This window comes from Orbicella faveolata, unplaced genomic scaffold, assembly GCF_042242905.1.
Source record: "Orbicella faveolata isolate gen_17 unplaced genomic scaffold, um_ofav_v1 contig_15, whole genome shotgun sequence".
NCBI classification, from domain to species: domain Eukaryota; kingdom Metazoa; phylum Cnidaria; class Anthozoa; order Scleractinia; family Merulinidae; genus Orbicella; species Orbicella faveolata.
This window is the reverse complement of record NW_028301542.1, coordinates 5,394,060-5,534,559: the sequence shown is the minus strand read 5'-3', so window position 1 is coordinate 5,534,559 and position 140,500 is coordinate 5,394,060. Positions and strand designations below refer to the sequence as shown.

The 140,500-nt window shown below is 38.7% G+C and overlaps 10 protein-coding genes across 16 annotated transcripts in view; 5 read left to right on the top strand and 5 right to left on the bottom strand.

Moving 5' to 3' along the window:
- LOC110063535 (tetratricopeptide repeat protein 13-like) overlaps window positions 1-15,464 on the top strand; it is a 19,552-nt gene extending 4,088 nt beyond the window's left edge. For both annotated transcript variants that reach the window (XM_020770534.2, XM_020770536.2), the window contains exons 4-26: window positions 749-819; window positions 1,257-1,322; window positions 1,972-2,064; window positions 2,529-2,645; window positions 3,287-3,397; window positions 4,864-4,946; window positions 5,228-5,300; window positions 6,323-6,391; window positions 7,442-7,546; window positions 8,011-8,074; window positions 8,492-8,610; window positions 8,769-8,806; window positions 8,939-8,984; window positions 9,549-9,766; window positions 10,382-10,474; window positions 10,590-10,673; window positions 11,117-11,198; window positions 11,296-11,411; window positions 12,672-12,795; window positions 13,086-13,165; window positions 13,790-13,868; window positions 14,563-14,642; window positions 15,253-15,464. In XM_020770534.2, the coding sequence (XP_020626193.2) occupies window positions 749-819; window positions 1,257-1,322; window positions 1,972-2,064; window positions 2,529-2,645; window positions 3,287-3,397; window positions 4,864-4,946; window positions 5,228-5,300; window positions 6,323-6,391; window positions 7,442-7,546; window positions 8,011-8,074; window positions 8,492-8,610; window positions 8,769-8,806; window positions 8,939-8,984; window positions 9,549-9,766; window positions 10,382-10,474; window positions 10,590-10,673; window positions 11,117-11,198; window positions 11,296-11,411; window positions 12,672-12,795; window positions 13,086-13,165; window positions 13,790-13,868; window positions 14,563-14,642; window positions 15,253-15,376 (2,135 nt within the window). In that variant the 3' untranslated portion in view covers window positions 15,377-15,464. The remainder of the gene's footprint in view (window positions 1-748; window positions 820-1,256; window positions 1,323-1,971; window positions 2,065-2,528; window positions 2,646-3,286; window positions 3,398-4,863; window positions 4,947-5,227; window positions 5,301-6,322; window positions 6,392-7,441; window positions 7,547-8,010; window positions 8,075-8,491; window positions 8,611-8,768; window positions 8,807-8,938; window positions 8,985-9,548; window positions 9,767-10,381; window positions 10,475-10,589; window positions 10,674-11,116; window positions 11,199-11,295; window positions 11,412-12,671; window positions 12,796-13,085; window positions 13,166-13,789; window positions 13,869-14,562; window positions 14,643-15,252) is intronic.
- Window positions 15,465-19,134: 3,670 nt separating this feature from the next.
- LOC110063526 (uncharacterized) lies at window positions 19,135-30,027 on the bottom strand. The gene is made up of 6 exons (XM_020770525.2): window positions 29,623-30,027; window positions 29,411-29,485; window positions 29,141-29,218; window positions 26,636-26,776; window positions 25,887-25,979; window positions 19,135-23,552 (listed from the first exon to the last, which is right to left on the bottom strand). The coding sequence occupies exons 1-6, from the start codon at window positions 29,749-29,751 to the stop codon at window positions 22,338-22,340; spliced, it is 1,731 nt and encodes a 576-aa protein (XP_020626184.2). The 5' UTR covers window positions 29,752-30,027; the 3' UTR covers window positions 19,135-22,337.
- A 1,137-nt stretch (window positions 30,028-31,164) lies between these two features.
- On the top strand, window positions 31,165-43,882 carry LOC110063435 (syntaxin-17-like). Of its 3 annotated transcripts, none has more exons than XM_089288113.1 (9): window positions 31,165-31,596; window positions 31,697-31,882; window positions 33,930-34,057; window positions 34,400-34,465; window positions 35,350-35,557; window positions 37,870-37,988; window positions 39,494-39,544; window positions 40,401-40,487; window positions 41,504-43,882. In XM_089288113.1, exons 2-9 carry the CDS (start codon window positions 31,852-31,854, stop codon window positions 41,732-41,734), a joined length of 921 nt encoding a protein of 306 aa, XP_089144239.1. In that variant the 5' UTR covers window positions 31,165-31,596; window positions 31,697-31,851; the 3' UTR covers window positions 41,735-43,882. The 3 variants fall into 3 exon arrangements, with proteins under 3 accessions (XP_089144239.1, XP_089144241.1, XP_089144240.1); XM_089288115.1 differs by having other exon boundaries at window positions 31,167-31,596; window positions 37,870-37,973; XM_089288114.1 differs by lacking the exon at window positions 31,165-31,596 and having other exon boundaries at window positions 31,603-31,882.
- A 1,422-nt stretch (window positions 43,883-45,304) lies between these two features.
- On the bottom strand, window positions 45,305-52,151 carry LOC110063527 (protein O-linked-mannose beta-1,2-N-acetylglucosaminyltransferase 1-like). The gene is made up of 9 exons (XM_020770526.2): window positions 51,348-52,151; window positions 51,045-51,109; window positions 49,934-50,107; window positions 49,364-49,679; window positions 48,619-48,887; window positions 47,638-47,811; window positions 47,191-47,258; window positions 46,470-46,763; window positions 45,305-46,136 (listed from the first exon to the last, which is right to left on the bottom strand). Exons 1-9 carry the CDS (start codon window positions 51,652-51,654, stop codon window positions 45,815-45,817), a joined length of 1,989 nt encoding a protein of 662 aa, XP_020626185.2. The 5' UTR covers window positions 51,655-52,151; the 3' UTR covers window positions 45,305-45,814.
- Window positions 52,152-52,229: 78 nt separating this feature from the next.
- LOC110063528 (protein O-linked-mannose beta-1,2-N-acetylglucosaminyltransferase 1-like) lies at window positions 52,230-63,439 on the bottom strand. Its single transcript, XM_089288112.1, has 9 exons — window positions 62,724-63,439; window positions 60,945-61,009; window positions 60,182-60,361; window positions 59,358-59,673; window positions 57,744-58,012; window positions 57,009-57,182; window positions 56,112-56,179; window positions 55,255-55,548; window positions 52,230-54,477 (listed from the first exon to the last, which is right to left on the bottom strand). The coding sequence occupies exons 1-9, from the start codon at window positions 62,920-62,922 to the stop codon at window positions 54,141-54,143; spliced, it is 1,902 nt and encodes a 633-aa protein (XP_089144238.1). The 5' UTR covers window positions 62,923-63,439; the 3' UTR covers window positions 52,230-54,140.
- A 10,209-nt stretch (window positions 63,440-73,648) lies between these two features.
- LOC110045303 (suppressor of cytokine signaling 3-like) lies at window positions 73,649-75,389 on the top strand. Its single transcript, XM_089288111.1, has one exon. The coding sequence runs from the start codon at window positions 74,101-74,103 to the stop codon at window positions 74,671-74,673; it is 573 nt and encodes a 190-aa protein (XP_089144237.1). The 5' UTR covers window positions 73,649-74,100; the 3' UTR covers window positions 74,674-75,389.
- Window positions 75,390-79,501: 4,112 nt separating this feature from the next.
- Window positions 79,502-91,338, top strand: LOC110063471 (uncharacterized). The gene is made up of 7 exons (XM_089288110.1): window positions 79,502-79,619; window positions 79,701-79,770; window positions 82,765-82,848; window positions 86,994-87,079; window positions 89,662-89,827; window positions 90,329-90,388; window positions 90,900-91,338. The coding sequence occupies exons 4-7, from the start codon at window positions 87,062-87,064 to the stop codon at window positions 91,043-91,045; spliced, it is 390 nt and encodes a 129-aa protein (XP_089144236.1). The 5' UTR covers window positions 79,502-79,619; window positions 79,701-79,770; window positions 82,765-82,848; window positions 86,994-87,061; the 3' UTR covers window positions 91,046-91,338.
- A 7,723-nt stretch (window positions 91,339-99,061) lies between these two features.
- Window positions 99,062-109,155, bottom strand: LOC110063407 (endonuclease 8-like 1). Of its 2 annotated transcripts, none has more exons than XM_020770390.2 (12): window positions 108,666-109,155; window positions 107,051-107,248; window positions 106,304-106,382; window positions 105,348-105,432; window positions 104,198-104,325; window positions 103,603-103,630; window positions 103,086-103,177; window positions 102,933-102,993; window positions 102,501-102,589; window positions 102,319-102,379; window positions 101,613-101,671; window positions 99,062-101,024 (listed from the first exon to the last, which is right to left on the bottom strand). In XM_020770390.2, the coding sequence occupies exons 1-12, from the start codon at window positions 109,055-109,057 to the stop codon at window positions 100,974-100,976; spliced, it is 1,323 nt and encodes a 440-aa protein (XP_020626049.2). In that variant the 5' UTR covers window positions 109,058-109,155; the 3' UTR covers window positions 99,062-100,973. The 2 variants fall into 2 exon arrangements, with proteins under 2 accessions (XP_020626049.2, XP_020626048.2); XM_020770389.2 differs by having other exon boundaries at window positions 99,062-101,027; window positions 108,666-109,154.
- A 4,273-nt stretch (window positions 109,156-113,428) lies between these two features.
- Window positions 113,429-126,558, bottom strand: LOC110063418 (uncharacterized). Of its 2 annotated transcripts, XM_089288109.1 has the most exons (8): window positions 126,401-126,531; window positions 125,586-125,647; window positions 125,284-125,404; window positions 122,481-122,597; window positions 120,690-120,836; window positions 119,315-119,837; window positions 118,182-118,427; window positions 113,429-117,942 (listed from the first exon to the last, which is right to left on the bottom strand). In XM_089288109.1, exons 3-8 carry the CDS (start codon window positions 125,374-125,376, stop codon window positions 117,524-117,526), a joined length of 1,545 nt encoding a protein of 514 aa, XP_089144235.1. In that variant the 5' UTR covers window positions 125,377-125,404; window positions 125,586-125,647; window positions 126,401-126,531; the 3' UTR covers window positions 113,429-117,523. The 2 variants fall into 2 exon arrangements, with proteins under 2 accessions (XP_089144235.1, XP_020626063.2); XM_020770404.2 differs by lacking the exon at window positions 125,586-125,647 and having other exon boundaries at window positions 126,401-126,558.
- A 325-nt stretch (window positions 126,559-126,883) lies between these two features.
- On the top strand, window positions 126,884-139,016 carry LOC110063417 (CLK4-associating serine/arginine rich protein-like). 2 transcript variants are annotated; one of them, XM_020770403.2, is made up of 22 exons: window positions 126,884-127,172; window positions 128,913-129,010; window positions 129,471-129,509; window positions 129,731-129,790; window positions 129,883-129,965; window positions 130,822-130,906; window positions 131,218-131,342; window positions 131,511-131,548; window positions 131,678-131,736; window positions 132,201-132,279; window positions 132,732-132,814; window positions 133,161-133,202; window positions 133,808-133,951; window positions 135,050-135,454; window positions 135,944-135,989; window positions 136,069-136,123; window positions 136,956-137,014; window positions 137,217-137,263; window positions 137,464-137,513; window positions 137,813-137,849; window positions 138,339-138,379; window positions 138,721-139,016. In XM_020770403.2, exons 1-22 carry the CDS (start codon window positions 127,074-127,076, stop codon window positions 138,798-138,800), a joined length of 1,854 nt encoding a protein of 617 aa, XP_020626062.2. In that variant the 5' UTR covers window positions 126,884-127,073; the 3' UTR covers window positions 138,801-139,016. The 2 variants fall into 2 exon arrangements, with proteins under 2 accessions (XP_020626062.2, XP_089144234.1); XM_089288108.1 differs by lacking the exons at window positions 126,884-127,172; window positions 128,913-129,010 and adding an exon at window positions 129,144-129,223.
- The last annotated feature ends 1,484 nt before the right edge of the window (window positions 139,017-140,500 follow it).

The following is a 140,500-nucleotide window of genomic DNA, read 5'->3' as shown; positions in this document are numbered from 1 at the left end:
GCAAAACGAGTCTTGGTGCACATTTTTTCATATTGAAAATACTTTTTCTTGGATGTTCATTGTCTTGCAAATCAAGGTTGTGCACCAGGACCCATTTTGAAACAGAGGTAAGAAGCAACTCGGAAATGGCATATTGTGTTGTTCCAGAGAATATTCACTCTACTTTGATGGCACAGTCTTTTGGTTTAGCCCTCCCTCCTTCCCTCAACCCAACCTCCGTCCCTCTGAAAATTATGTTTTTATTTGCCTCATACCTTCCTTATAACACTTATTATAAACCTTTCAATTTTTAAATGGCCTTTCTTGGACTGGGTACTAATGGCTTTCCTGATACCACAGTTCTAAGAGGTCCCATTAGCAGGGGAGGGGTGGAGGTCTAAGCATCCCACATCCTGCAAATTTTTGGCCTGAATGTTCTGCATTCCAGTCACAAAAATTGCCGATTTCCATACTTGATATCCCATTTTATCTGATCTTAATATTCCACATGCTATTAATTTCCCCCCAAAAAATCCTATATCCCGTTAATTTTTTACGCAAGAATCCCATGTCTTGAAAACCCCCAGCTAATGGGGCCTCATTGAATGAGACCATGATAGCTACATTTCTTCAGCAAATTTCCACCACTTTGTGATAAGTGGATAATCCTGGTACACTGTCAGACCCTCTTACTCTTTTGAATTTCAGTTACTCTATAATTTCTCAAAGTGAGAAACATTTGATACAATATCATGTACCTAACTTTCAGGTTATGCTATGCTCCTCATGAACACTGGGAAATTGGATCAAGCAATTGATCAATTTACTGATATCATCAAGGTAAATCTTATTCCATTATTTTATAGACTTAAAATAAGTTTCCATTATTTTATTCAACACTATTCATGTTTCATGCAAAGAAAGTCATGTCAGTTAGCCTGGGGCTAGGGGATTTTGCATTCGACTCTAGAGCGGATTCTGACCTTCCCTTGAGCAATAAGCAAGTGGCGTTTCTTGACAAAATTTTTGTGAACATTCAAATGACAGAAGTACTGTAAGTAGGAGATGAAATTTTGGGGGCTACTTAGAAATGGCTCTCAGGCCTGCAGATCATAGTTACAGCTTGCTCAAATGGCAATGTAAAAATTGATTTTCTTTGCACCCTGCTCTTAATTTTCTGGCATTTTAGCGTATTTTCCTGCTTATCAAATAATAGTAATGCAACAATGTTAAATGACGATGTTTGTTTTGATTAATTTAAATGTGATGCATTGTAGGAACACCCTTGGGTCACTGCGGCGTATTTTGGTCGCGGGACAGCTTATGTTCAAAAAGGCTTACAGGTATTTTAATAATGACTTATTAAATACATGAGAATGATGTTTTTACACATAAAGTTTCCAAAGTGCAGTTGAAATTTTGGATTCTATCAGGATGTTTAAACTTTTGTCCCTTCAGAACCTCGATTTAAAGGCTAAATGAGAAAATGAGGAGAGTGGTCAAGAGCTCAAACTCCTACACTTGTTTTCTGCTGTTTTCTGTTAGTTCCTTTTTTTTTCTTGTGTAATGAAAATAGTGTTATTAAGATTTGATTTGATAAGATGATCTTATACATGTATGCCTGGAAGTTCTTGCATGCTGTTATGGACTCTCCTCAATTCTCAGCTATTGCCATCAAATTTGTGATTAACATGTGTAAATACTTGTAATGGTTGGTGACCGTTAATTTGCTCCTGTGTTGCATACGTTTTGTCACCTCTGGTATACTGTATATTCATCCTCAATTGACTGTGACTGAATGACAGAGCTGTGCAGTGGGGGAGGTAGTGCTCAATAACCCTTTGTTTGAATTACAGTACTGCTGGGGTAGGGGGATAGTGCTCATTACCCCAGTCACTTCATGCACTGTCAGGGTGGGGTGCCACATCGCCTTTGAGCGGACATTGCCCCTTCCACAAACAATTTAATAATAATTTGGTATTTTCATTTCAGCACAAGGAAAATGCTGAGGCAGCAATACAAGATTTCTCATCAATTATCAGACTTAGCCCTGATAATCCTGATGGATGGATCAAGCGAGCAGAGGTATTAAACACGTGTCTTTCAAAGCAGTTTATTGCTTGATCAAAGCATGTTTTACCATTATTTAGGTTTACCACTAGGCAAGGCTTTTGACAGATGTGACAGAGTTTTGACATATTTATGGCAATGAAAAATGTACCCTGGTCACAGATTTCTGACATTTGAGAAGATGACTTCATACCTGCCAACTATCATGATTCTGCAAATTTTTCATCTTTTCATTGCCTCACAACAAGACCCCCAATCTCACGGTTTGCAGGAAAAAATCTGGAATTAATTTTTACCTTGTGCAATAAACATGGAAAATAAATTAATTGGGGACGCTAGAGCCACAAAGTGATAATTAAAACTAATAAAGGAGAACATTGTCCTTACCCACCCGATTACATTGAATTATTGTACCCCACTGTGCGATTAGTGCTTGTGTTTACCATTTTTTGAAGACAGAATTTTTCACCCTTTTATAGGTGTTTTCACCTCTGGGGAAGATCAAGGAGGCCTTGGCAGACATTAAAGTTGCATTGGACTTGAGACCAAGTGCTCAGTTGTTTGTCATGAGTGGAACACTGCTGTTCATGCAAGAGGTAAGGAAAGCATTAACAATACTTGCCTGAGCTATTTTCCAGGACAAAATGAACTTTTATGGGTTGTCTGTATCCAAAAATGAATATTAGACTACTAACATGCATTTCCTATTAGTGCATGATCAACAAGTCACAGCCAAGTTGACTATTACTCAATAGAAAACAAGCTTAAAAATAGATAGTCTAATTGTTTTAGTAGATGGTCAAAAGGATTACAGTCTAAAAGTTGCAATTTTGTTCATTCTTGTCAAACCAGAAATCAGCAGTAATTTTCTATTTTTAAGAGCAGTGCATGTACAGACCATCTTATATCAAGGAGTTAGGCAGTGATGGGAGAAGCAGTTGGTTACAGTATGTGGAGTTCCAATAGAACACTCTGAGTGTCTATTAAATATCAGAGCGGGTGTCAGCCAACCAGTTAAGCCTTCATTAATTTGTTTTCAAACTAGAGCAAATGGAAACTAAGGTAACACAGATCTTATATAAACAGTAAATAAATTGTACTTTCAGTGTAAAAACTCAGCTATTACCCTCCCCCCTCCCCCTCCTAGGGGGATCATGGATAAAAGTCAGACAATGCAAATACCTGTGTTGTCAAAAGTGGTCATAAGTAGTTTATACTATCAATGGTTTTTACTCAGGACTATGAGGCAGCTTCTGAAAGCTTTATGAAATGTCTGGCGATAGAGAAGAACCAGCCCACAGCCATGCTGTATCATGGATTATCACTGTACCACAGGGGAAGGGTGAAGGTAAATAAAGTTATGTATTACCTCTCTCCACATGAGGGTTGACAAGAGGCTAGTCTGTTGTGTTTATGTTGTGGTTCAATGTTGCCCTTGATATTATGGATCACCGTGTACTAAAGGCATCCCCGGTCGAGTGCCGACTGATACCCTTGATTGACCCTTGATTGACCCTTGATTGACACTTGATTGACACTTGATTGATACTCAATTGACATATCCTGATTGACACTCAGTCAATACTAGACTGACACTCCATCAGCATCTGAATCAACACTTGACTGACACTTGATCGACACGTGCTCAACAGTCTGTCAGTGTCAACAGACTCATTTGTAGTGATTGACACTCCCTGGTGTGTCTGCAAAAATTAGTCAACTCTCGACCGACTGTTGACTGAGATGTTGATTGAGTGTTGACCAAATATTGATCGAGATGTCAATCAAGTGTTGATCGAGATGTCGATTGAGCATCCATCGAGGGTATTCGACTGACACTTGTCTGCGGATGCGTTTAGTACACATGATCCAATATAATTTATTATTTTCCTTTGTTCTGGAGCATGGTAATGTATTATAATGCATATGATACAAAGGAAGGTACCAAGTTGTACCAATGGTGATATTGAACCACAACATAGACATTAATCAGGATGTGACAAAAAAAGAGTGTATTGTTTGTGAATGGAGGTAGAGATAATTGGTTTTACACCTTTAGAACGTTCGCAAAGTTAGTTTTCCAGTATAGATTTATTGCATAAGGTTAGGACACCCCTCTTTTATTACTAATGAGCACCATGTGAGATTTACATTGGAGATCTATGCTTATATCTTAGGATTTAGGATACCCTCTGTATGCTCTAGCTAGCTTTGGTTTCAGACACAAGTTCTCTGGTGTAAATAAAGGCCTAAATCTATACTTGCTATGCATGAAGTATGTTTATCAAATCAATCAATTGCACAGTGTTATTGCTGTCCTGTCTGTGGCTTCACGAGAAGCCTGTTTCACTCTGATACCATGACACAAGATGAGACAGATCTCCAGTGACTACTGTGTGGAGTCACCTGCCTCTTTTTAATTCCCATGTCTTGTGATTTAGGTGTGGAGGCACGGTGGCCTCATGGTTAGTGTGCTCGTCTCCGGATCGAGCGGTCTGGGTTTGAGCCCTGGCTGGGGACATTGCGTTGTATTGTTGGGCAAGACTCTTTCCTCTCACAGTGCTTCTCCCCACCGAGATGTATAAATGGGTACCGCAAATTTAATGCTGGGGGTAACCCTGCAATGGACAAGCATCTTATCCAGGGAGGAGTAGAAATACTCCCAGTTGCTTTATGGTACAGAAATCAGGATAAGCCCCAGCCTGGTGAGCCACTTGGCTCATATGCAGACTTCACCTGCCTACCTTGTGACTTTTGTCAGAGAATTAAGTACATGTAGTAATTCAGGTTCAATCTGTGTCTTTTCTTCCTAAGGAATCCATAGAAATTTTTAAACAAGTTCTGCAAACAAATACAAACCAGGCAGAGTGTCACCGCAGCTTGGGCCATGCATATAGGTATGTCACATGATGGATTAGACAGACAGACAGACAGACAGACAGGTGGACAGACAGACAGACAGACAGACAGAAAGACAGACAACTATTTATTGGAGAGAAACGGGTTGAGGAATAAAACTTATGAAATTTAATCTGTTTGAAGAATTCAAAGGAAATGTATTTCATTTGTATAAAGTAACTTTTAGTTGATATTTAGATTTTGGGATTTAAAATTTAGTGTATGTCTATAGATATTATATCAACTGATCTGAAGTACAAATAATTGTCATATTTTTCAGGGAGCTAGGAAGCCCAGACTTTGCCCATTTACACTTCACAGCAGCTGTAATGATGGAGCCAACAGTTGCTCAGGTTTGTAAATGTTGTTGTTTTGAAATTTGTGAGAACTTATGTCGGACACTTTAAGGCCTGGCCAAACGCTTGAGGCTTAAAGGAGCTACTTCGCGGTTCGCACATTTTGAAGAGTTTAGCCTAAATTTTTCAAGATCGTCATTTGCAATCCATGGTAATCTTCTCCATCCTTAAACCATCCTTGTTCTTTTTTGGTTCGTTATAACTTCTTTGGTGTTTTTTATTTTGCGGTTTCTTATATTTTAAGGTAATTCAGTACATTGTAAAAGATGTCTTAGAATATCGTGGCGAAGCTCCTTTTAGTCGCATGCTAACCTTGCATACAGACTTGCTTTGGGTGGTCAAACAACTCTCAAGTGTAGTGCACGCTAGTTGCAGAAAGCGACAACGAATGAAATGCGATCAGGTTGCCAAATGGTGAAAACAATTGCGCCAGTTTACATGGAAATTTGATCAATTTAGTAAGCTTTATTGGCAATGAATATGTACAAATTTATCTAAAATAGTAAAAAAACAAAAGCAAGAAAGAAAAGAGAATAATTCCCGAAAGGGAAAGTGAAAACGGGACGAGAGTACCCATGCGAGGCGCTTCCTAGATCCCAGTTAAAGAGAATGCATGTCAACACGGATGTACAAGAGTCCTGGCCAAATGAAGTCGCAAGTGGATACAAGTTGGCGTTCACTCTTGTAGGCCTGAATAGTTGGATAAATAGTCTTGTAGTTCCACTCTCCACCTAGGTTACAGGTGGCTAAATTGGTGAATTGTTGAATTGTCTGGGAACGTATCAAAATGCTGGAGGTAACCTTGCAATGGGCTAGCATCTTATCCTGGGAGAAATAACGATACCCCTAACCGCCGCCTATCTTTTCCTTCATTGATAAAACAAAATTATTTTTCCCATCTTACTCGACCTTGAGAAGTCATGCACTGTTTTGCACTATCGTCCCTGTGTTCTAACCCATTCTCTATAAATGAGTGCATTTTTTACAATTATCTTGATGGAAATGAATTTCTTTGGCAGAACTATCATTCCAGGGGGATTCTTAATTACATGCGTGGGAAGCCTGCGGAAGCCATCACTGATTTGAAGGTATGCGTTTTAGCTGACCCTTTTGTTTCCAAATAGTCTGCGAACAGGCTCTCGTAGTAGGCCAGGCCGGCCAGCAGCAAGGCCGCAAGAGTCCCCTCCCCGACGTCGTTTGTAAACTCGCTCGCGCGCTGAAGCGAACAGCCGGAAAGCGTTTGAGTGCGTTAGTGCCTCGCAGGCTGGTTTCCAAAGAAAGTGTGAGGCCCAGTGTCATAATAGGCTGAAACCTGATTTACTGTTTGAAACAAGGGAACCAAGTGAACAAGACATGACAAACTTTACTTGGCTGTTGGCGGCCTTTCCTTTCACTTGGGTATACGTAGCGCAGAAAGCAGCGAAACATGATCAAGAAACTGTCTGTATTTCGCTAACGTGTTTCCACCAGCCTCTTAAATTTTTTGAAACATGTTTTCTCCAATCTCGTACGTATACGTCATTGCTCTCAGTGACACGTAGTGACACGTACACAACCCACAACCCATAGTGACACGTACACAACCCACAGGAGTTTACTGGCGACGAAAGTTTACGCCCAGAAAGTGCCAGAAAGACAAGAGTCCATACAAACCCCATGAAATGCAAGCGCTAGGAATTAAAATATTTTGATTCTTTTGCACTTGATCAAACGTGATCGCGTCACTGAGCATTTGAATTTGCACTTAGAGACGGACCATTATTTTTTTCAGGGGGAAAGGCATTTTCCAAAAGAACATTCCTGCACAGCAAAATCGGCTGACAAAAATCATGCAAGAGGAGCCATGGAAAAAAAATCGAACAAGTGCTTTCTACTATCCTGGTCCTGTGTTTGGGTTTAAAATATTCTTGCACAAGCTTTTGTTCACCAAAAAAACATCATGCACAACCTAACGGTCGTGAGAGAAACATGCCCCAGAAAATTGCCCACTCCCCCCCCCCCCCCCCTTCTCAAAAATATAACGGTCCGTCCCTTATGTTTGCGTCAGTGGTAAATACCCAGGTTTTATCGAAAAGAGTTTACGTTACTCTGTACGTGTATTGTGTTTACTGTGTTTGACGTCTACCTCTTCTTTCCAGGCGTGCTTGAAGTACAACCCTAAGAGCATTTCATGCAAGTACTGGAAGGGAGTTAGTTATGCTGCCATTGGGAACTTTTACGAGGCTGTTAAATCAAGTGCCAAGGTTTGTGCAGACTACAATCGCATCCCTGCTTTGTAATCTCAAAATGACATTTAACAAAGATGAAGAAAAAAACAGAGGTAATAACAGTACTGAAAATGAACGACAGCTTGAAAATTTCAGGCTATATCTTTTATGTGCCATCCGTGACAAATACGCTCGAAAACTAAATTCTCCCCATAAGGATTCGAGAAAATGTATGAAAAATATAAGGAGAATTTTGATTTTGAGCCAGACGTAACAGCAGAAGAAGTAGAGCTTTGCTCAGAAGTAATGTTAGTCTTGCCACAGGACGACCTTTGCTTAATCTTACGCTTATTCGCCTGCAACAACAACAACATCTTTTATTTAAACACGGTGGGTTTCAAAGCTAATGCAAACCTGCAAACCAACAGGGCAGGGAAGAATTACTGGAAAGGACTTTTAGAAAGTCCAAAATAATGTGAGTTCTATTTTTTGGCTTACAGATTCTCTTGTCGAATTCATCTCCAATGCAGAACGTAGATGTTATCAAAAGTCATTACCTCAAAGGTAAGCAGCATTTTTACCGCGGTTTCTATAAAAGTAATATCGCTAGTGCACAGGAAATATGTCCTTCATTTCATACATCGGAAGCAAAAATAGAGGAAAGAATATCGGCATTCGTTGAGTCATAGAATGCTAACGTCTTCTTTGACAAGTACGGAAAATATTGCCCTAGAAAACTTGAGTTAATGGCTTGCCACTATCCATGGAGTTCCTTTGATTGGCTACGCTGTAACCAATCACAGGAAGATGTTTTTCAACCAATCAAAAGTGACACACCTTGACTTGACTTACGAGTAATGTTTTCCCGCGCTTAGTGCTGGTAACATTTTTACCCGCGCTTGGTGCCGGTTACTTGTTTTCCCGCGCTTGACGCGGGTGCATGTTTGAGTGATAGATATGACTTTTTTTCTCTTTGATCAGAATATTCACGGTACCTTCACTCACACCTGGACACGCCCCTGTCAGAATACTCGCCGGACACAGACCTTGATGGTCGGTTGAAGGACTTATGGGTCAAGGGCTTGCCTTTTAATGCTAAGGTAGGTAGAGTTGTGACTACTTTATGCACGGTAAAGAGACTTCTGTTGTTATTTTAGGCAGACTTAATAACAACTGTTAAAGTTGAAATTCCATGTAATTAAGCTTACAATGTATTTGACATTTGTATTGAACCATCTTCAATTTTGTTCTGTTGTAGAATTACAGCGAACAACCTGGAATACAGCCTCATATACGGTTAGTAAATTAATGAGGTTTACTGAAAATCACCTAACTTGGCTTTTCCTTCGCATTCAGTATGTGGTATTCTTTCTGTCTCCTTGGAAGTATGCGTTGAACAAAATATTAACTAAGCTCTTCTTCCAACAGAGAAGTCGAAGAAGTGTCCTTTGATTATTTGAGCCCGGATGCACAGGTAAAGTTAACCTTAAAAGCATGAAAACTAAGACACTGTTAATTCGCCAATAACATGAAACATTCGGGGAGCAAGTTTTGTATAGGATTTTGGAGACGAAAGGTCTAATTATGCCCACAAAATTAAGTTTAAACTAAACAAATGTTATTTGTTTAGTTTAAACTTAATCATAGTTGTTTAGTTTAAATTTAATATCGTAGGTCTACATATCTTTTGTGAATGTTAACAGTTTTGAGCCAAAATTGGAATTACGCTTGGTTGCCTTATACTAGCATGTTTCACTTTTTTTTTTTTCATTTCTATTTGTTTGGTTCGAAAAATATGTAGACCTACGTTTTTGTTTTGGCGTCACAGCCTGACTAGTCCCATGTGCTAGGCCCCCGCGGTTTCTGACCCAACCAGAAGTGAAATTTTACGTTTTCCGATGGTTAAGACGCGGTGAAGAAACAAAGATATCCATTTTCTTCGATATCCATATCACCATCTCGCGTAGATTCCATAAACCATGCAAATAAACAAATTTCTGTCGTATACACTTAATTAACTCTCGATGGTTTTCCGTAGTTTTTGTTGTGTAAATCCTCCACACTGGGTCCCTTGGTTCAGTACCATGCGGACGGGTTCTTGCCCAACGTTCGACATCATCGTGCCATGGGTTTGGCAATCCTTGATGTGGCTCAGGTAGCGCATAAGAACTGGAAAGCGGGCAGATCATCAAAAACGAACCTTAAGAAAATAGCTTCTTGGAGAGACATGTTTGATGTGGCCGTCAAGTGGAGAAGGTAGGGAAAACACTCAAGTCAGCTATGTTATATAAATTTCACAATATGTCAAATGGATGCTGCGTGATTCAAGTTCGCTGCACGTGAATGACACAAGCTGCAAATCAGTGCCAAGTTGTTCAAAAGCAGGATAATGCTAACTAATATCAATTTATAAGGCAAGGAAGCCCAGAGAAGCCAATAAGGCTTATGTAAAGGACTACCTTAAAGAAATCTAGAACAAAATAATAAAAATGCTGTCATCGGCACACAGAATGATCATAAGTTAGGATAAAAAATAGTTAAACAAAGCTAAACGCGCAAATGCGCAAAAGCAAAGGAAGACAAAAAGAGCAAAAAAAAAAAAAAAAGAACGTACAGGCACACTAAAAGAAGTAATATATTCTTATACTAAGAAAAATGATTTAAGTTTAGACGTGGACACAGAAGCTGTAGAGGCATTTTGAATTTCAGTGCTGAGAGACTTAAATAATTTTGGGGCCTTGAAAATGCTGTGCGCATTTCCTTACATTTGTCCTACAGTAAGGCAAACGGAAGGCACTCTTAGTTTTAGTATTGCATTTATGTACGTCACAGTCAAGTAAAAACAGTATTTTGTATTTTGTTCACGGGTAGAATTTCTGATCCTGAGCAGCCCGTGTTCTGGTTGGACATGATGCCAGAGAAAAGTGTTAAAACAGGATTTAATTTCAGGATGAACTTGTTAAGGTTTGTGGGAAGTCTTTGATTTATGCCAACATGCACTGATATTTTGGCCTTGGACTGTCTGCAGTGCACTGCTATCTAAAAGTCCTTACCTTACCTTACCTTAACTTTGTTTCAGGGGACAGTTAAAAAGTGTGAGATACTCTGACTATTTCGAAAAGATTTTCCAGTTTACCAAAACAATGTTACAGCACTTGTACAGGTCAGTACAGAGGGGTTTTTATTTGTTAATAAATAAATACTTTACTGGAGAAAGTAGATCTGAAGAGAGGGAAACCACTGGATATTTAGCCTGCAAACGCAGACGCGTGTTTGCGGCTGTCGCTTATCTCCGCATGAAACAAGAGCTGAAAAAACGGATGCTCTCGCAGGCTACTAGACATTTGGCAGAATCCTAAGGACTGGAGGGGACCGCCCTCGGTGGTCCATTTCTCGAACCCCGATCTCTAAAATCTTGTATCCGCCCCAGCATCTCTATTTAGTCTTTGCCTAATCATGTGTAACAAACATTTCTCTTTTTATATCTATAATACTAACAAATATAAACTCTGTAACTAGTGCGCAATAAAGAAGTTGAAGTTGTAGTGGAGTTTTCTAATCTTCCTGTGTGTGTGTCGCTCCTGGAATTTTTTTTTCTGTTTTCAGAGTGAATGAATTCAATACGAAGGAATTCAAGAGGCAAGTAGAGAAGGCAAAAACATGCCGCGAGCTAATACAAGTTCTTAAGGTGAGATCATCATCAGTTGATATTATTGTCTTACATGTTGATCGTTATAATAAAACGTTTGCATTGCACGGTTGTTTATTTGTATTCGTTCTCTCAGCAACACGATACAAGTAATCAACAGCCCGGTATGATCTTATCCACTCACGTATCCAGTTCGAAAACTGGAGGAGGCACAAAGAGTTTAGAAGGGCTGAATTTAAGTTTGTCGGAAAGGTACGTGGATTTAATTGATTCATTTGCTGAGGAGATTAGATAGAAGGCATAGAGTTATTTATTCCGAAGATTGTCGAGAATAGTTGCCAAGTCAATCCTTTTGCCGCCAAAAAGTGCCATCAATTAATGAGAACTTGTAGCGATTAGACGTAGCCTACGCGAGCGCGGGAAAAGTTGAGGAAGCCAATTCGCTATTTGCTTAGTTTTGTACCTGGTTGGCAAAGAGTACAGCATCTTTTCTCTGATTGGATAGAGTTATGACAAGCATATAAAATCATGCTCTCGACTGTACAACCTTGATACAGTCGAACCTCTCCACGACGGCCGTTGGGGACAGAAGAAAGTGGTTATTGTAAAGAGGTGGTCGTTATGGGGTGGTAGGGATGTAATATGACACCTGTTTTTCTTTCGGGGGGATGCAACATTTTGGTGTTGAAAAAATGCGTATTGTTGCATATAAATACGCAACACAATCAAAATATATCAATAAAACTGAAACCGAACATAAACAGAGACCAACAGCGCACGATATGGATCAAGGTTCGTGACCTTTTACAATAATACATGGGGTTTTGTATATGCTGTTCGTCAGTCGTTGATTAACTGGCCGTTGTTGAGAGGTTATTTTGGTAGTTGCGGCGTGTTTTAGTGAGCGTTGCCGTTGTGGAGAGGTGGCTGTTGTAGAGAGGTTAAAATAGAGAGCTAAAGCAATGACAACGGCGGCCCCGAGGACCAGTGAAAAAAGAATTTATATTTTACCTTCGAATTTCGCAATTTTCTAGATTTGTTCAGTGCGCCTTTTGGTTTCAGAACTTGCTTAAGCTAAATATGTAATGTCATTGCTCAATTCTAAATGAAAATACTAAAACTTAGCCGCCATCGTTCGTGTTCTCCAAAATGCGCAGAACTTAGTCATTTCACGTTGTTATTGTGCAGAGGACGGTAAAGAGATGTTCAAAGATTTATAACGCACGTGTACAGCCATTGTTCTACTCATTAAACCTTTTGTTTGGTGGCCATTCTCGTTGCCATTGCCGTCGTTGTTTGCTTAAGCTTTCTATTAATGAGAGTGCATGTATGGACTGTCGGCCGGGACAAAAAAATGGCCGTTGTAGAGAGGTGGTTGTTGGTGGAGGTTCGACTGTAGCGCCAAAGTTGCCTTTGAAATTCTTTAGATCCAATACAATTCTAAGACGATCGAAAATAATTTACGCTGGCCCTTGTTTGTCTTACAATGACTGTTTAACTTCCTATTACCAGTGGTTCAAACATATTGTTTACAATGGACACACCTACAACTCCTTCAAGAACAGCGGGTTACCACTCTGAACTGGATCATATCTGGCGACACCTGAACGATGAAATGAGGAGGCCTGGAAACAAGGTATGGCGACTCTCGGAAAATGTCTAATTTCAACCAATCAGTAAACAACTAGATCTTCACGTGAGTTGTGCCGTAAGCTGGCCGCAGCCATGTCTTGTTGCTAAGCAACCTCTGTATAGACTATCACGGGATCAACCAACCATTGCAGGTTGGATTACAACCAACATTTCCATCGAAATTAGGATTGTGATAATTAAATTTTAGTGTAAAATTGATTCTTCTTCTCAACACAAGTTGATTTGTGTTTATGTTTTTTGTTTTTGTCTTTTTTTTTTTTTTTTGTCATACAGGATGTCGATGTAGTTGGTAATGATATTCTATCTCTGGTGTACTACTTTTTTAATCTGATGCCTCTGTCACGTGGGTCCAGGTACCGCTAAAAATCTCTGTGTTTATTTTAAAAGAAAATATTTTAGTCAAATGCTGCAAGTCCTTGACATGGTGTTAACTTTTGTCACCTTAAAAAAGTTCAAACTAAATTTTTCAAATTCGTCGTTTGTAATTCGTGTCAATCTTCACCATCCTTAACCATCCTTGTTTCTTTATGGTTTATTATTATCTCTTTGGTGTTTTTCTGTCTTAGTAAACTACTATTTTCAGGTTTCCTTCAATTTAGAGGTAATTTTGTACTCGGACAAAATACCGTGACTGAGCTTTGTTTGTGTAGAAAAATTCAATGTTAATTAATATTTTCACGACAAAACGTTAGTGACTCGTGGAGTATAAATTGCCCAGTTTCTGTATGGCTTTCTCCCAGACCTTTACGGTCAATTGATTTCGGTGACGTATCCGAGGCGCGTGCGCATGACTCGAAAATGATTGACCGAGGTGAAATATCGCAGCCGAGGAACTAAGCAAGAGTAGAAACGCGAGACTCCACAGAAGGCGCGACACGGTAATAACGCTTCCTGCTACAATTTCGTCAAGAGGAAAGGAAATTTTTTTTTTTGCGTTATAATGTAACATGGATGATCTGTCTTCTTTTCCGTAACAGTGCTGTGGCATATACTGTGGCACTAGGCCTTTTCCTCGCTGTTGGACGAGAAACCACTGGCAAAATACCTCCAGGAAAGGTATGTACACACTCCAGACCCGTTCACACCCCGCCGAAGAAATTGGAAAACGGCGCTTTCACTCTGAAAATGCATCAAATGTTTTTTCCATCCACACTACGCCGGAGAAATGTGAAAACGTAGCAGTCACCGGTCATTTTGGATTTGTGGTCGAGGAAGACTCGGGCAGGGAAATCACGTGATTATCGTGACGCCATCGTTTTCGAAAAGCTCCGTTTTCAAAATGTTTTCCGTCCACACGAAAACGCAAAGCCGGCGCTTTCAAATTCCTCCGGTTTGAAGAGCGTTTTCGAAAAGCTTGGTTTTCGTGACTGATTAGCGTGGACGGTGGGCCTAACCGGAGAAATAAAGCTGCCTTTTCACATTTCTTTGGCGTAGTGTGGATGGGGGCCTTGGCGTCATGAGGCGGATCTAGAAGGAGGGGGGTGCTTGCCTGCTCGAAATGTGGGTAGGGTAGTGAAGGTTACCTAGGCGGTTCTTTCTTCAATAAGAGGATGTGTTCCTAGAAGAATTCGCTTTACAGGAAATTGATTTTTTAGGAAGTAGACGTTTTATAGATGTTGACGTTTTAAGGAAGTCGGCTTTAACAGGAAGTAGACTCTCTATAGGAAGGAGGCATTTTCTACTATTGCGTAATTCGAGTTAAAATTATATTATATTTATATTTGTTTGTTTGTTTTTGTGTTGTCCGCAGGAGGTAGATCTAGAAGCGATGATCGGTGGTTCAGTAGAGAATTTCACTAAGAATGTAAAAGGATGGCTCGGTCTGAGAAAGTAAGACACATCAAGAATATCACTTTTTTTTTCAGTGCAAATTGTTTGAGTGAGCACACGGGCCCTTGCGGGGGGGGAGGGGGGGAGAACTCCATTTAATTAAAAACTCGCAGATGCTGGTCTTTTCGCTTAGAGGTATAAATCAAGGATTTTTGATGAGGAAACGCCACTATTTTTACCTGTCAAGGTATCTCTTAGGGTGCACTCGAAGAAATAATAACGAAAGAAACGCCCTTATTTCCGTCTTTAGGCTCGATTTCCGCTGGGCTCCCGAGTCTGGTTTTCTAACGCGGGCTCCTTTCCTGAACAGCGATGGTAATCGAACTTATTCCGTTATAACAGGGTTTTTTTTAAGTGGTATCTTTTAGGGTTCAAATAAAGCTTGAACCACATCCAGATTGGTCTCCTTTAGGTCCTTTAGGGGTTTAATTCAAATTTTCCATCGAGCATCCCCGACTTTTTTTCACATGGGGTCCCCCTCGGGCACAGGGGACCCTGTTGTGCTACGTCGCGCTCCATACCCCATTAGGAAGCCTTCATTAGAAGAGGAAAAAATCTGTCAGACCCTAGTGTACTTAAACAAATGTTCGTTGTTTTTCTACCCTTCTAGGTTGTCAAAGCCTGTGTCGTCCCTGCCACTTGTGAGTGAAGTCTTCCCCACTCTGAGGACTGTGCTAGAAGCTCTCAATGTACGCTTCACGGAGGCAGACTGCAAAGACTTGAAATCTGTTTAATTTTTATCGAACTGCGTGTAATTTTAACTAAAATGAAGAATATTGTCATACTTGGTAGATAAATAAATTTTCCTATTTTCCAAATACAGTGACCGTGTCTTAACTGAATTCGCTGGCGAATCAATATGGCATCTTACCAACTTATCTTTTACGATGTGAGTAACGCGACACGCGAGTAATAGCCTGCATAAAAAGCGTTGCTGTGGGAATACCTTTTCCGCATTCTGGCCGCGCGCCGAAGTTTTCCGCATTCTGGAACGAGAGTAACAAAAGCGATTTTTTGTCTTTCTTTTTTTGCTCTTACTCCAATTTGCGCGCAGCCAGAATGCGGAAAAAACTCAAAGTAGGAGAACGCTTGCTGCCCAGGCTAGCGGCTAAAGTCGTTTAGTATAATTACTCACGCGATTATAGAAAATTCGCGCGTTCTCATTGGTCGAGAATGGAGTCGTATTCCGCTATATTCATATATTCACCTCCGACTATGCTTTTCAAATTGGCCGCCTCACGCTTTGTCAATGTCTCTGAAGGAGAAATGAATATAATGAAAGCAAATGCTGTTCGAGAAATACCAAACATGCTAAAAAGTTCGGAGTGACACTTCAAAAATAAGATGTGAAAATTGTGCTAAATATGACGAGACGCGCTTGAACAACATTGCCAAACAGAATGAGTCACGTTTGGAAAAGTAGGTCACACTTGGAAAAAAAGGGTCACGCTTGGAAAAATGGGTCACACTCTTGGAAAAATGGGTCACAATTGGAACAATAGGTAACACTTGAAAAGAGGGTCACTCTTGAAAAAATAGGTCACCCTTAAAGAAATGGGTCACATTTGGAAAAATGGGTCGCTCTTGGAAGAAAGGGTCACACTTGTAAAAATGGATCATACTTAAAAATATGGGTAACTCTTCGAAAAATGGGTCACACATAGAAAAATGTGTCATACTTGGAAAAATGGGTCACACTTGGAAAAATGGGTCACACTTGGAAAAATGGGTCATACTTGCAAAAATGGGTCACACTTGGAAAAAAAGTGGGTCACACTTCTGGAAAAATGGTTTGCACTTGAAAAAAACGGGTCACACTTGGAAAAATAGGTAACACTCGGAAAAAGGGTCACACTTAAAAAAGTGGGTCATACTTAGAAAAGTGGGTCACCCTTGGAAAAACTTGTCACACTTCGAAAGAAATGTCACACTTGGAAAAATGGATCCCACCTAGAAAAATGAGTCACTTGTAAAAATGGATCATACTTAAAAATATGGGTAACTCTTCGAAAAATGGGTCACACTTGGAAAAATGGGTCATACTTGTAAAAATGGGTCACACTTGGAAAACTGGGTCGCACTTGGAAAAGTGGATCACACTTGGAAAAAAGGGTCGCCCTTGGAAAAGTGGGTCACACCTGGAAAAATGGGTCGCACTTGGAAAAGTGGATCACACTTGGAAAAAAGGTTCGCACTTGGAAAAGTGGGTCACACGTAAGCAAAGGGTCACTCTTCGAAAATTGGGTCACACTTGGAACAATGGTTAACACTTGCATTTCCCCCGTCGTCTCAGGGAATATTACCGTGGTCCCGCATGAGAGAGCTGCGAGAGAGCCGCGAAGCGGCGAGAGTCGCGTTCGCGGCTTCGCGAAAAGAAGATAAATCAAGAAAAACCTCTGGGACCAGGGTAGGGGAATATTTATTTCTTATTAGATGTTTTGGTGTGTAGTATCGCTGTATATTTTTACGAGTTGTGCCGTATTTTGGCAAGCCCGTAGGGCGAGTCAAAATACAACTAACAAGTAAAAATATTTAAGCAATAGAACACTTTTTCCCTGTTTACATAGCCTCATCTAAACACTCGGGGGTTGAGAGAATTCGAGACAGTTATGCAAACCCTTGACTACGTGTCGGGTTTGCATAACTTTTGGGAATTCTCCCAACCCTCCGAGTGTTTAGATGAGGCTATGTAAACACGGAAAAAGTGCTCTATTGCTTTTATAAAATAATTCTCAAAAAATACGCGCGAATCTAAAACGTTACAACCGTGTTTACATACTCGCATCTAAACACACCTATCGACCAATGAGAGCGCGCGTAGTAGCTCAGTTATTTTATAAACAACGATGCTACACACCAAAACATCTAATAACAGTTTTATTATCCAACTGCTGTAGTCAATAAATTTATCAGTGAAAGAGGGAGAGTGTGACAGTTTTGCCTGCGCGCGCCGACCTGTCCGGCAAACAGGTTTTCCGGCTGTACAAATAACTGTACAATATCGCTGGATATTTGTACTGTTATTTGGACGGTATTCGCTGCAGTTGGATAATACTCACCAATATTCACTTTGCCTGTGGCGAATAATTGCTAAATAAAATGAGAACGGGGAAGAACATAAAAGAACTGTTTTCGCATTCCATTGCAGAGTAGAGTAGAGTATGGTAGGGTACCCTAGCTCACCGAGACGACTGTACGTCGCTGGCCTCATTCCCGACAAGATGCGCTGGTTAATCTCTAACTTAAACCATTCGATTAATTAAAAAAGGTTTATTTTCGTTGCTTGTCTCTGGCTCGGCGATTTGCCCTCTGTTAAGGTGGCTCCATAGGGTAATCATTTATGGCGTTGCGCGCGCAAGTGTTATGTTTTGAATGCCGTTTTTGTATTCGTTTTTACACCCAGTCCTCTCAAACTAATTACATGTAATAAGCAATGATTAAATAGTGTTTTACTATTATCTCTGTTAAAATTATTGGTTTTAGTCTTGAATTATAAATGCCCAAACAAATATGTTTTTTTACCTTTTTATGGCTTTACTTGCGATTTTCTTGAATTTCCTTCGGTGAAATCTTCCCAAATTTTCACAGCATATCGCTTCCTGCGGGATACGAATTTTAAAGACGAAAAAAGTAGGGTTTGTAAAGGTAGGTTTTTCGATTTTTGCAAATTTACGCCTTTTACCGCTGCGAGAAAACTGGTCTTATAGATTTCCCTGAAAAACGAGCTCCGACTAAAACATTAACTACAAATCTGCCTAGTTTTACAGAATTTCACCGAAGGAAACGCGAGAAAATTTACTGTAAGTTTTGCTTGTTGTGCTCATGTTGACGTAATAAAATATCGAAAAACAGTGCCGTTTTCCTTCGCGCGCGCAGATTACCATCCGCAGGTTGTATAATTAATGCAAATACCATTGTTGACAAATGTGTTAACTTCTTTTCCAAAATTGGTGTAAAAGCGTATTCAAGATATCAACTGTGTGCATTCGTTTGGCAACATTTTACGGAAGCCCTTTTGAAGGCAGGGTCCACACTACGCCGGACAAATTAGACAACGCAGCTTTAGTTCTACGGTTAGGCCTTCCATCCACGCTACTCCGTCACGAAAACGGAGGTTTCTGAAAACGCTCTTCAAACCGGAGGAATTTGGAAACGCCGGCTTTTCGTTTTCGTGTGGAGGGAAGACATTTTGAAAACGGAGCTTTTCAAAAACGATGGCGTCACGATAGTCATGTGATGCCGCTGACCGAGTATTCCTCAACAACAAATCCAAAATGACCGGTGATTGTTGCGTTTTCAAATCCCTCCGGCGCAGTGTGGACGGAAAACATTTGATGCGTTTTCAGAGTGAAACCTCCGTTTGATCAAATCCCTTTTGCGTAGATGGGCCCTAAACTTTTTTTAACACCCCAAACCAGAGAACATAATAAGCATTTTTCTGGAGAATTCCTTCTTTAAAAGGGAAACAACCAAAAAAAAAACCATACAAAGCTTCAGTTCTCCATTAAAGGGGATGTTTATTCAAGGAGGGTTATTTATCCACCTTCGGGGGCATTTATTTAGGAAAGAACTCGTTTAACAATACAAAAGCAAGAGAATTGGTAACTGTTGGCATTGTTCGGCAGTTTACTCATCGTACACTCAAGTACAAGTCAAATTTTAGGTACGCATGGATTTAAACTAGTTTACTTTTCTGCTGGTAGCATTTCCCTGTTACTGTGTGATGCAACAACCTATTACCTAAACATGTATGTGTCCTCCAACTAAATTTACACTACAAATGGCTCGGTATTTTTAACAGTACAGTCAGCTTACTACAACACACAAGCCAATTAAATAAAATTCGCATGCTAAAATGCCCCTTAAGCAATACTATAATGTAATTACATAATTACACAATACTTCTTATTCATTAGATTTGCACCCATTACATGGAAAACAAATTGAAGACCCATACAAACACATGGGTACTTTTGCATGTCATGTGCCACCAAAGAGTTACTGTTTGCAAAATTGAACTAGTGGCAACAAGCAACATACATAAATCTGTGTTCACAAGCTGTCTTTAATTTCAGAAAAAATTTGCCTGTCTCTAAAGATATTTCAGTGAACAGGGAACCCATACTTGTCATAGTGCAAAGTTTGGGTAACCTGTGCTATGAGTAAATTTGAATTTAAAATGTTTGACAGTTCAAAGATGCAAAACAACTAAAATTCCACAAGTTACAAAAATTATTAGCATACTTAACAAAAAAGTACATACAGTACTGTACATTAGGTGCATTTTTGTACTGAATTTGGAATCTAACAGATTAGAGGCTTCGTAAACCCCGATAAAAGTAAAATATAGCACTGTTAATAAAAAAAATTGAATGCTTGCTTGAACCGGGCTATAGTTCCTTAATTAACAAGACTAGACAGGTTTTCTATCCTAGGTTTGCAATCTCCATACTTGTAACAAGGATAAAAATGCAATACTTTGACATTCTAAAATCTACATAAAATAACCAAAACTAAACATTTTTCAAGGTGGTGACCATCCAAACCAATATATTAATATTACTATTACAACTTTATTATAATGAAGTTCGCAAATTGAATTGCTTCTCTTTATTCCGGCCTTATACCGAGTGAGCAGTTAAGGTGTTCAGTTGCCACTGTCAAATCATTTTGCAACAGCGGTCAGTACAGTGATTGACAACAGTGTTTCCTCGGACAAATGGCTGACCTTAACATTATTTGAATTTACTGGAAAGCTCCGTTGATTGATCACCCCTATCCTCTCATTAAGAAATCATGGAAATCATTCAAAATAATAACCCATGTGCACACTTGAGTAGGCTCGTTATAAAGACCATTGACTACCTAATAACACATTTATTTGTGCTCCAAATATTTTACGACCTGGATCATCCGTACTCAGAAATACTGTTAGATCCCGCTTATTAGAACATAGTTATTTTGAATTTCTGGTTATTTTGAACTCAAAACTATTTCCCTTGAATTTGCCCTTCAGTCACGAATTATCCGCTATTTCAAACTCCTGCTGTTTCAAAGTAATTTTCATTTTCTCTGAGAGTTCGAAATAGCAGGGTTCAACTGTATGAGAATAAGGACAAGTTTCATGGCAAAAATGTTCAAACAATTCTGCTTGGAAAAACTGTATTTACAGCAAAAATCAAGTTTCAGTCTGTTTTTAATTAAATTTTGGCTCATTTCTAGGGTTTTGTGCTGCTTGCATTTATCAAGTGTACTATTCCAAGGAATTTACGTTTTAAATTGTTCACTCCTCGGCCACACGACAATTCACACTTAAACTGCGTAGTTGCGGTTCCTATTCAATGCCAGTTGGCAAGGAAGAAAGCACAAGCCAGCAATCAAGTTCATAGAAACCATGAGCAAGTGTTTATCTCATAGTTAATGCATAACCCAGTCACTGATCCCTTACTATAATTATTAACTTCAGATTTATCCACAGTTAAGTATATACACTTCAGTAATAGTGTACAGTGGGTGAATATTCCAAGGGACTTCTCGGGATCAATAAAAAGCCGTTCCATAGCCAAACAGATTTCAAGTTTGTCAATTTCAGTCAGCCACTGGGTCGCACTTACAATAAAATATTACAATGGTATAATTATTGTTATTTAGTGATGAAAACATTAAAATATTTGTACAATATTATTGCATTTATGAGAATGGCACTTTGTAAAATATCTCTTGTGGTGATAAAGGAAGACTATTTAAAGCTCATTTGTGTCAGTAATAAGCTAATGAGAGATGTATGGACAAAAGAGACAATTTTGCCACATGACAGTGTTTCATGCAAAATTCTCCATGCATAAGAAATGGTGATTATTCTGAGGTTTCTTATTGTGTGCAAAGCATAAAATTTTACAATGTTATTGGTATTTCAAACAATATTAAGACAGATATTGTTACAGCAAAAACACCTGAAAAACCAAGGCATCACTATAAAAGGCAAAAAAATATAATTGAATGAACAGTAAAACTCTCAAAGCTAATAAATTTGTGGAAAAAAACCAGTTAGGTTAGCATAGTCTTGGTAAATAAGTTTATATGTGCAGACTCTATTCTTCCTGCTCTTAAGAGACTCAACCTTACAAATTCTCTACTGATGACATGCAGATAGCTTCACAGAGACCCATGTATTGCTCACATGTAGGTAGAGCTCTATGCCATCAAAAAAGAACTTTTTGAGTAAAATCTAAGACATCTTTAGCAGGGTAAGTATCAAAAACATAAAAGGAGATCAGTTTGCATGAAAGTTAAGGTCAGCATGGAATAAATCAATACCACAAAAACCAACCAAAACTATCTCCCATCCCTTCCCCCCAACTAATCTTTCCTTATTATTTCTACATCTACCTAAATAAGCTGTATTCATCAACCATCAAGCAATATTATTGTCTTTGTTTTTCATTTTGAGTAAAAACCCCTCAAGACTGAAGAATACTGTAGTCTGAGGAAGGTTCTTCACCTGGCTTACACGTATGTTTTTAGCTAAATAATTGAAATAAAAATATAAACCAACAGAATGCTGTTTTTCCACCCAGGTTGCTAGGTCCCTTAGGTCTTGCACAGTGACAAAAACCATGTCATCTTAAAATCTATGTAATAAATCCTGTTAAAAACACATCTAGAATTAAAATTGTCAGCTCACAGTTTCAGTTATCATACCCAAAACACTTGATCTTCTGTCTGTGGGCTAAATGGGTTGGAATCTTTCTTAGTCAGTGGTACTCGAGGTGGAGGGCTTGTTTCCCTTGATGCAAAGAAAGAAGAAAACTCATCTGCTCCATTTGTCTGGCGTGAAGAGGTTGATGGCCACGGTGATGATGACCAGGATGTGTTCCCTTGGGATTGCGAGCTTGGCAGAGTTGCCTTCATATCGTGTGTCCATGCATTTGAAAGAGCATCAATCTGGGATGCAGTTTCTGCAAATGGATTTACAGTAGTAAGCAAGCCCTGGTTTGGTTGTGCCATCTTGCTTGGCTGTGTGGGATCCACCGAGGCAGACACCAGCCACATTTCTGCATCTGACAGACGCTTCTGATGCTGTTGTTGGGTGGAGGCACTCCAGGAGGTAACTCCATTGACTTGGGTAGTTGCCGATTGACCTGGAAGTAGTTGTACTGGTGGTGGTGGTGCACTAGGTACATTCCCTCCTCGACTTAGGCTCAGCAAAGTGTTGGGGGCTTGCATGTGCGATGATGAATTTGCGCTCAGCCCATTGTACACAGTGTTCGGCTGATTTTGAGTCCCATTCTGTGTAGCTGTTGGTTGAGATATGGGTGCTCCAAAGGAGCTGGATGATGGAGCTGTGGTATTGTTCTGCAGCATGAGGGCATCAACTGCCGGGGGCAACTGAGGAACGGCCGGCTCTTCTGTGAGTGTTTCATACCCAGTTGTGTCTGATCCACGCAGCGGCATAAAAGACAGGGGGTTTGAGCGATACCTCAGAGACATGTGACGAGTGAAAGGCGACGGATTGAAAGGTTGTGGACGGGGACGTGCCACTGATGGTGGAGGTTTAAGAACAGGTGTGGCTGCATTATTATGTGTTGGTTGCTGTGTTGTAGTTACCACTGTGCCATTCTTGATGGGAGGAGTAACGACACTAGACGGTACAGCTGCAGCAGCTATTGGAGCTGTGCTTGATGTTGGCATGGGGGCAGGAGTAGGGGTGGTGGCTTTGATTTGTCCTGGAGAAGGCTGCTGTGGAGATGGATTGGATGGTGTCGAGCCATTCACCATTGGTGTGCTACTTGCCGCACTTGCAGTTGCTGCTGTTCCAGCAGCAGCAGCAGCAGTAGCTGCAGCAGACGGGGGGGCTTGTTGAGGTGGTGGCTGCCCTTGTTGCTCTTGTGGTTGCTGTTGTTGTTGTGCCTAAGATCAAAGTAAAATTTTCCATTTAAGGTATCAGTATAACCCATTTGACCATCCGCGCGCGGCCCGCTCTAGCGTTCGTGGCTTTAACAAAAACCCATATAAACCGTATATTTACTGGAAGCTTAATAACTACAGATTATGACCTGACCTGTTTAAAACGGTAAAAATTTACCGTGTTTCGAAAATGTGAGTATATTTACAAAGCTTCACGCACCCATAAATCAAGGTATATGCCCGCTAAATTTAGGTCGGAGAAAACGATTAACATGGCATCCGTTTCTTCACACATTAACCTCAAAAACTGTGTCTCAGATTTTTGGCACATGCGTTTGTTATTATTTTACAAGAGGATAAAGTTACAAAAGGGAAAAAAATAGGACTGCCCGCGAAAAAAAGGCATAACTTTTTAATGAAAAGAGTAATCAGAATTCGCAGACACGGTTTTGTCGGCGATCGTTCTGACAACATTCTCTCCGAATTTCAGCCAATTTGGTCCAGGGGCTGCCGACCTGGAACTCGAAATGCACGTACAACTCGCCTACTTTTTAACTTTCGAGAAACAGAGAAAAAATAAAATTCGGCGGCATCCAAGTGTTATGAGATTATCACACCAAGGGAGACACCGCAGAGGAATCAACTTTCTGTATAACAATAGGACTGTGACAGTTAACATGGAACAGGTACAAATTTCCGCGACGGCGCGCGGTAAATTATTCACCGGTGAATAAACCGCTTTTTCATGTGTGAAGTCAGAATTCCAAAGTTAGTAAACGTGAAATTATCTTTTGATTTACTATATTAGCGTTCGAAATTTTACGTATCGGTTGACTAATCTTCAAAATTATGACCATGTCACTGTTAACATGCCAAAGGCCAGTAGAAAGTTCCCGAGAAAATGCAAGCGCACAAAGGGAAACGCTGGAGAGGACGTCGTAAACGGGACTACATCGACTGATGTTGATGCAAAGGCAAAGATACTGGAAGAAATGACAATAGCTGGGTAAGAAAAAAAAATGTTGCACTGCTGATTCTAATTTTGTACAATCGATCTGCCTTTCAATTTCGTCCACTTCTCTTCGTCAATCTCCTCTGCTTCGACAGTTTCTTGGAACAGTATTTTAGCGCGGCTTGCGCTCATTTCGGCTTGCTCGCTGGCTTTGTGATCGCGATCGTTGTCGCATTCATCCAGCAATTTTTCTTGATTGTAAAACGAACCCTTTGCCGCTTTCCGCTAATTTAGTGGCCCACTCTTTGTTGAAAGTGTTTTTCGCCTTCTTTGGCCTTCCTTTAGCCGATGAAAACGGGCAAGATCGCTCTGTCTTCTTCGAAGACATCCGCCACTGGTTATGGCACGCGAATCGCGTGTCAACTCAGCATGATCTTGATGTCATGTGACTTCTTGCCTCGATAATTAATTCATTTGACAGAACTTGTCAACTCTCAATTAAGTTATTAATATGCAAAACAATCTTTCTCGCGCAATAACTAGCGGCAGATAAAAGATTTTTTCGTGGATTTTTTTTTTATCTTAAAGATTACTTTAAGATTTATCCAACCGCTTAAAAAAGTAAAATTATGCAAAATTGCAAATTTTCCCCTTACTGATACCTTAATGATTAAAATAAGTGGAATCTCATTTGCTATATCAAGGGAACATCACTCTACACCTCTTCCAATTGGCCTCTTATCCTTTCTGGTCCTATTGCTAAAAGATATCAACTGGTGGTTCTAGTATACATAATAATAAAACAAATAATAACAACACTTTGTCTATAATCCAAAAGTCCAATAAGGGCTCGAAAAAAGTGCTGTTCGGTTGTCTGGGACAAGTAGATTTTCCTTCTGGGCAAGAAACTTTTTATTCTCACTTTTACGACAGACACCAGATCAGGCAAGTCGTCCATGAACCAAATCATTGAAAGAGCAAGCTAAGACTTGCCCAGAGCAAGCAAAATTTGAGGGCTATGATTGGAATTCAAATTGTTTTCAAGCCCTGCCAAGGATGCTTTACAAAACATAACCAGGAAAATATTAAACAATTGGGCCACTGATTTGTCTTCTATATTTTGGGGACGTTTTTCAACATTTATTCCACTCATGCTTGTTAAATATGAGATGATTATAGCCAACTCCACGCTACACACCTTATTGTCTCTCTATCATTTCATATCCAACATGTGCTCATGGAATAATTGTTGAATACATGGATACAATTACACTCAGCTGGTTCTAGTGATCGTGTTTACTCAACTTTGAACCAGGAAGTATAGCACACTGTTAGCGCATAGAAATCAGTAATAAAGTCAAAATTACATTCATCGTCTTTTTTACCTCCTTGTGTTGCTGCTGCAGAGCTTGCGCCTTCTGTTTCCTCTGAAGACAAGCAGTGAAAGCGCAGCCAACGGCATGACTAAGACGCTCCCCCTGGTGAGGTAAACAAAAACAGTTTTGTGATCAATTATTTAAAACCTGAGTACAAAATACCTCTCATTCCATGCTTCAAATAATCCCAGGTGACCCAACATGAGTTTGATATTTTGTCTGGAAAAATGTAGCCCACTTCGATCTCTTTACATATTATAAAGTTCTGTTTTTAGTACAACTTAGGTCATGTTCTACTGGGATAAAACATTTCTGGCTAGTTGAGTTTTTACATATTCTTTTTGGGAAAAACCATTTTGGTTAATTGGTTGATCAACTTTTCACCCGGCCTCAAACCAGGTTAAAATGGTTGAAAAATTATTGGCAGCTGTTTACCATATTTTAACCGAAAACAGTAAGAAAAGTATTCAATTCAAAATGTCAACCGTATCAGCTCAAACTGGTTGCAGTTTAAATGGTTGATCCCAATAGATCACAACATTAACAGTGTCATTACTGTACTTTTTGGAAACATCATTAATTTTATAGGTACTAACAATAAAATTTGTCATTTCCCTGATCAACAAGGAAATTGCTTCTCCAACAGAGCACACCATAAGAATCAACAAATGCCATCTAAGTTGCATATTAGTCTCATTATTTCAATTTGTGGGGTATTTCTAGGTATATGATACATATTCAAACTATTCCCAACTCACAGTGTCTCTCAGGGCTATAAAGCAGTGACACATCCATCGTCTAGTGGTGCCTTCACGGCAAATGTACGAGAACACCCTCTCATTACTCGGGTCCGGAGTACAGAATGACACTTTTTCAATCGTCTGATCAATAACAAGTGACTGAAAAAGAAAACATTGGTTTTATACAGTACACTTTGATAAGATGGAAAGGCATATTGCATGAGGTTATACCCTATGTAAATATGGTGATGTCACATTCAAATTTTTACCTTGATTTATACATGTAAAGGAAATTGCAAGTCACTAGGCTCTTCGTGTTTACATAAATTGATGCGGCACACTCAAGTTACATTGCAAGGATATGTCTTGTACATGTGAACTTTGGAACTCCCCAGCACTCTCCAGTGATTGCATCAGTCTATGTAAACAGTCTAAATGGACAAACTCATATTTTCTACTTCCAACACTTTTGCTGTACTCTAATTTTAATACATACACTGTACATGTAATCATGGCTTTTGTACAAATTTCACAGCAAAAAAAATGTATACCAAAAAAAGACAGCACAAAATTAATTTTCGCACCTTGCACCAAGAAACTAAGAAAAAACAATTATCGTAATACAAACATTTTTTCACTGTTTTCAATAATTTGTTCAGTTGAACTGAATAAAATGAGACAGTTTGCAATTTAATATATATGCTTTCATTTGTAACCAAATGGCAACTCGGAAATTGTTGCCATTGCCTTCTAACTCCTGATTGGGTATTATAAATCAGTAAGTCCATTCCTTTAGCAAAAGGTCTATCACTGGGAGATATTGCATGACGCTGTAGATAATTCCTTAACATAGACGTTATTCTGATATGACTTGACCAATATTGTGTACTCTGAAGACAATGTCAGTGTATTTGTTTTTTTATAACTATCTCCAAATGTCATGCAATAAACCTAACAATAGTGTCATCCTCATTTTTGTCGTCTGAACGTGAGCAAATAGTACTAACATTTACTTATTAAACCTTGGTCTGGACACCTACAGCTCTTTCTCTGCATCACCAATACATTGAAAAACAACTGGCATTGAAATTACAATAATTATTACACAGGAAGTATTTCAATACTTGGCACCTCAACAAATCTGATGAGAAAATTGGTAAGAATTTCTGCTTTCCTTTACACCTTGTGCGTTTAGCAGTATGGACGTGATGTCACCAAGTTACAAATTAAAATGCCCCTGGAGTTAAAAATACTGAAAGCTGTTCCTGAGTTTCAGGATCATAGGCTGAAGAACAATTTGCATCTTAAAAATACCTTGCTAAGGGTGATACCTTCTCAGTAGGAAATGCCTTTCTAATTTAGTCACCACTCAAGAGCGTGAGAATATAAAACTCGAACCGCCCCAAGGCCAAAATTAACTTACTTGGTACAACTGAATGTTAAAATTTCTATTTCATGACTAAAGAGGTTGGTTTCCAAACGCACTTTTATTTTCATGGCGCGAAGATAAATCAAAATCGACAACTTTTCTGCAAAGTCTTGTTTTTCAGTTCCCGTATTTCTATTTTCAAAAGTCCTACTTTAAGTTGTGATGAAAGAAGCGACTCAGTGATAATTTATTGTTACTTAAAAAAATTTAAAAGCTGTAATATGTATGTTGCGTAGACATTGTTGAGAAAAGCTAAATTTTACGACCTTGAATCCTCAGTGTAACGAAATATGTTCCGAGTGAGTTGCAAGGCTTTTCCATCCCTTGAAACTAGAGGTTTGTTCGAGCACAAGCTTATAATTAAATGTTCTTTTATTTTGAATTCAGCTGTTTCAATATAGCTCCCTTCTAAGCCAGCCTACATCAGGTCAAAACTCGTAAAACGTAATAACTATTTTTATTTTTCGTATATAGAGTTAAAAAAAAGTTTAATCTTCCATAGAGTAAACACCATATGCTAGGGACTATCTTCAAATTTGTAAGTCCTCGTCGAGTATGTTCGGTTTTTCAACCAGATTAAAACAATAAACAACGAAAATCAAAACAGAGCTTCGTAAGAAATCCAAAGAATTCAGGAATTTCTTGTATAAGGTCCACTTCGAAGGAAGCTATCTCAGACAAGCGACGAGCTAATATCAAATTGTCGAATTTCGTCAACTGCTGGTGTTAAATTAAGCAAGTCCTCGATTCTTCAATTTATGAGGAGAGATAACCCGATACCATAGGTTTCTCGATGATTCGAAATTTACTCATGCCTCGTTTTATAAACGTCGCATCCATTGCTAATATATAAACTTCCTTGCCGATGAAAAATCTTCCCGAAGAAGGGTGTCGATTTAAAGAAATTTAGCAACAGAAAGGCAGAGCAAATAGAGTACAACTTGCATAAACAATATCACTGACTAGTGCGTTCTGAAATCTAACATTTAATTATGCCACCGAACTCACGAATTTTCATTACAACAGATCGATCAAAAACATGCTTATTGCTTCAAAAATAATTATTAAAGAAAACAACAACTGTCTCTTCCTACCTTCGTTTGTTCGTCCACAACTCGAACACAATCTGCCGTGACAAGAAGCTGCATACGTTTCTTCTTCGCTGTTCCAACCTGAACAAACGAATAAAGATGCTTTGAGAAGAAAGTTAATGAATTACGACTAGCTTATTGTATGATGGAAACCCAAATCGTCGAGTCTTTATTAAATTTGAGGATGGACAATCAGCAAGGGCTTCAGCGGAAGACCTCGCTTCAGCTCCGTGAAATTCTGCAAATATTGGCAGAAACAACGATAGCTTTTACCTCTTTCATCTTCCTGAATGCCTCTGCGCAAACTTGAGTTCCTCTGGACTCGGATACCTCGATGGACCCAACGTACTAAAAGAACAGTATGCTTTCAAATTAATTGTGGATATGATTTCCATCGTTTGACCGTTCACGCCTGTGTTGTCCTGTACCAAGATCCCGAGAAATCACGAACAAATACGAAAAGAAATAGTCACCAATACAAATACCTTAACTGGAAAACTAACACCTCCATTTCGAACTTTATAGCTGTCGTTTTCCCAAATTTGAGGCCTCACACTCTCCGGTATATGCCGTTTTGAACTCCTTAAACTTAAGCTTCGCTTTAGCCTATTCATTCTAGTTAAACTATATTAAAATGCTAACGAAACAAACAAAATTACGGTGAGAACTCAGATACAGTTTTTAACTGCATTTGTTAGACGTACGAAATCTACTCACGGCTGACGACCGGTCGATACACGCATGCTCAGTGATTGCGTAATTGAATTCAAATTATCCGAGTGAACGCTCATAACATGTCGCCGCGCGAACCTACAAGATTTTGACATTTCAAGATTAGCAAAACGCCCTGTCCAGACTTACATTTACAGGGTAATTGCTCCCTTATATTACAGCTCACTAGCTTACTCTAAAATGTAACCTTGCACAAAGATCAGAGTGTTTTAGGAGACCGTGTTTTCTAGTCTTTTCTACGGGTTAAAATTAGCTATTGATTCGAACTTCCGGTTTGAGTTCGAAACAAGAACCGAGAACCTTAACCGTGGGTAAGTTTTACAATTATTATTATTTTTTTTATTTCAAAAAGGTCATGACGTAGCACTTTTATATTAAAAATACTTCGTCTGCTTGACAAAGAGCTTTTTCCGTTTGTCAGATATATTGTTCTAATAATTAAAACTGTTTGATAAACGTAATTAAAATTTTGTTTGCTCGTCTGCGCCGAAAACTGTCTTGACTACTAATGCTATCGATGTAATATTGTCTTATGAAACTTTTTTTTTTATCTCTTTTGTTTAATTAACCAAAAGTGGGGAACTACCCGCGATCTGTCGTTTCAGCTCATGGACAACAGAATGAAACTGTTATCAATTAATGCCAATTGGGATTATATCACTTTTTTTTTCAAATACACAAAGTTATGATGTTATTTAGTGGAATGATGAATTTTATTTCATCGTTGGCAGTATAGGCCCTTTGCAGCTGGGGTCACGTGACCAAATTTTTCCTAAAAAATTTTTGTATTATGGGCTATATATAACTTAAAGAATGCCAGAGATGGAAAGAGCGCATCGAAAATACCAAAGAGGCCAAGTTTGAGGCCTCAGGAAAAAACGAGTAAGTTTATACCATAGTTTGAATTTTCAGAAAATTTAGAGGATTCGTATGGAAAATGTTGCTGGAGAGCAAAGTCTTGCTCTCCAGCAACATTTTCCCATACAAATCTTCTTGTTCTTTCAAAAATTCAGACCATCATAAAATCTCATTCTCTGATGATGGGGGCCTCAAACTTGGCCATTTTGATATTTTCGACATGCTTTTTCCATTTCTGGCATTCGTTAAGTTATAGCCCATAATTTTATGAAAAGTAGGTCACGTGATGGCTTACCTGCAAAGGGCCTATTACAGCCTACTTGTCCCTAGGGACAAAACTAACAAAATGCTATCACATGCACCGCACCAGTTTTTAATGCACTTCCGGTTTCAGTGGGGTTTTCCGGTCCTTCCTTCAATTTTTCTTTTTTGTTTTGCTTGTTTACAAAACTACTTTGTGGGCAGTGTAAATCGGAGCTACCTAAATTTCTTCACGTCTATAGCTTCATAGTTTCTGTTGACTTAATAAATTTAGATCGAGTTTGAATCTTCAAGAAGTTTTCGTCAAGACAGCGAGTCTTTTTGTTTGTAGATTGTATTAAACCAGGATTAGACGATAAAGATGCTGAACATCACATGTAATGCAAAGACGCAGGAAATCAAACAAACTGCTATGTTTGCATGTATCAGATAACAGGTAACAGTTGATGTGTCTTTTTGTGTGGGCCGAGACATTTGGCCTAAGCGGTCGGTAATCGCCGGAAACTTTCGGAGTTTGGCGGTTTTTCCGATGTCCCATACGCCTGCAGTTTGTCAGCAGTATATCGCGAAACAACAAAAATTTCTCGGAAATCGGTCGCGTATTTGCGGTACAGTATACAAATTTTATTGCTTTTCTTCGTTCAAGTTTTTGTATAATGTTTATCTAGCCTGGTTCCTTTTTAAACTCAGATATCATTTTTACTCCAGAATGCTGCAAAAGTGTTACATTTCCATAGAACGCCTACTTATTTGGAAGAATAGATCTGCTGCAATTGGCGATAAGTCTTATATTTCCGCAATGAGCTGAAATTCCTGTCGGCCATGCGATTCATAAAGGGATAAGCTGAGACTTGGAAGCAAAAATGGCGAGTTTTGATTCAGCTGACTTAAATAGTAAGTATTGATACACTACTTATAAACCTTCAATTAATTCTAAATGTAGCTCATGTTCCTTGGTAAAAAGTTATGTAAATACCACGGTTATATTAAACACCGTGAGTCATAAGTCTTAAATAGGTTTCAAGTAAGCTTATATTTACATCTTGTTTGGCTAGTGATGTGTAAGATCCGATACTAATGTCTTTATTGCATTGCAACCTTTCAAGTAGAATTTACCATAACATAAGCTCGATTCAGTTGAGAAGAGGAATATTTATCATCGTTAGCCTTTAGAGTCATATTATACACTAAATTACTGGTCCCTTGGGAAACACTTTTTGTTTTCCCAAGAATCTAGATATTTTCCTCCACAAACATCAAGATTCAAGGGAAAACAATTCAAAACTCACTGTTTCCCAAGGGACAATAGCCTGTGAAGAAGGCTCACCTTCGAGTCACATGTGCAAATAGTGAATAGCGAAGCAATCTGGCGGGGTGTAGTCTGGTGAAGAGGTGCCAGGAAAGTGAGCCAGAATTGATCTCTGTAATTTTTTCAATTTTACATGTACTTCGCCTCTGCAAAGTAAAATACCATTGGTTGAAAAGCTGGAAAGACAAGAACATTGTCAATCTATTATGTTTGGTGAGAAGCGATTAGGTCCCCACCAAGTCGGTAATTAACCGTGGGCTCTCCAAATAAAAAAAAAGTCGTCCACATTTGGAGTCAGAGGAAGAATTGAGTGTGCATATTACTGATGTTTTAACAAAGTTCTAGTCTATTTCTGGTTAATTTTCAAACCAAAGAGGGAGCAAGAAATAGCAGTTGAAAGTATGTTAATGAATCAAGACATATTTGTCGTATTGCCGAATGCATATGGCAAGAGTTAAATATTACGAACATACATGATGGCAAGCGGGCAACAAAACAACACAAAGGTGTTTGCCTGTTTTATACCAGCATCATCAAGGACCAGATAGCCAAAGCAAGCTCACTTGGAATAAAGTGTGTGTCATTGCTAGGGATAAACTGTCATGGTTTTTCTTTGAAAAAAACTTTATTAGCAACAGAAATCACGCCTGCATATTGTTATGCCCAAAGACTGAAAATTTTCCTGGGAAATCTGAGCAGCCAAAGTTCATACTTTGGTGAAAATTGGTTGGCTTATGTCTTCTGCAGTTTCCAGTGTGGAAATTAATGAAACATTGGCAGAGATCAGCGCAGGCTTGCTTTCTTCTAGTCTCACAGCTTTGCCACTCGATTCTGTACTTGTGGCTACACTGCCCACACTTATGCTCCAACATGAACCTGCTTGCAGGTTAAAGGGACCAGTAATTAAGTGTTTTTTTATATAGCTGGAGGTAAGTGTAAAATAATAAGACAAGACGAAGTCAAAGTAATGGCTTGTTAGTGGGAGTTGGCAACAATTGCTTAATGGACCTTTTCAGTAATACAGTAACCATTTCGAATTCTATGTTTCAATTAGCTATTATGGAATGCTCAGGGGGCAAATTAGTATGTATTTGCCTCTATGCATCCCATAATAGCTATTTGACACAATAGGCAAAACAAAATGCATCCACAGTGGATAGCATAACGTGGTTAGTTCAGCTGGTAGAGTGCCAGACTGCTGTGGCGGAGGCTGTGGGTTTGATCCCCAGACCAGACCAACACTCAGGGTCTTAAAATAACTGAGGAGAATGTGCTATCTTTGTAATTACATCTGTAACTGGTTAGACGTTCAAGTCTTCGTGGATAAGGACCATAAACTATAGGCCTTGTCTCGTGCATCTTCAGTGTTACATGGTTAGCAGGAGATGTTAAAGAGCCCACACACTTATCGCAAAGAGTATGGCATGGAGTCCCGGCTGTTGTGGTCTGGCCTTGTCTCACGGGTTGGTGCTTCACGTACAGTTAACCTGATTGCACCTTTCCCCCTTGGACAGTATTGTCCCGGAAAAAACTGCTCTGTGTATGTCTATGTCTTGAGAGTATACCTTTCTGGAAATTGTGAAGATTAGCTCGTATGTTTAGTGATTTTTCAATTTTTTATGATTTTTGTAGTGGGTGAGTCGATCGCTAACCTGCCAAAACATCCACTGAAGAGGTTTGAGCCAACTTTGCGAAAATTTCAAGTGGCACTTCCAGCTGATCTCGCAAGACTTCAGCAGCACAAAATAAACATGGAAAAGGTAAGCCTCAACATTCCAGTTGGTTGGAGTGGGGAAGTCCACGTCCGAGTCCCAATTATGATTTAAGTGTACATGTACTAAATAAATTATTATAGGCTGAATGTGAAGGAACTTTTTCTGGATCCTTATGTTGTGTTCTTTGGAAAGACACTTTGCTGTCACAGTAGGACAGAGGGAGGTTGGAAAAAGACTATTAGTCAGTTTAGAATTTGAAGAATGATCATTACTTTGTTTGGAGAAGTACACTCAGTCTGTAGATTATGTTCATTTGTTGCAATCCATTGATTCTGCGTAATATACATGTACCCTGTAGATGTAATCAAATTGTCCTTTGTTTTGCAGTTTTATCGCTCAGAAGCTTGGTTTGAACTTAATAAAGAACAAATTAATGCTGCAAGGACAGTGCAGGTATTAGCAAATGTTTTTTTTTTAGCAATTTAGTTATACTTCCTAGTTCTACGTTGTGTTCTCAGTGATGAGCCTGTAACTTATAGCAGCAAATCATCATATGGTAACTTACTATATGCTTGGTACTCAAGTCAGTCACAATATGAAGGGTACTTGAACATATGAACTCAGTTAAATGACCTTGCTCTCCATGAGGTCTCATAGCTCAGTGAATAGAGCACCCGCCTGGTGTTCACGAGGTCATGGGTTCGATTCCTGTCAGGGACTCAGATTCTTCTTTCTCCCACCCTCGTGTCATGTTGATCACTTCACTTATCACATTTCATTACTGAGCTTAAAATTCACTATCTTTATTCACTTATCATGAAGGGTACTTGTTGAAATAAGGGAATAATAACTCATTAACCAATTGGAATAAAAACCATTCAAGTCATATCTTCTTTACTTTTTATAAAATTATTAATTTTTAATTAGTTATTTGCTTTGCCAGTCTAGAAGCTTGAGTATAGACTGTACTTTCTAGAAACTGACTATAAAGAGCAAATAGAGAATGAACAATGTTCACTCAGAATGAAGAAAAATGCCTTTCCCAAGCATCTTGATTTTAAAATTATTATGATTATCATAGTTTCCATTCTGCATTTGTTGAATTTGCACTTCTGCACAGTCATCAAGGTCTTTGCCTTTTAGACTGCTAGCAGTTACCATTTCTTTCAAAATAACTCAGCAGATGAGGGGTTGAGGCAAGAAAAGGTTGAGACAAGACAAGGTTTAGTTCAGAACCTAAAGGGCTGCTTAGACTTATGTTAGTTAGAAAACACAATGTGATGCCTAATAATTTGTAAGAGCATATTCCTTGATTTTAACATCTATTGCATTTACAGCAACTGAAATCCCACATGAAAGAAATAGAAAACACAAGAAGTCAAATACAGCTGGCAAATGTACAAGAGTTTGATGAACGGGTCAAACCAATACAGGATGAAGTGTTAGCTGGAGTGAGTTCATTCAGAGAGGTCCAGCAGATGTACACTCGTGAAAAGCAGGACAAGGAGCCCAAGAGAATGCCTTTTGCCAAGAATAGACACAAAGGTAGTGATGTGATTCTGTGTACTTAAGGCATCTGCCGACAAGTGTCCAGTGATACCCTTGATTAACCTTTGATCAACTTCTTTCAACACTGGACATCTTGATCAATACTCAGTCCTCGCTGATCAACATCTTGATCAACAACTTACTGGCGTGTCTGCGAAAATTAGTCGACTCTCGACTGATTGTCAACTGAGATGTTGATCAAGTGTAATGGTGGTGTCGATTGAGTGTCAATGGAGAATAAATTGAGTGTCAATCGAGGGTGTCAATTGAGGGTGTTGATTGACACTATGCCTCTAGTACACATGATTTGATAATGTAATTAATTATGAATCTTTTTCATATTTATTTTTTGTTCTAAATGTGGCTCACAGTACTTTTTATTAATTAAAAATCTTTCCCACCTCCCCTCTGGCATTCTATTACAGCAAGCTTACTAATGCCATACATACATTATTTCACCTCGGATTTACAAAGAGTAGCTGTATGGCTAATTTCTCCGAGAAAATAATAAATAAAGGAATAAATAACAGGGTCCAAAATTGCACTTTCCTGGTCGCCAATGCAACTAAAAATTTTGCACTGGCGACCAGAATTTCACAACTGGTCACTAGCGGGCAATTAACTATTTCATGCCACGATAATTACACAAACACTAACTTTGATTTTCAGCCAAATCGATTAAAATAAAATTCAAAGCCGCCCGCCAATTGGTCACTTCCTTTTTACCTATCCGCCGCTTTTGAAGTATAAAACCGATTTTCCTGTTATTATAAATCTACCACAACGTTTAACAGCTATGATTAGTGCAAAGCTTCGCCACCATGTTTTTTTAGCAGTTTCCCATAACATACGTATTGCGGGTGCAAGAGGCCCCATGCGTTCTTTGGCCATGAATATTTATTCAGGCGGTGTGGTGTCCAAAGATGTTCTGAAATCTTTCCGTAACTTATTACAAAGTGGAGACGGAACATCCACGAAGAAATTAGGTGGAGATTTAGATATTCTCTGGGTGTCAAAAGGTGGAAATGTAGATCTGTCAAAGTGGTCAAAAGATGATTTCAGCACTGGTTTGATTCCTGATTACATCAATTGCAAATATTTTGCTGGCAAGCCCATGGTGACCCAAAATTTTGTTTTGTGTTTCGTCGCAAAGGAAAAATTTTATTGACACTTTTTGGCCACCACATTTCTCCATATGGCGACTGAAAAAAAATTTCAGTCACCAGTTGGCGCCTGCCTAAAAAAGCTAATTTCGGACCCTGAATAAATAACTAACTAAATAAACAAAATAGTATTGATAATAAAAAAATAATAATAAAATCGCATATTATATTCAGTACAATAAACTAATATTTACATAAGTAACAATTGCATAGCTGTTCGAAAGAAATTTGGCCTATTTTAGCTCTAAACTCATTCAAGGAGGTTATTGACCTCAGGTCCTCTGTTAGGTTGTTCCTCATGTTTGCAGAAGTGTATCTGAAGGAATGAAGACCATAAGTGGTTCTGTTAATGTATGGGATAACAAGTTTCCTTGATCCTCATAGGTTGCACTCAGTATTTCTCATTTTACTTCATCTCACTTCATCTCACTTCATTTTGCTATGAAGATTGTCTCAAGAAATGGTTATCCAAATTTACCAGTGAACATGTGATGTTAGAATTGGTTGCCTTGGCAATATCAAACATGATAGAATGTACCTTTTTGGTATCATTACTAGCATCTCTCACTGTGAAAAGTGTGATTTTAATTAGTTTTGTAGAACATTTGCTGAATTGACTGAAACCTTTGAGAATTGTGAGTCAACCTATACATGTAGTTTTGTGAATATATGTGTACCAAATCTTGAATTTCAATATATTTGGCCTACTAAGTCTTGAATTTCCAGATTTAATAATTTTATTGCATATTTTTTTATACATTATTTTATTGAGTACTTTTTCATACAAACATGATAATAGTAATCAAGGATTCTGGTCTCACTGAGGGTGAGCTACGCAGATACAACACATCAAGTATCTTTTGTCTGTTTTACTGATGAAACAGACTTCAGTCTTGGCAATAATCCCAGAAGGGGGGGACACTCATATGAAAAGGTCAGGGATACTTGTCATCTCACTTAGGGGTATAAATCAAGGATTCTGGTCTCACTAAGGGTGAGCTTCACCTAGATTGGTCTGCTTTAGGGGATGAATTAAAATTTTCCGACGATTATCCCCAACCTTTTCATATGGGGTAATAATTCTCAGAATTACAGTCACAAACCCCACATCCAATGATAACTTATTTGGTAACTCCTTAATTCTAGTAAGAGTGCCTGATGTAACAGAGATGACCAATAACCCACAACAACTTCAATCCCAGCTGGTAGTGGAACAAGATGCCGCAGCTTCCTGGGATTCATTGAGAGAGGTGAGCTTTTTTTTGGTAAGTATGGATGGGGAATTGCAATATGTTACAAATCCCCACAATGAGAATCTATTGAGCCCAAACCTAGCTAACACTAAGGCCTTCACAAACAATACACTCGCTCACCAATGGCAATATCAGCAATTTTTCGCAGCCTTTATATTAACTAAAAATCAACTCCATAGATCAATTTTTCAGTCACAATTTAACAGATATACAAAATTTTATAAGAAATCATAGCAGAGTTATAAAAATATGGGACCCCAATCTTACCAATTTTTACAAAGAAATGTACCAGTATGCCGGCGGGGGGGGAGGGGGATTTGACATTTGTCCCCAGACATACGTTTCATTGTATAAATTGACAAGTTTTGGGTCCCATATGTTCACTAGTTTGCAATGGATTCTCATGAACCTTTGCATATAATTTTACTAAATTTGACATGATAAGGCTAGTGGCGAGACAAAAAATGGGAAATTGTGACATCGGTAGAAAGGTCCATTAGATTATGAGCTAGATATTCCAATGAAATACATAATGTAATAGTTGATGATAACCAAATCAACTATTACCTCATATCAAATCAAGAGCGAACAATCTAATTGTTTTAGTATTAAACTTCTTGCTTGAGAAAAATTGTGCAAACTGAATTGTCATTCAAAATTTGCATCTGTGTTTCTGTGCATCCAATTTTTCAACAGTTTTGCGATTTTAAAGTCAACAAACTGAATATCCTTTTATTCTTCTCAGGATTATCTATTTGCTTCTAAAATGTTCTTTCAAAACTTCAGAAAAATGTGGTTTCATATACAACCTACAGCCACTGCCCTCTAGTTAACAATTAGATTATGAGCTTGAGATTTCTATTGTATGATAGTTGATGAGGTCACAGACAACTATCACGCATAGAATCAGACACTTCAAAAGTGGAAAGAAGCGGCCATCATTTTACTAACACTCGCACGCTGCCACGCTACTAACTATCTATCACAGAATAGATAGTGGGTAGAGTAGCCAATCAGAGAATGGTATGCATGATAGACTGTAGATTTATACTTACAGCTGATACATGTTGATGAACAATAGCCCCCATTTGGTGTGAAAATATGCTCAAATATTTGTCCGCAGACATTATCTGTTCTGAGAAGCGAACAGATTTCTGAGAGCATAGCTCAAGGGAAACTGAACTTTGAGAAACAGATAATGTCTAAAGACAAATGTCCGAGCATATTTTCAGAGTCAAATGGAGGTTATTGTGTTTATTTTCCTTAAAATATTTTTCGCAACATGGGCAGTTTTGAAAATTGGGGAATATTCTTGTATATTTCCAAGTTTTAGCTGGGGAATAGTTGGTCACGTGACGCGTTTAGACCAATTGCACATGAGCGCAAATATTTGATAGATTATAATGTATGATAACTCAGCCAATCAGAATGCAGCATTGACATTAGTATGCATACCTTTCTTTGTGCTTCTTTGTATAGCATAACTGATTTCAGGAATTATTTCTTTTCTACAACAGGGTTTAGAGGAGCTTAATGAATTGATTCATGACTTTTCATCTTTGGTTCATGTAAGTCTGTTAATAGTCTTCCTAAGTGCAGCAGTGTTCCATTGGTGCAAACTGAAACTCGTAGAAACAAAATCATTAAGTCAAAATATCAACTCTTTATTTTTAATTATTTTATTTCTGGTCATTGTGAATTAGTTTAATTTTAAGGTATATCATATGTATTCTGTTCCAGTCCTTAAAATCAGAGAAGTCAGATGACACATCAACACTTACACTAATTCCAGTTTCTGTAGCCTGAAGCACACAGGTTCAGGTTAACCCCTCACCCCACCCCCCTGACTCACCCCCCTCTCCCGAAGAATTTTATTAGATTGTCCTTAGAATTCACCGCTGCCCATTTATTAAGCCCTATGTAGAGATAGGGTCTGCATTTGAGAGCAAAGAGTCTTGCCCCTGAATACAATTCAATGACCTCAAGGAGGTTGAACCCCAGTCTCAGTAATATGATAATATGATTGAATATTGCATAGATTCAAAATGTACAGGTGTCAAGTTACTTGCAGTAAAAGGGTTACTCTTCGTTTACCCCTCAAGTCGATTAGCCGCTAGCCAGTTAACCACCAATCAGAAGTAAATTAGCCCTCATTCACACTTAAGAATGAGAAGTAGATGGGGGCTAGTCAACTTCTGGTTGGGGGTTAATCAACTTATGGCTGGGGGCTGAAAAGTTAGAGGCTAGTCGACTTGGTGGCTAAACGACCGGTTACCAGCAAAAAGCTCAAGCAGATACACTAGGAATTGCAGAGAAATTTTAATTATTTTTAACATTTCAAATAAATTTTGGAGACTCTTCCTAGGTGCGATTGGTTAGCTTTAATATTCTGCTGCTTTTTTGTTATTAAAATGCAAACTTCAGGAGCAACAAGAAACAATCGACTCTATCGAAAACAACATTGAGAGTGCACAGGTCAACGTGCAGGAGGGAACCCGGCAATTAGGCAAGGTAAGCTGTTGAAAAACTCTTCAACTCTGGCAAGCACTTCAGATCTATATTGCTGTGTAATGCTTTTAATCCCTCTGCACGCCTTACAGACCTATAATGTAAGATAAATACTATAGCCTCCATTTGACGCGAAGAGGTGCTCGGATTTTTGACTGTGGACATTATCTCTTCTGAGAACCGAACAGCCTTCCAAGAGCGAAGCTAGAGGTTAAACTGTGAGCTTTGCAGAACAGATGATGTCCAAGGACAAAATCATATCCAAGCATATTTTTCAAGTCAAATGGAGTTCATTGTGTTTATTATTTTTCACATATTTTTTGCAACACGCGGAGTTTTTAAAATTCGGGAATATCTCCAGTTTTAGCTGTTGCATGTTCAGTCACGTGTTTTCCCTTGGAAATACTTTTTCAGTCCTTTGCTATTGGCTTTCTCAAACCGCAGACATCTTGAACTATTTATTTTTCGTTTCGAGACAGCTGGGCTCAACTGTATCGTACATTTTACTCTCACTATCTCTACTTGCATTGCCTGCAAGCATACATGTGCACCATATTTTCGATAAAATTTTGATTATCTTTCATGGTGGTGAGTGCTGTCCATGTCAACCCAAATAATTCCTGAAATTCCATTCTGGACTCTGGTCAGAGATTTGTGTATTGCTGTCGATTGGTTGTTATTTTCGTGCGAAAATTTCAACCGACAATTGAGGGGAAAAAACACTTAAGGACATAACACGGAACGTGCCGCGTCCCCGAGCGCCGTTCCATTTCACCATTTAAGGGCGGGAAACAGAGAGCGCAGAGCTTGATGTTTAGGCGGGAACCAGGTCAAAAACTCCGCACGCATTGGGCTCTAACCAAGGAGGGAGACCAGGGTCGAGACAAACACGGAATCTTCCGAACTTTATCATCTCCATGGAGTTTTTTCGGTTCAAATCTCAAACATTTAATTCAGTATTTACTCCAGTTAGTGTTTTTATTTATATTATTATAATTTTGTTATTTTTTCCTTTTCAGGCCACCAAGCTCAAAGCGGTTGCCTATCCCCTGATCGGTGCAGCAGTAGGAGGAGTATGTGGGGGACCCGTGGGCTTGGCGGTGGGGTTGAAAGCCGGTGCTGCAGTAGCCTTGGGTGGGGGGATTGTGGGGTTTTTCGGGGGGAAATACTTCAGGAAGAAGCAAGATGATGCAACTGATATTCAACTTGAAAACCTGAGTTCCAGCAGAGAGGTCAAGAAATATCATTGACGAGGTGTGGAGACTGGAGACTGGGTCCATGAGGGCGAATAACTATTTTCTAAGGGTTGTGTGTCATATTTTAGTGTGGTGACTTTTTTCAGCACTGAGGTATTTTCACTTGGGAACGCAGAGTATATAGGGTAAGTGGATTGTAGAGAAGCTTTCCACGGCTACGTGGTCCTTGAAATTGCGACTTCGTATATGTCTTTGTACAATTGTCATTGTAAAGCGAGAATTATAAATGAAAATTCAAGCTTTTTTGCCACAGAATATCCCAGATTATTAAATTCTCAGCCTCGGATAATGCAATTCTAGCTTTCTGATTGGTTCACTGGATCTCGGTTACCAGCCATTATACCTGCGTTTGACCTTATATGGAAATGAAAGCGGCAAATGTCGCTCGGCATGAGCTTTTTCGCGTGAAGCGAAGTTTCGTCGACAAAAAAAATGGGTGAAGAAAAGCACATTCGGTGAGCTATCTACACAGGAAATACGGGAAATTATGGACAATGCCGTCCCAGTAACAACAAAAAAGCCACAAAGTTCGAGATAAGGTTATTTAACGGTACGTATACGTTAAGTTTCCCTTAAAGGTGCAAAATTAAAATATGACTGACGAGATTTTAAGCATTCATGAAGATTATGTGACAAAAACAATGTTTACCTTAACAGAATGGCTTGCTAGCCCTGGTGGCACCAAATTTTCGAAACCGATATAAGAAAAGTCAAAAGAAGAACTGAATGTTCAGTTGAAGTGTTTTTACTCGTCTGCGAGGAAGAAAGATGACACGTATTGCAAAAGTTCATTGATTAAATCCATTAGAGCCGCCGGTTGATCATTTCCTTTGCACGCCGCCGCACAACAAACCGTTTTCCTTTATCTCTGATCAGGCAAATAAATTATTAGAGCATATGCATTTGTAAAAGGCCGCAGCAAAACAGGCATAATTGCCGGCGTAGTCCATAAGAAACCAGTTTCCAATGAGCAGATGAGGAAACTGTTCGACTAAGCAAGCTCGGATCGGCCGAGAGCAAAAATCCCGCACAGCTACAGAGGACGATCTAGTTTCATCTCAGTCTCTTTTTTGGCCGACGACGACGAGAGAATCAACGACAGCTAGCGCCAACAATTCTGTCCTTGCGAAAAACACCTCAAGGAGTTGAGTGTTTTGAGCTGAACCGAAGTAAGCCCGGTTCTTTACCAGCCACGAAAAATCACCAGGGTGGCCTCGGAGATTCTGAAGATGAATCTGACGCTAAGATAGTTTCTGTCCTTGACTCTAAATCTGGCCAACAATGAGCTCCACACATACAGCTCGAAATGCCAAGGCTTTCAAAGCAAGGGAATCCTGAAAGGGGTCTTGTCGAGAATAATTTTGGCACAACGTCTGTGTCACATTGCGATCAAAGTTTTCCGCGGCATTATTACAACGGCAATGTGCAAGTGCACAATTATTCGGCTCTTCTCCATGACTCGTACTTGAACGTTTTTCAAACTTTCTGACCAGGATTATATCTCCTTCATTTGATAGACTTTCCTTGAATTCTACGCGATTGTAATTTCATTCAGTAAATTCGCTTGCTTCGCTTTCAAATTTTTCATTCAACTAATTTTACAAACGGCGCGCATGTCATCTGATTTCCCACTTGTTGTTGTTTTTGTCACATCGACTTCCGGTCGTTTTGTAAAATTAAATCCAATCAAGCTATATTTCCAAGAATACAAAAGCACCGAATTTAATAAAACAATTATTCCATTCGCGCTTGTTGGATATGAGATTGGTTATAGCCAACTCGGCCCTACGGGCCTCGTTGGCTATTTACCATCTCATATCCAACGCGCGCTCATGGAATAATTGTTAATTGTTCTAAACTGAAGGGGATTGTTCGTTTGTGGCGGAACCAAGGCCTAGAACCCAACAGAACTGTCTTTACCAGTGATCTTTTGTCACGCAATTGTGTGTTTTCCAAATTATAGTAGATGTATATAGACTGTGGCAGCCACTCTTATCGTCGAGTGGGACACGAAAGAACGCGCGTGAGGAATAATGGCCGCGCGAGTTCCACACGCGACAGACTAAGAGAATGCTAGAGTAAATAAGTAAAAGCAATGGACATGTACACGAACCTAAATAAAGTACTGTTTAACCAAGCCTACACTGAGTTTGGCCTGTTAATAGTTGAAAAGTTTGTGTTTACCTGCCTAGGATAAAGCGGCCGACAAGCAAAGAGTAAAATTATAGAAAACCAACCAAACAGGAAGTTCTGCCAGTTGATGAGTTAAGAGAGGTTTTTTTTTTTATTGTCAGGGAATAATTTTTGTTAGTAATATACTGAATGCAGTACAGTGGGGAGCACAAAATCAATGTACATAACACTGACCGTAAGCTGGTAGGTTGGTTAATTCCAAGAATATCATCTAACCTTAGTTATGGCGTCCAAGCAAATCAAAGTCAAACAAGCAGGATACTCTTGCAAACAAATCTCAAAATTGTCTGGAAGTCGTTACGATGAAAATCTCAACAATGCCCGTAAGACTTTGGCGAAGTTGAAATCGACATTAATTAATTCCTCAGTGGACTACAGAAAAGTAAATTTCGAGTTCTTAAGATAAATCAACAATAGCCTCCATTTGGCGCGAAAATATGCTAGGATAATTGTCCGCGGGCATTATCTGTTCCGAGAAGCGAAGAGTTTTCCACAGCTGTGAGACGTCGTTATCAAGAATGACAGAAGAGTGGAGGTCAATGCGTGATGATGGGCAACCCGTGGGGATAGTGTCGATGGATTTGTCAAAGTCCTTTGATGTTACCAGTACCCCTGTTATTAGCCAAGCTCAAACCCTACGGACTAGACGAGGACAGCTGTGCCCTGTTAAGAGACTATCTGTCAAATTGACAACAGAGGGCGAAGATTGGTGACACTTTCTCGTCATGGGAGACTGTTAAGCGCGGAGTGCCTCAGTTTTAGGCTCTATTCTTTTTAATATATTCATAGACGATCCTTTTCTATCATATAAAGAGAGCGAAGCTAAACGAGTATGCTGACGACCATCAAATTTATAACTCGAACAGCGATCCGGTGGCACCAGAAGAATGCTTCTGTAAGGAAGCTGAAACAGCAAATCAATGGTACAATGACCACGGTATGATTGTCAACGAAACTAAACATCAGGCCTTGATCGTTGGTGATACGGAGCATACTTTCTCTTTCTAGTAAAAGAGTTAATTGACTTCAGTTTGATAAACGCGTATGTTCGCTTTGCAAAAAGCCGTAAATAATCAGTTAAATGTCATGATGAGGTTTAGAAAACTGATCTCCAAAGCCACCTTGGTCAGTCAGTCAGTAACTTTACCATTGTGTCAAATTCTTCTAGCCGACCACAAGCGGTCTTCTAATCGAGGACACTTAAAAGTACACTGTATAAGGCCTTTACCCTACCACACTTACATTACTGTTCATCGGTGTGGCATTTCTGCGACGCGCGAAATACTGAGAAACTAGAAACTAGATGGTGCTCTCAATAAAAGGAATCTTAGATTCACTCTAGATGATTTTGAATCTACACAAAATACCTCATTGGACAAAGTCAACTGTATTTCTCTATATAACAGACGTATACACAATATGTTAATTGTACTCTACAACAGTTTATTTCTAACTAAGTATCCTATCTACATGAGGAATATGTTTACTGTCCGTACTACCTCCTATAATTTACGCTGTAACTACATTCTGACCCTCCCTGTACCTAAAACTTCTACTTATGACCTTCTCTCTTTTTCTTATCATGCTGTTAAACAATGGAACTCACTGCTGGACAATGTTCGAACTTTGAACCTCAATGACTTTAAAAAATATATTAGCTGGCCTTAATGTAAATTTGGGACATTTTGTAAATTAACTTTCTGCTTAATATGGTATTTTAAAAGATTTATTTCATTTTAGCCGTTAGTTTTAAATATTGTACTGAATTGTAGTTTGTATATTACAGTATATTATTTTGATTTCTTTTGTTATTTTTCTCTCGGAAGAATTACTTGTTAATAGCTACTCTTAAATTCGAGAAAAAATAGTCTATGTATTTATTTATGTATGAGAGTCCCTCGTTTGCGTCTTAGGAATATAAATAGGTTGTAAGCTGCGTGGCTTATGAATGCAATGCGGAGAGGCTGGGCACCCCACAATCAATACATGATTTCCATTGAACCACAGTCGCCATAAACTTTTATGAAAACCGCGTGGATCTAAATCCCAGATTTTGAAACATTTTGCCACGTTGTACCACGTGGTGAAGTCGTAGATATTGTCCATTCTGATGTAAAACGCATAAATCTTGTCCTCTGTGAAGGGAACAAAATCCACGGGGTTTGTACAGGGCGTTTTTGAATGATCCAAGATTTTAGCACCTCTGAAAAAAGGAAAACCAGACGAGAAAGATATTATGTCAATCGTAGACTTCATACAACAGGTAAATGAAAATTCAGGCAGCCCCGTTCGGGTGGATTTAAAGCATTAAAACCCCAACCTCTTTCCCAGGTCTTTTCCCAATCTCTATGGAAAATCCCCAGGGAACGAGCTTGATAAACCCTAGGCGCGACTAAAGTAGGCCATGGTCTGTCCGATGAGACAGCCAATCAGATTGGTTGCTTTTCAATAGAACACACTGCCTTGACAGCCGATATATTATCTTTCAATAGCATTCTTCATTTTTTTTTTTTTTTTAATGTTCACCACATTTTACCTCAATAGTCTCTCTATTTCCTTCTCGTAGTTGTCCTTGTACATGACGTTCACATCCAGCTTAACATTTGGCTGAGTGTTCAGCGCATGTTTAGAGAAGTAATGGCTTTGAAAGTATGGGTTCATGTTCAGACCCTTGGCCCCAAAATGATAGGTGCGAGAGATGTCAGGTATAATGCACTCGCGGTCCTTTCTCTGATCCGGGCCCCTCATCCACATGTCCCAGTCCGAGAAGTCGTCGGGTCCAGGCCACTTTTCTTCTAGCTCGTCTTTGTACAGATTTCGCTGCAAAACCCTTAATTTTCAAATTCAAAAATCAGCACCAAAAATATTCTATGTTAAGTGCAAAAATAAGTAAAGTAAAGTGAGTCGTACCCAGACAAGAGTGGCCAACAGCCTCTGGGCTGCCGCATGTCAAACTTCAGCTTCTGGTCCCTTCCTTACTTCTTTACTTCCGAGGGTTCTCGCCTCTTTGAAACCTCTGTTTCGAGGGACATTTGAGAGTGCTTACTGGATTGCAGGATATAGTGCCCTTAAGCTTTCCCCCCTGTCTCCCGTACCCATCCGGCATTTTATCCCCCTATTTTTATGGTTCCCCGTCCCTTGTTTCTCCCTCCCCTCTACAATGATACTCATAGTCACTCATGCTAAGAGTGGACAAATAGACATTGGTGTAATGCTCTCCGATGTCTTTTTACTGTATAAGCAAATCAACTCCTTACCATCCGAGTCCTGGCATTGTCTCCACTCTGTACATCATGGCTGGATCTTTAACTGTGTGTTGATAGCCCTGACAAAACGAAAATTCCAATACTCGGTTTAAAACAGAAACAGTCAGCCAGCTATAATCGACCACCATAACTATTACAGTTTGGTTTGCGTCAGTGGCTTGTTCCGTATTAGCCCAGAAAGAACCAAAAATGCCAGATGATCCCTCTGTTCTATTTTAACCCTCCGTTCCTCGGTTCCTCCCTTCCCTGACTCCCTCTGTGTCTCCTCCATCCTCCCCTTAATCCCATCCTTTGTCTGTCTCTCCACCCTGTTCGTTCACCCCTCCCTCCCTCCGTTCCTTAATGCCTCTCCCTTTTTCTCTCCTCTCCCCCTCCCTCCCTCCATCCGTTCCTTCCTTCCTTTTGTTGTTTTGCAGGGTCTGACATCAGAGTTATTACCTGATCATTCCAAGCTGATATGCAGTAAAGACTGTCATCTTTTTCCAATACCGGAAGAAGTTGATTGAAGTAGGTGAGAATATCCACAGATATATCAAGATCTTCTTCAAGAATAACCAGAAAGTTTGCCTCGGGATACCGATCAAATGAAGCAGTCAGTGATTTCTTGTAATGCTACAGAGACAACAAGAGTTGCAAGTAAGAGCGGTTTTCACTTGAGTGTCCAAAAGTAATTGGTTTTGCACTTACTACCGCACATGATTGGCTAAAAAAAGTCGCGCAACTTTTTCATCCGATGAGAAGTAAAACCAAAATCAATCGTGACTTACTCGCACGCGTTTTCCCGCGCTTTGCATCAGCTACATGTTATTACTTTGAGTTTTGATTGGTTCATTGAATTGTCTGTGTCCTTTGTGATTGGCTAGAGAGATTACTTTGGGTTTGATCTTACGACACTCAATCAGTGAAAACCGCTCTCAATTCATATTACACAAATGTGGAATATGTGTTAAATTGGCCTGGCTAATGGCTAATGCTTACGGTCTTTCGGGATGAGGGGTCCTCGTTCAATCCTTAATTCACTGCATCTTTTTTTCTTGGGAAAGACACTTAACTCTCCTCTTAGGAGAAAACATAGGTATCAGGCAAATGCTAGGAAAATCAACCATTTTATTTTAACCTAGAATAGAAGTAGGCAAGGGCTTTGAAATACATACACAGAATCTGTAGTTATTGTAACGTTAACACAGGTACGGAGAAGTCGGAGTCGAATTGGATTATCACCTCAGAGAACACCTTTGTGCTTTGTGTTATAAATAAGTTATCGCATACTTCCTAATGAAATAAGGTTTAACAACACTCAGCTGCTTCAGAATTCTATCTATTTGTTGGGGAAAAAATTTCATTTTTTTAGAGTTTCCAATTTTTCGTAATTTGAAAACTCTTTCCTCGAAGCCACATTTCAAGAGCTTCGCACTGTACCTGGGCGATTCTGGCGTTTCGTTTGCTTACACCCTCGTGTTGGTCAACCTTTAACTTGTACAGTCCAGCAAGTAATGCAGGCTCTTCAAAGAAGCCGTCAATAAAGACTGTTACCATGGCAGCATTCAGTCCTACGACTCTCCGCAGTGATTGCAGCATTCTGAAAAAGTACTGTGGGCGGTTACTGGCCATGATTAACACAGGAAGGTCGATACGGCTTCCGTCCGGTAACGGAGGAGGGTCAAAGACTAGAGAGTCGGGATTCTCACCTTTGGAAAACAATGAAATATAAAAAAGTAATGTCCTCAAATGTGCTGAGAACTGTGCACAATATTGTTTTTGACACCTCTCAGATAATACGCGTGCAACCATTGGTCAATTCTAGGGCTGTATCGTACGGCACTAGAGTCAAATGTTTTTCTTCAGTTCTCCAGAGTGTGAGGTTACAAACATCTTAATCACTTTGAATTCCTATTGGTCTCAGTCATGGCCCGCCCTCTTGTGGCTTAAATTAGTAAATCGGTGACGGGAAACTGAGACTCGGTCAATAACTTATGGTGCGGACCTCAAACTCAGTCAATGACAGGTATGCGTAATAAGCGATCAGGTATGATAATGATGATGACTTCAGTATAACCGAGTTTAAACCACCATGATGACAAATAAGTACGAAATGGAATGTTCTTTTCCAGCTGTGTTTTCCATATAAACTACAGCTTTTCAAAGGTAAAAATGAACTACTTACATTTACAAATGTCTTTGTATCCATCAAACTTATCGCAAAACTCTTTCCTTCGACTGTTGGCTTCGTTATTTTCCCAACTGCACCCTACAATCTTTTCCGCTCTGAAAGGAACTGTCGTGTGAATACTGACAGGAGAAGCCCATTCCTGGTCATTCAGTGAATGCTGAAATCCCTCAGCATACACGAAGTGTTCATTGTTGACTCTCTGAACCACAAATGCCCACATGTCGCGCCACTGTAATTGGTTGATGTAAGTACTGCCCAAGCTTTTGAGGAAGCTTCGCGCGGATTTCATCAAATTCGTGGTCGCCTCGTCCTTTTGAAAAGAAATAAGATCAGAACTTTATTAGTGTGTTGTCCTTATTATTGTTGGTTCTCGCCTTGCTCTGAGGGTTTTGCTCCGGTTTCACCGGTTTTCCTCCCTCCACAAAAACCAACACTCCAAATTCCAATTTGACCAGGATCGAAAACCCGTATGAACACCAGTTAAGGCTGATGGGGCTTCCTCGCCAAATATTGTAATTTTTACAGGATTGCACATTTGTTTGTCTTCTAAGCTGGCGGCCCTACCTTAACAGCGAAACAAAGGATCCGTTCTTCTCGCAGACTGCGGATGAAATCTATTAGTTGTTTGGATTCTTGGCCGGTGGAATATGTGTCAAAAACTCGCCAGGTCGTCACACTTCCTTTGGCTTGATGAAGAACCACAACGTGTATCCCAATTGATTGGGTTCCTTCATAAACCTGAAATGAAAAGGAAGTAAACGAACGCTCACACGCAAAAGGTATCACTGCCTTGTGGTCCTTTCTTAACCTTGTTTGGCTAGGCAAAGATCAGTAACGAGAAACCCATATTCGTTTTTTTTTCACTGAATCAGTGCAAAAGGGCAAGTCAGAGTGTTTATTCCGAGGAAGATAAAATACAGTGAAAACCCGCTTGTGAGAACTTACATTTTTTTGAATCTAGCAAAACAGGTTCTAGTATTTCGGAGTAGTTATTGGCAATTTCAGTCAGGTAGGTTCTAAATTAGGTCCTTTATTATACAACTTAGGAAATTACTGTATTGTGATTGGCTGAGAGCAGGCCAATTTATCGTTAATTCTTAATTTGCACTGCAGTGCAAATTAACGCGCACGCATTTGTGATCTTCCCAGTCATATAATATACGAGTAATCGTACGAAGGCACGAGCAACTAAGGACTTACACTACTCGTGATATCTGAAAATTCTTTCAAATTTTGAAATATTTTGAAATATTTGAAGATTTTGTCAAATTTAGTGAGAATTGTCAACTATCACATGTAGTGTGTTTTTCTACCTTAGTGAACTGCTGTTTCAGTTTTAAGCTAACATTCTACGTGGCCAAAATAATTCAAAATGCCGTGACTGATCTTTAAACCACAAACTTCTCAATAATCCAATTCGACTCCAACTTCTCCTTACTGTATCGTAATCAGAGCCTTTGTTAATTACATTGAATTCATTTTTCTCACTAGCTTCCATTCCGGACATTATTGTCGATTTTAGATGGAAATACAACTAATTGGGAAGGATACAGAGAATGCCAACATTTTGATCGTTAATCTATGCAGTTTAATAACTGTCTTATTTTAGGGAGAACCGCGGTCTATTCCGTGCTCAGCATAATTAAGGATAGACACGTGTGATTTATATGCTCACCAGTTTTCCATTCACCGTCACTGAAACGTTTTCTTTGCTCGAGAAAACCTGTATGTCTAAATGACCTAAAGAGCAACGACAAAGGAGAAGAAAACCAAAAAGATTATTTGTAAAGCTAAACATAACATTAAATTCTTCAAATTTGACAACCTGATCTGTATACATTTGCTAAAAATTCGAACACCTCGAACGAAAGGTTTGACAAAGAATGCGGTTAGCGGGCAAGGTGAACCAACTATAAACTGAACGGTTACCTGCGCGGGATTGCCCGATCTGTCCCGCAAGAAAACCAGATTTACTCACTTGGAACAGTGGCTGTCTTCACAACATTGCTATCGGCGCCGTCACGTGATCGCCAGAGAGATTGTCGAGGAGTTTCAGGATCAATAATTGACTTTTCACCTTCAGCGTTCATTCTCCTCGTCTCCAGTATAAATAGTATATTACCTAGAAAGGTTAAAAACACTACCAGACCTAATAAAATGCGAATTAGAGTCGCCATTGTGAATTTACGATGTACCCTGTGAACGGCTCCGTAGATGGGTACTTGAACGTTACAAGCCGAGGAGTTTGGAACGGATTTTGACGATGAATCTTTTCTTGTCTTCATAGCATTGTTCAATGTTTTGCCGACTTAAATATGACTCTTTGGAGGCTGCTTGACGCCGTACTCAGATATTGTCTGAACCAGACAGTCCGCGGTAGTCCAATTGTATCGATGATGTGGAGAAAACCAAAAGGTGTTAAATGGAATAAAATTATCAAAAAGAATTGTTGCTGTGATGCATACCGTAACCTAGGAACTGCCGCGCAATCTTCCAAAATTGATGCTCCGAAAAGACTGCCAAAATATTGACCGATCTTTGTTTATGTAAGGCCCCGTCGACAGTACGCCGGAGGAATCTGAAGACGTCGGCTTTTCGTTCCGTGTGGACAGAAAAACATTTTGAAAACGGAGCTTTACGAAAACGATGACATGGCGATAATCCTGTGATTTTCCTGACGAACTTTTCCTCAAACACAAATCCAAACTGACCGATGGTTGTTCCGTTTTAAATATCTCCTCCGTAGTGTGGACGGAAAACATTTGATTCGTTTTCAAAGACAAAAACTCAGTTTTCAAATTTCTCCGACGTAGTGTTGACGAGGCCTAAGCTCCTTATGAATGAAACAACATGAGAAACCTTACAACACAGGAAAAGTTTATTTCACTCGTGGCTTTTCATTATAGTGAGGACGGGTCACTATTTACTTCGCAACGATGGCCCACGCTTTAAAACTACGCGAAAGTTTTGGTACGGCTTGGATAGAAGTGCCACCTGTGCCAATTTTCGACCGTACTCAGTAACAATTTTATCCGGAGAGCTGTACAAAAACTTCCGCGTAGTGCAAATGGGCCTTAATTTGTTGCGATGGACATTTACTTCTTTCAAACCGAAAGAACTCGTTAAGTCTAAAAGTAACTTGAGGCCACATTCACACTACACCGGAGAAATTTAAAAACGCAGCTTTATTTCTACGTACGGTCAGGCCTACCGTCCGCACTGACCCATCACGAAAACGGAGCTTTTCGAAAACGCTCTTTAAACCGGAGGAGTTAGAAAACGTTAGCTTTGCGTTTTTAATAGTGTGAAAACATTTTGAAAGCGGAGCTTTACGAAAACAATGACATCGCGATAATCAAGGGATTTCCCTGACCGTGTTTTCCTCAAACACAAATCCAAAATGACCGCTGATTGTTGTGTTTCAAATTTCTCCGGGGTAATGCCGACAAAAAACATTTGATGCGTTTTCAGAGAGAAGACGCCGTTTTCAAATTTCTCCGGCATAGTGTGGACGGGCCCTGAGAGAGATTACCTTAGAAATAAGATCAATATGAGTGATTAACTATCTCTCGCCTCATCCACAAAAAAATCGTCCATTTTGAAAATTTGAAAGCTTTATTGAAAACATTGTTATATGACAAGGGCCACGAAATATTTTTTTGAAATGCAAACACCTAACTAGTTAAACTATTTAAAGTATTTTTAAGCCTCTTCCTGATTACTTAAAGGGACTACGTCACAGTTTGGGCATCCTGAAAAGTTCAGCCCAATTAAATTTTTCAAACTTGTCGTTTGTAACCCGTATTAATCGTCTCCATCCTCCACCATCCTTGTTCCTTTATGGTTTGTTATTATCTCATTGGTGTTTTTCTATCTTAGTAAACCACTATTTTCAGGGTTTCTTCAATTTTAAGGTTAGTTTTTACATGCTCACAATGCCGTGACTGAGCGCCTTGAAGGTTACGGAAACATAATTTGTTTTCAAGAAGCTAAAGATATTTTTGAACTTATTCAGAAACAGTTTGTTTTCGAAGCATGGGTTTCCCCGTTTTCGCGAACCCAAAAAATAGTTTTGAAAACGATGCATACATGTTTCCATGAAATTGTTTTATTGTTTGCGGTGGCCTTCATATTCTTTTAACGTATTTTTCGCCCGACCATTATCTTGTCTGGGAAACACCATATCTTCCTCAAGATGCAAGGCAGACAAAATTGGTAAAAACACTGTCAACTGGTGTTCAAGCCTTGGTGTTAATAAAACAAACAGTCATCCGTTGTAATGATCTAAATCTCCATTACCACCTTTCTGTCCATAACAAGAGGAGGTGAAGGGTGAGGGAGTTATTCCCCTCTATAGACCTTATTCTCAAGGTAATCCGTCTTAAGTTACTTTTAGAACACTGCCAGTCTAAGAAATCCCAGGCAGGTCTAAAAATAGCCAATCCTGTTATGCGAACTTTGCTCACGTGGACAGCCCAAACGGTCGTACACGTATTTTCTAATGTTCCACGAAAACATCCACGCAACGCGCGTGGTAACTAACATCACCCGCGAGGCAACTGGATACCATGTCTAAAAATAACTTGAGAGGGAATACCATGGAAACAAGACCTATATGAGGGATTAAGTGTGTAACCCTTAATTAATTCTCTCTAGCTCTAGACCCTATTCATAAATGGTCGCCAATTAAAAATTCTTTTGGCAGCCATTTGTGAATAGGGTCTATATTACTACCTTTTCGTCTTCTGAGGTATAGGAAGTGTTCGTCAATTTATTTAGCAAAGAAGTTCTCATCTGATGGTCGAGTCTCTTTGTTCGGCATATAAATAGGTTCAACATCACTAGGTTTTTGATTACAATACGGAGACGCAGAGCAGCCAATATATATCACGTGATTTCCCTTAACCCACATTCGCCACAGACTTTTGTGGAATCCGCGAGCGTCCAAGTCCCAGATTCTGAAACATCTGGCCACATTCGTCCACGTGAGATAGTCGTGCGCGTTGTCCATCCTGATGTAGAACAGGTAAATCTTGTTTTGGGTGTCAGGGATGAAGTTTTTGGGATTTGTGCACGGTGTTATTGAATGATCAAGAAGTTCCGCTTGACTGGAAGGAAGGAGGGAAGGAACAAAATAGTAGTGTTAGATACAAATGATGAGTTTTGAAAGATTCAACCTGTAGGAGTTTATTCTAAGTCAAGAAGCATGCATTGTTAGCGGTGCAAGGGAAAGAACTTAAAAGACGGGGGAATTATCGGTTAACTTTTTTAAATGACGAACTAGGTGAAACGGGAAAGGTTGTTTGAGTTATAGTCTGAACTAAGAACAAGTTGCCAAGTATAAGTTTCAAACGAACTCCTAAATTTAAGCAGATCGCCTTTAATAAGCGTGGCTCGAATTCACTTTCATCCGTAAGAGGTATTAACTTTTCCTGTAAAATTGTTCCAACTGTTTTTACACCCAAAAGTTCCATGGGTATTAGAGTACCTTTAACTGCTGTTATGTTTTAACAGGGTCCTGAAGGGAGGGGAACGCGGGGGGTGGGGGAGGGGGGTTACAAATACCATTTCCCACTACAAATGTTGCCTAAAAACCCATTTCCAAGCCTAATTTGATGCAAATCCCAGTTTCTTTCCCGTGTTTTTGTTTGTGGTTCGCAGTCCCAGTGACCCAAATCCCATTTTCCCGGTGAAAGAATTGGAAAATCCCAGAACCATTTTACCCCTTCGGGGCCTTCGCCTGCGCGCTCGTACATGTCTGCTGTTACAGATGAAATAGTACACGTCTGCACACAGGAGTGTCAGCGGTAAAAAACTACAAATTTCAACCTTTACGGAGATCACCCCTGTCACTTTTATGTGAGAGTCTTCCCGGGGATATTCACCTCAATAGCCGATTAATCTCCTGCTCATAGTTGTCCTTGTACATGAGGTCAGCGTCTATTTTGACGTTAGGTACTGTGTTTATGGCATGTCTCTTGAAATAAGCGTCGTTCATCGCCGGGCCCACGTTCAGGCCTTTGGCCCCAAAATGATAGGTGCGCGAGATGTCCGGTATAATGCACTCACGGCCCTTCCTTTGGTTAGGCATTCTCATCCACATGTCCCAGTCCCAGAAGACATCGGGGGCAGGCCACTTTGCCTCGAGTTCGCCTTTGTATAATTTACGACTTAAAACCCTTAAAAAAATAAAGCGATTTGCCTTAGACATCATTTCGACTGTTCAAGGAGAGATTTCCTGTTTACTTCTATAGAATATCGACTAACAAGTGAGTTAAAAAAAAAAAAAAACTCATATCCTTTATATATGTACAGGAAACAGTTCTTTTCAAACACAATATTTGGTGGCATTAGAGTGAGGCCGCGTCCACACTACGCCAAAGGAATTTGAAAACAAGGGTTTGATTTTGAAAACCCATCAAATGTCCTCTGTCCACACTACGGCGGAGAAATTAAAAAAGCAGCAATCAACGGTCACAAATGGATTTCGGGCACGGGAATATCAAGATTATCGTATTAAATGTCGTCGTTTTCGAAAAGCTCCGTTTTCAAAATGTTTTCCGTCCACACTAAAACGCCGTTTTTCCGTTTTCGTGACAGATTAGTGTGGACAGTAGGCCTAGCCGTAGAGCCTAACCGCAAAGCTGCGGCGTATTATGGACAGGGCATGAAATTAAGAAACCTAAACAAACTACTGTGACTGTTTCTTGTGTAATATAATTGTTGATGTATCCGTACTTACCAACCTAGACCTGGCATTGTTTCAATCCTGTAAGTCATGGCTGGATCATGGACAGTGTAGTCATAGCCCTACATCAGAAACAACAAACACAAGCTATTGTTTTTTATTTTTCAGACCATATCCTCCTATTCGGTCTGTCTTGTGAATGGCGGAGAAATTTAAGAAGGCCGATGTATTCCTTTTCAGTGAGTGCGAAGATATGTTTTGGGTATGACTTTTGAGAATAGGATATCAAATTGGGTATTTTGGTCCCCCGATATTTTAAGCCACGGTGGTTTATGAAATGTGAGGGGCTGAAAATTTGTCGGCTTCCCCAGCTCTATTAGAGCAAGAAAGGGGTCCGCTTTTACTCTGTATTCCACCATTTTTTTTAGTAAGAATGCTTTCATTTTCAGTTCACAACCCCTTCACAAGCAACTCTGAATTTTCAACAGATTAATAGGGTAGTTTAATTTTCTAAAGATTGAGGGATTGACGCATTTTAGTTTTTTTTCTTAATGAATGGGCATTTGGGGATACGTGCTCTAAATAACAGTTTCATTTGAAGCTGGTTTCTTGGACCACCGCCATCTCTTGCCTTCCTTCGTCCCCGGAATCCCTCGTCCCCGGAATCTCAGTTTCTTTTTCTTATAAATGTTGAACAGAACGGAGTGGTTGCAACATGTTAAAACGAGTAGCACTGGGTAAGAGAAAGGAAGCTCTGCATTACCACTGTCCTCGTTCTCGTTCCCAGGGTCACCTGTCTCTCTTGGTCGATGGGGTCTCAGCACGAGTGGCCATTTCCTCGTGCTAAGGCCCCACCGTCTAACAGGGACAGGTGACACTGGGGACGAGAATCATAGTGTCTTCAACAACAACAGAACTACATGTTAATGTAAGCGCATTAGCGCTACAAACCTGATCATTCCAAGCCGATATACAGTAAACACTTTCATCGTTTTCCAAGACTGGTAGAAGCTGGTTGAAGTAAGTGAGGATATCAACAGAAACTTCAAGATCTTCCTCAATGATTGCCACGTATTTGGCTTGAGGGAACGCGTCAAAAGATGTTGTTAGTGACCTCTTGTAGTGCTAGAATTTGAAAAACAAAACAATGGGTCATTTTGCAGTTGGGTGTTCAGTTACCTGGCCTATGAATGTAAGCGAGGCTGGAGGTGACCTTGTTTTGATACAAACCTCTATTTGAATGCCAACTAGTTAGTATTAGAGCAACTTGACTTACGCGACAAAAGCAGTGAGGTTTGTATGGCGAAACAAGGCCACCTCCGGCCTCGCTGCCATCCAAAGGCCAGGTCACTGAGTAGACGACTGCAAAATGGTCCATTGTGAGATTTCAGTCTCAGAACCCCACGAACGTAACTTTTAATTGTTTGCTATCAACTTGAAATTGATAAAGTTTAAGTAGCCTCGAGAATGAAAGATAACCCGTGAATGTTTATTATGTCGAAGTATACAGACAACAAATGGTAAAACTAAAAGTTACACCCAAAGAGGCAAACATTTCACCAATTACTAAGTTTCACAATTTCTTTAAATGTTTGTAGTCAATTTGTGTTCAGCAAGATGCTTTCTCTGCGCAAAAATCGTATGTTAATGACAAAAATGGAAACAATGACGTCAGCAAAGCTTTACCTGGCAGATCCTTGAATTCTTTTTACTAACGCCCTCATGTTCAAAAACTCTGAGGCCAAACATTCGGGCAACTGAGGCGGGTTCATCAAAGAATCCATCAATAAACACTGTTACCATGTCAGGATTCAGACCCTGGACTCTACGCAGTGACTTGAGCATTCTGAATAAGTACTGTGGGCGATTTCCAGCCATGATTAACACAGGAAGATCAATGCGGCTGCCATCTTCGAGAGCAGGAGGGTCGAAATCGATCGACTCTGGATCCTCGCCTAAGAAAACACAAGAGGTTTCTGCTTCAAAACAATTATTGTTTTCTAAATCCCTTGACAAATTAACGTGAAAAAAAAAAAAAAAAAAAAAGCGGCAATATATAGGTCCGCAATGCAAATGACAGTGGCGCTTGAGGGAATACATTTTACCGCAAATATCCCTATAGTAGATGTGTTGTAATGGAAACACAAAATATCGCAATTTTGTTTTTAATTTGTTCTGAAAATCTCTGAACAACATTCAGCTGATTTAGGAAACTTACTATAGACTTTTACGCTCGGGGTTACAGAATATCTTCACTACCAGAACGGTCTTTAGGGGTCTTTCATTGGGCAAATATTCCTCGAGGCACCTTTAAATTGTCCGATTTATGATAATCAATCTAAGAATAGTGTAAGTATTTGAGAATGCTCCGAAAGTTGTAGCCCATCGTTGTGCAAGCAGTTGCCTAGCAACTTCGAGACGAAACTGAGATATCGGAGTGAGCTCGGAAACAGAAGTACTGACTGTTTTCCCAGCTGTAATGCGAATTCGTCAGTCCTAGAAGAGTTTCTGAGAGTTTGAATTGTCACCTCGTTTTACCGAAGCCTCTTTTGCACTTTCATACTACTTTCGTGTACCTTCGCGACCCTCGTCGAGTTTGAAGCTGCTCAAATGTTCATAAAAGCGGACACAAGTAGAGGGTTGTCCAATACCGGGTCCAAAGTAAGTTGAGTCGTCTAACTTTGTAGTCGACTCGACTTACCGGAAGCTAGGTCGTGAAGAACAAATTGTACGTAGTCGTCTATTGTTGTATATTGTAGCAGCGTAGACTACTTACCGGAAGTTTAAGGAGTAATTGGTGGTATAAAGAGGCACGACTCGGCACGACTCGACACGACTCGACACGACTAGACACGACTCGGAGACACGACTCGACACGACTCGTGTTAGATTAGAGCTCGAGTTGAAGAAAACTAGCTCCGCTTATCTCAAACCGTTGATAATCTATCAAGCTTAAGCAAAGGAAATGACCATTTGGATATCCGACCTTTAATAGCATTCGAAAATTTTACGATTGTATTCCTTCGTTTTCTACTTAGTTGAAGTTTCGATTGAGAAGATATTTCAAGCTCTCGAGACAGTCTTTTGCCGCATTTCCAAACACCTCGAATTTCGTCAAAGATATACTCCATAATTTTCACTCTCGTCACATTGTTTGAAAATGTGTTAAACATGGTCTCTTGTGTTTAATACACAACATGCAGTTCCCATCTTTCAGTTCTCAATGGTCTCTCGGTCGGTTCATCCCGTCTTTAAGACATTTTTTTTTATAATTTACCTGAACTTTTATTGAATACTCACAGTGACAGACACGTCCATATCCTTCGATTCTCTCGCAGAATTCTCTTCTTCGCATATTACTGTCGTTATTATCCCAGCCGCATTCACTAGCCACACCCTGTTCTCGTTTCAAAGACGTTCTAATCATAACCTCTTTTGCCCAGTTGTCAAAATCGGGAGCTTTCTGATGACTCTCAGCGAAGACGTTTTTCTCTTTGCTATTTCGCTGAAATATAAAAGCCCACATATCTCGCCAGCCGAGATCTCTTATGAAGCCACTTCCCAACTTCTCAATGTACTTGCGAACTTCGCTTTCCAAGCTGTTGGCTGCTTCATCCTGTTGTTGGAAGAAAAATTAATGTTTGTAAATCGCAAAACTATGATTGGGGGATTAATTGAGAGCTATCGGCTCATTGTGTTACAGTGGCCAGAAAGAACGAAACTTTTTCGCTACATTTTTCCGTTGCCTTTTTCTTCTTGGACATTTTACAGCCTGACAGGGGTAGTTTTCGCTGACACGTGTGATTTTTTTAAAGCCTTTTTGTAAGTTTAATTTTTGAAAAAAAATTGATTATGGGAGCTATGCCAAGGTGTATTACCATGAGCGAAGTTTACCTCGAATCGAGAGAAACCTGTTCAATAAGATAAAAAAAAAAACATTAAACTGAGAGGTGTTTATAAAACAAAAAAGAACAAAGATAACATAAGATGGATTGCTAATGTAGATTTATAATGATAGCCTGGAAAAATTACGGCTATATTTTTCAACATGCGCCATTCTTAACAAGTCTCCTTATATTAAAATCTTTTTCAATTTCTTGTGATGAGTTTGAAAAATTCCTTACCTTTACCGCCAGGCAAACGATTCTTCCGTCTTGTAGAATCTCGATAAATTTGACAATTTCCTCGCCTTCCTCTTTCGACGCGTACGTATCAAACGCTCTGGCTGCCATGAGAGCGCCAGTTTTCTGGTTTAAAACAAATGCAGCAATTCCACGCATTCGCTCTAGGTTCATTTCTGATACCTTGCAAACGAGAAGAGTATGTTAGTCAAAATGTCAAGAAACTAAAACAGAAACTTCGTTTAAATAGCTATACATTCTCAAGAACCATTGTTGTTCTATGGTTAAAACTTGCCATTAGGAAACCAAAGCACAGCCGGTTTAATTTTAGGCCACGGACGGCACATGCAGAAATTTTATATTCTTGTTCTTGGCGTGCATTCACTCCCGATATTGAGTTGAAAAGTGTCTTTAGCGGTTTTACCATTTGAAAAAGACTTTTATAGCTTGAAATTTTTTGTTAAAAATCTATAATATGCGCGAAAGGAAAAAGAATACATTTCACTTACGTATGGCCTCTGTGACTCACTGTCGGGGAGTTTTTAACTCTCTAATCTTATTTAGATCTTATTAACCTTAAATCGCTTAATTAACCTTGTTAATTGCTTTTCTCGGTCTGAACTGTATAAAGATGGGTTTCCTCGTTTTCGTCGTCCATTTATGGTCTGCTTGCTTTACACTTGGGCCGTAAATTGATGAAAAAGGAAGTACCGTGTATGTCTTATATCGCATGCAGACAACGAACACCATTAAGAAAATTACTCACCACTTCACCATTAACAATTACCGACGCCTTTTCCTTGCTGGAGTAAACCTGTATATCTATATCACCTACAACAACAAAGCGCAATTAAATACGCCTCTTATATTAATTCTCATTTAAGCTTTTGGCTGGCGCTACAAGAGTTCTAGTTTTGTTTTTAGTCATTCTAATAGAGCTGGTCTGGCGGGCCTAAAGACCTAATTTGTTTTGCTAAGAACTGGAGCTGACCATGGATAGCAAAGAGTTCATAAATGAAACAAAAGTAATTCTTGTGATTAATTGATGATAGTGTATAAGGTGCAGCAAAGTTACCAGGGGCTCATATTAGGTTTCATTGATATTTCGATAAAGAGTGTCAAGAAGAAATCTACCAGAAGTTCGAGTAACAAATGTACAAAAACTTATGTATGACAAACGTCTTTGCGACTGTTTTAAATATATTCTCAAAACAAAATTTTTAAATCCATATAAAACACTTGAAAGTACTGGTGAAATGAAACTGATGATAAATTTTACCTGTGTTTGCACAATTCTCTGGGCTTTGAAACTTATTTTCAAAGTTTCAGAGTTTCCATGGGTTTTTGGCGCTATTTCGGGCAACTATTTATATCTTCAGCTTTTAGAAAATTCAAAAAGGACGTAATATAATTAAAATTATTCTGGTACAGGGTTTTTGTCCTCTAAAAACTGAAGTTGCTTGATTTGCTATTGGTCCATCATTTTCAAGTCTTTCCCAGGCCAACTCGGACCAAGAGTGTCGCATAGTTCTGGACAATTTTTGATCACTAGGTGATCTGAATAACTTAGTAGCCATAGATCTCTTATAGCGACAATTCCGCTCGTTCTGTTCTCCATTTTGTTACGAAAACCTTATGTCCAGCATGAAATTAAACTAACGAAAACATCGTTGTATTTCAATGTGGCTGCTTTTGTATAAATTATTTTACGATTAAATATACTTTATTGTTAGGTTTACTGATTAACAGCAATATCCTACACCTTATATTGAAGTAAACACTAGCAAAAAGCTCTCAATTTCTCCTCAGTAAACTTTAAGGCTATCATAGTTGTTCTTCTACATATTTTAAGCATCGGCAAAATATACATATCTTCGCGTGAAGTTCCTTTCCGGGTAAGTAGCTTGTTAATTTAATTCAGCCTGACTTATTGTCTTTATTGTGGAATAAACCTGTATTCTTTTGCGAAGGGAAACTGATAGCTAAGGGTTTCTCATATAAAACTGAAACCACATAAATATTGTAATCCTTTTTTACCCCTAGAATGTGGATGTTAAGTGTCGATTCCGAGTTCCTTCTTCCTTCAATCAATGTGGTTTCTTATTACGGCTCTCGTGTTCGGGCATCGCTAGTTTTGCCTCTAAAGCGACCTTACTCAGTATAGCTTTAACGTTTTGTGGTTTAAAAAATCACCGTAGTTTGTCCAGTCAATGTTTCTTTTTATCCAGCCCATGATAAAAACAAAACCAGTTTTCTCACGGACTTCTCCAAACTTATTTTGGCAACTGTTCAATGGAAATACAATATTAATTCATCTGACGGTTAAATAAAACCATGACCGTTTACTTTAGCGTTTTACTTCGATTTAGTTTTTAAACTTCTACTGCCTCCACAAAAAGACAAACGTTCATTTAGTTGAACTGAGAGTGGGTTTAACTGATTTAAAATAAGACTAAAGAACCGAGTCCAACGCTCCAGTACTTGATAATTAATTTACAAATGTTCAGTTCAAACACGTATTAATCAAGAAGTAAATGATACATACCGCCTTCTACAGAACTTGCAGTTGTTTCGAAAGCTTTGCTCGGCACAATCCTGTTACTTTCTTCTTTCTCGAACGGCCAGCTCCTTCTAGCTGCTTCAGTTTGAGCCGTGTTCCAGTTTTCAACGATGAATAGGATGTTTGCTACGGACATTACAAGGACCACGGCAGCCAGGAATATTCGTATAGCTTTAACTACCATGATTTAGCTAAAAATACACTCGAAGATGTCTACACATGTACATATCTCGAAAACGTCTTCACTTGGGTTTTGTTTCCTTTTTTTCCCATTAGTTCAAAGGCAAATACACATCAGAATATCAGGACATCTTACTTGCTATGTAGTGTTATATAAGGGTGACACGAATTTCCGTGAAACAATAGCATTTTTCCCCATGAATTCATTACACTTGTCGGTATCTTTAGAAACCGCTTGCTTTACACGTCAAATTTAATCACCGCGTTGTTATAAGAGAATTTGAATAAAATATCCATTTATTAGGACAGCATTGATCTAAAGCTCTAGCAGAAAACAGCTAGAATTTACTTACGGAATTACTTAAACATCGAATTCCCCATACCTTAATCTGTGTAGTTACAAATACTTTCTTACCCCTTTTAATAAGGCCGTGTCTCACAAGGACTAGGAACTACGATTTTATCGTTTTTCACCATCACAAGAACTAAACAGATAAATAAATAAAAAAATCTGGGATAAAAGGAAAAGAAAAGGAGGAAAATTCGGCAAATATATGATCCGTTTGAGCAATCAAGACATCAGCTGAAGTCAAAGCTGGAGAGAACTTTTGTTTGCAAACCCAAAGGTCAAAAACGCCAGGAGCCATAATCGTCGTCAGGATGGTGCAATGTGTTCTAAATAATAGCAAAATTGTCCCATATCTAGCTACGAAGCCAGGGTACTATAGCAGAATGTAGAAATGAACGACAACAGTTTATAACTGAGAGTCTCAATGAGGTATAGCCCCAGTCAGTAAACAGCTAAAGAAAACCCATTTAGTCAGTAAACTGTTAGAAAAAAGAAACTTAGTCAGTAAACAGCAAAAAATTAGGTTAGTCAGTTAATTTGTATGATTTTAGGACTTTTATGAGCTGTAGATAATCTAGTTTTGCAAAGTAATTAATGATTGAAATATAGTCAGTTTTTGGATTTTGAAAATGATACAATTTTGTTCGCTGTATTGCGCAATTGCCATTCACCTGACCTCAGGCCATTGACGTCATTTGTCACGTCAAGTCGCAAGAGCGTGGGAAAACGAGTCTGCAATGTCCTTCGGGCGGTCAGCGGCTAGGGACCAGTCGTGACCCTATAACTCAGATCACGCTGCGGCCAAAACGGTGTGGCGGTTGGGGAAGTTTTTCTTTTCGAGTGACCATCATTTGTGAAAAATAACATAACGTTGCTCCACTAAACGTTTTCTGGCCGGAAAAATTGTTTTCCTATTTGTGCATTCGTTTGGATTCCGCCGCTGTGTAGACGAATGACGTCAATGGCCGCTGTCAGGCGACGACATTTTCCAGATTCAACTTTCGTTAGCAGATGGTAATTTCGAGTTATTTCCTTTTTCTGCGTATTTTTCATCTTCCTTTCTCTTTTAATTCTACGTCCTTCTACTCAGGAAGGTCTTCGAATGCCTAGCAAGGTTTAAAGTGACGTTTACCACGTTATCCACGGCCGTATTGGCAAAAGAGAAGTGTTTCGCCGAAGTAGCAGGATAACGGTAAACACGGTAACTTTGAACGCTTTGTATAAGGTCAATATACTTTGGCCGAAATATGTTTTTCCAGAAACGTGATGTGTATCCCTCCGATGTCTGATTCATCACTGTGACTGCTTTCAAAAGCGTTCAACTTTTGAGAAATAATTATTTTAAAAACAGCTCCAACGCTCCATCTAATTTAGTATGCAATATTTGAAACTTTATTTTTTTGTCGCTTCGGCAGTTTTTTTCTGTTTATCAAATGATATTGCATTAAAAGGCCTTTTTCTTCAACACTGTGTAGTTTTCTCATTATTTTGCGTTGCGATAGTAATTTCCGAACAGTTTTTAGCGGGGCCTTATTTTCGGCCTGATTTTGCTGCTATCAGACGGAAAAAGTTTGCGGCTCGATATATTTGGTCAGGAGCCATAATCGGGGACGGAGACCGTAAGCGCGCGCCATTTCTAGTATTGGGGTTGTCCCCATGATATGGGACAATAATTCTATTTTTAGAACAAATTGCGCCATCGCCTGAGGCACACGCGCGTACATGCTGCGAGGATTTTTGCGGATGTCTCGCGGGGGAAATGGCGTCCGAAATTCCCGAAATTTTGTCATGTTTTTGGCGCACAACTCAACGCGTTTAGGTCTGTTGGAATTTTGCTTAAGTATTTTCGTCGTAAGCTGCTCCAGTTTGAGTGAAGTAAGGCAGTATCGAATTTAGGTATGTTCCGCTTGAAGCTTAGATATGATATCGCTGACCAAGTTGTGTTCCGACGGATGCTTCTTTTACATGAGCTGTACATTACTCCACTCTAAGTTTCACATATGTTGAAGATTAACAGCTCTTCGAAACCACAGCAAAAAACTAGTTGTATGTTTGGATATAGCAGCGTTTCAGGACTTCAAAGTTTCCCTCCTCTTGCCACAGGCTTGCGAGGATTTCGCCAGAGTCTATCTCGACCGAAAAGTAAAACAAAAAAAAGTAATTGCAAGTTTGAGTTTCGCCTGAATTGTAAGCAACGCTTCATGTTTTATCAAGGCCCAATAAGCGACAATAAAGTTTATGTCTGTAGATGCATGCTGCTCAGTTTTGTTTGTGTAAAAATAATTGTCTGTTGTCGATGAATAAGAGCGCCCGCCGATGCGTGTTTTGTACAGTCAGTAAAACATGACAAATTGGACTCCCCACTTTTGTGAAAACGTACATCGAACTCATATAATATCTCTAGTTTTTAAATATGTTTAAGGTTGATAAATGTTTGAGAACATATTAAGCTTAGCTGAAAATATGTGAATACAGCAGAAATAATCAGCAAAATTACGACGACGCTTTCTTTAATCAACTCGAATAACGATTTTGATTTTTTTTGGTTGAGTTATCAATTTTCCTTGTTTTTTTTATTTTCGCCGCGTAAAATTTCACTATGTCAAAGAAACACACATGATATTAGTGGCCTTTTGGCGTTCGTGAAAACTGTTGCAGCATCTCGGCACAAAAGACCACGAAATAAATCTTTGTCAAGGTTTGTTGACAATTGAAAACAACGACTCGGACTTGAAAGAGCGCGCGCTGCATTATGCAAATGAGCTACTGAATGTACGCGTCAGACTTTCCTTTCAAAAACTTTTGCAAACTCGCCAAACAAACAGAAACCATAAGAAACTATCAAAAACAGGGTTTGGTTATGATTAAGCATTTTTTGGGAAACTCACAAATCAACTCGATACCAGAGTAAAGAGTTTTCTTACATAACTTTTCTTCACAGAACAAACGAAAAACTGACGCGTACAACTAGCGCGAGCAGATATTATTCATTCACAGCGCGAAAAAAAAAAAAAAAAACTCACCTTTTCCATTAGCTCAGAGCATAAAACTACATATAAGAGTCCTGGTTCTTATTCCCTGCCTTATTCCCTGCCATCGCTGTGAAAAATCTGCAAGAGAATCTCGCAGCTCTCACCATTTGATCACTCAACGTGACAACATCCGCGCGAGAGCCCCCAACACGTGCGCGGATCCGCGCGGATATATGACGTCAGGATGGCGCAATTTCTTCTAAAAATAGAAAAATTGTCCCATATCATAGGTGCGCGCGGATCCCAAGACTTACGGTCTCCGTCCCCGATTATGGCTCCTGATTTGGTTTAAAACGAAACTGAAACAAAAGAAATTCATTTTTAAATAGTATTCGGTAACCTCTACTTGGGAGATAAACATCGGCCGATTTTATTGTTTAGCCGGAAATCATCGGTCGTTTCTTAGGCGCACGGCCTCTTAAGTGACGTCAACATTTGCTTCAATATCTGTTCAAAACTTTGTTGAACTAAATGTTGACAGCGTTTAGACAGGACGTTCGACAAGCTATTGGGTCCTTCGAGTAATCATACGGTCTTGCAGTTAGTCAAACTTCGCAACTCATCCCGAAACGAAATTCTTGACCGAAAACGTTCAATTACTTGTGAACTCCTGTAAAAAGTAATGACTGCACCAATGGCTGCCATGTTTTATCTGTAATGTCTGCAAATGTAAACCGCAGGTAGAGCGCAGGCTCGGATCATGTCACGAAATAAACAAGTAATGCAATCTCCAACAGGACACGCGAAAGACGAAAAATGATGGTAACAGAGGGTCTCCAGAAGTGTTAAACGAAGTCAAAGTTAACTGAAATTTAGTTTTTAACTCAAAAATGTCGTTATTCATCCTAGAAAATCTGCACCCTTTAGGCGTTACGTACTGCATACGCTAAAAAGCAATCTTTCTTTATACGTTAGTCAGTTAATATTTTGACGTTTGTACGGTTACGATACCAAGAAAACCATCATTATACGCTAAACAGTTAACCCCATTGAGACCCTCATAACTTGGGCGCAAGCACGACATTCAATGCACGCTGGGAAACAGGCTAGCTAAAGCACGCGATCTGAATCGAATTAATTAGTACTTAAATTATGTACGTTTGCGCTTGATATAGCTTTTACGAACCAGTAGTTTAGCAGCTGAAAGCTGTTCGGTTCTTGGAAATTGATGTTATGACAGCTACATGACAACCAACAGGCTATCACGAGTTGCCTGGGGTCCGTTTCTGGAAAGCTCCGGAAGTTTTCGGGCCAGTAAAGCCATAGCAAAATCTCGAACCTCACGATTACAGAGCTGTTTTTATTCACATATTCTTAATATGGAGAGGTTCCTTTCATACAAAAAGTTTCAGGCGTATACACTTCTCCGCGTTTAGATACAGATGGACTAAAAATGGCTTTACGGGCCCGAAAAGTTTCCGGGGCTTTCGAGAAACGGACCCCAGGTTGCAAAACATTTCCTGGAAAGATCATTTTCCTAGAAATTTTAAAGGGGATGTCATAAAGAGAGCAAGATTTCGCAAACAACCATATTTTAAATAATTGTATTCCTCCTCACAAAGACCACAAGACGTAAAGAACAGAACAAATTGTTTCTAACTTCATTCAGTAACCAGCGAACAAAACGTTTTGATGTCTAATGGGCTGTTCATAAACAAGGAGATTGCTTGAGGTGTTTGAATGACCGCCACAAAAACAGGCAAAAACTGAAAACCGCGAGCTAAATTTCTTGATTTCCCGCAACCGCGTGATAATCTCTTAACCGGAAACCGCCAGATAAATTAAATGTGAATGTACCCGCAAACCGGCTCTCAAAATTGGCTTAAAGATCCTTAAACCACCTAGATGAATTTCAGTTAACTGCATCTGAGATAATAAAATATATCGAAAATGAGATTTTACGGCACTTAGTGCCACATTGCTCCGTCCATTTCTTTGACACTTACAGTTATGAATATGGCTTTAACTGCTTTTCCAACTGCCAGAAAGTGCATTACCTGCAGAACTCAAGGATATCAAGTTCTGATGTATACTCTTGATACATCAGTCCTTTTTAGTGCGAAGTCCGTAAAACGAAGGACTATTGAGGTTAGAATATTGGGAAATATACTCCAAGTAAGCGAAATGCTAGTTCCTGGTCGAACACGTGCCCTTCAGATGTCGATATTTACGTCAGCTGGACACAATATGACCACACGCTAAAAGAACGTAACAGAAATCTGTTAAACTTTTCATTGTTAACTCCGTTAACTTCGTGTAGGGGTAACTGAGGGTGCATATGAACTCCCTTGCAGGGTAGATGAGGCTAGTGGCCCTTTGAAAATACTAAGAAATCGCCTCTTTTCCACTTTCCAGAGATTTCTTTGGTACCTATTGTGTTTTTGCCCTGGGATGGAGTAGAAAGTTATTTTCGGATATCAGCATCCAAAACAAACACAGCGTCGTTTGTCGTGGTTTTCTTCTAGACGGCAAAATTCTGTACTTAGAACCAAAACACACCTTTAAAGAGTTCGGAATGGTAAGGAAAAAGCATCAAGAAGACTCGACCATAAGAGTACGAACTGGGGGGGGGGGGGGGGGGGCGAGGGGGAAATTAAGTAATATTTCGGGCAAAACGCTAATGATTGGGGCAATGAGACTTGTTAGTTACTTTTTGTAGAATTTTTTTCTTTTAACAAGTTTTAGATTTTACTCGGATTGAGACTGTTGGTAGAGTATGATTGATTGATTATGTAAGCTTTGAATATAACTATCTTTGGAATTATAGCAGTTTCATTAGATGTGGGAATTGTAAACATTTTTGTTCTTCATGCAATTTGAGTGCATTTGCATCCCGACTTCAACACTCTCGCATTCGGGCATTGCGTAATTTTTTCTGGCAAGAAAGTCAACGCCCCCCCCAAGTCTGAAGGTGCCCGTACGCCTATGGACTCGACTGATAATTAAGAGGGCGATATCCTTCGGGATGCAAGAAGGTCGGAATCAAATTAAAGGACTTCCTGAATACATGTAAAACAAAACCGCGCAAAGGAACCTGCGAGCTGTTCAGTTCTTGGAAAATGAACACTTTTCATTTGTTCACTGCTGTTATGACAGCTACATGGCAACCAACAGGCTACCACGAATTGCCAATTTACAAAGCATTTCCTGGAGAGATCATTTTTCCTAGAAATTTCGAAGACGAATTCGCAGAAACTCGCCCACGTTTCCTTTCCTAGAAAACTAAAATAAGGCTATGAAATCCCACGTTGCGAAAATGAAGATCGTTATTTCTCGCTCGAGGTTGCAGTTTGTGGCAAAGAGGACACTCAAAACATGATTTCCTTATTCATCCTTTCTGGTTTCGCTCATTTCTGAAACAGTACAGTAACTGTTGCTTCATTTCCTAGACTCCATACTCTCGGCACTTCAATCTGTTGTTCTTACAAGAAGCAAAGCTCTTGGAGATGAAAAGGACAATGTAAGAATTATGAAAATAAAACTCAGACGTGAGGAGGAATGCCATGGTCTTCAACTTTATTTTGCGTCGCTGCATATTTGTTCTACTTGCTATTGGTTGTGTTGGTTTACCAGTGCGTGAAACCTCGGCTGACGATGATGGTAAAATTTCATTCAACGCCATGGTTTATGAGATGGGTAATCGATTAAAAATATGATAAATTCGTGTCTAAACTGAAAATTAACACTTAAGTTTAGCCGGTCCACGCGATGTTTTTTTCTTTAGCAAGAGCAGTTTGCTCGACGGCATTAAGGCTGACTGTATGTTATAAACAAACAAATTGGATTTTCAGTTACTCATCATGAAATCCGAAAACATTTTAAATTATAACCACAAACGGTGACTTAAAGGAACGAAGACTTCTAATCGAATAATTTTTTTTGGACCGTGTGACTTATTTCGATCCACCATTATAAAGTAAACTGCGATTAAAGATCTGAGATGTTAAGATGAACTTGATAGCACTCCCACATACACAGCTGCCATCTTATCTGGCAATAACAATTTTTTTAGGATGGAGAAGTAAGTCAGTGGACATCTAATATTATTCGCTTGGGATTTGTAGTTTTAAAATGTTTGTTTTTGCTTTTCTCGTGTTTGTAACTGCCAATCAACACCTAGTCTTGTTTTTCGACCTTTTCAGGGAAACGCTGACCTAAAGCACAAGAATCGAAACATTTTAATAAACTTTAATTATGCTTGCGCATAATATAACTTTTATGAACATTAATTTTAATGCCAGCGGTTTACAGTGCAACTACTCAAACCGGGCCATTTGGAAAAGAGTCAACCAAGCAGAACGTTACTTGAGAACAAAGGATAACAATAGTTTTCTCAAATAAACCAATAACATTGCAGAATACGAACAATTGAAAACCTAACAAAGTGCGAAGTGCTGTGAACCTCTCAGGAAACTTTGCCATTTGTTGATTGGTTAGTTTCGATCCTAAATTTTTTACTCTCTTCAACGGTGTTGTTTTAGTTGTCGAAAAATGAGTTTTTAGGCTAAAGGTTTCGAGCGAGATTTGTGATTATGACATTTCGCCGTCAAGGACTGAATCTCTAGGAGTGTATATAACGCAGAGGTGGTGACAGCACTTATGTATTCATGCCAAACAGACCGTTATTACTTGGCGACACGAGAAAGCGACCAGTGCATTGTTCTCAATTTACGTTTTGATTGGTTAGTTTTCTTCTAGGTAGCCAGACGCGAGTAGGCGCACTGTAACAGCTGAAAGCTGTTCAGTTCTTGGAAAGTGAACACTTTTCATGTGTTAATTGTGGTTATGACAGCTACATGGCAACCACAAAGCATTTCCTGGAAAGATCATTTTTCCTAGAAATTTCGAAGACGATTTCGGAGAAACTCGACCACGTTTGGTTTCCTAGAAAACCAAAATAAAGCTTTAAAATCTACGTTGGGAAAGAGCGTTATTTCTCGCTCCCAGGTTGCAGTTTGTGGTCAAAAAGGACAAATTAAAACTCAAAGTGTCATGATGTCCTTGTTCATCTTGTCTGATTTCGCTCATTTCTGAAACAGTACTGCCTAAACTCCACATTCTCATCACTTCAATCTGTTGTTCTTACAAGAAGCAAGGATTCTTTGATTCCTCTTGGAGATCAAAAGGACAATGTAAGAATTATGAAAAGAAAACTCTTACGTGAGGAATTCCTTCAACACCACGGCTTATGACATGGGCAATCGATTAAAAATATGATAAATTCGTGTCTAAAAATTAACGCTTTAGTTTTTCGATGCGATGTTTTCTTGTTTAGCAAGAGCAGTTTGCTCGAGGACATCTAGGTTGACTGTATGTCATAAACAAACAAATTGGATTTTTAGCTGCTCATCATAAAATCCAAAAACACTTAAAATTGTCGTCACAAACGATGACTTGAACAGATTTAAAATGAACACCTACCCAGGTTTGCCCCACAAAGAAAGGAAGACTACGGATCGAATTATCTTTTTGGACAGTGCAACTTATTTCGGTCCATTATTATAAAGCGTGATAAAAGATCTGAGATGTTAAGATGAACTTGACAGTCGATAACTCTCACATACGCAGCTGCCATCTTATTTGACAATAACAAATTGTTTTTAGAGTCGAGAAACGGAATAAAATTTTGTGACAATTTTGATCGTATGCATAACAATCAAATCTGTGGACATCTAATATTACTCTATTAGGATTTGTAGTATTAAAATTAAATGTCTTTTTTGTTTTTCGTTGACTATCTCGTGTTTGTAACTGCCAATCAACTCCTAGCCTTGTTTTTCGACCTTTTCCGCGAAACATTTCACATTCTTAGAATCCAGTGGAGACATCCTGCCATGCGTGAATTGTCGGGGAGGGGGGGGGGGGGTGGTCATTCGCAGGGGAGTACTCCTTATGTCATTCAAAAACGCTGTCAGTCTTTTCTACCTGAACAACCTTCAATAATCATGTGAGTTCTCTTCAAACATAAATCCAAAACGACCGCTTATTGTTGCGTGTAGACGGGAAACATTTGATGCGATTTCAGAACGAAACCTTCGTTTTCAAATTCCCCGTGTGGACGGGGCCAGAGTTCTTTGCTGTATGTCTTTGTTCGCTTTTTTGGCCTTGACCGTGTACAAACACGAAGAAGAACTAGCCAATGGAAACCAAGCATAGTTTATGAGCGCGAAACAAAAGATTTTGCATGGTCGCGCTCCTTCAAACATAAATCTTGGAACACGTAGTTTTTCACAGTTTGCTCCTTTGAAATCTGCCGTGCTTCATAACCATGCTCCTCTGTGAACTATGATGAGAATTAGGAAAATAATCGATTGGATGACACTGTTTGAATTTAGCAGAAAATACTCGGAAAAATATGGAAAAAAGATAAGTCATGCTGTGCTCTAGGTAGTCTGTAAGAATTTAGCACAACCTTTTTCAGTGAAAATTATTATTGAACCATTTCAGTCTTTCTCAGGTTCGTTTTAGATTTCTCATCATCCTTTGGCGTTTTATTATAAAGGGTGATTTTGTACATAACAACAAAAGGAATTAAACAACATATCGAATTTTTTTAAGGCTGTTATTTGTTGTGAATTTTGTCAGGCTTATACGAGGTAGACTGGGTTTGATTCTCCGTTCCGTTGCCTGCCTAGCAAGGAGTTCGTGACGATTTCTCGGAAACTCAGAACCTTGGATCAAGTTATTGTCTCTACTCACTTTTTTTTTTCTAGGAAAAACGAATTCATCATTTCCTATTCAACATCTCATGCTTGATTTGAGCCCATGGTTTCGATGGTAATTTCTGTTTTTATTTGGCGAAGAACTACCTACCAAATGGACGAAACCTCTAGAAAGACATGAGATTGGAAACGTTTTTCACTCTCTTTGTTCAGTTTGTGTACGTGCTGCAGGGTGTGTTTCCGGTGTTTCGAAATCGCTCGCTTAGAAACTGTGATGTAAAACACGTTTTATATTTACGTGTCTTTATTCTGGATTTTCGCCTGGAGAAAGGGAGGGCAGAAAATCCAAGACAAAAAATTCAAGAAGTATTACAATTTTTAAATAACGCTGTACTAATACAAGGGAAAATTAATGTAGGGGAGACTAGCTCTTTACTGTCGCAACGCGATAAGCACCATTTAATGCAATAAGCAATTCATGGCAATTTTTAACATCAGGATTTTTCGGGGAACAACCTTAAACTAACAAATTTAATCCTATTCTAAGTTCAAGCAGTCATTTATACCTCTTAGATTCGTTGCAGTTTCTTTGAAAACTGAGCGAATTGAAATCAAAATAATTATCGACACAAAAAGCTGATGCAATTTTTTTCGTGTTCCTGTGCAGCCGGCCGTGGACGTCTAATTGACGTCGTCGCGATTTTCGGTTCTCCATGACAATCTGTGAAAATTTAAGGAGCTAGAGCTGTTCTCTCTAAAAGTAAGCCCCCAAAATGAGCTACTGTTGTTTAGTTTGAACGTTTAACTCTGCAGATTTGATATCAAGTGCCTTTGCCTTTCCTAGAAATGTTCTGTAATATGCAATATGCTTGCAGGGCAATTGTCACTTCCGGTTTTCCTTGAAACAGCTTACCTCCAGGAAGAAGCATTTCCCGGAAAACGTTCGATAGTTCTGATATAAATACGATTACGACATGGTATCAACGAAGCAAAGTTGGCAGGTTTTGAGAAAGAAACAACTCGCGATAATTTTCAAGCGATTAGCTAAAAGACAGCCATGCATAAAAAAAAATACGAGGTACAAACGATGGCGTGCTAACTAGTGGAGAACTGACTTCCATTCTACAGTGTACGAATCGATGTGTGCTGTTATTAACACAACAGTTTCGAGTTTAGACGCGACTATCAAAAAGTTGGAGAAAAGTGGATTTTATTGGGGCGCAATCAGTGCCTTAAAAGCGAAAGCTTTACTGCGAGACCAGCCTACTGGAAAATTTCTCGTCCGCGATAGTTCGGACGCGAGACATTTATTCACGATAACCTTGGTAACCGCGACCGGGATCACAAACGTTCGAATTGTTCTGTGCGAAGGACTTTACTCTCTGGATAAAAAAGACACTTACACGACAAAAAGGAACAGCGAGGAACTCCAGCATCGTTCTACTCCCAGATTTGACTGTGTGGTGAAAATGGTATTCTACTATATGCTCGTTACAAGAAAGCTCTTACAAGGGGATCCTTCGGAAACTTTGGAGAACACACGAACGGCGAAATTTCTCTTGTGGAGTCCACTTTATAAGGAAGTTTCAAGTTTACAGCACTTGTGCCGTAAAGCTTTGAACAACCAACTCCTCGCCAAAGGAATCAAAGATTTACCAGCTGTTCCAAACACAGTAAAGCTGTATTTATCACAATACCCATACCCAATTTAAAATAACGCAAATTTTACATCGTTATACGTGTTTCAAATGTCTAAATTTAACACCGTAGTTCTTGACCCTTCGCGAAAAACGAAGAAAGAGTTATAGGAAAGAATGTTCTGAGTGGCTTGTGTGAAGTATCGAGCGGCTTGTGTGAATTAATTTTGTTTATGATCTTTCATGAATAAATTACTGATTATAATAATAATTTTCCAGTGTATATAAGACAAAATCGTTCATTTTGTAAAAAGGTAACATCACATAGTCTGTGTGTTGTGTTCTAGGAATAGACAGGCTAGAATTAATGAAAAATCTCTCAAAGGCAACAATATTTTGAGCAGTAAAAATATGTATTTTATTCCAACTGTGTAGATATAATTTATATAAAAAGTTTTCCAGTAAGGTATACATATAAAACCAAGGACTGGCTGTTTCAATCGTTTCTTTCCATCGACGAAGAATTCAATTGGACTTCCGTCTCTTCTTGTTACAAGCTGTTTCGGTTTCACTTCCCTAAATTGGAATTTTATGCTTTGTTTTCGTCTCAGCTGAGTACTGACCCCGCAGCTTCCTAGAAAATGCCACCTGCTACCGGTTTCGTTTCTGTTCAAGCACACAAAAAAGTAATTATAGTTCGTAGAAATCTGCCTTGAAACGATGTGTTACTTACAAGAAACTTGGTGTAACAACTCAATGTAATTGTAAATAAAGATTAAGATGTAGAAGTATGCAGCCTACGTTTACAGAGAAAGGCCTTTACTGCACGAACTTGTTTTGACTGTTTTGGCAGAGTTGTAAGATGGTGTAAACTTAATTAATTGTTCATAAACAAAGGCCTGGGAAAGCTTCGCATGCCCAGACAAAACGGCAAGCTAAAACAAAGAAGAGGAAGTATCAGATAAGATATGACGAGCACTGTAGCTGCACTGAAGAACCAATCAACATGTTCAATGTACATAGAATTATGATTAGCATTCTACCCTTAACCAAATACGTAGGTCAGGTCTTGACGTAAAGGCCTGACAGAAAAAAAAGGGGGATCCTGTCGGCCTCTTTAATTGGAATTCGTCGATATTAGAAAATCGACAGGACGTTTATTACATTTTTCCTCCTTTGCGCAGAGAAAGCATATCATCACGCTAGACACGAATTGACTACAAACATTTGAACAGCTTGTGAAACTTAATAATTGGTGAAATTTTTTACTTTTTGGGTGTTAAATTGGCTTTCAAAAACTGGGAAATTTCTGGTTGGTAAAAGCACTAATGAACTCATACATTCTTTGTAAAATTTTAAGTTTTAAAACTCGCGTCGCTCAAAAAGTACTCAATACATCGAACTCAAATTCCTTGGGGTCGTGCTGTGCCCTTTCAATCTTCAGAACTAATATTTTTGTGGCTCTATCAGAAACTTTATCGCTTATGCTAATAATCGAGGCAAATACTGTAAACAAAGATAATTCTATACTCTTCGATGTCAAGTTATTTAGTTCGCAATCAGTCTTCATGTTGTTCGGTCAGACTTGCGTCAAAATATGAACTACTACCCTTTATAGAATCTTATTTCTAAAACAATAGAAGTAGACAGAAGATAGCATGTAAGCAGACTAAGCAGTAGTAAGCAACGATCGTGCGAATTTTGATGCTAGCTTATCTAGGAGCTCATTGAACTGAGATAAGCTCATTGTTTTGGACCCGTCACCTGATCATATCAGTTTTCTCAAGAGACTGTGATCTAAGAGAACACATTCCTGTGCCCCATGACAATATTTTCAATCTATTTTAAGCTTCGTGTCAAGCCGTGAAAGTTATTTATAGTCTTGGTCCCATGATTGCGCAGCCAAAATTGAACTGAAAATCAATCGGGTTAAGAGAAAAGATGATCAGTTTGTTTTGCACTACATACCATATAAAAGTCATTTTCAAAGCGCTGGACAGGAAAATTATCTTCTACGTGCTCTTCGAAGTTAACTTCGAAAATAGAAGTCGTGTCACTCCCTGGAGACTTCTATTTTAACCCGCTCGAAAGTCGTTTCTCGAAAAGTTCTGAATAGATTGAAGCGAAAAACATCTCCTTCGAAAGGTTTTTCAAAGCGCAGGACAGCTGAAATATTTGTTTGCCGTTTGTTAAAAATTTGGCTTCGAAAGTGTTGTACATTGAATTAGAGTTTGCATGTCCAAGGCGAAAAAACTGGAACTACCGCGGAACTACCGAACCGTTTGGATCAAGAGAGGTCTCTTTGGAAAGCATTTTCTAAGCGCTGGACAGGAAAATTATCTTCGATGTGCTTATCCACAGTTTTCTTGAGACGCCATGGCTGCTGCATAGTAAAGTTGTTTCTTCAGAAAAGTTGCTTCGATTCTCGAAAAGTACTGAAAGGATTAAAGCGAAAAAGATCTCTTTGGAAAGCTCTTTCAAAGCGCCGGGCAGTTAGAATTTTTCCCTCCCCTTTTGTTACGAATTGCGCTTAAAAAATCCAGGTGCAAGCTTTTTGCATATTTAAGGTAGCTGGTAATAGTTTCCAGCTCTTTCTAACAGCAATGCTTTGACGTGTCTATATCAAGTGAATTACTGCAATAAGACCCAGTAAGGATATCACATAAACGTCCAGTTATTGGCGAACAAATTGTGGTCCCCTTTATGACATAATAGCTTACCATAGCGACAATACGATCTATTAAAAAATCCCTTAATTTTGCCACCTTCAATTTTTCGAAAATTCAAGGTGCCTCTAAACTCTAACAATAGAATTTTTTTTAACTTTGCAGAAAGTTGTAGCTTATCATGCTTATCACGATTCAATAATAAAAAAGGTTTCACCGAGCTTTTTTTGAATTACAAGCTCTTAAAGCTAAAGTTAAGGATGTTTTTAAGAGGCCGTAAAAAGATTGGGCATTTATTTGACACCATTATTGTAACAGTCCTTAAAATAAAGAGTGGTAGTATTGACCCGTCAAAGTAGGACTGCTAGAAAGAGCTAGAAATTGTTAAGAAAAGCAATGCCATCAGTTTACTTGCGTCCAGTACTCACAGAAACCGGGTGTCACTGTATTTAAAAATGATGTTAATTTTAAAAATGAAATAACACAGTCTTCAACACTGAATAAAGTTCTTTCCTCAATGACTTTGACAGGAAATTTACTACAGTCAAACCTGTATTAAGTGGACACCCTCTATTAAGCGGACAGCAGTGCAAGTCACATTTTCCTTTTTCCACATTCACTGTAAAAAATACCTGTATTCAACGGACACCTCTATTAAGCGGACGCGGACACCGTGCTTAAACTTGACTTTTATGGTCATTTCTATTGTCAGAAACCTGTATCCAACGGACACTGCAAAAAGAATGATGATTTTTCTGTCAACATTTTAGTAGATCGGTCATTTTTAAAAGTTTGCCAACAAACTGAGCTGCCACAGAAATGCAATATTTTGTTATTCGGTTTTGTTTTTAGAGAACTTTTGTTTTTGTTTGATTTGGACTTGCCATACTGTTTATGGAAATACGATATTTCAGAGTTATCGATCGTTCACGAGAATGCTATTTGTCTGTTTCAAGGTCTTTTAATACTGATCAATGTTGACATGACCCTTTTAAGACGAATTCTGAGGGAACCTGTTTTCAGCGGACATCCTGTATTAAGCGGACACCAGCAAGGGCCGCCTAATACAGGTTTGACTGTATATCATTGAACTCTGATTTCCAGATTACTCCAAGTTCCTAATTTTATACGTCAAAATCGTTATAATTTTGATTTTCTTTCAACAGGCACAAAAATATTAACCCACGTCATTTTTTATATATAGTTTCTTGATCTTAGCCTGTGATTCGGACCACATGACTACCTAAGCCTCAGCGTCGTCTGTAGGGCCAGCGATCTTTTTGGTCAGTACCAACTGGGAAGACCTAGGCAGTCTTGACCAGTCTTGAAGTCCTGATAATGATCTACTATTCCTGCTTTGTAAGATAGAAAACTGTCAAGAACATTCAAGCATTTTGTTACTGTACGTGTAAAGATATTGTGAAGACCTCTAAACTTCTAAGATCATGGTTCTTCTATTTTATACTCTATGTCAGTGCTATGTTGAAAGCATTTAAGTTTTGGATCTTCCTAGGCAATCTTCCAGCATTTAACTCCGCCTACCAGACAACCTTAAAAATTTTTACATCATTTTTACTCGTTTGGCTCGTTTACTTCTTTGTCATCCACTGCCGAGCTAAACGAACCACGAAATATATAGACCTAAGACCACGACAACAGCAACAACAACAACAAAACTTTATTTCTTTTTCAATAATTTACATGAGTTTTAGGTTAATGAGTTGCGTTACGTCTAGACTTTATTATTAAAACTAATTAAGTTAGAAACTTAAAAATAATGACAGATGAACCCGCAGGTAGTCTTGGCTAATCTAGGCGAGCCACAGCTAAGACTTAACGCATATATAGATTTTTCCTCGTTCTTTCATCCACTGCCGAACTAGACGAGCCAAACAAGCCACTAAAGTTATGCACCTTCAAAATGGTACCCTGTATTGCGTAGTTGCTCTTTTTTGGAAAAAGCAGTCAGTAATAAAACGTCTTACTTTTGAAATAAAGTTTCGAGATATGAAATGAAATGGTTCTTGTTGCTCGGCACTTTGTTTAGTTAGCTTTTCTGAATAAGATTTACTTTACAGTAATCTGCAGAAGCCGCCTTCTGCATGAAATTCAATTGCCCATCTATTATCAAAAGAAATAATGGGAATATCACTTCTTTGCAGATCGTTCAAGGTTACAGTGGTTCCAGGGATCGCACGCGGGATCACGCGCAATTGGCCGGGAACATTGTGACCGAGTGAGCTTGGGGTCAAGAGGTAGAACAAAGATGGCGGAAGATTTGCAGAGGCTGCTCTGAGAATGTTCGCCTCTTGTCGAGAAATAACCGAACTCTCGAAGACTTATGCTTAACAGCAGGTAAAGCATTCAGATAATATGCAGTATGTTAAAACTTGCATTCAACTTACTGAAAGGAGAACCGACCTGTTTGACCTGCAGGTTAAGGTTGCAGAGTTCAGATCAGATGAGAAGAAGGCAGAAGAAGATGAAAATGTGGCAAGAGCAAGTGGTGAGTAAATTATTCATCTTAAAATCTTGTGTAGCAATTTAGTAATAATAAATTCTTAAAACACTGAATAATGCATAACGTTGCATAAGCTCTAGCGGACGTCTTTGCCATCAAGGTGTTCATGCATGCATGACATATAAACATAGAGAACTTAATAGATGTAAAACTCAATAATAAGTTCGCATTATGTTATAATTTACATAGTGCATTTGCTATATAAACAATAGCCTCCATTTGGCGCAAAAATATGCCTGGATATTTGTTCGCAAACAGTTTCCTAAGAGTGACGCTCAAAGAAAACTGTTAGCTTCGAGGAACAGATAATGTCCAGGGACAATAAAGTCCAGGAAAATTTTTAAAGTCAAATGGGGACTTTTTTTATTATTATCACCCAGTCAGTACAAATTGCAGATTGTAGACTGCAGACCGGGTACAAAATGCAGACTGCATACTAGATATAAGATGTAGACTGAGAATAAAGACTTTTTGTTGTCAAATACTTGATAACATATCAGTTTATAACTTACCAAGTGTCACGCAATCACTTTCCGCGGTCATTATCCTTGGCCTGTTTCTTCATATACTTTGTTTTTAAACAGCTTTAGCATCAAGGTTGTGTTAGTTTTTAAATCTAATTTGAAGCTGTCATAGTCTTCTCACACTGCGCACGAGGTCAGTAGTTAACCCAAATAAAGTGCAATCTTCAAGAAACAATGATCGATCAGTGTTCATTTTGTAGCTAAATGCAGACTTATAGCCTGTGAGCAGGCTCTTCACGGGGATCAAGAAATTAGGAAATTAAAAAGGGAAGAAGACTTACACTGTAAAGCCAAACTGTTCCTTCATCTTGATACGTGTTCAGTGTTTTAAGGGTGAACACACACTGATTGTTACATATTATTTAATGATTGTGTAGCTTACTAGTTGCCAAACAGCGACAAGAAAAGTTAATAAATGACCAGTCACAAAAATGGCACTTTGCTTTTTCCCATAAGAATTCACCGATTGCACATTGCACATGTAGGAAACTTTGACATTCTTCAATATTCTTTAATTTGTTGCAAGACTCTTAATCACTCGTTCTTAGATAATGTTTCCATCATATTTATACGTGTTGTTATTTGATACTAAAATCTTGTGCATGAAATGTGGAGAGTAATGACGGCTTTTTAGAAATTATATTTAAGAGAGAATATGGCTGAGAATAATCCCCAATCTGGAAGATGACCGCAGAAAACACTTGGCAAGTTATAAAATGACATGTTACAGCATGTTAACTACTTATTAAAATTAATTAACTGACAGTGAGGTCTTAACGGGAAAATCTCAAACTGAGACCGTACTGTATTGGCAAGACCGAGGTTTGAGATTTTCTCATAAAGACCAAACATTCAAGGTCAATTAAAGTTGTTTATTATATGGCTTTTTGTTTTGGTTTTGCGGGCCCGTTTATAATCGGGCCATGGGAATTACGGGAGAACAATGCCCTACAATTGGCCAATCAGAGAGTGCGTTATATCAGCTACAAACACAAGCCATATAATAATATCAATTAGTATCACCCAACTAGTGGACTAATGCAAATCCTGCATTTTAATTGGCTATGCTACTAGAGGACTATTAGTTATAGTCCTCGAGTAGCAAAATTTGCACAATCAAGCGTGATGCTTTCTTTCAATTTATTCGCCTCATGGGCTATTGACCCGTGGCCCTTGAGGGCTAAGGGTCTAATTTTTAATTATCAGATGAAAACAACAGTCTCTATTCTCAGTCTGCATCTTGTACCTAGTCTGCAGTCTGCATTTTGTACCCAGTCTGCAGTCTGCAGTCTGCATTTTGTACTGACCAGTTTATTATCCTTCAAATATTTAGGAGAAAATCGGGAATATTCCCCAGTTTTATATGGGGAAATATTGAATCGCTAGGCACATTTAGACCTGTCATGTGCAAGCAAAAATATATGATGGAATGTAAGCACCAATATTTTCAAAAGTCTGTGGCAGTTATGACCTAAATCATTGTTCTTGAACAGCTATTGTTTTTTTATTGATAGAGGACATAATTTTTTTCAATTATTTTTAACTAATAGTAATTAGTTTCCAACTTACTAAGTATTAACATTTGCCCTGGTCTCAAAATTCCAAAGTCTTGCTTGTGTGTATTTCTTTCTGTCGGGGAGTCTCAGAGGCTGTAGAAAGGTCTAAATGTACATTTATAATTCAGTTACTAGCTAGCATTTACATATGACTACAAATATAAATTGGTTTGAATAAAAAAATATATTAAGTTACTGTGGGATATGAAATCCAATTTCAAGCTACCAAAAGAACTTGATTACCGATAGGTCTCAGGCTCAGATTTTCTTAAATTGTTTACATGTATACTTTAAAATTTATTTATTTATTTAAGATGCAGACTAGATGTAGAAGTAAAAACTAAAAGTTAAGAAAAATAGATGCACTTAGAACAGCAAGTTTTTAAGAGGCTAAATATCGCTACATCAAAACTCCCTTAAAAATTCAAGTACAAGTTGAACATGGGTTTGAATCTGAAGGTTATCAGGTCAAGATTAAGGTCCTGGGGCATGTTTCTTAAAGGTTCCAAAAACCTGCAACAGAATCTCAAACCTAATATGACTACAGAGCTGTTTTATGCACATATTCTTAGTATGAACAGAGGCTCTCTTCATACAAGAAGTTTCAGGCATATACACCTCTCTGTTTTTAGATACAGATGAACTAAAAATCACTTTGCAGGCCTGAAAAGCTTCTGGGGCTTTCAAGAAACAGGCCCTAGGTCTCAGTGTATAAACAATAACAGTTTCTGTGTCTGATGGGCCCAGTCCCAGATTTTACCATCAGCATTTCCAGTATTTTACACTTACAATTGACCTATTGAATTATTACCCAGAGCTACTTAGACTTAATTTTAGCTTTGTTCTGTTTGCAGTTCCCTCTTTTACTATAAGTTTGTCTCATCATTATCATCTCACAGATTTTACATACCGGTACACTGTATTAGGACACAGACACATCTCCACAAAGAGATCAAACCTAGCCAAGCTTTAGACAGACAATGGTGAGTTAGCATTTAATTTATCCTTTTACAGTATTAGCTTGCCACAGTTATAGTGATATAGCATGTTACACTTGTTGATCAACGGAAAAGTGCTCACAAGCATAGTTTGATATCAGTTAGCTGATGAGGTATTCCTTTAGGCATAGTAAGGTCAACTTCTGAAGAAAATGAAATATTGTGAAATAAGTTACGTGCAGTGTATATGTAATCATGTAAGATCTAGGGGATGATTCTTGTAAAAACCTGTATAGGGTTACTGTATTTTCCACACCAAACCAAAATGAAATGAATTGCCATGCTGCACTGTTGCACCACACTAAGCCACACCTTGCCACGTAATGCAATGCAATGTAATGCAACAAAACAAAACGCGACACAGTACAACTTGGTTCAGTTGGTTCATTTAGCTGGCTCACTCAATTCATTTGGTTCACTTGGTTAACCTGCCTGGTTCACTTGGCTTGTTTACTTTGTTCACCTGATTCACTTGCCTAGTTCACCTGGTTCATCTGGTTCACTTGGCTGGTTTCACTTGGTTCAGTTGGCGGTTCCCCTGGTTCACCTGGTTCACTTGGCTGGTTCAATTGGTTCACCTGGTTTACTAAAGAAGCCAAGTGCATCAGGTTAACCAAATTAACCAGCCAAGTGAACCAGGTTAACCAAGGAGGCAATGGAGGGTGTAAAGAAGACTCAATTTGAGCTTGTCCTTAGGGCTAGCTGTAACTATGATGTACTAACACTAAAGTCATTCCCACTAGCACGCTCAAAATGTTTTAATAGGTAGGTAAGGTAAAATCTGCATACGAGCCAAGTGGCTCCTTAGGCTGGAGCTTATCTTGGTTTCAGTAGCATGAAGTGACCAGGAGTATTTCTACTCCACCCTGGATGGGATGTTAGTCCATGGCAGGGTTACCCCCAAGCATTAAATTCGCCGGTACCCATTTATACATCTGGGTGGAGTGAGGCACCGTGAGAGTAAAGTGTCTTGCCCAAGAACACAACACAATGTCCCCAGGGAGGGCTCAAACTCAGAATGCTCGCTCTGGAGTGGAGCACACTAACCATGAGGCCACCACGCCTCCTTCCAAAATGTTTTTAATAGCGTGTTAAATTTATGGTAAGTTCAATTAACAGGATCAGGTCATCTCTTAAAGTGCACCTAACCCCAAAAATTTTTTTTCGCTAGAACGAATCTACTTATTATTTGAAATAGTTCTGCGAAAAAATTTTTGAATTCCGTTAAATCCTCGATTTTCTATGCCACGACGAAATCTCGAAAATAGCTCCAAAACACCGCCATTTTGTTTCACGACCGAGTTTGAGGAGAATGGGTCCAGCGGCTCTTGTGACGTCTACCCAGGAAGGTTGGATATCTCATTTCCTCTTATTTCCTTCAGGATGGTGCAATACACATTCGAAAAGTGCGCAGAAACGCCTTCCAGAGGTGCTATCGGCTGTTGCAGCAATATTCCAGATTTAAAGAAAGATATACTGTACAATTTACTGACGATGATCGGCTAATGGTGCAATAAAGACGTAAACGATGGTTGATTTTGTCGAACCGAAACAAGCGAACTGAATCTGTGAGAACCATTGAAGAACTCTCACTGGAATTTGTTCCGCAGACTTTCGAACGCTATTTTCATAAATTTTCTGCTTAAAGCTAACCAGCAATTTGTAGAAATACTACCTACAACCTATATCTGCCAATCCCGCAGTATTTATAACATAACCGGCAAAGTTGTGTGATCCGGTCATGATCAAGAAGCGTTATACTGATATGTAAATAGATCGCAACTGTACGCCGCTAACCAACACTTATTTCTCTTTCGATTTAGATGAAAGTCGAAGATTAATCCTCTAGAATTACATGATAACAAAATTGTTAGACTCACAGAGTTTTTCGAAGGTTTGGAAATCAGCAGTGCGACAAAGATTCTGTGCAATAGCGTCGAAAATATGACCGCGTAACTTTATCTGCGGACCGCCTAGGGAACACATCCTTTTCGCTTATCCGACGAATTTCACTGCAAACTTTGAGAACAATTTACATTGGTTATTTGGAGTTACGACTTAAAACGTGTGACAATGTGAAATCGGTAATTGTATGAAATGTTTCCTTCCGCCTTGCTTCCCGCAGCTTCAAAAATACAGGTCCAAACAATACGATTTTCAATCGATCGAAGCCAATGTTTTGGAGGTCATCCAGTCTCGAAAACTGCAACACGTACGTCGCTGTTATAAACATGAAGCATTCAAGTGAAAGTAAAACAGAAACTGGATTTAACAGAACCTTGACAAAATACATTCTCGGTAAGGACAAATGTAAACGGGCTATAAACACGCGTGGGAATCTTATGTTTAGTTGACGAAATTACCATCCAAAGCAGTCCTTGAGTTTTTTTTCCTGCTTTTCGTTTGCCTGCTCCTCCACTTCGTATCTAGCTTTCCATTCCTAATACACAAGCAGCTCGTCCGCAAAGACGTCTTCCCCGTCGTCGCTTGAAATATTGTAAATTGCTCTCAAAGCTCTAAGCAGTGAGTTCACAGTTGTCGAACGTGCTCGATCGAAGTTTATTTCGGAGCCTTCCGAATCGAAACTTAACTCTGACTCCAGTGACGAAAAAGAAATGATTCTGAGACAAAACTTGGACGTTTTAGTCCCAAAATACATCGGAACGATTAGTTTTGCGTTCTATTTTCTCAAGCAAATACAGAGAGTTGACTGAGGCGCTATTGTGTTTGGTTCCTGGGTAGACGTCATCAGGTACCGCCGCCCCAGACTCCCTAAAACGCGGTCGTGAAACACTTAATCGCGACTTTGAAAGGGCATAGAAAATCGAGGATTCAACCAAATTAAAAAATGTCTTCGCCCAAATGCTTCAAATAAAGTCTAGATTTGTTTTAGCGAAAAAAAAATTTGGGGGTTAGGTGCACTTTAACAATACTTCAGTTTGTAATTTCAATTTCCACAGAAAAGTTTAGCAAAAAATATCACGCAGCAGTTGACAAGCAAAGGACAGAATCCACTAGCCTTAGAACAAAAAGCACTATCCTTGGACTTGACTTGCTTTGCATGCTGTTAGTGTAGCTTGCCCTAAGAGTTATTGGTTGTGTGTATGGATATCACATACACTGGCACCCCACCTAATGGTCACCTCGTTAATACAGACACCTTCGTTATTACCGTTCGTCTTTTTTCTCCTGGGAAAACACCATACATGTTCTTATAAGTAAACCCGTTTATGTGGCCATCCCGTTGATACGGCTAACGGCCACATTCTGAAATCGCAACCTGTATAATCCTCTATAATTTTACCCCATTAATGCTGCCACTCAAAACAGTTATGTTCATCTTTCCAGTGTTAATATATTGTATACATGTACTGATTAACGTTTCGCCTTTTTTAAAATTACACCTGCATTTCGAATGCTCATTAAAGAACGGTTGTTTACAAGTGCAATTGTAATGTCCGTCAAGGCAACAAAACTTTAGTAACAAAACTTTTATTCCTTTTTCATTAATTTACAGCCAAGAATTTCAGGTTAATGTGTTGTTTCCGTATCTTACATCTACACTTTATTTATATTAAAAATAATTAAGTTAGAAACTTAAATATAACAACAGCACGAACCCGCGGGTAGCCTAGGCTAATCTAGGTGGGCCACATCTATATTTATATTATACCATTAAGATACAATAAGCTTGCTATTCAACTACTCAGACAAAGATTTACGAAAATGTTTATTACAAGCCTTACAAACTATTTTTTCATGTCAGGAATAAAGGTCCTTGAAAATAAAACACATAGTCATAGGTCTTCTTAAAATAGGCCAGTCATAAAATTTGACCCTACCCCATTAACACGGCCACCCCTTCATTATGGTCAAATTTTCATGGCCCGTTGGTGACCATATTAACATGGTTCCACTGTATTAAGAACTTAATGCCGGATGGCAAGCTGTCCAGCATAATCCAATAAAAACACAGTTTGAAAAATAATTAAGTGTAACCTGTTATGTCTGTGGCAAGGCTTGAAGATACATATTACCTTACATATTAAGCCACTCCCGTATGTAGTCCATATATTAGTTATAATAAATATGGTTAAAGTAGACCTAAGGCTTTGTGATTTATCTTCAAGGACCTTTATTCCTGACACGAAGACACCTCATCACAAGAAAGACAACAAACCAAAAGGAGGATAAAACCATGCTTTACACAGATATGGTGAGTCTACATTAAATAAATTCTTCACCCTGGCAATTTAAGTGATATAAAATTGTTACGTATTTAACCATGGTTATAATTTAACCAATTAACCCAAAATTGCCATCACTTATACTCAAGTTCTGCAGAAGGAAAAGATCTTTCCAATGACACTCAGATCAAAGTGACTGGGTCAATTGAGCCTGAAATATGCACGAAAATGCTCAGAAATTTGAGTCAAAAACTCGGAGCAAAATTTCTTTCAACTACACTTGACTACTCCGCGGTAAGAATTTTCCGTCTCGATGATGTTTTCTCGGAAATTCTTGAACTGGAAGCAAGCCCAGAAGAAGGACAACCACTGCAGCGAAAAAAAACCCAAAAGATTAAAAGGAAAGGCTAAAAAAATATATATATATTAAAAAACCCCGAAAGGCCTAAAGACGTAGGTCACTTTCTCGTAGGTCACTTTTGATTTCTGCGTATGCCCGAGCAAAACTGTCATAAAACGCGATGCTAGTGGAAAGAAAACCATTCTGTCATGTTGCAAACGCCATTTTGAGTAGATTGGGGCTAATCTGGCTCATATCCAGGCTGAAAATGTCCAAAATGTTCAAGAAAGGCGTTTTTGCCAAAAAGCTCCGGGTGCCAACTGGTAAACAGAAAAGTCACGGTACTGACATATTTAGTGACACCGAATCAGCTATACGCTGATGAGGAAGTCCTATAGGCATATGGAGGTCACCCTCTCATTAAGCATACTGTTAGTTATTTGATAGACTACGAGTAGTCCCCCTTTCGCTTAGTCCGTCGAGCGAGACCGTAAATAAACAGCAAGGAAAAAATGGCCGCGCGAACTCCTGGCCAGGGGTTCGCGCGGCCATTTTTTTCTCGCGGTTTTCTTTAGCGTCACGCACGACGGACTAAGCGAAAGAGGGACTACTCGTAACCTAGTTATTTGAAGTTGTTATTGTTGTTTTTTAAGTTGACACACGGCCGTTTTAGTGTCCTTGTTGATGAGGAAAGGACCTTTACCACTGAATATGTTGTAATAACAACACCTAGTGATATTGAATCAGTTTTGCCCTGGTTTGGAATTTATTCCTAAATCATTTACAACTTGCTCAAAACCCGTATGTGACATACTTCGTCTTTTCCGCGGGTATTACACAACACTCTATGCGCTTTTGTGGTTGGTTCGGTCTTACTTAAGGTTACTTGTTTTTTCCTCAGAAAAAAAAAGCCCCGACCAAACTATTGGAAAATTTCAACGCAACACTTCGTAACATTCAGTGTTGGGCGCAACATGTTGTGCGCGTTTGGCCATCCTTTTGCGACATGAAAACTTGAGCCAACAACACCCAACATGTCACAGGACGTCGCAACAGGGTGGGCAAACGCGTGCAACATGTTGCGACCAACAATGTTGCGAATGTTGCGATAGTTTGGGCAGGGCTTGAACTATTTAATTTCCTGAAGCTTCCAATGAAGCATCAGCTATTTCTTGGAATGCTCAGTCCCCTATCTGAGACACATCCGTAGGGAATCATAGTAGTTGCATTATTAAATACAGCTACCGTGGGGCGCTCTTGAGCAATCACCTGAAATCGTGTAGCGGAATGGCAAAGGAGCAAATATAAAGACCTTTGCGTAGAATTTCAAAGAAGGGCCCATAATGTCAAAAATGATGGGGCATTATTTGAAACTGTATCATTAAATTGACCCTCAGCTCTGTTATCTTCATCTCTGGCGTCGTCTTTTTTGAACCAAATGGGAGAACTCAGGCCTTAAACAATAAAACTCTGTAAATTGTCTCGTAACGCCGTTTTGCTGCAGGTTAACGAGAAATTTTGTGTCATGATTTATGGGGGAAACAGTGTTTTCCGCGGTCGTTCACCGGTGGTTTGAGAGAAGTTAAAATTACCCGAAAATGATAGTGGGAGTGACCTTAAGAAAAAGTCTCGTTCTTGAGATCGCGACACAGAAAATCAACACAACTTTCATGGCTTCAGAATATAACTTCAAGACACATTTTGGTATTATTTGAAGTAACGTCATCAAAATAGTGTTCAACTATACGTTTATTTATTACTATGATGCAAAAAGTATAATTTGAAATGTCTTTGCGATTTACTCGAGATCAAACGTACGGATCTTTTTTATTCTTGTACAGTCCACTTGTCATACACCATAGTTTAAGGCACTGGTTGTAGCTTTTTTATATCACATCTAGTTCGCGCAAAATTCATGTTTTAACGACTTTCATTTTTTTTGTTTATCGTTCCCACGGAAATATTGATTGCCTTCAAGAATACATCATGCCAAACTTCAATCCAGTAATTTTCATATCGATCCGATTAAGGGAAGACTGTTAAAAAGCTGATTGAAAATGCTTGGTATGGTCCAGAAAAACTGTATCGAGACACCTTAAGACATTGATCGATGGTTTTCGATCTGAATTGCAAATTTTCTCATCTCATTATTCATGTTTTACCATCACCTACACGTGCTGAAAGATGGCGAAGCGAGTTAATCGTTTTATACAACGGGAACTTTTTCTTCTTTCTTTCCAATTTTAAGGTTTTTTCTTCTCTCTTTTCAAGTTTAAACCAGTTTGTCAAAACACCATCGATTCCGTGAGGTTTTCCCTCGGAATTCAGCAGTGGCCGCTCGTCCAAAAGCTTTGCTCTGAAGAGGAGTTTGCAGCACGTGTTGACTTAGTCCACAATCGTGATGGCGGATGGTGTGAATTCTGTACTGCTTGCGAAGGTAATTATCAATATTTCACTGTTATGGAAAGTAGTTTGCTCTTAAAGTAGTCTCGTTCCCTAAGACGCTATTCGAGAATCTCCTGATACTTTCTCAGGCTAAATTTCGAGACTGTATCGAACAGAAATGCGAGCAGCACTGAATGTTAACTTAACTGGCTTGTTGAAGTAAGCTAAAACTGTCGCTATGTTGTGCACAATTTTCACTGTAGAAATCGTTTACCGGACATGATCCTGTTGTATGAGCATGATGAGTTTTCATCCAATGTAGTTTTAAAATAATAAGTGTTCATTGAATAATTTCGAACGGTGCCGCCAAAATATCTTTGCGTGTTTGGAAAGAGGGGCTGTTCTTGAAATCAGTTGATTATTAACAGATTTAGTGGTTATATTGACATCCTATGAACTCAAGTTTTAGTCTTATCACTAATGTTTTAAATGATATCATGGTTATTGAGTAAACAGTAAACTAATCTGGTCATGTTTTAATTGTTTTCATTAGAATCTTTTCTAAAGAAGAAAAGGAACAAGGAATGTAAGCTCAAGAAGGCTTCAGTAAGAGGTGAGTGAGAAGCGGTGTTCAGTTCTAATGTTTATTCCTGCATGGACCGTTCAAAGTAACTTTCGTTTCATTTAATAAGGGTTTGTTTTGTTATGAGACAAGAGTTAAGAAGAACTCCAAAATGGTCTCTTTTTAATTACCTTGAATGAATCTTTCTTCAACTGACCGGACTTTAAAAGTCCTGGGACCTTGGGGATCTTGGGAACTCACTGGGGAAGTCTTTCGGTCTGTACGGCAGAATTGATTTAAATGTTCTATTTACTTTTTCTGATCGCGCAATATTAATCCAAAACTCTTCATATTATTAACGAGGATTTCAATTGCCGACAATGGCAGTTGAATTAGCAACTGTAGGGATTATCGATCCATGAACACTTTCTTATTCAAAATCAAAGCAAAGAAAGTCATCTTCCGAGTCAAGTGGAAATACAAAAACGCTGCGTTTTTAGAAGAACAGCTACATGCACTGCCCGATGCTATTATCTAATCAGTTCATTTTTTCCTTTCTCAGGACTGATGCCTTGGTCAGTGGTCAACTCATTATCCATCTGGCAAGCCAAGAAGACAAGCAAAAGGATCGAAATCAAACTTACTCGTTGTAAAGGTAGAATAAATAACTTTAAAAGACGAATTGGCATTTTTGAAGGTGCACTGTAAACATAGGAATAACGCTCGGAGAAAACATTCAGTTTTGACAGTGTTAAGGCGCAGATTAATTATCTGTTCAATAACAGGAGAGCAAACAAAGATTAACTTCAATTTTAGTTTTGCATTCCCAAATTAAAATAGTTGAGTGGACAGGGCGTGCAGTTAGTAAAAAAGTTTTTTTTCTGACTTTTTTCCTTTGATGAAAATGATTGGCAGTTTCAACATCTACAAATCTATGCTTTCATTTCATTTATTTAAGTATGTCGTGTTTTTCTTTAAATTTGTATCATCACTGCCATTATCCAGACAGCTTTTATTTTCTCATTTGTTTCCAGTTTTGAAATCATGCGCGATCAATTTCTTACATAATCCTTATTCAGACAAGGCGATTTTTCTTTTAAGAAAAATAGTAACATTTCAAAAAATCCCTTTCAAAGGTTTCAATTATGACGCAAAAATCAGAACAATGTTAAGTTGTATGTCAAATCATTGCAGCAGTATTTGATTCCCGAATATTCACAGAGTGTCAGTAAATATAAGATACTTCAAGACATAAACAGTTCAGGAATGTAGATATTCTGGAGACGCACGGTTTCATGTGACTTTGAAAACCCTTTCCGTGTAATTTGGACTCGCGCAGTGTTACAAACAATATCATTAGAAACTAAAACACGACAGCTCACTTTCGATCTAAACTAATAAAATTTATAAGAAGATCTTTTTGTTGTGTATCTTGAGTTACCAAGCTGTGATTATTATTTTTTAAAATGGAGTTTTCATTGGAGATCACATTCTCATCCAAACACTATTTTGTGCTATGTTTGTACTGTTTCTGTTCTAATCGAGAGTGATTAAAATCAAACTTCTCTCTTACCGATCAAGATACATAAAAAATCGGCTATTATTCATGGATATTGTCTTGATCAACAGCAGATTCTCACAACTAAGAACAAAATTCATATATGGCAATCAGAAATGAGAATTAAGACGAAATCCGATAGGAAATTGACCAATTTCAGTTTTTAGTGGACAAAAGTCTTGTACCAGAATAATGTTAAGTAAATTAAAACCTTCTTGGATTTTCTAAACGCTAAAGCTATAAGTAATTGCCTTAAATAACACCAAAAACAATTTCCCTTAGGAACTCGAGAAAATAAATTTCAAAGTTCATAGAAATTGTGCGCACACAGGTAAATTTTCATCATCAGTTTCATTTCACCACTGTACTTTCAAGTGTTTCATACGGACTTCAGCATTTTTTTCGACATTTGGTGTTGTTAGAAGTGATTTATTTTGAGGACGAATTTAAAACAGTCGCACAGAAGTTTGCAATTTGATGCAAATAATCTTGTTACAAAGTGTTTGTCCGCTTCTTCATATTTCAAGCTTGTAAGGGTAAAATCTTTAGACTGTGTCATGTAAATAACGTTCAAAACAAACATTTTCATTATTCAATTGGTGTTTATATTCAGAAAGAAATTTTTCGCGCGTTTATCTTGTCTCACGAAGGAATTTGTCCCAGAGGGAAATGCAAATATTGTTTGCTGTGAAACAAATGCAAATTCGTAAACCGTGTCCTTGCTTGTAATTATGGTCGATAGAATTTAACGAAAGATTTCTGGTCAGAAATTGTAGTTTTTGGTGCAAAATCATTGAGATGATGTTCGATTTTGGTGTAATGTTTTTGGAAATAAGTAGGAGACATTTTGTACTAGGATATTCGGACATATACAGGCTACTTTGACGATTTCGTATGAAGTAAAAACTTATTAAGACTTCGCTTGTGTTTACTATTTTACAATTACAAAGCTCTATGTTTAGAATTTAGTAGCAGTGTTTATAGTGCACCTTCGCGCAGAGTGAAAGATATAGTTTTAGCTTTGACAAGATTTCGTTTAGGCTAGGAACTACGGAGAAAACCCGTGAAGCAAAATTTAATGCTAGTCGGTATTCAGTTGTGAAAGTTTAGTAAAGGAAAACCAGCAAGATTCTAATTGTCCTTGCTTTTTTTCACGGGTTTCATAACAAAATTGAACTACTTTGAGAAAGTTCATCAGCCAATTTTTTATTTTACTTTTTTCGTTGAAGACTGGCAATATCTATATAATGGAAACTAATTGTAAGACTTTTATAAGACTTTTACCAAATTTCTTGAAGCATAAAATTTTATTTTTTAAGAATATTTAATAAATAAAGTTTTACGAAAATCTTTTTCAAAATTATTGTCTTCTAAAACGCTGTTCAAAGTTTTTGAATTTTCCCGCCAAAAAACTTAGAAAAAATACGGGCGCTCAAAATACGCATGCGCCGCTTTATTTTTTCACTATACTTGCTGTAAGTTCTGTTTAAAAATATTTAATTTTCCCGCCAAAAAACTTAGAAAAATACAGGCGCCTAAAATACGCATGCGCCGATTTTTTTTAAAAAAAAATTAAAGTCAACATTCTAAGCCTTGTGTACTTTGTAGTGGATTATATCCTTAATAGAATTGAATTCGCTTGTTGTCTACTGCTTTACTTATTCAGTATTGTAATAATTAATATCAGTCAAAATAACTACAACCATGACTGTTTCCTTTGTCATCTTTTTTAGTAATCTTTAATTGTATATTTCAACAACAATAAACAGACAAGTGCTTTTGTCTCTTAATTAACTTTATTCATCTCTAATATTCTTTAATTAGTTAATAGAAATTCAATTAAATTAATTACAAAGGTGTCATCAAAAAATTTGCCCTATATATACTAAGACTTTTGGCGGGAAAATTTGGAAAAATTTGCACAGCGTTTCCCCTGACAACATTTTTGGCAAAAAATTTAAAATGGCTTCCCTAAAAATTTCCCGCCAAAAATATTTTAAACATAGCCTCGTACAAAAAATATCAGAAAAAAATTGAGTGCAAGTCCAAGTTTAAATCACGACAAATTTTCTAATAAAAATCTTTGGCCAATTTTTACCAAGTATATTTTGTCTTTTTGAACGAGGTTATGTCAAGTAAAACAGTTCGCGAATTCTTCGGCCATTTTGTACGAGGAACAAACATGGCAGGAAATACAGAGTTTGTACGTGAATATGATATCAAATAATTTCTGTAAAATTTCATTTCTGAAATATCTACAGACTGTAAACTCAAGACAACTGACATAAGATTTCACTGATCAGGTTTGAACGATGTAGCTTTGCTTTAAAGTGCACAGTTCTGTTGCCAGTAATTGATTCATTTGTCTTTACTTAACCCAAATCAAAATTCACGAGAAATTCATAGACAAACAGCAACTGAAACACTACGGCAAACTTCCAACAAATCTACAACCGTCAAACTTCACCAGTAACATCTTTTGCCAGTAATCATAAGAATACAGACCGTTTATATTTCAGAAATGAAATTTTACAGAAATTATTCGAGATCAGATTCCACAGACAAACACTGTATTTCGTGCCACGTTTGTAACTCGATCAAAATGACAGAAAAAATTACGCGAACTGAACTAACTCTTAGACAACATGGCAAGCTACAAATTCAACGAAAAAGAATGAAGATTATCTAAAACTACGCCAATTTATGTAATATCCGGTACTTTTTCAGGGAAAACTCTCCAAACAGATTATTTTTGATTTAGTATTAACCTTCGACTGTGTAAAGCTCGCCATGTTGTCCAGGAGTAGCTAAAAAGCTACACGCTACGAGTGAAAGGAGCGAAACATCTTTCGTGTTCAAATTAAAATACCCTTACTGCATGCAAATTTGCGAGAATTAGTCCGTACAAAGGCAGTCTACAAATACTCGACTTTAAGTTTAAGCCTTAAAGGCAAATTCCTAATATTTAGTCCGCGAATGCCAAAATGAAATGGTTTCGATTCAAAAAGATGTATCGCTCCTTTCTCTTCCACTGTGTAGCAATATGCAGTACTCAAAAATACAATGCCTGGTTCTTAGGTCGGTCCAACTTGGAAAATTCCCTCTTATGTAAACAGCGAACATAAATACGTGCGTTTGATTTGGCAAATTAAAAAAGTAATCGGCTCAAAATATCCAAAATTGTTCGAGTAATTTCTTTAAAACGGAGTATTGCCAACCGACAATTCAAAACTCAAATGTTGTTTTGGAAACTACATAGTCAATTACTAAATTCGTGTTAAGTCTTCCAGAAAATTGAAAAGAAAAAGCTGTAAATAAAAATAATAAATTACAATATTCAGAGAGGAAGCACATCAGCCTTAACTGGTTTTCACGCGGGTCGTCTATCCTGGTCGAATTGGAATTTGTAAATCATACAACTCTTCAGTAACTTTTTACATCAAACGAAAATTTGAAACAGAATAACAGCACCCCAATACATTGTGTGAAAAACACGCGAAAAGCTTGTTAAATGGCCAAACGTTTCAGAATTTGCAAACCTTTAACTTGTCTAACAAACACCAAAACTTGCTCGTGAAATTTTACGAGTTAAAAATAAAATCGAAATATCTTAAACAGAAGGCGCACATGAAGTTTCATCACTGTTGAGACCAACTAAAATTTATGAGATACAATTTTAAGTTTGCTCCTTTCTTCCAATTTGTATTTGTGTTTTTTATATTTCCACTTGTCAGTTCTTCGACAAGTTCACAAAAAATTTTTGGTTTATTTACAAGGAATAGAACATTGAGTTTCGATTGACAATTATCACCGACAGTAGTCTGCGTTGTTGGCGCCAAATTCGAATTTACCCAAACTTCGATATATTTTACGACCGAATTTTTGTCATAAAATATCAACTTCATTCTCAACTTGTAGAGAAAGATTAACTAAAACTTCGAAATCAAAAATGATGTTTTGTGTACGTAGTCTGTTTAAATTTTTGGTCAGACTGTGCTTACAATGAAATGTTGATTGCAGCGAGAATTTGACGAACAAACTCGAAAACGATTGAACCAGGCATTGCTTTGAGTACTAAACTTAAAATAATTACGAGAACAGAACATGGTTTCTGAAAATTTGCTATTTGTGTTATCTCAAAAACCTTCTAATACTGAAAAGAAAAATTATTAATATGCAGCATCATCCAATCCCGGTCCCATCTTGGCCTCTTCCACGACAATTACAAGACAGTTTTCTAAAAATTTGCCTTTTATGTTACTTCAAAACAGACTAAGTTTAGGAAGAAAAACTAAATTTTTAGCATCGCCCAACCAGCCCAGTTTTGGCCTCTTCCAAGACAATTAGGGTAAACATTTTTCGTTGGAAAAAAGTTCCTTAGGTAAATTGTGCTAGACTCCGTTAAATAAACCAATGTTCTGTTCTCAATAGCTAAATGACGCATAGAAATACAGCTTCAAAGTAGCACTAAAGAGAAAGTCTGGCGAGAACAAATGCCAGTATTTTGATTAATTTGTTGGGCCAATCGACGAGGCGAAATAAGCTAGGAGGGAAAATTCAATCCCGTATTTGCGAGCATCTTGTTTTTCAATTTGCACCAATTTGTAGTGCCACTTTAAAACAGCATTGAACTTTGGGTCAAACCACATCACTCTCCAATTTTTGGAAGTTTGCGGAATCTTTTAGACCTCCCCTTGTCTCGACCAGTAGAAAATAAATATATGTACTCGAGCCTCCGAGAAAAAAAATCAATACAAAGAAAAGTGAAAAGTTCGTGTTTGTGAAATTGAGAGTGAATTTGGACGACTCAAAGTTAAATCATTCTGACAAAGATGGTGGGGGTGAAATTTCAAATCTCTCATTGTACAGCGACTTGCGCGAAATTTGAAACAAAATTTGATTATTCTTAACCTTCGCTAGATTTCGTTCAGCTAGTTTCAATTTTTTTGACAACAGAGAAATTCCATGACACCACTCAAATAACTTAATTAGTAATTTTGGCCACAAGTATATCTGCCTCATGCGCCCTAAATGTTAACCACCATTTCTGTCGGAATATCTTAGTGTTTTTAGTATACAGTCGACTTATCTTTACCACGCTCCTACAGTGCTTGATCATCTATTGATCCTTTATTGTACACTCCTTGAAGATTTCAGTCTGTGAATTAAAAAAAAAGCAGAAATTTAGCTACAGGGCTAGGAAATTGCACAATATAACGACAAAAAAAATGTGTGGTATACAGCACGCACTGGCATTTGAGAAAATAAAAATAAATATTTTGGTTCCGTTATGGTGTATAAACTTCCACACTTGCAGTCCCTCGATAAGGGAAAACAACTTTGAAATGTGGATAACGACCGGACAGAGAAAATTATTTTCAAAGTTCTTGTTTAGCATCTAACACTGCGCTTTCATTTCTGTTTATGTCCTAGTTCAAAGACCGTTCAGTAAAGTGGTTATTGAACTCAAGGTGTGGATGTTTTGGAAATAATTCGTGTTCACGTTTAAGGACGAAACGAAAATAACATTTAAAACGTTCTCAACAGATACACATTTAGAGTTAATTCTCTCTTTCTTTTGGTATTTTTTGGGGGCAAAGAAATCGTGGTGAGAATAAGTCAACTCCTAAGGCGAAACATCGAAGCCACGTGGAAGCTGTAACGGTATTTTAAAACTCGTTTCTTCTATCTTAGAAACTTATCTAGAGCAAAATCGTGATAAGTTGTTGTTGCTTACCTTTGCGTTACATTTCATGAAGTCTGATGAAGTACATCTGTGGTTTCTTCGGTCCCTGGTCAAAACGATTGCCATCAGAAACTCCAGCACTCTGTTTACGTCTTCATACGGCCGCAAACTGTTTGAAATGAAGCAAACTACAATTTGTCATGAATGTGGATTAATTAAAAATCGAACCCAATAGCGGACGAGTAGGTCACAGCATTTGCCGCGAGCAGCATTCTCACGCTTTTCGAGGCACTTTTGTTGAATTTGTTTGAATATTATTGGCACATTATTCGCACTGTCCAGTCACGAGCAGAAGAGGAATTGTTTTGAATGACAATTTGCATTTTATGTATAGCTTGAAAAACTGAGAAGTGTTTTTTAGCTACCATCCACAAAGCCGTTTGTGTTGTTTCTAACAAGGTATCTAAAAACAAACAAGCAATCGTCTAAGCGTGCCTAATTAATGTTTCTCGACCTGAAAAATTCGCGCCAGAGAAAAAAAGTCGCGCCAAAGGTGAGGTGTACGCGTGCGTCTTTTGAACCGTTGCCAGCCATGGAGATGTACATCAGTTGGGAGCTCGTTCCAGTCCCTTTGAACGTCTTGGGAAAAAGGAAACTCGCACCACTTTCTCGACCAATCAAATTTTAAACCAAAATCAATGACTGCTTCGTCGGGTGTTTTTTCGCGCTTACAGGGCCCTAGTCAGCTACACCTTTGTTTTTGTTTACATGCGAGAGTTTGGCTATTGTATAAACTTACTGTGAAACTACTAAAGACAATTAAACATACTTTCTGAAACACAACTTACAGTAAAGCAATAAGGTTTCGCTTCACCATGCAATATTAAAAATTTCGATAGTATCGAAAACGGCGGAGGCTGACAAGGGTCATTGAATGCTGCTGGTCTGGTGCTTTGTGTTTTTACTGGTTCATTGTGTCGTTTACGTTCGCTGTGATTGGCTAATGGGATTAATTTGGTGCTACTTATATAAACACTCTCTTGAAACCCACCCCAACAAGAGCTTGAACTAAAATCCTGAAGCATTTATGATTCACACCGTTTCACAAGACGGATGGTAGTTGTATCATCGTTAGGGAAAAATGGAATTATGTCTCTCCAATGAGCTCGAGATATTTGATGAGGCCGAAATTTCAAATTATTTCTGTACGTAGAATTAAACCTCACACTTTAAGAAAATTACTCGGACTGAATACTGTCACTTGAAATTTGCAATCCCGTACGTGCGCCTTTTTTTTTTTTTAACAATTTCGACTTTTTAAAGTCAAGACACCTGTTCTTCCGAAACTTCGGGAAAACGAGGAAACGTCGCCATTTCGTAAACGACCTACCGCCACCGCAGACTAATGGCTGATAGTGTACGATAGCTCAGCCAATCAGATTACAGCATTTGCCTTAGTATACAAGTAAAATTATACTGATTTAAGATACCCACCAAGTTTATTTACACATTTTCCATCAACACCAAGTTTTGAGTAAAAAAATAAATACAAGAAAATAGTTAATAAACTGTTGATATCAAAGCAAAATTGCACCCACGACACATACGAAGCAGTACAGAGCTTTCAAGAAATACTGAGATATTTTGGAGTGATAAGATACAAGGCTAACTATTCACACTATTGCTAATGTATCTCAAGTAAATGCAACAAGGAAAATCGGTATATAGCTTCTATTGCACCTTGAGCATAGAAAATTAAATGCTGGAGTTGTCGTGTATGCTACATAAATGGAACTTACGTTAGAATAAATGGCAGAGCAAAATTGTCCAAATTAATATAAAATTCTTCTAAAATTAAATTGTTTTTAGGTAAAGACCAAGTTAAGGGAAGATTTTGTAACTTTGGATCAGTATGACTTATTGTAGTGGTGCAACAATATAGGCATCTGTTACATAAGGGAATTACCAATAATTCATAAAATTAACATGAATAGGCTATACAGTCGAACCTCTATTCAGCAGCCCCCTATTAAGCGGCCAACCTTTATTTGGCGGCCAGTGGCCAAAGTCCCGGAAAAATTGTCAGTTTAGTTCTATTCAATGGCCACCGTTATTAAGCGGTCGCGGCCAGCTTCTTGCCGTCCCAAGGGTGACATTTTTTGTTTCATACCTCTATTAAATGGCAAGGAAGATTTGAAGTTGGACGTTCTTAGCCAGATAAAGGTAAAAGAATGACAATGTGGAATACTGTAAAAACACATTTTCAGCAGTATTTAATCAAAACAATCACAAAACAAAGTCTCCAAGCGTTTTAGTTAATTTGTGCAGCACACAAGCCAGTGTTGGGTTGACAGACACGTCGCGTCTGTACACGTAATTGTTTCTTTGGCTTTTGTTAACGTTATGTACCGCATTATAACCATCATTGTTCTACTTTTTCTCCACTCGCATTTGTTTCTACTTATGCTTGATAAACTGAAAAATGGACCATGCCCAACGTTGTTTTCGGGTGAACCTCTATTAGACGGCCACCTCTATTAAGCGGCCAGTTGTCTCGTCACCGAGAGTGGCCGCCTAGTAGAGGTTCGACTGTATTCATATTCTCAGTATTTGGCTGGAACTGGCTTACAATGGAAGGTCACGCGGAGGAATCATAAAAAAGAGATTAACGTCATTTATATTTGCTCCACTTGAGCCTCAATTGAAAGCTATTTGTAGTTCCAGTTCAATAATGGCCTATTTAATTGGTGCAAATTAACATTAACATTTAGCTAATGGAAATAAATGTAATTTCCTTTATAAAATAGGCGAGATACTACACGCACTCTCTTGGTCAATAGGTGTGTTTAGATGAGAGTATGTAAACATGGTTGACATTTTAGATTCACACGTATTTTTGAAGACTGTTTTATAAAAGCAATAGAATATTTAGCTAACATAAACTCATCTTAACACTTGGGGCTGGGAGAATTCTTGAAAATTATGTAAAACCACTGAATAACTGTCTTGAATTCTCCGAACCCCCCTTGTGTTTAGATGCGGCTATGTAAACACAGAAAAAGTGTTCTATTGCTTAAGCAATAAGGTAACTATCTAGGGCGGATACAGGATTTCAGAGAAGGGTGTTCAAGATGCGAACCACTAAAGGTTGTTGCCAGTAGGGGGTTCTGGGGGCATCTCCCCCCAGAAAATTTCCGGCATTCTCGGGCCAAGTTAGCGTGTTATAATGTCTCATTTTGTCTAATTTAGGGTGTTCACCCAAACCTCCCAAACCCCCATAGATCCATCCCAGACTATGAATTGTAACATTGTGTCACTCTAGAAGTTTAAAAACACACTATTATATATGTTATAGATAAAAGTTACATATAGTTAAACAGACTGTTCCATATCTACTTGTCACTCTCTTTTTTAATACGTAGACTTCTCCTGACAGGTGCATTCTGCTGAATGAAAGAAACACACCAATAACATAAGCAAAAAAATGAAATATCATTGGACTTTTTCAACCTCACCCTAACACCAGCCAAGGGCCTCTCAAATGGACATTAGGTACCACAGACCCCTTAAGGCTTGTCATAAAAATCTTTCCTTTCCACAAGGGGAGGAAAGATTGCGTGACATACATGCACATTGGGAAAGAAATATTGCATGACATAAACGTGGGAGGAGAGTTTGCGTGACATACAGAGATAAGGAAAGATTGCATGACAAGCCCAAAAAGTGTGTGGATAGGAGGAAACTTGTATATTTGGCGATCAGACTGCAACAAAATATCTCGAAATATTAGCCTGACAGCTTGGCACAAAGAGTACAAGGTGGTGTGATGGTGCAAAACGTACTCTGAATTATGAGGAAAAGGTAACTTGAGCATGTTGTTAAAATTGTACAAGAAGATAATAAGTTCTAATTCCCTGTGTTGAAGATTTCCTTATAGTCTCATCACTTGTTTAGTTGACATCTTGTCATTTTTTAAAGGAGAAATGACATGACAAGCTCATTGTGTTGTCTAGAGGATTTAAGTCAGTTACCTTCACTTTGGGTGTTTTGACTCTGCTTTGTTTCTGAACAACTTTCTTCTTGCTGACTTCTATAGAGAGGGAAAGAAGGCAAAAAATTGGTTCACTACATTTTGGCCAGGCCACTGAGTTCTCACTTTGGGTTCTGCGACCAAGAATATTTCAGGTGAATATTAAGTCACTGTAAAGAGCACTGTTGCAAAATGGTTATGCGCCGGAGTTCAGATTTGAGACCTGGTGGGCTTACAGTAACTTGTCTGTGGACAACACACTACTCTCACAGTGCCTCTATCCATCCTGGAGTATAAATGGGTACAGGCAAATTGTTGGGATAAACTGACAAATCCCATCCAGGGAGGAGTAAAAATACCTCTAGCCACTTCTTGCTACAGAAACAAAAGAAAAGCACCAAGACCTACTAACCATGCTTTAAAGGCTTTACTGTGCAAAAGGCAAATGAATAAATTACTCTTGTCTGTATGCTTGCTCTTTCAAATACTTGCCCATTTACAGGGCTGGGTAAAGTGAGAATGAATGCTGTCATGGCAAATCTACAGTACAGGTCAAAGGGATTGTAGCATGTGTGTAAAGCATGTGTAATACATGTATGCTACATACATTGATCATGCACTTGAATACCCAAATGCACAAATGCATGTACAAGGTGAGTAAATTTTGAGATGGAAAAAATAAAACTGTAAAAGAGAAGAAGACCAACCTGATTTATTTGTCACTTTTGGTTTTGCTTTTGTTTTAGTCTTCTTTGGAGGAGAAGGTTCCTGTTTGTGAAATAATATACCGGCAATAGAATCTGAGAATAACTTCTAAATTAAATTACTTGATAAGACTTTTAATTGAAAATGCATATCAAATGCATGCAATCCAACTATTTTAACCTACCATTTTGACTTCTACATATCCATTAACCTCTTTCTTTTCTTTTTCTGGTTTTCGTTTTCTAGATTTTTGCATCCTTCCAGATTTGGCTTCTGCAAGAAAGAGAAACTTACAATAATAATTTAAATCATGGAAATGTTTCTTCAACATTTCAACCTTTTTATGACTACTTTATAACTATATTATTGTATCATTGTTTTTATCACTGTTCAACGTATGAGAACAAGCCACTTCCTTTCAAAAGATCACCATGAAAACTAATGTGGCATGAATGGTAAAACCCACAGAAATGTTCTATCAGATTCTACATGTAGATAGAATTTACAGTTTTCATTTGTCAATGTAGAGTTTATGTCTACTAGGGGAACAAGGTTAAAAGTGAGTAAATTCTGAGATGGACAAAATAAAACTGTATAAGAGTACAATTAAACTAACCTGTTTTATTTGTCACTTTTGGTCGTGCTTTTGTTTTAGTCTTCTTAGGAGGAGACGGTTTCTGAGAAATAATAAATGTTTCAAAATTATTTCTTAATATTCAAATGAAAATGACTTTTGACTTTTAATGCACACGTCAACATGTTAGCCTACCATTTTAATTTCGACCTGTCCATTAACTTCTGTGTTTGTTTCTTTTCCTTGCTTTCTCTTTCTAGATTTTTGCATACCTCTAGATTTTGCTTCTAAAAGATAAAGAATAATTGTTTATATACCAGTAATCCTAACACCATTTAAGCAATAGTGAACTTTTACTGTGTTTACATAGCCTCATCTAAACACAAGGAGGGTTGGGAGAATTTGAGAATTCTCCAAAACCCTTTGAGTATTTAGATGAGGCTATGAAAACACAGAAAAAGTGCTCAATTGCTGTCATAAAATAATTCTCAAAAATAAGCGAGAAGCTAAAACGTCATAACCGTGTTTACATACTCTTGTCTAAACACACCTATCGACCAATGAGAGTGCACATAATAGCTCAGTTATTTTATAAAGACAATTCTTAAATTTAATATTTCAACCAGTAGAAAACCAGCCCTAATTTTATAACATTTTAACATTATCTTTAACAAAATGTGTTTAGCTGCATTTTTGCTCCCTGCCCACTTGCCTTTAGGAACCATTGGACCAGCCTCACCCTGACAGAAAAATAATATTTATTAACAACTGATTAAGACAAATGTAAACACTGTAGCTACTACATAAAGTTGTTTATTTTTGACCAAAATCTATTTTTCAACTTCTGCCACTTAATGTTCAATATATGGAGGAGACCTTCACTATCAAAGATACTACACCGTGGCCCATGTTGAAAAGAATAGCCAATTTGTTCAAGTTTGTAGGTCATAATTTTTTTTGTCTATATTTTGTTGTTAAGTTTTGGTTTACTCAATAATTCTTCTTTCAATGTTTTTTTTCCCTAAAGGATCTAATTTACATGCTACTAGTCATTGATGGCCCGGTTTGACCAAAGTTTCTAAGAAACATGTGTGTACTCACGGATAAAATTCAGCCCAATTTTTTGAAAATACAGTTTGGAACATATTTTACAAGTAGGCATGGTGACAGGCCATTGCTTGAATGAGCTAACCCTAAAATATTCAAGTTTACTTCAGTTTGAAAGTACATGTAAATTTGTACTTCAGAGAAATGATCTCAAATAACACAATGACATTTTTAAATAACAAGTTGATATTTTAAGCTACCTTAAACCACATGGTTCTTCCATCATGATCCACAATGTTCCTCATTTCAGGGTTATAGTAACACTGAAGCCAATCACAGAATGCTGAGTAATCAGGGTGATTTCCTGCTGGATCATAGCCTTTGCCAGCTAAGAAAAATAAAGTGAATAATGCATGTGGGTGTTAACAATACAATCCAGAATTCATTTTTTGTGGTATAGGCTACAGTTGAACCCTACTGCAGGGCTTGAAAAAAACTTGAATTCCAGCTTGCCCTTAGCGCAAGTAGCTTCTCAATGTTTGCTTGTCCTGCACAAGTCTTAGCTTGTTCTTTTAATGATTTATTTGGCAGACAGCTTGCCTAATTCCTTGCCCAGCAGGCAAGTGAGAATTAAAATTTAATTGCCCAGCAGGACAGCACCAGGACAGATCATTGGCACATTTTCCGAGCCCTGTACTGTCTCAAACTTTTGTGTGAAAATCTGCTATCTCGACCTCAAATCATTTCCCCTTTGATATGCTTTTTCAGTCATTTACAACCAGCTATTTCAAACTATTTCAATTTTTTTTGTTTCCGCAAGAGTTCAAGATAGCAGGGTTCAAATGTAGTTCAGCTTTATCCCCAAGAGGAACCAAATATTTCGGAATTGTTCCAAAAGCTTCATCTACTGAGAGTGAAGAGTGGCCCATACTACTTTAGTTGGCTAAAATGTTGTCATTTTACAAGACTTGCCTTTGGATTATATAACTAAGAAGAAATGGGATCAAGAAAACCCATATCCCAATAACAACTTGAATTTTCATCCTAATTTCAACAACGGATTTACTCTGTTATGTTACTGGGTATATAATTTATTGTGCTTGATTTGGTTTTATGACACTACGGTGGAAAATCAATTTTTCAACCTCCAAGAGAAACAAAAATACTTGTAGGTTTGAAAAAGCCAGTTTGAGAAATCAGGAGCAAAATTACAGCATCCTAGCTACTAGCGGGGGGGGGGGGGGGGGGGGTCAGAGGGTTGAGATGACTTTTGATTAGAAAAATCAAAGGTTTGAAAACTTGGTATTCCACTGTCTCATGATTTTGTGCATGGTGACTCTCAAGTAATTTGCCATCAGGTTTAGAATCAGTCAAGGACAAGACATGAACATAAACCAATAATAAACTCACGCAGATTTATCACTTCTTTGGGGACAACATTACAAAGCTCAAGGATGTCAGGATGTTCAAGTTTGCATTTCTTTTCTTTTGACATCTAGCAAAAAAAATATTAAGTAAACACAAGTTTACATGTAACAATATTCTTGGTTGGGTAATTAATAGTTATTTATTTGTACTAAACAGTTTTGCATTGAGATAGATATCACCTTAATTTAATGATACTATATTAATAATTCTAATAGTTTTTACTGCCTACATATACTTGCATGAAGACCTCTCATTGGATAATCACCAAAAAACATGCCAAAAATGTCAGATGTACTTGATTTGAGTGTCCTTAACATAAATTATTCTGATTTATTTAGTTTAATAATTCTGTTAACCTAATACTTAAGAGAGTACTGACACTTAATTCCAGTTTCTACACTTAAGGGAGCACTGACCCTTATTCCAATTTCTACATTTAAGGGAGCACTGACACTTAATTCCAGTTTCTACATTTAAGGGAGCACTGACACTTTATTCCAATTTCTATATTTAAGGGAGCACTGACACTTCATTCCAGTTTCTACATTTAAGGGAACACTGACACTTTATTCCAGTTTTCTACAGCATGAAGCAAGCAACTGGGAGCAACTGGGAATTCTCCTGGATGAGTGACATGTCAATCCACCACTAGTTTATTATCCTACAGAATTGTGTCAGATCAGATTGCCTGAATAATTAACAGTACCAATTTAATATACTCTCCAGGGTGGAGAGAGATACTACATGTACATGTACAAGTTGAGTAAAGTGTTTTACCCAAGAACATAACACAATGACCACAGTCAATACTCAAACCCAAACCTATGGGCCTTGGAGTTTGTTGTAATAACAAACAGATTTAACATGCCTGGCTACACACCGAACATTTTTAACAAACAGATTTGTCGGTCTAAATGTGAACAAATACATGTGACTACCTTGGTAATGCCTTCCTCCTGTTTAATTTTCAGTTTTTCAAACACAGATCGGGCACAAGTAAAAGGGGGAATTCCAGCTCTGAGGAAAAATGTTATAAAAGTTCAGAAGTTAAAATAATAATACTTTGTAGATTAAGGTAACTCCAGGGATAAAAAAAAAACAAAGCAAGGAAAGGAAAGGAAAGGAAAGGAATAAAGTTAAGAACAAAGCCCAATCAAAAGGCACCTATAGTGCAGTATTTGATAATAAACAAAGTGTTAACTAGTTAAAAGCTATTACTGTATCACTCAGGCAACTCTTGTCAAAAAGCCTTCTGCCCCCCTCCACCTCCCTGGTTGAATGGAACAAAGAAAGCACACTCAGAAAGGATATCAAGCAAGAGAAAGTGGATGTCCTTCAGGTTTCTTGTCAAACATTAAAATTATATATTAAACATAAAGTTTGTTCAATGGTGGAATTTGACAAGGGAAAGCTCAAACTTGAAATAAGCCTTGAAGCTAAAGCGAGGGAATGTAGTTTAGTGTGGCTAAATGTAATTTAGGCAAAGTTTGACTTGAGCCAATGCTGGTCAGCAGCCTTTTAGGGCAGCCATGCTCTGTGGGGTCTCATATGGGGTTTCCAAGGCTTACGTGTTTTGCTTGCTAGCTGTGTACAAGTATGCAGTTTACTTTGTGAGCCATTCATGCTTGTAGCTTGCTTTTGCTCCCTCGCCTCCCTCCTGGCGATGAGTTTAATTGGGTACTAACCTGAATATTATCTCAGCTCTGAGGTAGTTTCCTATTCCATTAAAGTACTTCTGGTTGTGCATAACTTCGCAAAGAGGTTTGTCAAATATCCTGTCCCCAAGATTATCAAGAATGTTTGATCTGAATTCCTCATACTCAAACATTGGATCAGGTGCTCGGTCTTTAGACCACATATCTGTCAACTCCCATCGACCAAATCTGAACAATATGAAAGAAAAAATCAATAACCTTACCTTTCACTTAGAGTTAACTTTGACCCGATCAGTGTAAAATGCAGACTGTGGACTGCAGACTTTTTAAGTGTACATCATGTTTTTCCATTAATGCCTGCTAACCATAAGCAGGGTTATTCAGGCTAATTGTAGTGAAAGGCTGCACTTTCGGTTAGCCTGAATATCACTCTGGTTAGACTGAATATCACTCAGGTTAGCCTGAATAACACTCTGGTTAGCCTGTTTACTGTTAGCTCTCAATGATGGAAATGGTAACATGACACACTTACAAAGTCTGCAGTCTGCATTTTTATACCGGTCTGCAGTTTGCAGTCCACAGTCTGCGTTTTACACTGACTGTCTTTGACCTGAGGCTACTGTTTAGACTTCCAATATATTTATGTGGTTTTGATCGAGTAATAAGTTTGAAGTTGATACCTTAAAGGTCGGCATGCACAAGGGGACTAGTCCCTGCAACAAGTCGCGGGGACAAGTCCCATCGTGTGAACTGGCCATTTTTGCTTCAAAATCTAGTCGCAAGGGACCAACTTTGGTCCTTGCGACTAGTCCCACAAATTCAAACCAGTTTGAATTTTTGGGAACTGCAACTGCAACTGCAACTGCAACTGCAACTTCTGAGTCAAAATTCTCAAAAATTATTTCCGTTTTATCCAAGATGTCTGCAAGAAACTTAGGAAACTCAACTTCTAAATCTAGTTCTCCTTCGCCCGCCATGTTTTCAGTGCTCTCTAGCGCTCAGTTACTCTCGTTCTTGTTGGCCGCACTTGGCCCAGGAAGATTGCATCAATATTCAAGGTGGATTGCATCAATATTCGAGGTATTGGATTGAATCAATATTCGAGGTATTGGATTGAATCATTATTCGAGGTATTGGATTGCATCAATATTCAAGGTATTGGATTGAATCAATATTCGAGGAATTGGATTGAATCAATATTTCAGGTATTGGATTGAATCAATATTCCAGGTATTGGATTGAATCAATATTTCAGGTATTGGATTGAATCAATATTCCAGGTATTGGATTGAATCATGAAAATTAAAAGATTGAATTGAACCAAAAATTTTATTTTCCATTGGATTGAATGTCTTTTTACATGTTTAAATAAAACCATTATTTAAAGGATTCAACATATATTGCAAGGATTGAATTTTGCTACAAACGGCTTGCCATAGCGGCCAGTCCCTTCGTGTAAACTCTTCAGGGGACTAGTCGCGGGGACTAGTCACGGGGACTAGTCACGGGGACTACTGTAGTCACGGGGACTGGTCCCCTTGTGTTTGCCGACCTCAATGACAATGTGTCACCATCCAAATGAAAGACATCACTACTAATTAACAAAACATAACATTGACAAAAAATGACTGTAAGGTAGACAAACCTTCTAACGTCCACAAAACTCAACACCATCACTGGCTTCTCCTTTGTGTAAAAGTTCAAATGAGCATGCTTATGCAAGTCTTTGATCGGGCCAAATGTAAACTTTCCAGACATTCCAAATCGAAAGAGAATCCTTATCCTTTTCTGTTCCCATTCACTGCCATTCTCGTTTTTGATTTTCTTTCCTTTGCTGTCCGAGTTCAGTGATGTTAAAATAAGCGCCATTTCTTTCCCTCTTGATTCAGAGTGAATGGAATAATCACACGCGGGAAACTCAACATCGGGATTCTTGACGCTCACCGCTGATTTCACAATCTTTCCGCTGAAAATGAGTCCTTTGCAAACCCTGTTAACGAATTGGCTGTTTTTGTATAGTTCTGGTCCTTCTGGCATTGTTAGATGCTGGAAAATAGTGCAGAAATCACAGTTATTACATAAGAGGACTTTCTCGTATCTATGCCCGGGATCTATTGGAAAAGAAAACCCCTAGGCGTTACAAACAATCGTGTCCAGTTTCCTCTCCATAGGAACAGTAGTTTACAGGCCTCTATCGGCCATGGATACGTTTTCTCTTTTCTCCGACAAACCACAACCATCGCCGGCGCCTCGTCTTCCTTTTAACTTCTTTCTTGATTTGCTGACAGCCGGTTCCAAACATCAGCGGTGTTAAAAATAGGGCAATTTTTAAAGTGAGGGCCGCTTTTATACCATGTTTGACCAGCCCCTGGGTGAAGAATTCGAAAGAATCACTAACCACTAGACCCTCTATATTTTGTAGTGAATTCGTCGAGATCGCAAGCAAAAGTATTAATCGCAGCAGGGGATTTAAAAAAGGCCGAAAGCAACGGGGAGGCCCTGTGGAAAGACATTCCGCGCGATCCACGCTCGTCCACGCGCGCTCGCATTGCTCGCCCTCGCGAAGAAATAGAAATAACGTTTGTAGATCTGCTGACGTCATCGTTCACGTTTTACCTCGTCAGGACACGACTTTGGTTAGAGAAATTATCATGTCAGATAAACAATGATTCCAAACATTTTAAGTTATTTAAAGATAGTGGCTTTCAAAAGCTGCAAAATGTTTGGGTGGCAGAAGCGTTCATGGGAACATTTGTAAAATTTTGAGTTTTTTGGTCTCACTTTTCTTGGGGCAGTTAATCGCGCCAGGTCCTTTCAATTATTCGAAGATGATATTTTTGTAACTCGGAGACTGAAGCGCTCATGATGACTCAAATGTTGTTGAAAAAATTTCCTCACTGAAGCAGCGTCCACACTCCGCGGGAGGAATTTGAAAACGCAACAATCACCGGTCATTTTGCATTTGTGTTTGAGTGAAACAGGCAGGGAAATCACGTGATTATCGTAAGGTCATCGTTTTCGAAAAGCTTTGTTTTCCGTCCACACCAAAACGTAAAGCCGGCGTTTTCAAATTCGTCCGGTTTCAATAGAGTTTCGAAAAGCTCCGTTTTGGTGACGGATTGGTATGGACGGTAAGCCTAACCGGAGAAATAAAGCTCCTTTTTCAAATTCCTCCGGCGTAGTCAGTATTACTACTGAAATGAAATACCCTCTTGTAAGGATATCGTTTCTCATTCTTTACGCTGGTCATGAAATGAAACCATCTCATTCTGTATCAAAACATCAGAGCGTGTTCATTTACTTTTCTTTTTGACTGAGAATTTAGTCTACAAAGAAAATTGAGCAAAGTATGCCAAAAAATTGCCGACTTGCAGTTTTTTGCTATTAATTGGCCGAGAGGTTTGCAAACCATAAAAAAGTGCCCAAAAAGTTGCACATGCGGATTTTCACTCTTTGATCAGCTGAGAAGCTTGGAAAACCAACAAAAAGATGTAAAAAGATGTGCATGCGGTTGTTTGCTCTTAATTGCATGGCCGAGAGGCATTTGTAAACCATATAGACGTATAGACGTTCGAAAAGTTGAGTATGCGGGGCTTCACTCCCTGATTGGCTAAGAAGCTTGGAAAACCAACAAAAAGATGTCAAAAAGTTGCACGTGTGGTTGTTTGTTCTTCGATTGGTTGACAGATTTGGGAACTCGACAGAAAGGCGTCATAAAGTTCTCAATTACCAATTATAAAGCACTTGAGATGTAACACTGCTGTGAAGTAACGTAGGTCAGATGTCGTTCCGGATATGCCACGTGCTAAGCGAAACCTTGTCACGTGCTGTGTGATTTCAACTTCAAACTTTAAAAGGTTTCTTTACCAATTAGTTCCTCGTGTAGCGTGCTACAACCTTGTACAACAAAGAATTGCGAATGTTACCTGGGTAATTAAAACAGTAAGGCGTGGAATCCTGCACAGAAAGGCAAACACTGAATATGGCCACCAGAACTCACACCACGCGGGCGAGCTGTTCTATTAAGATTTCATTGGCCCGATTCCATTGTGATCAAGTGAAAGAATGTCTGCAATTCGGCAAAACATCTGACTGTCCAAGATTCTCTCTGTATATCTAAGTTTTAACAGGTGCAATTGTTTTCTTTAGTACAGCACAGCTTACAGCAATTTCACGAACCTTTGCCGCTAGCTAGCTAGAGAAAATTTAATGAGAATTTTAACATTGAAAAGAAAAGAGAACATGTTCGCGGAGAAGACTGTTACTAAATAAAATAACGTAAAATAAATCAGTTGTTTACAAACTACCTGCTCTTTTCGAAGATAACGGTGTATCATTAATCGTGTAACCATTTGCTTTCTAACAGTTGGTTTGTATTGACGAACACGTTTTCTTTAACAATGTAAAGGTGATTAGTTCTATTAGAATCTAAGTCATTATTATCACTCATCTTGAATCGCTTGTAAATGACAGCCACTTTTCATTAACAAATTAGATTGATTCATTACTAACCAGTCTAACCCGTCGTTTATTACTTGTGAAATGACCCAGTTTTGAGACCGCTGTTTTAACATAAAGCATAAAACATACTTTTTTAAATAGCAACACGCAGATCTGTAAAAGGAAATTAGCCCATCCCTCGCTTTTTCTCTGTAGTTTCTGCCGCTCGAGTTTTATTTAAGTTCTTTCACCGACCAAATCAGTGTCTAAGTTAACTGAAGTTTACTTCCATAACTACACACAAGTCAAGATGAGACCGAAAGAAACTAGTGCGTATTATGTACATTTCTTATTGTAATAATTAATGTCCCTTGTTCGATATCCACGGACCGTAAAGAAAGTACCAATTACAACTTGTGCGTGATTCGAAATACTTCGCTCTTCATTTCAATTGTGATGTTAAATCATGTTTATTTTACATATCTCAAATACTTGCGTATCCTTTCCCAACGGCATGAGATTCCGAAAATTGTGGTGTGGGAAACTAAACAAATCTAAACTAATGTAAGCCTGCACATTACTACCTGTGCCCTCTAAAGACGTCTACGAGTGTAAACATTGCCGCAATTCTTTCGCCCATGCTTGTCACACCAGTATTTGGAACATTTTAATTCACTGCAGAATGGAATAATGCATTTTTGGAAACAGGAGCGAGGGCAGGTTTTTTTTTATTTTACGTCGGAAAACACCTGGCTGTTGTGGAGCCGCACGAGTTCGAATAGATTAACGAGTCGGAACATGCTGGATTCGTGGCCCCGTCTGTAATAACTCTGGAATTTAACTTATCATTAAGAGACGCTATGAAATCATCAACAATGCACACTGAATAAGTTTGTGACGAATTAAGCACATCGATTTGACCGTACAGAACTCCAAAAGGGTCCAAAAGTTTAACTCAACTTGAAATGTTTCATAACGATCGTGACCAGAATATGCAACAACTTCATCTGTGACGACATCCGGCAAAAATGGCGTTTGGAATTGGATACGCTTCAAATCCTACACAGCATATTTGCAATGAAGGAAATTGTACTTAGACATAAAAGTAGTTTTATTATCTAGCTACGATGATCTAAAACACACTGAAAATTGGAATTCATTTCGGCGGTTGGCAAAAATAGCAGTGAAATATGCCAAAACCGCAAATCCGGCTCCGGTACTTCAATACGCCCAATTACAGGCGGCATTAAAAAATTACAATTCCGGTGGCATAACCGACAAGCGTGTGACCATATGGCTTTCTGAAAGACTTCAAATGCGCCCTTCATTTGTGTAAGCTGAACTTGACCGCCGTGAGCGTGTTCGCTTCCTAATAAATTATTCCTCTAGCTAAAGGGACAAGTGAGGTTACCATATGGCGTTTTGACAGACTTGTTTACAGCAGGCGTATTAGCGTTCTGATTGCACCGTTTTCCCGCCTTACGTCTCGCTACACTTATGGACCAGCTGCGCTTAATTACCATGTTATTCAACACGCCTGTTACAATCGAACATGTGACAACATTTTCGCCTAGACTCATTTCTCCGTTACAAAACAAGGTTTTTAAATAGAATCAAAAATTAGTGTATGCAAATGCACAGGGGAAATTTCAAAGATCACGTTATTTTTAAACAGAGCGACCGCAAAAAGGCATAATTCTATTCACTAAATCAGCAAAAATATGCACTCGGTTTTTGCCCAGGCAACAAAATTGCGTCGTTAAGGATTTTAGATACATAACTGTCTTTGTCTTAACAACGAATTACGGTACAGGGATGTTATTCAGTCCCGCTGGTATAGAATACAGAAAGACTTTCACGGATTACTCAAAATAAAGCATCTATTACTTCTCTCAACAATTCAGTTAAATAACTCTGAATGTTTATGTCTAATAATTAACAATTAAAACAAAAAGATACACAATCAACTGCAGCAAAACTTCAATCTTTCTGTATTTCACTTCAATCAAAATATCTATGCACATAACATGTTGAGATTCTCAAACTTTCTGTACAAATTCTAGCGACGATTTCTCTCTCTGCATGTGTAACTGGGGCACGCTCTAATATATACATGATTTGCGCTACGCTTTACAAAAATATACACAGTATATAATAAAACTCTAACGTCTTAGCTTGCTCTTCCATAAAACTGGATATAACTATAATTGTGGATGTGGGGAAAATTGTTTTAGTGTTCTCATAAGGTGTTCTAAAATAATTAATATAATTCTCGTTCTAGTAATTCAGTAGCTACAGCAATGTTCGAAAACTGTGTTAAAGTATTTAAACTTGTTCACTTTCTTCGGAAAGAGGCACTTGACATCCCAAGATGGTTCTTATCCTAATGGTAAACTATTCCTGAACCATCGTCGACAAACTTCGTTCGTATCAACACGAACTCTATCAAGAAAGGCGCTCTCCAGAAAGTTCTTGAGTTTGTTGGGCAAATCTAAACTCCGCGCACAAGAAGAATTTGTTTAGAGGCTCGATTCCCTCGCGTATCTGCTTCACTGAAAGTTGTTGGTACTTTCGAAATGTAGAATTTGTTCCAGGTCGTGGATATACTCCATGGCAAGCTTCAGCACTTCAAGTTCCGAGAGATTCTCACGGCTTTCGTTCTGTGGTAAGATCTCTCTGAGCGCCTTGAAAGCGCATTCCACCGGCTCCAAACTTTCATATCCATCAGTGTCCATGCGCTCCCCAACATTGGAATTGATCTCTGTGATGTACTTCACACTGTCTTGCATTTTGATAGCCATTTCTTGTTAGCGCTTTCGTCAGGAAAGTAAAAAACTTCTGCTCTTAGAATATTGTTGTGTTAACAGCTGAGGCTAAACTCGTACTGGCCGGGTCGGACCGACGCGAAGATTTAATAGCACGATTTGTTTATTGTTTTCTGCCAACGAAGATATTACGCCCATTGTATTCTTTGCATCTTGAGTCACTCCTCCAAACTTATCTATAAACATGAGTTTGCTGATGACATCACTGAAGTATTTCCGCAACGCTGACCCTCCCATAAAAAAATTTGTTAGACCAAGCCATTTGAACGCGCGCGTTCCCGTACGTTTGGCTTCCAGAACGTTTCTTTGCACAACTGACTGAAGCGCAGTAACGGAACGTTTAAAGTTGTCAAAATGTTGTCGCTCCGCTTTGATGGATAACAAATGAACAATTCTGTCCGAGGCGCCAAAGTCACTTACTATCTTTCACTTGGACATAATGACAGCACTGAAGCGTTACTTAGATATCTTTTATGAACACAGGTGTGCAGTGAAATTTGCTCCTGCTATTGTTCAAGACATCGTCAACAACAACACAAGGCGCCGTTGGTGCATTGTTCGCTGTAATAAGGCCGTATGTGCACAATGGATCGTGGGAACTTTGACAATATTTCGTGTCCGATATCATTTGAAGTTGTGAAAAATTCATTTACAACCAAGCTATTTTTGAAATCGTCAAGGTAACAGCAAAACACGAAAAGCGAGCGGGAATCACGCGCACTAAAAAAGAGAATAAAAAAGCCATGTTAAGGTATTTTATGTTCCTATCGGACGCGAAACATTAGGGGCGAAAACATCTGGCTGCAGGTCTTGTGCGCGGCGAGACTCGAAAACTTATGCGCACTTCATTAAGGAATGTTTACAAGGACCGACGCATACAGCGCTACTGTGTATAGCAATGCATATCAGCGGGCCAAGAAACCGAAAGCAGATTAAACCCTAACCAGCCTGTTTTTCTAAAAGCCAGTGTTGGTTGATTGCGGGTAGAGGTTAGGACAGGAACGAAAGCTTGTGTAGCTGTCAGCAGGGGTACCTAAAACACGTGCATCCTTAGCGCAAATTGAGGAGACTGTAAACAGAAAGCGTGGGAAAATCAGGCTTGATAAGAGTCCATTATTTGTTTGAGCTTAGCTTTTTAAAGCAAATTAATTCCTTCAGGAATTTCGCTGTGTCGACAGTGACATTTCTGCTTAGCATTTAATTACTTAATGAAATGTTAAAGGGCCCAGGGGAATTAGAAAAGAAAACCCTTGTGGTGCTCCCTTATGTGACTTCAAATGGGTTCGGTTTGTAACGATCTTGCAGCGGTTAATTTAAGACTCACTTTTGCAACTGGTAGTTTTTCCGTTAGTTCTAAGAGTCCGTCGAACGCTTGGCGTGTGGCGAGTATAATGGTGTTGAGCGGCAAAGAGTTGTTTTCTTGTAAACCGCCACCTGTTTCCGAAATAATGACTGTTTTAATATAAAAAGAGTTGAAAAACAACCAAACAACTGGTAGTGGATCGCGAGAAACGAAGCTGCAAGAAAAAAAAAAATGCGCCTTTAAAAAGAAGACAAAACAACAAGCAACAGCCATTTGCACGGCAAACAAATTGCACCGATTACAATTTAACATTACAATTTCCCTGTGTAATCGAACTAATTTAATAACTGGCTGAATTGATAAAGAGCTTCCTCATTTGCAGCTATCTTTGCCGTGACCCTTCGGCCAAGGTTAGCACGAAAATTGTGCAAACATTTACGGAACAATTCAAAAGTGATATTATGATTTTGACCACCGGTAGTCTGGCCTCTTGGTTGCTAGGCAGTTTGAACAAGAGGGACTAAGGAATGCACGCAAGCAGTGAAACGGTTTTTCGCCGCCTGATAACTGCTTAACTGTGCTTAAATCTCGTACAGGCTCCTATTGAAAACTGTTTAATAACTCCTGCACTGATTGTAAAGTTGGCTAGCAATATACCGGAAAACGAAGTGCCATTATTCAATCGTGATATGCACAGTCATGCCGCTTTTTATTAACAATACCTTGTTAAACCTTTTTACACGACTGAGTGTCTTTAGAATTCTTTGACAAATCTCTAAAACGGAAGTAAGGGCTGCTAATGAAGCCGGATATTGGTGTCGGGGGTAACTCATTAATTTTCGAGTCGCGTACAAGATCTGATTTATTTTCGTCTCCAGTGCTACTCGTTTTAAAACGTCCTTCATTTCGCCGACCATGTGACCAAAAGAAACGGAGGCTCTGGGCACGAGAATGGTTCTGATCTCATTATGTATACACAAACTCACTGTGACGTCAAGAATGATTTCTCTCCTTCCACCATCTTTTTAGCCTCGTTCCCAGGACAAGAGGTCCCTAGAACGAGGTTAAAATAATATGACAGTAAAATAGCGTCAAATTTATGGAATAAACATGTTTCTGGTGACTTTTCATAACTCGCCAGGGTTGCATTGATCTTAGGCTCGATGAGTCTCGATCAGATACCAGCCGCTGCCGCTGTTCGAGAAAGGACCCCGCGCTCCTCCTCCGAACCTGAGCTCTCTCGGGAAGAAACGGAAACCGGACTCGACTGAGCGGCGGAAATCAAGCCTCTGTACATTGATCTTCAATAGTCTCACGGCAACTAATTTTAAACTCTAATCCCACTATACACTGCGCTCCTCGAACCCGCCCCACGGCCCAACCCTCTGCTCCATGCCGCCAAAATAGTATTCTAGGCTAATTCAGGATTATCACAAATTATATTAACTCCTCAATTGATAAACAATTTATTTAGTCAACGGTATTCTCCAAAGACGGACTCGCCAGGCAGTAACTAACATGGAATAATTAAGGTATCTAGGATCAATAATGAGCAGAGAGAGGCAATACGTCAAACTAAAACAACGAAGATAACCTTCGGTACGTTTCATTTCAGAACACTTCTTAACTGGAACTCAAGTTCTTCCACACTGCAAATCATCGTCCTTGCTATCATTTCGTAACTTTTGACTTCCCAACATGTTCATGTTATTTATCGAGTTCTGTTTTTCACAGCTGAACAAATGCACTTGAGGCTTGCCTTGCTATCATTTGTATATAGGAACGATTATGAACTTCTCAAAATTGATTCCTTTCGCCTCGATCGCTTTACACTGATTTGTTGCATACACGTGATCAAGCCGTTAGTTATCGCTAATGCTTTCGTTTACCTTCCTGGTACAAATTGTCCTCCAACATGGTGAACGTTTGTTGCTATCATCCCGTCATTTCACCTACAGTCACAGAGATCCCAGCTACCTCCACGATAGCTTCATTGGCTTGTAATTGGTCCAAACCACTAATAGCACCACTTAAATGTTTTTCACCAACGTCCGTCCCAGTCTCTTGACAATCATCCCCGGCTAATTGCGGCCGAGGAGACGTAAGCCCAAGGTCAGTGGTTCTACTGTATCCATACAACAACTGATCTTTCTCCCTGGGGTCGACCCGAGGCATGCGGGAGCGTGGTGTCCGTAACGGGGGCCCCACCCCGCGTGGAGAGCTGTCTAGTCTCGCTTGTGCTTCCCGTTGCAGCCGGCGCTGCGCACGGCATTTGCTGTCAATTCGGGGTTTTAGAAACTGCCAACGTAGCTCTTCTTTGTCGGGATCGATTGGAAACTTGTAATTTATATGAACTGGAGATCAGAAAAAAAGAACACGAATCAGTTATCGTTTTTTTACTGATGTCTTTATACTGGGCCATTCCGTTCCTGCTTATACTGTTACACATGTTGTGTTGTTCTCACCGGTGGCTAAAAATTAAATTTTGCGCGCCCTTGTCGTTGTACCGTTATCTTGCGTGACCTGGTAGTTATATCATTATGTTGCGTGACCTAACCGTTATGTCGCTTGTGTGACTAACCATAAAACTTACCTTGAATGCCCTTTATTTTGATTGGATCAAGCAGTTCTCTCCCACGCGCTCCATTGATGTTGGACGCTGCCATTTCTTCCCTGACGAAAAACGCCTCCAGCAAATTGAGGGAGAGTTTGGCGGGATTGGAGCCTGACGCTTCTGAACGGCTCAGTATCTTAGGATTGCCACAGTACCACACACGCGACAGAGGGTTGGTCTTGTCGCCAAGCCAGCTGCCACGCGAATAAGACACGTGCTCTAGGCCTGACAGAAAAAAGAAAGAATCCGAGACGATGATAACAAGGTGAAACGAAATGACGGTCGTGGTTTCAAAAGATTTTGGTGACAATAAATTTATTCCTCTCCCTCCCCCTTTCCCTCCTTACCCCGCAGCCCCCGTTTACCATCACTCGGGATATATCTGACAGGGCCTGGACAGGGTTAAATGAGCTACATCACGGTTTGCGCATTTTGAAAGGTTTAGCCTCAAGTTCGTCGTTTGTAATCCGTGGTAATCTCCTTCTTCCTCAACCATCCTTGCTCCTAAATGGATTTTTATTATTTCTTTGGCAGAAGCCATAATCGGCTCCTGCTCTTTGTTTGTTTGTTTGTTTTTTTTTACTTTGGTAAACTACCATTTTGAGGTTTCCTGTAATTTAAAGGTATCTTTGTGCGTGACTGAGCTCCTTGAACAGGTAGCTGGGAATGGGTCAAAATTACACTTATCATCTGATAAATGGTGCATTTTTTTAAACAGACAGCTGAGATTCGAAGTCTGCAAAATTCACTGATAGTTCAGAGAAATGGGGTGAAATTTTAACCGATAAATCGCTAAAGCTTTAAGTGTTGAAATTCCCGCGCGCGTCCCTAAAAAATTGCATACAAACGATGCAATACTTCAGCAAGCTGTATAGGGCGTCTGATTGGCTTATCCCCGGTGTTGAATTTGTCACGTGTAAGTAAAGACCAATCAAAGACAACAATAATTTTGGGAGAGCTAAGTTATCAGTATGGAACTCAGTCCCCTCTCAAGCGGGAGAAAAACTTTGCGCATACAGTCAGGAGACAGTCTACCTGGGCTATTCATCTGCAAGATAAAATTTTGCGTATTTGTTCAAGAGTTACTTGAAAGAAATCACCATTTTTCGTACCTTCCAATGCACAGGAAGCTCCATTAAGAATATCTTTTAGCTGAACTTCTGTAGTAATGCTTCTCCTTTCTTTATCGCCCAACGACACAATAACTGGAACAAGCACCTCCACGTCACCTTCCAGTTCGTCTCTTTCTGCACCCTTGGACAGTGGTTCCAGCTTTGTTTCTTGTGTAGCAGACCTGGGCGCCGATTCGGCTTCCTGTCCTAAAGCTGCCCCCAATCTGGGTTGCAGCTCTTGTTGACCCGACTGTGGAATTTGTCTTGATATGGCATCAAGCCCCTGCTGAAAACCTTGGCTCCACCCCACGGAATTGTACATGCTGACTGGACCCTCCGTCCGAGAAGCATGTGGACTCAACCCAGGTGACAAGCACATACTAGGAGACTTAGTGCTGTCTGCTAGAGCTGGTGTGTTGGTATCCCTGGGGTTTCCTTCAACGTTGTTAGGTGACCTGTTGGCGGCTGTGGACACAGGCATCCCACTGTCTGCCTCAGGTGTTATTGGGTGACTTAGCGACATCTGTTAAAGAACACGGTAACATGAGTATTGAACTGAACAGTGTTGTGAACACATGTTAATTAAGCACACTGGCTTGTGATCCACAGCATAAGAAAAGACCGGTCATAATCCTTGCGTTGCATGAAATCCATAGGCACGCAACCCGTACAGAGAGCTATGGCGGCTTTTTCAGTTTTTTTTGTTAATTTGTTTTTCCAAAAATTACTGTTGGAAATAAACTTTTTTGTGTGTATAAAGTGCGCAAATGAAATCTTAAACAAGACAAATTAAAGACAAGGGAAGATGACGAACATTACTTGCAAAAAAATTTGGACGTTAAAATTTCGGACATTTTATTTCGGAGGTTTCGTCTTCGGTCACTTTTTATCTCATTTCGGACAAATTTCGGACAAAAATTTAGGAAAGTTTGCTGAAAAAAAGCTTAAGTAAATTTTCGCCTAAGAAACTTGAATTAGACCGAAAATGGAATTTATCTGCATCATATTTTCATAGAAGTTAGGAAACAAAAATTTTCCTTTCCAGTGATAAAACGAGCGAGCAAATCCTAATCCGAGTTCTAGCTCTATCATGTATACTGGCCTTGAACACATATGATGGTGTAACATGTGTTCAAGGCCGCTTAAAAATTGCGGATGGTTTTATTCTCAGACACTTTCTTGTCCGAAAATAAAGGTGTCTGGAATTTTTTTGCAATTAATGTGTAACACAATGAAATGCATGCTAGTAACGAATGTAAGTTAATTGAAGTGACAAAACCAGCATTATGCAGGGAGTGTACTGTAGCTCCACTGATCGAAACAATCATCTCGGACACACACATCTGAATCTTTCCTTGGGTGAAATCTCTCTTACCACATCTGCTTTCCTCTTTTTTGTTTTGGTCAGTGTGCCCAAGTCACTGGCCAGAAAGCTTTCAATCTTGCAACCAAGGTTGTCTAGAAACTTTTCAATATTCTCCAGTTTTTTGTTGTTTGCTTGGACCATATCACTGAGATAGCACTAATAAAGCAAAAGATATGACAGTCACTGATAACGTAACACTTTTTAAAAGCTAAAGATAATAGGATGTAAAGCCTACAATAGTTATTACTGGGCTTAGGAGGTGCAGGGGAAATTCTCATATAAAAAGAATAAGTGTGCTTGTCGTACCTTTAAGGAATTTTAAAAAGTGCTTTTGGTATATCTTAGGCCCCTAAGGATTTTCAGCCCCAAACGGTCCATGGCGGGAGCTTTCACTGAACCTTTTAGGGTACTGAACCAGAAAAAACTATGACAGGAGAAGAATTTGATGATTAACTGATTATTAATTTCTCAGAATTGGTACTTCTTAAGGGTGAAAATAGTTTCTAGCCACGCGCACAAAAAAAGATCTTGGTACCTTTTAGGGGTTCTTTTCAAAATTTCTGATGAGCATCCTCATTATCTTTATATGGGAGTAACCCCTCCCCCCACCCCTCATGAAAGTGGCCTGCCCTGCACAGGTGACCAAAGTTTACTATAAGAGTTTGTATGGAGCGTTATGCAAGTTGGTGTGGATTTGAACTTTTATTCAATGAAAACTCTGAACAATATCAGCACTTTTCCTTTGAAAACTTACCAACAATATATGTTAATTCCTTCCCTGGCATCCCTTTTCTGCCATATTTCTACCACTTCTGTACATCACTTGAACAAGTTTTTTGTTTTTGTTTTTACAATCTGTCATCTAATACGTACTAAAAAGAAACATGTACATTTACCGCAGGGACTGTGGAAGGGGAGGAGTTGGTAGGGCTATAGCTCTTCCACTCTTTGGTTGGGTTAATTTTTAGGACATGGATAATGTATGAATTTCACCACTTGGAAATGTCAGAACAGTGACCCCTAATACAGAAAAAACCCACGTATAAGAACCTAGGTTTTTTCAAGTTAGCTTCCATAGGTTCTTATATACATGGTATTTACTGTGAAATTAGGCTCCCTAGGTTCTTAATCAGGTTATTAAATTTTGTTAAAAAAAAACAACTTGTACTCATGGGTGACCTTTATATTGAATCATTCACAGTAGAGTAATGTGGCCTTATAACTTGGTCTTTGATTATGGCCTGGTGAGTTAGACAAACCACCATGATCGTAGAGACGCTCAGGGGAGAGCGTGTTGTTTATCACAGATTTGAACACCGCATCACTCGTTGAAACGTCCCTGACTGCCACCATATCGAGTATCTCATTAGTGTCAGTAATGCTTGAGTGCTGACAAAATTTGTCAAAATAGACCAATCAGAGGGTATACCAGTTCTGGTATACTTTTTGTTAAGTTTGCCCACAGCAGTTCTTTCGCTTCCTCTCACCACGCTTTTTTTGTATTTTCGCGCGCTATTTTCCGTGCTGCACCCCAACTAACTGAATGCCTGGAAGAGGCTACACTGCCAGTGTTCTGGCTAGTTTTTGTTACCTTTTTTGTATCACATGTTATGAACTGTGCTATATTTGAAAAAACTCTATATTTTGAAAATAAGAACCTGTATTGAGATTTTAGCCTAGAGTGGTTCTTAACTTTTAGGTTCTTATACGCAGGTTTTTACTGTAATTGTTTGACTTGACCAGATTTTTTAGGCCCCCCACTTTAAAATGGTCTCTCCAGTCCCTGTCGATTTGCCTTACCATGGATTTTGTGTAGTTGTCTGCAACAAATGAAGAATCTGTCTGTGTATACACATCTAGTTTCAAACAAGAGTCCGTGGACCATGGGAGTGTCCTGTCATTTTTTACACACTTACCCTGAAATCAACGGAAAGCAGCTCTGTCCAGTTGTGATCTCATATAGACAGTAACAGAGTTATTAACAATGTATATAGTCAGCACGTGGGAAATTTTAAGAATGTAAGAGAAGTGTACAGAGGATCAACAGGCACTGCAGCCAAGTCCTTGATTGCACTTCTCAAGAAATAAGGTTAGTGTTCTTGAAAATTCCAAATGCTTGAACAACTCAACAATATAAAACAAGGACCAAGTTTTTTTTATACATCACCAGATTACAGATCACAGCTGCTAGTAGTTTTGTGCTAGGAATGTTTCACAGATGACCCAAATCCAAGCATGTTCTGAAGATCACTGAAGACATTTCAAGTATTTCCCAGTCCAAGCTCAAAAACAATGCTTGTAGAGATAAGTAGAAAGGGGGAAGTTGCAACAAACTCTGGTCACTATTAATACTGTTCACTGATTGTCTATGAATTTTCTCTGAGCTTTAATCAGTCTGTAGTTGGTACATCTTAAGATTGATTTACACATGTATTGCGAGACTACATGTTTTCATTTTGCTTCAATTTTTATTTCCATTTCATTGATTTTAAAACACTAGGTTTACAGTTAACAATGAAACTTAAGACAAATTAACAGAAACACACTGTCTACTTTTTCTTGGCATAACCTTTTAATTTAAGTCCTCTTTTTCCTTTTCAAGGTGCAAAAATAATACTCTCAGTGAACTTGGGAATCGGTACAAAAAAGTGTCTACTACATTGACTTATAAAAGAGTCTTTCACTGTAATACAACAACTTTGTGTGCACTTTCATAAATCTCTTGAATATCAAATGGTGAAAAATAATTTAATATATTATCTCACTGACAAGTTTGTCCACAAAAATAAAATTTACAAAAACCGTCTTAAAGTTCAAGATACATGTACATTATAAGAAACTCACTTTTTCAAAATAAAGACTTTTTCTTGTCTATATATAAACTTAGGGTTTCGAGCAACAAAGTGACTCAAGGTTGACTGTAACATGTTTTCAATCATCATTACTCAGTAATATTAATTTTGATGTGTACAAAAATTTAAATGCATAACATTTTGTACTAACTGTGTAGGAAAATGTTATCTTAGATAATGATTTTCCAAAAAAGTTTAAATTTTTTTTACAGTTGAATAAACACATTTTATATATTAAAGATCTGTCTAACTTAAGTTTACATTAATCACACTTTTACATGTTTTTACAAATCTAATTCATGTTTATCATCACAATTGGCTTTTGTTATTAAGTCCAGTTTAAAAAATGCTTTGTTTCCGAATGTTCGTGATTCATGGTTTGCTATACAAACTGTGACATCTACTTCAGTTCATCATGGTCATGGCTTGTTTCTTCTGCAATTTTAAGAGTTGTACAAGATTTTATTAGCTCAATAAGTGGACAGCCTAACCACCAGTTATGCCAAGTTCTACAAAATCTGCCACTTGAGATATTCAGTATCTCAGAAAAGGAATCAAGATCTTGTAAGAGGGAGAACTTGTCAAGAAGCCAGCCAGCAAAAAGAAAAAGTATTGGTTTGTATTAGGACAAGTTGGTTTAAGAAAAGATCACAACAGAATTTATTACCTCACCTACACAAGCTCATAGTTAAGTTTTAGTTTAGTTTAAGCTTCAGCTGAGAAGATATTATTATTATTATCAAGCACACAAGACAGTGTTTCACGACATTTACAAACACCTCAAAGTTCGTCAAAAAATACTCTGCTACATGTCATATTTGCAACTCTTATTGCCGTGTTTAGAAATGTGGTTAAACACAGTCTTTTGTGCTTGATATATCTTGGTTCACTTTTTCACCTTTATAGTACAAAATAGTTTAATAAATTTTATTTTTAATTTATTTAGAATTTATGTAAGTTAAGGCCCCAGCAACAATAACTTAGAAAAGGAGGTTAAAGAATATCTTCATTAATAAACAGTTATTTAGCCTTTCTTTCTAATTCTTGGCCGGAGGACACAATGTAATTTTCCTGCAGAACAAAACCCTTTATATTAAAGATGACATGCATTTTGCCACCTTTTCTCCACCTTTGTAAATTTTGGCCACATGGGGGCACATGAAGTTTACATGATTGTATAATCGAGGAAGACACTGCATAGGGGAAAGGCTTAATACTCATTTCAATTTTTCCATGTCAGAGTTTGGTGCTTGGAGTAGAAAGCACAATAAATGCAAACTTTCCACAGCTTAAAATATTTTAAAGATTTCTGAAGGGGGGAAAGAGGGTGGTTGGGTTGAACAGGGGCAATTGAGACAACCATGGCTTATTTATCATTCCATGCCTGGATTAATATACAGAAGACAGGGTTCTCCAGAACCCCTGGTGACCGGCGAAAATCACCGTCTACTTGACCTGGGGACACCAGCTACTCAGGGAAAATACAGATACATTTTTTGGGGTTGGCTCAGCAAGGAAAGAGATTGTTGTTGCCAGCTACTTGAAATTTTTCTCCAACCACTTCAGATTTTCAAGAGAACCCTAAGAGGGCTGGCTAATTAGACATCGTCAAAATCAAGATCCCTTGACCCTAACTCCTGACAACACAACTTGCAGACTAGCTTGATGATCTAAATCCTTCAGCATCAAATTCAAATTTAAGCTTATCTATTACATGACCAGCCGCTGCTGATCATAAGTTTAACATTTACCTCAGATATTCCACTTTGTAGATCACCTGCCGCTCTTCGCTTAACACCAGTCTTTGTATTGGTTATATTGTTATTGTAGAAATCATCATCCATTGGTTCAATACTAACTGAAGTTTTAGCTCTGTGATATAGAGATAAAAACATTTCATTAGCATGAATGATGTATGGCTATAAATGACGCACTTGTTCTGCACGCTTTAAAGCCATTTTATCTTGTTTCAAAACCAAACAAATTTTCTATCTGGCTTGCCCAAAGGCTGTGAAAGTTTGGGAGAATTTGAAAAAACTGTGGAAACACTCACTTATCAGCTCATGTTCCCATGGCATTTCTCATTCTCCCAAACTTCCACTTGTGTCTCTATAACTTGATAGCAACACGGAACATGTTTTCTGTTTCCTAAATATTGATGTGCCATCCCAATACATCCACCCCACTTTACCCTCCCACCACCCCCCCCCCCCCACCAAACTGAAAGATCAAAGTGCTATTGTGAAAATCATTCCAAACTGCCTTAGAAATATTCAGAAGATCAGATGACGCCGACAGAGCAAATCGCTCAGGTATTCCTTGCTTAGCTGTGTCGGGGGTGGGGGCGGGGGGTGCGCGGAGGTGCTGGGAGGGTGGATATAACTTACAGTATCCCTATTTTGATAGCGAGTGTCAAATTTCACTTTCACTACATAGTTTCAACCTTCATCTATCAAACTAGCCTATGCTATAATTCACGGCACCAGGTGGGACGGTTTAAGGGTAGAAGACCCCAAAACTCATGCTAAATCGCGCGCGGTTTCGCGATACATGGCTGAGCGTGTGTTTACAACGAGAAAAGCGCGGAACGATACGGCAACTGCAACGGGCTAGCCACAACGGAAAGTCTCAAAAGTAAAGAAACTAATAAAAATCTTCATACATACATAATCGCAAGATAGCATACACTTATCTTAAACTACAAGTTATGTGTGCCTTCCGAAACAACTAAGCGTGTCTATGCATGTAATAAACAGAAGCCGTTACGTGGGGTCGTGCGAAACCGAGAAACGAGAGTACTACCAAGAAAATTACGCGTCCATTTTTCAGCTTTTTCGTCTACTTTCCGAGTTAGAAATGAACACTTACTTTGAAGTTTGCATCGTTGACAATAGCTTCTGCTGCAAGTTTAGAAAGTGCGTATTTAACGCACTATAACGCCAAGCTTCCATCAAACAATGTCGTCCCGCACTCAATCGCCATCACACAAGGACGACCGCGTGATCTCCGAGATCGATCACGCGCGCTATGCGTGATCACTGTGGCCGCTCATATCAGCAGGGTACCCTCAAATAAGTAACTTTGTATACACGGTTTTCTCCAAATTTTATGACGTAAATAGCATTATTTTTTAATTTCTGGAAAAGAAAATCTGCTCGTAAAAATGGTTTTAAGCCTTCAAATAATTTGGTAAAGAATGCGACAGGTAGTTTTGAAAGCATTGCTACCACTTTACGGTCCCATCCCTGGTATGCAAGTTGTCATAACACGCCATGAATATGCGCCTGGGAGAAGCTGCGCTGATCAAAGGAAAAGGATCGCGGCCTCGACACGGCCTCCAGAAACGAGATAGGCTCTGGGCCTGGGGACGAGAATAATCTTCGTATCTTCGCAGACTTCGCAAACAAGTTGTAAGAGCAATTCATTTGATTTTTTAAGCTACTTTTTGGGAACAAAATGAGAGATCTCAAGGCGAAAGTTCTTCAGAACTACCCTGCATAGCTTTGAGAGTTATCTGGGTGACGTTCGAAGAGAATCGAAGATGTGGCACGAGGCGAGAAAGCAAGAGAAGAAGTTGAGAGGGATGATGGTTGACTATCGTAAGAGAGCGGAACGGAGAAGGGCGTTCTACGAAAGGATGGTTGGATTTCATTTTCATTTTTATATTTTTTATCATAGATCAAGGATTTTGAGGCAAGGAAGGTAACAAAGCAGCCTAGTGAAGGAGCCATGCAGATCCTGAAATCAAATCAAAACAGTTTCTTTGCACTATCGTAGAAGTCATAAAAGCTCATTTATAATCAGATTCATGTTTTCAGATGTTTTGAAATTATATGGCCATTCCATTTAACATCCACACACCCCTACCTCCACCCCTTTGACAAAAAATGTTCTAAGGGGGCTGTAAAAGTCATTTCTGATCGATTTGCACCGTTACCATTGTTTGATCCTCTGAAGTTTGGTGAAGTGGTTTGGAGGAAAAGTGGCTTGCCCAAGAGTGGGTGAAGACGAATCTTCCTATTTTTGTAGGGGGTAACATGTCAGCACATGATGGGGGTACAAAATGGAATGTTCCTATATCTAAAACAGTTTGATTCCAAAAAAGTATTGTACCACAAAAATAATTTGCTTATTAAAATAGTGAATCGCAAATGCTTGAACACCTAAATTATCTGTGCAAATGATATTGTCTTTGTAATAAATTGAAGTGACGTAAGTTAAAATTTGCATGCTTTTTAATAATCATGAAGAACTAAACTGCAATCTTACAATACACAAGGATATCCAATTACTGACCACATGACTACGCATGTGACTAGATTATAACAGTCTTGCAAGGGGAAACTGGTCGGCAAATATTCCAAATCCGAGCATTAATTTTTCCCTTACATCTGAGTGGTCACAGGACAATTAACTTGTAAAAGTCAGTTAACGGTATTTGCACATGTCAGAGTCGCACAGTAACATTTATTATTATGCTGTATTTTAGAACGTAGGAGTATCGAGTAAGTAAGTAATCTAAAATGTAAGTCAGTTATTTCATCTTAGTCATGCCAACCTCTAATAATAAAAGTATTATCAATAATAATAATATTAGAGGTAAGTTTAAAACTGATATTAACTTTATGCAAGCTCAGTCTAATGTGAAAAATGGCTTGGTTTGACACTCAGATACAGGAAAGCTACATATAATAAAGCTGTATTTGCGGCAATTGTAGCAAGAAAAATCAGTTTTCAGTCATTTGTAAACTCTGAAGCGTAAAACTCAAACAATGCCTTAGTTGCTGTATTGTACACTCAAGTCTTTTCTTGTAAATCTTAGTACATGTCTCAGAAAACGAATTTATAAGTTTACTTTCACCAGATTAAAATATTATGGCAGAAGGTTATGACTGGTAGTTTTTGATTTAATGGTGTTCACTTTATTAACTTTAGGCATCATTATTTTGACATTTTACTCATAACTGTTGTCAGTATACAACAGGTCATGTTCAACAGGTGTTAATATTATGGTGACAACGTTTCGTTTGTGTGGCAAACAAAACACTGATCAAAACTCATAATAAATTTTCTACATTGGTCGTGACACAAAGGACACTTAACCATGAACACTGGACATTTTTTGTACATTTTATTTGATGACTATAGAATAAAAGCCCTTCATGTAATGTGCAATATTAACCTTTTTAAAGTGAAAAACACTAAATACTGAGTCTTGTTAAAAGGAAGAGCCCGCATTCTATGGTCATTAAAAAAATGAACAAAAAAATTAACAGGTTTTCACAGTTTGAGTGTCCTAACTGTAAATCACATGTAGTGTTAAGTCTTGCAAATATTTAATATCAAGTTTCTTTTCCCCTAATTTGTATTTTTTTTGTAGAGACTAGATCCTACTCAATTCCTTAGAATTTATGGACAGAAATGTAAAATTCACATCGATCCACAGCTTTCAGCTGCAGGAGATGGAAAATCTGTAATGTGAGTACAATGTCAGCCTGCTTAAGGGCTTACTGGAATTTTGGGTTGGATTTGTGCAGAGTTCTCCAATCCCTAGCCCTGGTATGGATCAAAACATTCAGATTTTCAATAAATTCTTGACTGCAGGGAGCAGTGAACTGGTTGAAGCTTATCCTTACATAAAGTACTAGAAGTACTGCTTTCCCTCTTGGATTCAATGCTACTCTATCACAGGTGATTTCCAGGATTTTGGCAAATGATAGTAACAGTTTGCCAGCAATCATTTATATCATACTCCAGGGTGAAGAGATCCACTAAGATCTGAGGGCAGTCTGAGTTTCAGCCGTCTCTCCCCTAAAGACGGCTGAAATTCAGGCTAATCTAAGGGAAAAGCGGGAAAACCTTGAAAAAGTTGCTGCTCAAAAAAAGCTATTTGTAGAGTCCAGAACACTCACCATTAGGTTTTTTTCAATGTTTTTAGGATGCCCTGGCAGGGAGATTCAAACAATATGATTGACAGGTAAATTGTTTCTGTTCTTTTAATTACTTTGTTGCTAAGCAAATGACTAAATAATAATTAAATTATATGTTTGATGGACCTGACAATTAGTAAGTAAATGTGATAATTCAACATTTCTCCAAAGAGATAGCAAATAATGAAGGCCAACAAGTTAATTGATTAAACTATGAACAAATGTTAACCCATTTGTTAAAAATTATGACATCTTATATTTATTTCAGGTTTGATGTCAGAGCCCATCTGGATATTATTCCAGAGAAATCTCCATCAAGTACAATAGGGTAAGTGTACCAAAAAACACTCAACACTCAAATGAAAACTACTCTTACCAGTGATGCAAGAATTTTCAATAACCATGTTCATCTCTTGCCAGAGCTTTGATGGAAACTGATCCTGAGGAACACAGATTAAATTATGAGAGATACAGAACATTGGTAATGATAGACTACAGTGGAGGTCAGTCGAGAAGTTTCCTATTGCCCTTATCAATAGGCCATAATGGCATTTAATAAACAATAGCCAGGAGACAAACTGTCAGAAAACTTGAAATCTGGTTTTCATGCGGACTCAGTGTGAACTGAGTATGAAATGTTTGTTTGTTCAAACATCACCTACATTGGAAAAAGTCCAACTTATATTTCAAGAAATCTGGGCTTGATGGTTGACTATAAAGCAACAAACATTTGAGTGGGTTTTTGCGATTACTTAGAGTAAGTTAAATTTATCATTACGAATATATTTACAATATCGTGGGGTGAGTCAAAATGCAAATAACAGTAAAACTACTATGTGGTCTTTTTGACTGAGGAAGGTATGGTTACCTTTGGTGGGGCAAGCTTTAAGCCAGATGGGCATCCAGGTGTCCTGTTAATGGCCACTTATTAAAGAAAATTGTTTTATTTTTCATGTACATATTCCTTTAGTTATAAATTGTTCAATTGAGCAGGTCCTATAGCACATTTCAGATGCCTACTTGAAATCCTGGCTAATAGCTTGTGGTGGGGTCATCATTATATTACTTTTTTCCCTGGGCAAGACACTTTACTCTCACAGTGGCTCTTTCCACCCAGGTGTATAAATGGGTACCAGTGAATTTAATGCGGGGGATAACCCCGTAACCGACTAGCATCCTATCCAGGGTAAAGGGGAAGTGCTTGTCTTTGCTTAAACTGGGATTACTGGAAACGTTGGAATGCTATCTCAAGTTTTTACCAACAAATTATATGATTTATGGGGCCAACGCTTGGTAGCTTGTCTGAATAGTTTTCATGAATGTACAATGTTTGTCATTTTATGTTACAAAATTCTTTAGGAACTGAGGAATCTTACCTGCGGCAGTTAGAAATAGAAGAAATGTATGGAGTAAAGAAAGATGATGACAAGAAAAGCAAGGAAAAGTAAGCACTTTGTTTTAATAACAGTTCAAAAAACGACACAAAGTTTTAAAGGAGCTCAGTCACAGCATTTTGAGTCATTTTGGCCACGTACAAAATTACCTTTAAATTACTAAGAAAGATAAACACTAAAGGGACCTTTATAAACCATAATTAAAAAGGAACAAGGATGGTTAAGGATTGAAAAAATTTAAAGTAGACACTGAGGTAAAAATTGGATCATAGCACAATACAAAAATATTCAGTGACTGTAAAATGTGCCAGAGATATATCACACACACTAGAAAGTATTTCATTCTGTTATTGACTTCCAGAAGTCAAGCAAAGGCCACCATAGGTTTCACATATGACAACAGCAAAAGTGTCGGTGATTCAGACAAGGATGATGATGACGATGACAGCAGCGACAGTGATAGTGACAGCATTCTTAGTGACATAGGTAAGTGGGCACCCACATCGTGCTGATCACAGTTGAAAGATATCAAAAGATTTTATGTTGTGGAATAGATTTACTTTAGTTTTGAGAACTTATTTGAAATGACAGTCTGATTTAGCAACTAAACATTGAAGTCTGACTAAGAAAAGTATGTAACTTCTAATTCAACAGATGTCACAGTGGATGTTGACGAAATTGATAAAAACCAGGTAAAACCCCTCAATCAGTTAATGATGTTTAACAATGAAGTGCTGATTGAGTGATGAAAGAATAATTCTTTAATTTATGAGTTTTTGATTTCAAGGCTTCTAACAAATATCTTTCCCTTTTGTTGACAGCAAGAAACGTTGAACACTCAAGGACTCCATTATGGTATGGCTCCAGCACAGTTTTGCAGGTTTGTTAAAAAGTCTGTATGACTTTAGAAGTACTAATAATATTATTATCAGGTACAAAGCTTTTCATCAAATTCTTTGTGTTGAGGAAATGCCACTGTTTGACCAGTCAGTTCTAACAGTACCTTCATAATTATGATGTTATTTTTTATCAACATAGTGGTGCTAACATTTGTGGATAAAATGCTTGTGGACAAAACCCTAGTGTGTGACCATTCAAATGAAAGCTGTTGAGCAGTATTTTCACCTGGTACTGTTTATTATGCTGTACAAGATGCTTCTAACTTTCAAGTCTGTGGATGAAACCCTAGTGTGTGACTTTTCAAATGAAAGTTATTGGGCCTGAGTCTGTAGATGAAACCAAAGGCTTCAATGAGCGTTTGAACCTTCTCAAGGCTGCTTTTCTAAGATCCAGCACTCATAAACACTTGCTGAACTTTAATTTGGTTTTCGTGTTTTTATGCAGAAAGTTGAAAGAAGATAAAGAAGAGATCGAAGAACAAAGGAGACTTCGTCAAGAAGAGGAAGAACGGTCTCTTGTTACTGTAAGTTTCTTTAAAAAATGTGTTCTGAACAACAAAAAAGGTTCTCAAAATTGTATGTCAAACGCAAAAGACCGGTTGTCTGACATCATACAAGAAGTACAGTGCTTAAGTTGATCACACACCAAAGATCTTCGGTACAATACAAAAATGCTTTTACGACAAGAAGAGATATTGCCAAGGAAAAACATTTGATGTAGTCATGTAGTTAATTTTATCTACAGTGTACCTACATACTTTATTTTTAATTTTATCATACTTTATTTTCATCTGCTGTAAGTGGTAGGTTTCTACTATGTAATCTTCACATGTTACACACTTTAGACTGGAGACAGACCGTGTTTGATAAGAATATAATCATATAACTACAAACTAGTTGAGTTTGGCATGGAAGAAACACAACCTCGCAATCACAAATAGTAATATGATGATTTTATGTACGATTGAATTTTCAGGGTCGGCGTGCAAGACGAGAGAGACGCTCACTGCGAGAAAAACAGAGGAGGAAATTACATGACACCGAACAGTCACCACCAAGGTATCGTCCTCCCTCCCTGCCTTCCTCCCTCCCCCTCCGTCCTCTGCCCTCACCCTCCCTCCCTTCACTCCTCCCCCCTTCTTTCTCCCTTCCTTTCTTCTCTCCATCATCCCATCTCTTCAAAGCAAAGAAGCCGAAGAAAGTGCATGACGAACCCTTCCATAGATCCACTCTTTGTCTCTATGCTGTTCTTTCGTTTGCTTTAGTTACTTAATTTTAAAATCTGATTCTTCCTTTTAGAACGATGTTGCTCTTTATGTTTTTATTGTAATTTTGCTTCTGTTCTAGCTCTCCCAAAGTAACACAGCTCACTGCTCCTTTTCGTTTACACTCTTTCTTTCTACAGCTATGCTAGAAAAGCAAGCCCTACTTATGAACCCTACAGAAGGTAAATTAAAACAAACATTCCCCAAAGCTGTAACATACATTTGTATAAAAATAAAATCAGTCTACACTACGACGGAGAAATTTGAAAATGCAGCTTTATTTTCTACGGTTAGGCCTACCGTGCACACTAATCCGTCACGAAAATGGAGCTTTTTGAAAGCGCTCTTCAAACCAAAGGAATTCGGTTGGCAGGCTTTTCGTTTTCGTGTGAGCGGAAAACATTTTGAAAAGGGAGCTTTTCGAAAACGATGACCTTACGATAATCAAGTGATTTTCCTGCCCGAGTTTTCCTCAAACACAAATCCAAAATGACCGGTGATTGTTACGTTTTCACATTTCTCCGGCGTAGTGTGGACAGAAAACTTTTGATGCGTTTTCAGAGTGAAACCTCCGTTTTCAAATTCCTCCGGCGTAGTGTGGACGAGAAACATTTGATGCGTTTTCAGAATGAAACCTCCGTTTTCAAATTCCTTCAATGTAGTGTGGATGGGGACTAAGAAATGGTGCTTTTCAATCAATAACTTAAGGTTAATTAGTGTCTCCAGCTGTGGACCCGTCTTATCTGCTGTCTTTAACTAAAAAAAATACACTTTTCCTTTCTTACAGGTCCTCGTCCCGCTCAACATCCCGTTCACAATCCCCAGAAAATGCCGGCAAAGTGGAATTTATCACTGAATTCAGCCATCCATCTGTTGACCAGCCTACCAAGACACCGGGCGGTGACTCTCATACCCATTCCTCCTCCTCCCGGTCGGTTTGCTTTACTTTGTTATCTGCTAGAACCGTTGCTTCCAGCATTAAGTTGACTGTAAGAATGCAAAGTGGTCCTTAGCTAGGTATACTGTTGTCAATGTTTGCGCCGTCTTTTCCACTTCGACTTCTTTCACTTTCGGTTTATCGACTGTGATAACTTGATTGTAAAAAGGTTTTGATAGCTTTTTAGAAAGCAGGCAATTGAAAGTAATTTTAGAATGAAAATTTTGAGCAATTTGGAAAAAAAAAACTTCTCCGTAGCTCACGTAACAGTGAAAGGATGAAAAAAATTGAGACTTATGTTTCACTTGATAAAAAACAGTTTTCGTTCTTATGTGTGTGCATGTTGTCAATGAGAAGAGCATTTGACTTGATAATTCTCTGTCGTATGATGAGCTTTAAAATTCTCCTTGTTGTTTCTGGTATGTGTTTTATAACTCTTCCGTGAGAATTTAGTTTTGAATTGAGATAAATGGGATTGATCTAGGGCTTAGCTTGACAAATTTGACGCCAGCCGGTTAACGGTTTGTTTGCAGCGTGGGTTATTGAATGGTGTTCTTTGAAAGACATTTTATTCTCTTACACTGCCTCTCTCCACTGAGGAGAACACATCGCTACCGGCAAACTGTTAGAGGCAACTTGACAGAATGCTAGGGAGGGGTCAGGGGTTGACTCACATCCCACCCCCAGGGAGAGTAACAATATCCCTGATCGCATCCACCGACGGACACTGGGAAAAGTTCTTGCACTGCGATCGGGCTAAAAATCATAGCAACACGCTTTGCCGTTTTATCAGAGATGTTCAGTTCCTTTTCCTTGGAACATTTTAGACAAAAAAATTACGGAAGGAATAATTTCCGTCACTGTGTCTGCTTTAAGCTAATTTTGTTCTTTTCTCTTTTCTTTAACCGCTTGCTGTCTGGGGTTCCTGTGCACTTCAACGGTTTCTCTTCCGACGCCAACCTTGGTATGTAAAATTATCTCTGTTGTTTAAAACCTTTGCTCGTAATGTCGCACTGACTTGAAATTTACAATGTATTTCTCTCGCTGTCTCGTGGCGTAACTGTGTTATATTGTATAAATTAAAACCACTAGTCCTTCAGAACGCAAGAAGTCGAAGGAGCGTGACAGGTCACAGTCACACAAGAAACACAGAAGTAGAACGCGTTCACGGTCACGCGATCGCGAGCGACGTCGTTATCATGGCAGATCGCGTGAAAGATCCCGCGAGAAAAGTAGGTCACGCGAGAGAAGTCGATCACGCGAGAGAAGTCGATCACGTGAGAGAAGTCGATCACGTGAAAGAAGTAGATCACGTGAAAGAAGTAGATCACGTGACAGAGACCGTCTCGATGCTCGTGGACGAGACAGGCACAGACACCGGAGTCATAGCAGAAGCCGAAGTCACGACCGTGACCGTGACCGTGACCGACGAGAGCGTGACATTGACCGTGATGGCGACAAAAAGGAGCGAAAGGGGATGCCTACCAAGGGACTGGGGTAAGTTTATTTCAAATTTCGATAGTCGGGGCTTTTTTGTCAAACTTATATATCGGCAGGAGTTGCGCGTTTTAAAAATGTTTGGGGATACTACGTCCGGAAATTGTTAGTTGCACACAAGAGTTGTAAATGATATGTAACACAATCACATGTTTCTGAGCCGTTTGCTTTTCTTTTGCTACGATTTATTTTTCTTCGAGAGCGGTCGCAAAGCAACCCCGTTTCTTCGGGTTTTTTCAAATCCCCTGCGGTTAATACTTTTGCTTGCGAAGACAAAATAGAGGGTCTAAGGACAGACTACTTCGTCGTTAACCTGCTTACATTCTCTAGACCGCAGATCAGTCTTGTAATAGTCTTAAGTTCTTGCTGCAAGCTGATGTGGAATAAAGCAATGTTTTTGGTGGTCATTTTTCTTTAAAAAAAAAACTGATTCAAAGAAATTGTTTTGTTTTGAACGTAATTTGGTGTTTTTTACCTTCCCTCGCTTAGGCTGCTGAAAAACAAAACAACACCCTCGTCAGGGGGTAAAGATAAGGTAGGTTTTGTTGTTGTGTTTTTAAAAGAAGGTGAACTTCTCTGCTTGTCGTAGTTGCCTGATTATTTTGTTTTCGCAGATGTCTACCCAAGAAAAGATGAAGAAGAGAATGCAGATGATGCTCAATAAACAACGTAAGACATGTTGACTGTAGTGTATTCAATCACAATAATATTGGAAGGAACCGATTAAAAGTCGAGGCGCCAAGCGCGGGAAACATGTTGTGTGCATGCGTTCAAGTTCAATGACGGTTTCTGAACATGCGTAGAGAGGGTAACCGCTGCTATGCTCGCTCACCTTGCGATTTTTCCCAGAAGTCTCAATGTCTTGCTGCTAATCAGTAGGATCGCGGACTCTGGGAAAGAAAACAAGTTCAACAAGTTTTCAATGCGCGACGACGTCATTTGACTATAACCAGAATATTTTACGTTTTCCCAGTTTCCTGTTGCCAATTTTCCTTTCGCTTCGTTTGTAAGGGGGCGTCCACACTACGCCGGAGAAATTTGAAAACGCAGCTTTGTTTCTACGGTTAGGCGTACCGTCCACATTAATCCGTCACGAAAACCCAGCTTTTCGAAAACACTCTTCAAGCCAGAGGAATTTGAAAACGCCGGCTCTTCGTTTTAGTGTGGACATAAAACATTTTGAAAACGGAACTTTTTTGGCATCACGATAAACGTGATTTCCCTGACCGAGTTTTTCTCATACACAAATCCAAAATGACCGTTGATTTTTGCGTTTTTAAATTCTTCCGGCGTAGTGTGGGCGGTAAATATTTGATGCGTTTTCAGAGTGAAACCACGGTTTTCAAATTCCTCCGGCATGGTGTGGACAGGGCGTTACACAGCAGCATAGGAAAAGTAGTCAGTTAAATTAACTAAATAAAAATACAAAAACTGTTCACCTCAATAAAACAACTAGAATTATATTTTGAAACAGCGTTTGTTGTTTCATTGTTGAACGCAGTGAAGACGGACAGAAAGGAAGACAGAAGAAAACGAGAAATGAAAGAACAAGAAAGACGGGTACAACTTATTATTTTATTGCCCATTTTTGTGTCGTTGTCGTGTTTTTGGACAAGAATGTCCGGGAGAACTTTCAATGTCTGACATGAGCCGTGGTGAAACGAAAACTGAATCATGCTAAGGCCTGTACAAACAGTTTTTATACTTTTCTGTGGAGCTGCAAAAATGAAACGTTTTATCGCAAGTTATCTTTATGTTTAAGGAACGAGAGGACGATCTTCGGGAGATGCAGCGAAAATGGCGTGAAAGGTGAGTGCCGAAGATTTTTCGAAGCGTTCCGATCATTATGGGCTATTTAGCTCGAGCATTCTAATCCGAAAGTTCTTATCTGAACTCGCCGGCTCAGTCAATTCTCGAAAGAGAATTCTCACAGAAGAAGAAGTGCTTCTTTCACGCTAGTGGTTGCAGACTAGTACTGAACTCAAGAAACTCTTTTTTGTCTTTTTCAGGGACAGGGAAAGAGACAGATATGACAGAAGTCGTTCGTCTTCTCCGAGAGGTAAATCAATAGAGTAACTGTTGGCAAATATAATTAAAGTACTGCTCAATAGCTTTCATTTGAATGCTCACAGTAGGGTTTCATCCACTAACTTAAAAGTTAGAACCACCTTGTGCAGCGTAATAAACAGAACCACATGAATTTACTGCGCAATACCTTTCATTTGAATGGTCACACACTAGGGTTTCGTACACAGAGGCAAAATTAGAACCACCTTGTACAGCATAGTAGACAGATGGGTAGCTTGTGGTCTGTCTGATTGTCGTATGACCTCACATATACACTCTTTCTATTTACAGGGAGACGTAGAAGTGTGTCACGATCCCCACCGCGACGGTAAGTATTTCTCGTGCTGACCTGTAGTCTCCTTCGCAGGAATCAAAGCCTTCAAGAAATGTTTGAAAAAATGCGTTAAAAAGGATAGAACCACCTTGTACGGCATAATAAACAGTGCCACATGAAAGTTCTACTCAATTGCTTTTATTTGAATGGTCAATTACTAGGATTTATTCATAGACTGGCTTTTTCGCAAGATAGTTCTCGATTTATTGGAACTAAGGCTTAATGTACCCCATCTAAATGGAGCAATTTCTGTTGAGGAATTCCTGTGGCGTCAAGATTTTTTGACGAACGTTCAACGAAGTCCGAACGAAACTCGAAAACGCGAGTTTCGCGTTTATAAGTTTGTGTTTTGTTGAGTTTCCTGTATAGTTCAGACACGTTTTCAAGGTTCCTTTCCATTCCCGTCCGTCGAATTGTGTGCTGTGTTTTAATTTAATTTTTGTGACTAATTTATTCAAACTACTTCTTGCATTTATTATGCAGACGGCACGGAAGCAGGTCCCGATCAACATCGCCTCAGAAAAGTAAGTTTTCTTTGTTAGTCTTCAAGATAAACCATTTTCCTCTATTCCCCTCGGGAGAATCTGATTTTGGATCGCCTTGTCTTCCTGACCGAAGTGGCGTATGTAGCTTTTTGAAGAGTTTTCGGCCTGGCTTTGACCCCTAAGGGCCGGTCGCTTCTACGGGGAGATGGGGGAATTCCGTAGATATAACAGTAATTCCCGGTGTCCGTATAAACATGCTAGGGGTGTCTATATTTGGCTGCACCTTGCAGTTTGAATCTTCTTTCACAAGTTTTAGTTTTTTTTTCCTACTATAATCTCTGTTGTTTAGCAGATTTTAATACTCACTGTGCCCTGTTTAGTTCCAATTGTAGATATTGATGCGCATTCTAAGGGAGAGGAAGTTGTTGAGTATGTGTATCCCGTCAAAAATGACAAGTAACTTCGCCAGTAAAGAGAGCCTCGTTTCCGTGAAGGTAGACCTTGGAAACGAGGCTGTACGAAAACAGAACAGAACTGAGATTCCACCTTAATCTAAACGAAGAGAGCAGAAGATAGCGAGATGAAAGCATTTATGTTTAGTTTTTAAAGAATTTTGATGACTGGCTGTGTAAAATTATGTGTACTAAGAAAATTAAAAAACAGAAGTAGCCGTCAATTTATTGAGTATTCTTTTTGTTCGATTGACTCTAATCAGTTTTGAATAGTTATTTTGTGCTCAGCGAATAGACCATTTTACATTTGTCTGTTGAGTGACCTGGCCTTTGAATGGCAGCGAGGCTATAGGTGACCTTGTTTTGATCCAGACCTTACTGTTTTTGTTGTGTAAGTCAAGTTGTTCTCATGCTAACTAGTTTGCATTTACATGAGAAAAGCAGAGAGGTCTGTATCAAAGCAAGGTTACCTCCAGCCTCGTTTGCAGTCATAGGCCAGGTAACTAAGCACACAACTGTAAAATGGCCTGTTAAAACAAACGCGCGGTGCATTTTCGCGCTTTTGCTCGCTCTTTTTTCCTGTTTAATGTTTTCCAACGCGCTACATTTTTCTCGCGCTTAGCACGCGTTACATGTTTTCCCGCGCAAGCCAACGTGCAAACGTGCACTCGTTTTTCTTTGAAATGCGATTAGCCGACTTTAATTTGCGTTTGTTGTGATTGGTCATTACAATTTCTTATGGTTTTGTTTTGACGGCAGTCGTCGTAAAACAAATCTACTGTGATTTGACTTGATGCAAAGAAAGACGAAATTCAGATAAAGTATGCTTACTATATTACGGCAAAAATATGGAAACTTCGGTTAAAGACAAATGGAAAATTGTTCTCCAAAGGTACTCCTCTTTTTCCGTTTGGAACGGAATGGCGGAAATTTCCGCTCTCCTCAACGGGAAATATAAATATTTAGATACCGAACTATGAGGGGAGGCGCCGTCTCTTTCGGTTGGCTTGAGGTCATTTTGGGAAAAGAAATACCTTCGCCACAGTTTAACAGTCATCCCAACTAGTTTCTTACACAAGATCAGCATGAGTATTTCGTTAAAAGATTTGATGAACTGTGCCGTCGCTCAGTCAAGATAGTCAAATGTTATTCAGATGTACACGGCATCTAAGAGAAGTTTACTATTAATTAGCCTTTGAACAGGCTGCGGCTGGAAGGGCCGAGAAAGAATTGGTTGAGAGTGGAGTGGCCGAGGGGGCAATGGGGTGAGAGCTTGTTTACAGGCTAGTAGTTTACTATTCTAGCCTAGACTTACTTTCAGAAAGAGTAGTTTCTAAGGACTTAAATATTAAGTCGTTCGAGTCTCCTGATTTCTTTCAATACTAGTCTGAGAAAATGGTGGTAGACCAAGGTATAATGATATCTTGATTTTCGACGAAAAAATGATGAATATTTCCTCAAAAGTGCACGTTACGTAATGTCTTCTCGTCCCCATGCCTAGCACACGAAACGTCAAGTTTATAAAATGCATGTTTTTAAGATGTTTATCACCGCTGTTTGTTTTTTGTTTTACAGTCAAACCTGTATTAGGCGGACACCCTCGGGACCCGTGCTAGTGTCCTGTTAATAGAGGGTGCCCGTTGAAAACAGTTTCCCTCAGAATTCGTCTTTTAAGGGTCACATTAATATTTGTCAAGACCTTAAAAGG

Excerpts from the sequence above, each read along its gene's own strand:
- LOC110063526 (XM_020770525.2), bottom strand. The coding sequence starts at position 29,751 with ATGAATAGGCTAAAGCGAAGCTTAAGTTTAAGGAGTTCAAAACGGCAT. Across the intron at positions 29,219-29,410 it reads CATTCAGGAAGATGAAAGAG|GTTGGAACAGCGAAGAAGAA; the intron begins GTAAAAGCTATC and ends TCGTTTGTTCAG. Across the intron at positions 23,553-25,886 it reads TGCAGCAGCAACACAAGGAG|GCACAACAACAACAGCAACC; the intron begins GTAAAAAAGACG and ends CTTTGATCTTAG.
- LOC110063435 (XM_089288113.1), top strand. The coding sequence starts at position 31,852 with ATGGCGAGTTTTGATTCAGCTGACTTAAATA. Across the intron at positions 31,883-33,929 it reads TGATTCAGCTGACTTAAATA|TGGGTGAGTCGATCGCTAAC; the intron begins GTAAGTATTGAT and ends TGATTTTTGTAG. Across the intron at positions 40,488-41,503 it reads GAACCCGGCAATTAGGCAAG|GCCACCAAGCTCAAAGCGGT; the intron begins GTAAGCTGTTGA and ends TTTCCTTTTCAG.
- LOC110063527 (XM_020770526.2), bottom strand. The coding sequence starts at position 51,654 with ATGAAGACAAGAAAAGATTCATCGTCAAAATCCGTTCCAAACTCCTCG. Across the intron at positions 51,110-51,347 it reads GAAGACAGCCACTGTTCCAA|GTCATTTAGACATACAGGTT; the intron begins GTGAGTAAATCT and ends GTTGCTCTTTAG. Across the intron at positions 48,888-49,363 it reads ATACAAAGACATTTGTAAAT|GTGAGAATCCCGACTCTCTA; the intron begins GTAAGTAGTTCA and ends TGTTTTCCAAAG.
- LOC110063528 (XM_089288112.1), bottom strand. The coding sequence starts at position 62,922 with ATGGTAGTTAAAGCTATACGAATATTCCTGGCTGCCGTGGTCCTTGTA. Across the intron at positions 61,010-62,723 it reads TGCAAGTTCTGTAGAAGGCG|GTGATATAGATATACAGGTT; the intron begins GTATGTATCATT and ends TTGTTGTTGTAG. Across the intron at positions 56,180-57,008 it reads TATCGGCTTGGAATGATCAG|GGCTATGACTACACTGTCCA; the intron begins GTTTGTAGCGCT and ends TTTCTGATGTAG.
- LOC110045303 (XM_089288111.1), top strand. The coding sequence starts at position 74,101 with ATGTGTGCTGTTATTAACACAACAGTTTCGAGTTTAGACGCGACTATC.
- LOC110063471 (XM_089288110.1), top strand. Across the intron at positions 89,828-90,328 it reads ATTCTGTACTGCTTGCGAAG|AATCTTTTCTAAAGAAGAAA; the intron begins GTAATTATCAAT and ends TGTTTTCATTAG. Across the intron at positions 90,389-90,899 it reads CAAGAAGGCTTCAGTAAGAG|GACTGATGCCTTGGTCAGTG; the intron begins GTGAGTGAGAAG and ends TTCCTTTCTCAG.
- LOC110063407 (XM_020770389.2), bottom strand. The coding sequence starts at position 109,057 with ATGCCAGAAGGACCAGAACTATACAAAAACAGCCAATTCGTTAACAGG. Across the intron at positions 103,631-104,197 it reads GAAGAACCATGTGGTTTAAG|GGTGAGGCTGGTCCAATGGT; the intron begins GTAGCTTAAAAT and ends TTTTTCTGTCAG. Across the intron at positions 101,028-101,612 it reads TCAAAACACCCAAAGTGAAG|CAGAATGCACCTGTCAGGAG; the intron begins GTAACTGACTTA and ends TCTTTCATTCAG.
- LOC110063418 (XM_020770404.2), bottom strand. The coding sequence starts at position 126,483 with ATGGAAGCTTGGCGTTATAGTGCGTTAAATACGCACTTTCTAAACTTG. Across the intron at positions 120,837-122,480 it reads ACAACTACACAAAATCCATG|TGCTATCTCAGTGATATGGT; the intron begins GTAAGGCAAATC and ends TTGCTTTATTAG. Across the intron at positions 117,943-118,181 it reads CAAAATAAAGGGCATTCAAG|TTCATATAAATTACAAGTTT; the intron begins GTAAGTTTTATG and ends TCTGATCTCCAG.
- LOC110063417 (XM_020770403.2), top strand. The coding sequence starts at position 127,074 with ATGTGGCACGAGGCGAGAAAGCAAGAGAAGAAGTTGAGAGGGATGATG. Across the intron at positions 131,343-131,510 it reads CAGCATTCTTAGTGACATAG|ATGTCACAGTGGATGTTGAC; the intron begins GTAAGTGGGCAC and ends CTAATTCAACAG. Across the intron at positions 137,015-137,216 it reads TGAAAGAACAAGAAAGACGG|GAACGAGAGGACGATCTTCG; the intron begins GTACAACTTATT and ends TTTATGTTTAAG.